The sequence below is a fragment of the Varanus komodoensis genome, unplaced genomic scaffold (assembly GCF_004798865.1).
Source record: "Varanus komodoensis strain SLA01 unplaced genomic scaffold, ASM479886v1 scaffold42, whole genome shotgun sequence".
Taxonomy (NCBI): domain Eukaryota; kingdom Metazoa; phylum Chordata; class Lepidosauria; order Squamata; family Varanidae; genus Varanus; species Varanus komodoensis.
In genome coordinates this window covers 281,120-423,873 of record NW_025335972.1, presented here as the reverse complement: position 1 = coordinate 423,873, position 142,754 = coordinate 281,120, and the positions used below count along the sequence as shown (strand labels likewise).

Below are 142,754 nucleotides of genomic sequence, written 5' to 3'. Positions count from 1 at the left end.
GTCCCCTAACCTGTATTTATGACACCTATTCCTATGCCCCAAGTGCAAGACCTTGCACTTATCCACATTGAACACCATCCTGTTGTTTCCTGCCCACTTCCATAGTCTGTCCAGATCCTTTTGGATCTGGAGTATCTGCTCCTCAGTTCTGGCCACTGCTCCAGTTTTAGTTTCGTCTGGGAATTTGATCAGCAGACTGTTCACCCCTTCCATGTCATTTATGAAAAGATTAAACAGGATCGGTCCCAGGACAGAGTCCTGAGGGACCCTGCTTGTCACTGGCCGCCATCCTGATGATTCCCCACTAATGTTTATCCTCTGCTTTCATGAGCTTCTTGTAGCAAAATTTAGGCTTAAATTGAAGAAAGTAGGGAAAAGCACTAGGCCACTCAGGTATGACCTAAATCATATTCCTGATGAATATACAGTAGAGGTGACAAATAGATTTAAGGAATTAGATCTGATAGCCAGACTGCCTGAAGAACTATGGAGGAGGTTTGCAACATTGTACAAGAGGTAGCAACTAAAACCATCACAAAGAAAAAAAATGCAAGAAAGCAAAATGGCTGGCTGAGGAAGCTTTACAAATAGCTGAGGAAAGAAGGGAAGCGAAAGGCAAGGGAGAAAGAGAAAGATACACCCAATTGAATGCAGATTTCCAGAGAATAGCTAGAAGAGATAAGAATGCCTTCTTAAATGAACAGTGCAAAGAAATAGAAGAAAACAATAGAATGGGGAGGACCAGAGATCTCTTCAAGAAAATTGCAGATATGAAGGGATGTTTCATGCAAAGATGGGCATGATAAAGGACCAAAATGGCAGGGACCTAACAGAGGCAGAAGAGATTAAGAAGAAGTGGCAAGATTACACAGAAGAACTATACAAGAAAGAGCTTAACGTCCCCTGATAACCACAATGGGGTGGTCACTGACCTTGAGCCAGACATCCTGGAATGTGAAGTCAAACGGGCCTTAGGAAGTCTGAGCAACAACAAAGCTAGTGGAGGTGACATTCTAGCTGAGCTATTGAAAATCCTAAAAGACGATGCAATAAAAGTGCTACACTCAATATGCCAGCAAACTTGGTAAACTCAACAGTGGCCACAGGATTGGAAAAGGTCAATTTACATTCCGATCCCAAAGAAGGGCAATGCCAAAGAATGTTCAAACTACTGCACCATTGCACTCATTTCACACGCTGGCAAAGTTATGCTCAAAATCCTACAAGCTAGGCTCCAGCAGTATGTCTACCGAGAACTACCAGAAGTACAGGCAGGATTTCGAAGAGGCAGAGGAACTAGAGATCAAATTGCCAACATACACTGGATCATGGAGAAAGCTAGGGAGTTCCAGAAGAACATCTACTTCTGCTTCATTGACTATGCTAAAGCCTTTGATTATGTGGATCACAACAAATTGTGGCAAGTTCTTAAAGAGATGGGAGTACCAGATCATCTTATTTGTCTCTTGAGAAACCTATATGTGGGTCAAGAAGCAACAATGAGAACTGGACACGAAACCACTGATTGGTTCAGAATTGAGAAAGGAGTTCGGCAAGGCTGTATACTGTCGCCCTGCCTATTTAACTTATATGCAGAGCACATCATGAGAAAGGCAGGGCTAGATGAATCACAAGTTGGAATTAAGATTGCTGGGAGAAATATCAACAACCTCAGATATGCAGATGACACCACTCTAATGGCAGAAAGTGAAGAGGAACTAAAGAGCCTCTTGACGCGGGTGAAGAAGGAGAGCACAAAAATTGGCTTGAGACTCAACATTAAGAAAACTAAGATCATGGCATCCGGTCCTATCACCTTCTGGCAAATAGATGGGGAAGAAATGGAGGTAGTGACAGATTTTTTTTTCCTGGGCTCCAAGATCACTGCAGACGGGGACTGCAGCCAAGAAATTAAGAGACACTTGCTCCTGGGGAGGAAAGCTATGGCAAATCTAGACAGCATACTGAAAAGCAGAGACATCACACTGCCAACAAAAGTGCATATAGTCAAGGCTATGGTTTTTCCAGTTGCAATGTATGGCTGTGAAAGCTGGACAATAAGGAAGGCTGAGCACCGAAGAATTGAGGCCTTTGAATTGTGGTACTGGAGGAGACTCCTGCGAGTCCCTTGGACCGCAAGGCGATCAAACCGATCAGTCCTAGAGGAGATCAACCCTGACTGCTCTTTAGAAGGCCAGATCCTGAAGATGAAACTCAAATACTTTGGCCACCCAATGAGAAGGAAGAACTCCCTGGAGAAGAGCTTAATGCTGGGAACAATAGATGGCAAAAGAAGAAGGGGACGGCAGAGAATGAGGTGGCTAGATGGAGTCACTAAGCAGTCCGCGTGAGCTTAAGTGGACTCTGGGGGATGGTGGAGGACAGGAAGGTTTGAAGAAATGTTCTCCATGGGGTTGCGATGAGTCGGACACGACTTCACGACTAAAAACAGAAAGCATTGTGCAGTTGTGCTGTCTTTGTTTCCTGAACAGATTTTCTTATGTTAAAAAAAACTGAAAGAAATGGTGGGGAAACAGTGAAGGGTTATGATTGGAATAGAGCATTGTTTGGACCTCTCATAAAATTCTGTGCAGGAAGCAGAGCATTGTAATGTGTGACACATTAAAAAATTTTTTGTCTGGGAACAGCTTCAGGGAGAGGGCCATTTTTGTAAGAACCCTGCTGCATGGGATGTTGCAGTCCTACTCACCTGCCTCTCTTGTGTGATGGCAATTAACATTTTTAAGATTATGCATATTAATTGTTTTCATGCAGTTGATGTATCATGTCAGTTGAAAGACAGATGAAAAGCTTATACAATCAGCCCCACTGATTCCACCAAATCAGTGGGGTAGAAATGGGAACACTATCCCCTGGAGACAAATAGAAAGTACAGATCCTCCATGTATTTGTATGCGCCAGAGGCTCTAGGCACAAGGTTCGATCAATACATAGAGGGCTCTACTAAATAAATAATTAACCAATGTAGGGGATTACAGACCATTATGATAGCCTAATAAAATCAAGATCTCTATTTAGGATCATGGTTATAATGCTGCATTGCTTATATACCCCTTTCCCAACCCAACCTGTTTTATTCCTTACCATTTTCAGCTTTCTGTGCTAGCTGGGTGAAAGGAAGACAGGACAGATCTTCACTGGAATTAAATCCCACAGGCAAATATTCTGGGATTTTGGAGAGATGGATGTTTCCAAAGGATTTCTGAAGCTCTGGCCATAGAAAGAAGGAGGAACTATAGTAAGCTGGATACTTGTCTCACCTTTCTTACAGATGACTGACTTCATGTATTTGGACTACAGTTCCCACCAGACTAGGAGGATGCCATGTTGGGCAAGGCTGCTCTGAAAGATGCTTCGTTTAGAGAAGAAAATACCACTGAGGAAAAGGTGGAGGAAATTTGTATTTTGAACAATGTGATTATTCTTGAGAAGTAGTTCCATTGCTGTTTATTTATCATATGTATATTCTGCCCTTTTTTCTGCAAGAAAGAAACCCAAGGTGGCTTACCTCCCCCACTTTTCCTCACAACAACCCTGTGAGGTAGGTTAGGTTGAAAATCAGTGACTGAACCAAACTTCATGAGCAGGGACTTGAACTCGGATCTCTCAAGTCCCTGTCCAGCAACTAACTACTACGCCACTCCAACTCTCGGTATCCTGAGGTACACAGTAGCAACCACAGAAATCCGCTATGGAAAGCATGGCACTTTTGCAATCTGATCTTGAGGAAATCCAAGGGCAGGCTTTTGAACCTGGAATCTAACCCCTGTTATACCAGAATATTTTTGTTTTCTCTCCCCTCCGCACAGCCTGAAATGTGACAGATTTAATTCTAGCCTCACTGCAGTCCTGAGCAGCTGCTATTTAATTTTTACAATAAGCAATCACATAATTACTAATTACACAATTATAGTCATATCTGTTTCTGGTTCTCCATCGAATTTCAAACTGCCTCTCTCCCCCACTGTCATACATGCATAATGAGCCCAGTATGGACTGCACCAGCCCTAACATGAGATAGCTCAGGGCTACCATTAGGCAAAATGAGGTGAACAGCTCAGGTGGCAGATGCAGCAAGATGGAGGAGGAGAGAGATGGGGACCATGCAGCCTTTCTTGCACCCCTAGCTGGCTACCTTCAGGTGTGGTGGGCAACACTGGCCCATTGCCAGCACCAAAGTAAGGTCTAGCTGCCAGCCCAGTCAGCTTCAGAGCCTGGAATGGGAGGAAGCTGTCCTCTTCTTCCTCCTCACAGGCAGCAAAATGGTTTGGGCTGGCCCTCCGCACTTTGCAGATGGTCTGTCCTGGAATGAAAGCTGCCTTCCTCAGCGAGGAAATACCACTAACCAGTTTGTTAAGGATGGCCTGTTCCTGATAGAGGCCTGTGGGGAGATGCAATTCATTCAGCTTGGTCCCCAATGTCTGTTGTTGGGTCCCAATGCTTTTCATTTTGCACATGAAGCACTCGGCTCCCTTCTCCCATGTGGAAAAGCAGCTTTTTTTTCTGAGGGAGGAGCTATATGTCCTGAGGCAGACATCTGGTAGACCAAGGCCTTTGCAGGGTGAACCTCAGGGAAGGGTTGCCTAACCCTCCTCCTTAACTCATCAATTATCTAGTTTCAGTTGTTTCCCTCCCTTCAAGACTGGAAATAAATGTGGGGGCGGGGGGAGGCAGCATTCCCCTCACTGGCCACATCTGCATGAGCAAATGGAAATGTGAGGACTGTGGTCAGGGTGAGGTATACTAGCTGAGTCCTGAGGCACAGCACAGCTTTATTTATATTTACATCCCACTTTTCCTTACAAAGCAGCTTTCATCCTCCTCCTCCTGCTCTCTTACCCCTACAACAACCCTGTGAGGTAGGCTGAGCTGAGAGTCTGTGATTGGCCCAAAGTCATCCAGTTGGCTCCAAGGCAAAGCAGGGACTCAAACCCAGATCTCCTGAGTCCCAATTCCCAATCCTGCACTCTTGACAACTACACCCATGTGCAAAATGAAGGGATTGCCAGGACTCATTAGGAAGGTGGTCATACCCTGTGACCTGGAAGCTTTTCCTTCTAATGTCTGTTTTGTGGGACAGACAGACAGATTGGACTCAGGCAAGCCCAATGGCAATGAAAAGGGGCTTGGCTCTCCAGTTGGATTATATAGGTTATTTTGTAAGAGGAAGGGCCTTCCTGATTTTCCACCTTCCAGTCTTGGGCTGGTAGGGTAGCTGTGTGTCCTCCTTGACTGTTTATCTACAGCTTTGTCAGAGGGCAGGCCTCTCTTGGAAGGTATCCTCTGTTTGATGGGCCATCCATTCCAAGTTTGGTTTGAAAATAAAGACCCAAAAGAAACCATAAGAAGAAAGAGCAGCTGAGGACCACCCACAGTAAGGCCCTAGTCAACAAACCAGGCAAGGAACATGGCTCCTCCAGGGGAAATCAGCGCTAGAGGCCCTTCTCTTTCTCAGCGAGTGCTGCTGCAGTATTTAGGCAAAATGCTTTTGCTGCTATTGGGGCATGTGGGAATGAATATAGCCTTTCCACTGTATGGAAAACAGGATCTTGTGTCACACACGCATTCCGTTGCAAGATAAGTAGGAGTTGGAAAGGCGATTTGCGAATGGAAATGTCCCTTAAAAGATGGGTTTGTTTTGGGAGTTTTTGCCTGTTCATTAAGCTATGCATGAATGAGAAGGAGCAGATATTTTTTTAAAAAGGAAAAAAGACAGCTCCTGCCCCCAACAAAAAGTGCTGGAGAAGCAGAAGGGGTGAGGAGGTCTTGTTGCTGTGTTTCTACCTGCCCAGGTAGAGTCACTCCAGAAGCAGTTCCTTGAGTGCTGCCCCTTAACCGTGCTGACTTTCCAAAAATAGGTACCTCTGAACACAATGTGAATTGCTACTGCATAAGTGCCACTGAAGATAATGTACTTTGCTTTTGAGTAGGGTGTGTTTTCAGCTGGTTTCAGCTGACGGGTAGGGGGGATGTGGGGAGCAGGGTTTCATTTACCCCCTAGTTCACTGGGCAAGGCAGAAGGGGAAAGAGTGGGGAGGGGGAAGGCAGGAAAGCTGCTGAAGACTCCTTGGGGTGGTCTCCTCAGAGTTGCTGCTGGTTCCTCAAAGCTCACAAAGGGGCTTGCAGCACCAGCAGCCCACAGATGGCACAGAACAGTACCTCAAGTTTTGCACACATTGGTCGATGCACCTCAGAAAAAACACATTCAAAAGTTGTGATGGAACTGATCTGAGGAAATCTGGGATATAATGCGAGAAATAGTGGAGGAAGGCAAGTATGTCACATGACATGCCACTGAGTCAGGCATTGCAGTGTCAGTAAAAATGCATAGGGTAGTTTCCCCCCCTGCTTCACAGTCCGCCCCATTATGGTGAGATGGATCATATTTCCATTTAAATTACAGAAATAATTTCTAAATGTGAATCTCTCTGCATAAATTAACATATGCCATAGATGATATCATCATCATTATTTTCATTATCACCATTTCTATACTGCCCATAGCCCAAGCTCCTGGTTTTGTTTTTTTGTTTAGTTGCCAAGTCATGTTCGACCCTTCATGCTCCAGGCTCTCCTGCCCTCCATGGAGTCCACCAAGCCCATACCCACCGCTCTGGGCAGTTTACAACCAAGTTGAGATTTCAGAGAGATTTCTTGTGCAACACTAGAGCAACATAATCAAATCATTTGATAAGTGTTCAGCATCAACGTCACTGATCTGAATCTATTCTGTGATCTAATACTAATTCAGCAATCTCTGCCTTTTTTTACCTTAATAATGCATGTCTACTTTTGACATTATACATAAATGACCACCTGCAGAGCAAACCTTGCTTTCAGGCAAAATTGTTGCCCCAACACCTAGCTTGAAATGTACCAATTCCCCTCTTGTTGGGCTTAATTCAACTCCCTGTTCAGCAATTCACCTTGCAAGTTGAATGCCGCTACCTTGGCATATGCTGTGTATTTAGAAAACTGTGCCCTGTTGAGAACATACAATAATGCAAAATAATAGCTTCCACATTTTAAACGAATAATGCAAAATCTGATTTTCCTCATATACAGCATAATTAAATCAATAATAAAAACTGAACTAAAAGGCACTTAATAGACATTTAATCATCCTTGAATTAATGTTAATTATGATTTCAGGGTTCTTTATAACAAATTGTTGCTGTGTGTGTCTTATCAAAGGTCAAATCACAGCTCTAAATTTTCTGATTACTTAACATAGATTAGTCCCGCTGACTTCAATAATAGCACTTGCTTTAAGCACTTTGAGGATCAGGCTGCTACAAAAAAGGCTATACAATACAGACACAATCATTTTTCTTGGGGAGGGGAGGGGAGGGGAGGGGAGATTGTATAGCCATCAAATCCCTCTGGCATTCAGAAATGCATTCTTTCCCAGCACAAGAGTGCTAGCTGTAGTTGCTGGAAATAAAACTTTTATACCAGTCTCCTACAAAGTCTTGCTATGAGGATGGCATTTGTCACAGAGAATCTGCCCCACATAAGTATTTTGGGTCCTGAGGCAGAAAATCTGGATGGCCCCTCTGTTCTACAATGTGCCGAGGAAGGAAGCTGCCATGCTCGTCCATGACAATGTGATTTGTGGTGTAAGAACATTTCCTTGGTTAATTGTATGTCTAGAGATGGGAAGGTAAGGAAAAGGAATGTGGGGGTGGGGGAGCAGAACAAACTAGGGGATTTTAAAAATTGTCTAGCAGGGTTACTTCTAAATCTAACTCAGAAATGTTTACATTTCCAAATGAGGTTGAAAAATTTCTTACCTGCATCTGGTGTGTTTTTTGTAGAGTCCACTGTCTCCTTCTTGGATTCTGTATTTGTTCCATCAGTCTTGTCAGGTACACCTGAATTGATGGCTGACATCTGGGAACTATAATGCAGATAAGAGCACCAAGAGTCATTTTTCACGTTTGATGATGCTCCTCTCCACCCACTGCCCTCAACTTTATTTATTTGTATGTATGCATTGGCAACCACCTTATAACAAAACAGTCCTAAGACTTCCCCTTGCTGTAAAACCACATACCAGTTTTGAGAGTGTTGCAAAAGTGCCAGGTGTCCTGAAAGACCCTTCAGAGCTTTGTAAGTGAACCAGCACTGTTGCCCACTTCTCTGAAAGGAAAAAGACAGAGAGAAGAACTGGAGAAGAAGCAAATGGGAGGTGTAATAGCATTCACATATCTTGAAAGGTCATCAGAAGAATTAGTGGTGTAGTGTATAGGATGAGGTGGCTGGATGGAGTCACTGGTGCAGTGGGTCTGGGGTTGGGTGAACTCTAGGGAACAGTGGAGGACAGGAGAGCCTGGCGTATTGTGGTCCATGGGATCACAGAGAGTTGGGCATGACTTTGCAGCCAAACAAGAACAGCACGCATACGGAGCACTGAAAACACTTGCAAATGTTACAGAGGTTTTATCAAGCTCCACAGCCTTCCAAAGCAGGTGCCCTCCAGATGTGTTGGCTTGCAAGCTCTGTTTCCCTCAGCAAGCTGACAGGGAATGATGTGACTTGCAGGGCAGCACATCTGGAGAGCATGCTCTTGGGAAAGCTGCTTCACTTCATTAGCTCTACTATTTGTCCTTTAGTTATATTTTTGTGGTTGTCCTGGTTCTTCATCATTATGAAATCATTATTATGAAATTGCTACCTGCCTAAGCACCATTGCTACCCTACTAAGAGGTAGAAAATGTAGTTTGGCAGAGTTCTACTTTCCCTCTATCAATATGCTTCAACTGGCTATCATAGGGCATGGGTCTAGAGAGGAAGGCAGGCAGACTAATGAAAAAGAAAAGAAGCAAGCTTTACATGTGGTAGACTTATTTACCAGGCTAATCATTTTTGTTACCAAGTGCATCAGCCCCTGGATGGGGCAAAAGGATGGTTTCATCCATCCACAGCTGCAGCATAGTCCTAAACATTTTTATATGGAAATTAAGTCGCTTTGTGCCCAACACAATTTACCTTCAGGTAAATAAGCAAGTGCAGGATTGCTGCTGTATTCTCTTAGGAGCAGTTCTGCATGCTCCTGAACACACAAAGTAATGCATGAAGAGCTGCATACATACCAATTTTTTTCTCTTCCCATAGCCCACATGTATTGGGAATAAGGCTTATAAGGCAGTGGATGAGAGTTTCAATGAGCAGGATTAAGGCCCAATGCCTACTTATGTTTTAAAGCTCTGGGTAAAATTTGGTTTCCTGAACAGAGCTGGTCCAAGATATTTTGCTGCCTGAGACAAGGGGCATAATACCCAAGAAGTTATTTAGTGGCTGAAGAAGAAAATCCCATATGTGCCTGGATCTCTCTGGCAGTCAAAATAGAATAATAATGAATTAAATTATTATTTGGTGCATTCCCTGACCCCAAGCATCAGCTGCCAGAGGGAAGTGTCTCATTCTGTCTAGGAAGGGTCAACGCTGCCTATATGTTCTGAATTGGCAATGGAAGATGGAGCAGAAGAGGCAGATGATGTACTTATAAGGATGTCTAAGTAAGACTCATTAAATTAAGTGGGTCTGATTCCCAGGTATATAGGATTATGAGCTGACTTCCCTAACTTTGACCAAAAGGGACTGACTAGGAAATAATACAGGCTCCCACTACCCAATTTAGTCCCTTTGGGTGTTTCGGACCACATTGCTCCTGTTGGCTGAGGCTGATGGGGGTTGAGGTCCAAAATATCTGGAGGAGACAAGACAAAAGATCACATAACATCTAACATGTGGTTGGCCACCCTGTTCAACATTGGGGGTTTCTGAACCCTTTTGTATAGCCCGTGCAGCTTTAGGGAATGATCTCTGTATCTACACAAATTTCCTTTTCTGCACAACTGTTCTGAATATGAAGATGGCTTACACTAACCCTAGGTATTCTCATACTGACCCAAAAGAGCTAACACACTCTTTGCCATTCATTCTTAGAATACAAAAACATTCCACTAAAAAATGAAAACATATCCACATAACAAAGAATGCTGCCTAATCTTGGAAGAGAAAAAAGGCAAGAATGGGGTAGTGAGCTCCAGCTTACACTCAGACTAGAAACTGACCACAAGATAAAACTGGTCTCTCAAAACTACTCCTCCCCATTCTGGTGTGTTCCAGATGTGTTGGAATACAGCCTCCATCACAGCCAGCATGATAGTGGCTGGCTGTGATGGGATTTACAGTCCAACACATCTGGAATGTGCCAGGCTGGGGAGAAAGCTGCTCAAAACAGCCTGCTCCATTGGAAGGAGAGGCCAGCTGCCCCAGGAGGAGCAGAGGGGAGCAAATCTGTTTCCTTGCCAAAACCCAGCATGGTTGTGAAACTGGAAACTGAGATGGCTGTGTTAGTACTAATGGCTGGCTGCAAGCAAGGCAAAGCATTTGGAGTTAAGCCTGCTGCTGAAGCTGTCAGCCTCAAATGTACAGCATCTATTAGAATTCCACTGGGTTATTACAGGATCAGGTTGTACAAGTGCAGCAGGGAAGCTAGGCTGGTGGAGATGAAAGGCGCGAGGGGCTCAGAGGTGAGGCTGCTGCTGGACTGTGGTTTCCTGAGCTTTGCCCATCCTCCTAACCAACCCAGTTAGTTCAAAGCACTGGGAGGGGGAAACAGGAAACAACAGGCCCATTAACCTTCCACCCCACTGGGGCTAGAATAACAGGAGAAGGCAAAACAGCAGGAACAAAAGGGGGGGGGGGCTCCTGGGGTTTTGGGACGGAAGAACTGATTGTTTTAACAGGCTGGAGTGGGGGGGGGGGGGAAGAGTGCACAAGTAATGTTGCCCACTTTTTTTTCCTGGTGGGGGTTCTGTGCCTATAACAGATCCATGGCAGGCAGGAATTAAATAGCAGAAGCTTTTCCTGATCCGATGACACAGAAATAGGGAAAGCACACCTCCAATTTTGCTTCTTAGCTTATTTGTTTCTTCATTTATATCCTGCCTTTCGTCCAAGGGGTCCAAGGTGACATACGTGGTTCTCCTCTTCCTCCTCACTATTTTATCCTCACAACAACCCTGTGAGGTAGGTTAGTTTCAGAGTCACTGACTGGCCCAAAGTCACGCAATGAGTTTCATGGCCATGCAGAGACTAGAAGCTGGATTTCCCAAGTCCTCATTTGACACTTTCACTGCTATGTCATACAGGCAGTTTTGGCAGTTTAAAATTATGTGAATTCAAATAGAGAACTTTATTTTAGCATGTTCTTTACTCTCTCATTAAATCAATGTCTCTTAAAAGGGCTTTACTTTAGCCAGACTGTGTTCAGCATTTCCAGTTCTGGATAGTGCTCCGTGCTTCTGTATTGTTCCTCTAACTTGATCCTTAATAAAAACCAGCTTCATTTTTGTTAAGGATCTGCTTTTAAAATGGCTCATCTTATTGTATTGAGCCAGGCACCACATTTCTGGATAAGAATATGGAAGAGTTTTCCCCAGCTGGGTTTCTTCCAGATGTTTTGAAGTCCTGTTCCCATTAACTCCCATTCAGTATGGCCAATGGGTGGGAATTTTGGAATTTGTAGTCCAAACTACTTGAAGGGCATCAAGTTGGGGAAAGCTGATATGGAATAACCAGGCTTTTGAAGAGGTAGGCTATTGGTTGGTGAACATTTGTGTCACACTCAATCCATCCATCTCTACAGCACCATGATCCTTTTTGTATTATAGTTGCTTCCCCACCATTGTACTGACACACCACCCAAGGGTTGGCCAGCACTATGATTACACACACATAGCAAGGCTTTTGCTCACAATAAGGTTGCTTTCGGACTGAGGGATCCTAGAGCCACCAATCTGCAAGCATTTTGCAAGGTTCTTTTGTGAATGGATTTTCTATAGCAAGATGGAAGAAGTGGTGGAAAATGACATTGTCTGCATACCCTCTGATATTCTGTGAATGAGGCAGGAAGTTGGCACTATAAAAGCCTCACCTGGAAGCAGCCCTATAGCTGTATAATGTTCACCCCATAGAAGTTGCCCGATAGTCTGACAATTACCACAACCCAGTGAATTCTTACCAATTTTCTTCTAGTAAACCACTCTTTTGGAATAGTACTGAAATTTGGAGGAAAACACAAGTCTCTATCTTCACAAGCTCATGTGTAAGTTTTTTTGCTTTGCTTTGCTTTGTTTTTAAAAAGGAAAAAGCAGCCCCTCCATTTTATCCAATAGCCTGGTCTGTGTGACACCCAGGCCTGAAGAACTCACTTCTAGTCCAGAATTGTGCATAACATTTCATATCATCCTTCTTCCTGGTATAAACAAAATTTGGTTTCAAACCATAATGGTGATTTTGGTGGTCCTTCAGTACCATCCAGATTTGCCGCTTCCCCCAGCCTGCAAACTGTAGAGTACCTTATAGCCCCATGGTTATGACACTAGTCCCCTCACTGTGTAAGAAGCAAAAGTAAATGAGGTAGCATTACCCTAAGGTGAGAAAAAAATACATGGCTCTTTTAAATCAAACTGTTTTGGCTGGCAGATTTTGAGTCCCATTCAGGGTGACAGACTGTGTACATTGCACAAGAAGAGACAGCTGCAAACATATACATATTTGAAAGGATACTGTTATGTATCATTAAACAAGAAATCACAGCAAACTTTAGCTCCACACTTTTCAACACATTCATGAAAGAGAAACACATACAGACATGCAAAAAGCCCCCCCCCCCACACCCCAACAGGCAAACGTCCAAACTCCTGTCAAAAAGAAACCCCACATGGTGGCCTGGTTAGAAATAGTTGCAGGGATCAAGGCAAACCTTACTGGCACAACTGTTAGGATAAAGTACAAAGAACTGAGTATAAAGAAGGCTGTACGGCCACTAAGATTCCAGGAAAACCTCTGTTCTGATGAAGTCTCAGTTTACCTGCACAGCAAGCAGTTTGGACCACAGGCTTCTCTTTCTTGCACTTCCACGGCACTTTGCTACACTCCCTGATTGAACACTGTGCACACTTGCTGTTTGGCACGGGCTCCTCTCGGTATGCCTTTCATACTTGGTCCATTCCGGACTGGCTGATGCTCTGCTCGTCTGTCGTCATCACATCCTGGCTGTAGCTCTGCCTGATAGCTTGGGTGTGAAACAAATATCATATCGCACCGAATGGCCACTCCCATCCCCCTGCCTGAGTCTGGGCTGGGCCAGGGTCCAGGGAGTGAGCAGCATGGGCCTGGCGAAGGGAGCTCTCCCGCCTCCACCAAATCCCATCCTACTTGGAAGCTGCTCCACCCAAGATGCTCTTGACTCTCCATGCCTGTTGGCATGAAAAGCCGCTGTCCCTTCTCCAGGCTGGCATCTCATTGTGGCTCTCCTACTAGAGGTATTTTGAGGTTTGTAGAATGAGGACTACATTTCTTTCTCATGGCATTGCCCAAATTGCAGTCTTGTTTTTGTTTTACTGGGAGACCCGGGTTATAGTGCTACTTAATCCTGAAGGTCACTGGGTAACTTTGGGCCAGTCACCGACTCCTAGCCTTACCTACCTCACAAGGTTGTTGTGAGGATAAAATGCAGAGGAGGGAGACTGTAAAACTGCTTTGGGTTCCTTACCAAGTGGGAAAAAGGCATGATATACTCATATTATAAATATGGGACAGAATTTTATAGAGTTCCACTCTGTATCATTTTTAAATTGTGTAATTTTACGGGTGCATGAAAAACTGCCCTTGTTATAATACTGCAACATATGCAGACATTTCTTGTCCAGGTGGCAGCAGAGTTCTCCCTGGTTCCATTAAACAGGACTCCATATCCAATGCGAGGCAGTTAATTTGGGGGTGGGGGTACAAATAATTCCACTTACAGTTTGCATTTTCCACTAAGCACTCCAAATACTTAACATCACAGTAATTATTACAGCAAACCCTATGCTAGACTCTCTCTCTCTATCAGTATGCCACGTAGCCTGCTGTGGACCCTCTAAGCTGGGTTAGGCAGCATGGTGCCTGGTGGGTGGTTGCAGGCTGAAACTTTCCTCTGCAGCATGTCCAGCCACCTAAAAACAGAAGGGAAAAGGGAATGAATGCTTGAACTCCCACCTGGTAAGCCACACCTTCCTCTGCAGCCATTTTGTAGCAGTGCCCAAGAGAGTTTCTCAAATTGTCAAATGTGTCCATAGGCCCAAAAGGGTGGCTTACCTGGATTTTATATGTGGAAAAACAGAGGGAAGTTGGTGAACTAGTAGAAATAGTATATGGATTTCATGCATTTGTAATCACCCACTTTTCCCCATAGAAACTGCAGAGGATAAAATCACAGCAATACCCACAGCGTACATAACTTTCCATGGCTTTGTGACATCACCACCATTACACCAGTGCTACCACTGCCCTCCACCGTGCCACCACCCCAGCTTGTATCCTCCATCCTCCAGCACAAAGTGACAGCTGATCTGGAATCTGTGCCCGAAATCACAATATTCAAGGACCAATCTATTGCCAGAGCCACATTTGTAGACACCTGTCTGCAGTTTGGAGGACTGCCCATGATTATAAGTGGTATAATGTAGTGACCAGAAAATCCCCAGTTCATATCTCAACTCAAACAGGAGCTCACTAGCTGGCCTTATTAGGCAACCAAACTTCTCTCAGCCTCTGCCACCCCTTCCATAATATAGAGATAATGGACCGAATCTATGGGGGCATTAACACTCCCACTAATTCCCTTCTGCAAGCAATAGATCGTTCTGCTTATGTTGCACAAGGGACAGTTCCTTCCTTAAGGAATCCTCCAAATGAGCAGAAATGGTCATTTCTGGATTGGGACAGGTCAGTGCAGCTCCCTTATGAGAGCTCTGCTGATGCACCCAATGCCAGAAACAAGTGTTTTAGGTTGCCTCCAGAAGCAGTAAATCACTCTCTTTGTGGCTTTTGAGCAATAGAGGCCGCAAAGGAGTCTGGTGGGGTGTCTGCATTAGGTGGGAGCGCACCCATTATTTGCCTGCCTTACTGGATTGTTGTGGGAATATCTGTGAAGTGATTTGAATATTCCAGTGACCTACATTAGAAACATAGAAGCAGAGGGAGTCAGAAGGGGTCTCCCAGGCCATCTAGTCTGACCCCCAGCTCCAGCTGGCTCTGCTCATAACATGCCTATTTTCATTCCTCTTCACTCGGCATGCCTGCTTCCTTTTACATCGTGCATTTTAGATTATAAGCTTGAGGGTGGGCCTGCACAATATACTGTACATTATCATGATGATCCTATGCTTAATATTATGTTTTATTATCAGGAGCAGACTCCATCCCAAACTACCCATATCACAGTGGCAGGTAAGAATCTCTATTCAGGTTGTCAACTGACCAGGAGAAAGATAGTTTGGCCTGCTTCTGTGCCATTAATTATACTTGGGATAGCAGAAAATAGAAAATACAGTTTTCATGTCACGAAGGCATGCCTGCTAATGTTCATTACCTAAGTATTCATTTGCAGAAGGGTTGAAACTCATGTTCCAAGGAAAAAGCCCTAAAGTAAATTCCTAGCATCTTTGGGTAGAAAGACACCCCCCCCCATATTTGCTGCCAATCAATGCTGCCAATCAGTGTAGCCTCACAGACAATACTGTATGACAGGAACTGATGGCTTCACTTGGTATAAAGCAGCTTTCTGTGTTTCTAATGTCTGCAGATAAAGCAGCCACTGGAAGGAAAGATTGATAAGGAAGTTGCAGGGCAGCTCTGGGCTCTATACAACCGCTTGGAAAACCACTTCCAGTAATGGCCGGGGGCTCATTCCGTAGAATAATTCCCTATTTTAGAGGCAGCCGCACCAGTCGCTGGCAGAAGGGGTGAAGGATCAGATGGTGCCCACTCACATTCAATGTACAAAAGCTGGCAGCAATGGCTTCTGAATCTCTCTCCCCCCTCTGATGTGCTTGAAGGCAGCAGGAGAGATAACGGGGTGGGGGCAGGCTGAGGGGCTCACCGCTCCCTTTCTCTGCCCTGTGCTGCCTGTTCTCAGGATCTGCTGCCTCAGGCAGTTCCTCCTCCTGCCACATGGTAGGGCTGGACCTGCCACTGAACATCTGAAAAGCTGACTGCGGACCAGAGGCGGCTGCATTGGAGAATTAGGTTGGTGGGAAATGAGGCAGGGAGAAAAGAGAATCCACGGGGGAGACCAAAAGACATAAGAGCCCTGTAAGAGGTAATGGATTCAACCCTAAGTAATTCATCCCACTTAGGAGAGTGTGAGAGCTGGTCTCCTGAGGGGGGGGGGGCTATATCTCCTAGAACCCCGGGCCAAGCTAGGATTACTTACAGATGTCTAAAGAGCCATTAACTTGAGGTGGATTGGGAACCAGGCCAGGAAAGCTAAGCATCCATCCATCCCTTTGATTGCAAAAGAAGGGACATGGAAGAGGCTGAGCGAGTCAGCACTGGGCAACGACGGCAGCTGGGGCAATGAGCATATGTGTGCCTCATGCCTTGGATAACTGCAGAGGGCATGGAAAGCCTCTGGAAGCTCTTCGCCTTTGCTTCCCTCTAGATCCCAAGGGCAGCATCAGAAGTGGGGAAGCATCCCTTTTGTTGCATGCAAGTCCAGGCCAATCCCATCATGCACCACACCTGTCTCCTGCCACCCTCCTCTATAATTCCTAAATGAGTCATTATGTCTCCATGGCGACAGATGCTCCAGAAAGCAAAATGGTAATAACTGAAATGAAGATGAGTGGGGGAAGAGAGAGAGAATGTAAGTACTTGTCTTGTTGAAGGGTACACGTGGGAGAAGAGAAGGGCATACTTCTATTCCAAAATTGACTTGATTACAAAAGGTCCAGCAATATCTCTCCGCCAAATTGGAGAATTACTCTGAAATATGACACTGCTATCAGACTTTTATACAAGATCTAAGAAACTAAGAAATAATGCAGACCAACTCTCTCTAAAGCAGATTTTTCAAAAATATTTAATAGGAATGCAAATATAGATAATCCAGAAGAAAATGCCTGATTGAGTGAGGTAATATGGTGAATTTTGCTGTCGGGCTCCTTCACAGTAATCAGTTGCCATGATTTTCACTCATGTATATCAACTAGGATTTGACACAAAAATAAGGCCAAACTAGATGTGATGTTAATTGTGTGACTGCAATGGATATATTGTCATTAAATAAAAATCAAAGCCCCCATCCCACAACAGGCCTGGCTGTGAGGGGAGGTTATTGCTTTCCATCATGCTGCAGGCTTGGTGAAAGTAACATAGAAACAGAGTGAGTCAGAAGGGGCCTCCTGGGCAACCCCTGGCTCCGCTCACGACATGCCCACCATGTGCATGTCCAGCCTATCTTTGAACACCCTCACCGATGGGGCCTCAACCACCTCCCGTGGAAGCCCATTCCACACCCTCGGGGTCCTGACTGTCAGGAAGTGCTTCCTGGCATCCAAATGGAACCTTGGCTCCCTGAGCTTTGCTCCATTGGAGCACGTCCTGCCTTCCTCTGCAGGGAAGAACAGGTCTCTACCCATCTCCATGTGACATGCCCTCACATACCTGTATGTCGCCAACATATCCCCTCTGAGTCTCCTCTCCTCCAGGCTGAAGAGACCCAGTTCCCTCAGTCTCACCTCATATGGCATCCCCTGCACACCGTCCACCAACCTTGTGGCCCTACACTGCACTGACTCTAACCTGGCTATATCCTTTCTGTAATGAGGGACCCAAAACTGAGCACAATACTCCAATTGTGGGCACACCAGAGTCGTATAGAGTGGTAGTAATACCTCTCTCGATCCAGAAGCCACACTTCTGGCTATGCAACCACGGGTGGCGTTCGCCCTCTTGACCACCGCATCACACTGCTGACTCATGTCTAGCCTGCAGTCAGCCAGTACCCCGAGGTCCCTTTCACAAGTGCTGCTCTCCAGCCACTTGTCCCCTAACCTGTACTTATGACACCTATTCCTATGCCCCAAGTGCAAGACCTTGCACTTATCCACATTGAACGTCATCCTGTTGTCTCCTGCCCCCTTCCATAGTCTGTCCAGATCCTTTTGGATCTGGAGTACCTGCTTCTCAGTTCTGGCCACTGCTCCAGTTTTAGTATTGTCTGTGAATTTGATCAGCAGACTGTTCACCCCTTCTTCCATGTCATTTATGAAAAGATTAAACAGGATCGGCCTCAGGACAGAGCCCTGGGGGACCCTGCTTGTCACTGGCCGCCATCCCGATGATTCCCCACTAATGGTTACTAAAGTAGTCCCCCTCCAGGCTTTCTTATGTACCTGCCTCTGGAGGGAAGCTTCTTTTATTGAGTATCAATAGCCATGGATATTTCCTGACCAAGAAATTCTCCTACAAGGCTAGGACTACGATGAGAGTCTGGGAGGTGGTGCACCTTTTTAGTTATTGGGATTTGCAAAGACCTGGAAGGACAAGGTCTTGGGGTGCCGGACCTTGGTCCTTGGATCTGGTAGTAGGAACAATGCACAAATGCCTGGTATTTGCTTCCACTTATGCCCTGCTTGTACATTGTATGTAAAAATTGCACTGCAGTGGAGTAATTTTAGACCCAAGCTTAATGATTTTATAGCTCTGCCCTCCCTTTAGACAGCCATGCATATTCCTTCAGTGGTGAAACACACAATTAACATTTCTCCCTTTCCTGCCATTCCCTGTTTCACAGCCAGTTCTACATTCCTGAACAAGTAAAAACAAAAAATAAACCGCTAGCCAGAAAAGAATACCTGAAGCATAAGAAGTTTTGTACCCAATTCATTTTGATCACAGCGGGATCATAACTATGGCAATAAAATGGAGTCTGCCTCTGCTGCCCTCAAGCTGAACACACTTGGGAATGAGCACCATTCTGATGTGGGAAAATGCAACTGACTTTTGAAGTATAAATGAGTATCTCTAACCATGTCTGTGCCCAGCTGGCTAAAATGTTTGAAAACAGGATCGGCCCCGGTAGGCTTTGGCATGCTTATGCTGACCCAGGGACCAACACAGGACTGTATGCCTTTGTCTATTGTGGGTGGGGAGGTGCTGAGCAGCAGGAAGGGATGGCAGAGAAAAAGAGATTCTGCAGCAGACCAGCTTTTTCTGAGTTGTGTAGACTTCTGGATTTTTATTTTTACTGTTTTTAACTTTGGGATGGGGGTTGGGGGTTGTTCTCATCTGCCTGCATTAGCCTTAGGGCACAGTGGTGCAAGCACATGCCTGTGCAATTGGAATGGAATTCTCATCTACCCCTAAATATATCTGATTCCATCAATGAGCATGATGAAACAAAGATGCCCGGCAAGCCCCAAAACAGGTGGAACAAATTTAACCAAATTCATGCATCCCTATCTGCAGGAGCACTATCCCTGAGGTCCAGCTCTGGTTAAATCACTGATTTCAAAGATATTACCAAATCTCCAGTACACACCCACCCACACACATTCAAAGGAGATTAAACACAGTAGTGCTGTCTTGGAACTTCACAATTCAGGGAAATTGGGAGCTGGTCCCTGTTGCAAGCAGGATGCTGGGTGAAATAACATATATCAGTGTTAGGTTTTTGGCAGTTAACTATTTTCTCCATTCTGCAGATGGGAAAACTGAGGCTAATACTGCTTGGTTGTGCACCACTCTGGCTGCATGGGCATTCTTGAACAGATAGCTCCCATATCAAGCTCTTTGTACACAGGAAGTTTTACATTTTATGATATCCATGCTTAATCCTCCAAACCTGGCAGTATCCCTGTGTGATGCCAATCCAAAATGTGGCAAAACTCTGCAGATAGAGCCATACATTGGGAATACAAATGTATGATTACATTATCAAAGGTTTCTGCACTGAATTTGACCCACCAGATGTTTTCATCATAGCACATATACAAAGCTAAAGTCAATTTAACAGATATTTGTATGGATGAGTAACATTTCCATCCTGCCTACTGAAGAATTCTGTATAATACAAAAGCATGAATTCTCCAACAAAAGTTGACCAAATAAAATAATATTTCCCAAAGTACACATAGAACTATTTTATTTGGTCAACTTCTGTGGTTTTTGAGTTGCAAAAACTTCAACTAAACAGAGTGGGATTACTTGATTGTGTAAAAACAACCCACTTCAAAACATAGAAACATAGAAACAGAGTGAGTCAGAAGGGGTCTTCCGAGCCATCTAGTCTGACCCCCGGCCCCTGCCGGCTCCGCTCACGACATGCTCACCATGTGCATGTCCAACCTATCCTTGAACACCCACACCGATGGGGCCTCAACGACCTCCCGTGGAAGCCCATTCCACACCCTCGGGGTCCTAACTGTCAGGAAGTGCTTCCTGGCATCTATTTGCAAATGAGGTGGCATGCTTATGTGTGGTATGAGAAGGCTAAGTCACATGGCTCTTGTTTAATTCACTATATTAGAAAATCATTAATGTCGGTGTGGGAAGTTAAAGCTAAAATTGTATAATAAACTACCAAGATGGCTTTCACCTATGGAAGCTTTTGTGTATCCAATTGCATTGAATTTTGAAGGGATTATAAGATATGATGATATTTTGGATAAGGATGGAGGCCTGAAATTAGATCAAGAAACACAAGAACAGGGATCTAATATTTCTTGGTGGCACAAGGTGCAGATACAATCAAGATATGCTAAAGATTGTAAAGTGTGGGGGTTTTATAAGGAATTAACAGCATTTGATCAAGTGATGCTCAAATCAGATGAGAAAATGATTAAAAGATTATATGATTTTTTACTTGACAGGGAAATGGAAGATGAACAGGTTAAGAAAACTATGATAACATGGGCACAAAATTTTGGTTATAATATTGAATTAGAAAAGTGACAAAAGCTGTGGGAGAGAAATATTAAAGTAACGTTAGCAACTTCGTATAAAGAAAACTTATATAAAATGTTTTAAAGATGGTATCTGTCACCAAATTGATTAGCTAAGATGTTTCCAAATATGTCAGATAGATGTTGAAAATGTAAACATAAATTGGGTACTTTTTATCATATGTAGTGGACTTGTGACAATGTGAAAATGTATTGGATTAAAATACAGAAATGGCTGGAGGAAATGTTACAAAACCCCCTAGCTTTTAAACCTGAGGTTTTTTATTAGGCATCATACTGGAAGACAGTAGCAAACAAGAAATGTATTTGATGTTGCATGTAATCACCATGGCGAGGATTGTATTCACTCAACACTGAAAAAGTGAGGAACTACCCACCAATGAACTGATTTTAAAAAAGATTCTAGACTGTGCAGAAATAGATAGATTGACTTTATCACTGAAGGAGAAAGAAGATACTGACTTCTATCAAACTTGGCACTCTTTTTATTATTGGCTAGAGAAACGGGACCTGGTTTAGATTTAAATATGTTTTTAAGCCATCATAAATGGATTTAAATATGATTATGGAATGTTAAAAAATATGAGTAGGGGGCTGACCCAATACGTCTGATGTTTTTGATGATTGATGTTTTTAGTGTTAGTTTAAATTTTTTTAAATAAAATTTATTATAAAAAAAAAAAAAAGGGAAGTGCTTCCTGGCATCTAAATGGAACCTTGGTTCCCTGAGCTTTGCTCCGTTGGACATTAAGCAACTCACAATGCACAGAGCTAAATCAAAACATTTTTTGCCCAAAGTGAAAGATGCAGAGCTTCTCCCTTCCAGAGAGTGACAGTAAGGGACCCACTCGCTGCTGAACCCTGCTTCAGGAAATGTGACAAAGCTGCATTCCCCACTGCTCCTTAGGGCATCAGGATACCTCAGGGGACACAGCTCTGCTTCCCAACACTCTGTTGCCACTTCCTACCACTCTGCCTCTGGTAGCCACCTCACTCTGCATAATGCTAGGTTGCTACATTAATGCATTCATATTTTTATTTACTTACAAGATATTAATATGTGAAGCACTGCATCAGCTGGTGAGTGATGCCAGTTGGTTGCAATGCATTTTACAAGTGAACCTGTTTTGATATCTGAGATGTTCGACAGTCCATTTTGTGTGATTCTTGAGTTGACTGATATGAATAGCTTTCCTGCCTTAGAGGGAAAAGAACTGAACTGAAAGATATATATGATTTGATCAATTCCTGTTGATGACAAATGTGTGCTTGCTAGCACAGGACTTGCCTAGAATTAGACAGAAGGTAGCAAAAATTCTTATCTGTTCTTTTTTTGAAATTCTTTTGATCTACATGGCAATAACCATTTATAGCATACAAAAAAAGATCAGGTAACTGAAAAAATGGGAGATGCACTTGGAAGGTGCAAACACTTCTTCTAAGGCAGCCTTTCCCAACTTGGTGCCCTCTAAATTTGTCAGATTAGTAACTCACAGAATGACTCCAAGTCAGTCAGTTTCAGTCTAACAGGTTGGAGAAGGCTGTTCCAGGGCATGCAGTAGATGCTATGTATCTATCTATACCCTACATCTGGGGATGCTTGACACATGCAGGATAACCCTGCAGTTATCGTAGGAACTTTTGGTGTACTCATGTCTTAGGTAGTTCTGTAATTTTAAAACAGGAATCTACAAAGCTTCTCAGCATTTCAAATTAATTCAATAAACATTCTTTTAGCTATATATGAAGGGGATGCTACCTCCAACCTCGCAGATTGAACTTTCACTATCCCAACTTAGGCATCCACATAGATGTGAGTCCCTGAAAGAAGGAACCGGCAACTGCAGAGCCATTAGGGAGAGACCCTCTTTTTTGTGCTGATGCTTGGATATAAAGACCTAGGAGAGGGCTGTTTTCTAGGATCCTGTAAAAGATGAGACACTCTGATTTGGATGGCATGGCCACAGAAGTCTGCTTAGGATTCTAGCCCTGGGTGTTCAGAAATGCAATACAGGATGGGAGAACCAGCCCTCCCCCACTCTCCCTTTTTAGAGTGGGTGGATCTAGCTTTTCCAGTTGTAAAAACAAAATCCACCCACCATTAATGAGAGGGGGAGGGAGAAATCTGGACCCATCCTGTGTAGATCAAACACAGAGTACTACATACTGTGGATTCAAGCTGAATGCCATTTTCTGAAACTCTGGCCTTTCCCTTATCTTGTCCAGAAAGAGGGGCATGTTCCATTGCCTTCTGGGCTTGTGGCTGAATGTGAAGACAGGAAGGTGAGGGGAGAACAGATGGGGATGGAATGATGCAGGGACTGGGCTCCACACTCCTGCAGATGTTCTCCAAGAAGCCATAGGAAGTGATGCTAAGGCAGACCAGGAGGAGGAAGTACGGGGTGCTGAGGGGGTGAGATTCTGCATGTGGTAAGAAAAGCAGTGACAGAAAGGTGGAAACCCAACTGCTGTCTAATCTTTCAGAGGATAGCCAAGCTGGGTCCTCCAAAGCTGAGGGAATGCAAGCTCTGAAGGAACAGGAAGAGCAAGTGAGAAAGTGAGACCCAAGCATTAGGCACCAGATGACAAGGGAGGAGCAATGCAGGGTCATGAGGCACTCAAAGAGAAGTGAATGGCTCCATAGAAAGACCCACCTGAAGGGAGGAACTTGGTAGCCTGCTCAGCTTTCATGATGCCTTAACTCAGCGAACTAACAGATACTTACAAAATACTGTGCTATGGAAATCCTGTTTAGAACTTCTGTCTCTTTGGGCTGCAAGAGGATACTGTCTGTACCCTGAATCAATGTTTAATTGTGTGCAGTCTGCAAAAAAAAGAAGAGTTAAGTAGAAATATAACTACAGAGTGAGCCAGAAGGTAGGCTTTTCTCAGTGGAAGCTATTTGAAGTACGTTCTTGACAAAAATAAAGGAGGCAACTTCTGCATGCATTGCACAGGATACCCTGGGTTTCCTGGAAGTCAGCTGGACTGGTGAGGGTGCCGAGGTGGATTACCTCCAGTGAATGAAGCAGATGTATGTCAGGACCAGCCTGAGCTGGTTTTGGACTTGCTGGATCTGTGTGGCTTCCACTGGATCTGTTTCACGAATGCTACTTTGAGTATGTGATGTGTTCCTTCACATTTGTTCCTTTTCAGTTTATAAAATTTGTGGCATAAATAAACACACACAAACGTATATTCAATGCTTTGTGCCTTTGCCCCTTAAAGAAAACGCCTTGACTTTTTCCCCTTTTATTTAATCACATGAGGGGAAAAGACGGATGGACGGATGGAGAGGGTAACAAATTTGGAGGCAAAGGCATTGGGCCAATTTACAAGTCACAGTCATTTCACCATGTTTAATGGTTAAACAACCCCTGCATAACCCTACTGCTGATTCAGAATTATGTGATGTTTAACCCCTGAATGGCCAGGCATATCCAACATAAGTCACCCTTTGCCCAATTGCTCCAGTCAAAGGTTGCATAGTGATAATGGCATCCATGGCTCACCATGGATTAAATAACTCATAGACAGCCTTGTCATGCAAAACAGAACATTGGTGGTTTTCTTCTAACTTGCTAATATCAGGGCTCTCTCCATGTAGTCTTCTTCCCAAGGGATTCCTGTGTGTTACAGAGGATGCTGGGGCACATTCACAAATGAACAGGGAGTATTCTGGGAGTGCTGCCAAGGACTCACGGGAAATGTGAGGTCACCCCATAGCAATGTACTTGGCACTCATCTCTAGCTGCGCCGAGACCAGTGGTGATAAGAACCCAAGTGGTGCATGTAGTGCCAGATTGGGATGAGGGAAATCCAGCTCCAATTCCAGCTCAGTCAGGAAGCCCACTGAATGTTCTTGGGCCACCAGTGGTCTTTCCACTTCCATACATGAGGTGTGAGGAGGTGTGGAGAAGAACCATGTACAAGTCCTTGAACCCTTAGGAGGAAAGGTGGAGGTATAAATGAAAAAATACTGGTGGGTAGGCTGACATTCAGGGGACCTTCTTTGCCTTTTGTGATCTGCTGAGGCACCCCAAAGAACTTCCAAAACCTCTAATCCAGTTCCTTAGAACTAGTTGGAACACCTCTGTACTATGTCAATCTGGACAACTGCCTATGACCAGCTTTCCCAACAAGGTATCTCCAGATGTGTTCAGCTACAATTCCCAGAAGCCCCAACAAGCAAGTCTAGAGGCATTGGGAGTTGTAGTCCAACACATCTGGAAGGCAGCTGGTTGGGGAAGGCTGTCCTATGGCATTGTTTCGTAGAGACAAGGTGAGACAAACTCACCCCCCCCCCCGCATTCCTCCGACCCATTGTGATCCCATGGTCAACATTCCTCCAGGCCTTCCACCATCCCCTGGAGTCCACTCAAGCTCACACCCACTGCTTCAGTGACTCCATCTTATCCACCTCATCCTCTGCCGTCCCCTTCTTCTTTTGCCTTCAATTGTTCCCAGCATTAGGCTCTTCTCCAGGGAGTCCTCCCTTCTCATTAGGTGGCCCTCCAAAGTATTTGAGTTTCATCTTCAGTAGCTGGTCCTCTAAAGAGCAGTCAGGGTTGATCTCCTCTAGGACAGAGTCAGGGTTGATCTCCCCCTCTTTGGGTTAAACTTTTTTAAAAAGAGGGTGTGCAAAATTAGACCCTGGAAGGAATAGGAAAGAATAAGAGGCAGAAGTGGGGGGATTCGGCTTTGATCCAGAGAGTTAAATTACCAGTGGATTGGACCCAATGTTAAATTATCTTGAATCTTATTCATTTCAATGGATCTACTCCAAGGAAGACTGAGCAGAACCCAATAACTAAACAGTTCCCCATGTCCTCTTCAGAGCCCACACAATTGGGAAACTTTTGCCCTCTCTAAGGTACCTGCCCCTTAATTTTACATGCCTGGGAACTGGTGAGGTGAAGTGAATGAATGCACACATGCTCCCAAACACTCCGTGTTGCTTTAATTGTCCCACACTCGAGGAGATCAGAGACTGGGGAGGCGGCAGAGATGAACAAACATCTCTCGATCCACAGTGCAAAACCCAACAAAGCAAACGAGGGACCCCAAGGCTCGCTTTGGCTCACTTCCTTCCGCTCGAAGCTTGTGTAAACCGCTCAGTGATGAACGGGAGCACTTTGCACCTTTCGGAGGCGCCGCTTTCCCGGGAGGCTCAAAGCGGGTTCCGGGGCTGAGCCTCCACCCCACCCCCCCCGCAGCCAGCTTCCTTCTCCCCCCCCGCCCCTTCGCCCGTCCTTGACACAAGGATGCTGAGTGATGGGCAGGGGCGGAGCCGAGCGGGGCGGAGCTGGCGCGCTTGTTTGGCGCCCGCCCGCCGCGCTCTCCGTCTCTCCTCTGGTGCAGTCCAGGCTCGGCTCCGTCGCTCGCTTGCTGCCGCCGCCGCCTGGGCAGCCTCCGTCTCCCGTCCGCCACCGAGGGGAGCGATGGGCCCGGCGCTGCTGCTCGCGCTGCTCTCGAGCCTCGGAGCCGCCAAGGTAGGAGATCCCGAGCCGGCCCTGGCGCCCCAGCCTACCCATGCAGGCTGACCGTGTGAACGCGGCTGCCGGGGGGGGTGGGGGGAGGAGTCGGACTGCGCGCGCCCGCGCAGCTATGCTGCAGAATGGAGATGCATTGCTTATGTGTAGTGCGATTCGTCCTTTATCCGTGTAGTCACCCATCCATCACCCGCCCATCCGTGTGTGCACACACAGGTTATCTGATGACGTCCCTTTTGTAACGCGTAGGGCTGGTAGCGGTCACCTGGGCTTGCCTCTTGTCTTCCTTGCTTGCGTCATCTAGCGCAACCTTCCCCAACCTAATGCCTTGCAGGTGTGTTGGACTGCAACTCTCATCCGTCCCATCATGGGCCGTGCTGGCAGGGAATGATGGGAGTTGCAACCCAGCACATCTGGAAGGCACCAAATTGCAGGAGACTGATCTAGAACAATGTGTTTTGCCCCCCCCCTTTCTGTGGCGCACCTGTTTTCCAGCCTCAGCCTGGATTGTGTAGATCTGATCTGTAGAAAAGCTGGCTGGCTGGCGGACAAATGATTACAGTTACAGCAGCAGCAGCAGGTGGGACACACGAGATGGCTCCGTATCTCCTTCCAGCTCCAGGATTCAGCTGGCAATTCATATCCTCAAACTAAATATCCTTGTGATCTCCCATGTGTGGAGGAAGGAGCATTTCTGATCTTGTGAGGAGAGGCTAAGGTGTGGAAGACCAAGAAATCATCCATTTAGTGTGTAAGACTGGGGTGATTGGGAACAAGACTGCACCCTAAATACTAAAGGACCCCTGGAAGTCCTTGCATGTGTATGTCTGTTGTGGGCAGGCAGAGAGCAATGAGTCATGTGCGCATATTTTTCACCCACCTATCCAGCGAAGTCACTTTGTGTGTGATTGTGTATGTGACTCACGCATGAGCGTGTACTGTGAGCAACTGTGCATGCTTCACAAGTCTTATGGGTGGGCTTTTGTAGGTGTTACAAATCATGTGTCTGTGTGATGATGCAGAACTGTGTAAAAGAATCATGCCAAGTAGGATGCGTGTGTGCATGTGTGCAAAGGGGCAGGCATACTACTGGGCACTGCAGTGTGCAAAATGTGGGCTCAGGTGCCTAAGCGCAAGATGGGTTCCACTGTAGGGGAAGACACATAACCCAAATGTGCAAAATGCGTCATACACAACAGGTGTTCTGTAGGATATTTTCCCTCTGTGCTGGCTAGGTATGTCCATGATGAACCTTGTCGTTGTGCAAGGTGGGATAGGTGTATACAAGGGAGGAACAAGGTGGCGTTTGTCGAAATGCATGTCATTAGGAACCTTCATGCAGGCACTGTGTATGCAGCCCTTCACTACCCATTTGAGCTCCAGGGGTCTGGACTGATTCATTGGGGCATATGCTGCAGGAGAACAGAGAGAGAGAGACAAGATATTGAGGGGCTTGGAATGCTATGAGAATCCCAAAAGCTCAGGAACTCTGATCCATCAGTGCAATTCTCCAGTGATCCCAGCCAAGGCCTCTCAATTTCCCTTTTTTCCAGGGTTGTCATGACTAATTCTGCAGGAAGACTGCAGAGCCTCTTTGGCACCTTCACTGATTTATATGTGCACTTCTCTGCAGAGATGCCCAGCCTGAGCCTTGCCAGTCTCTTTCCCTTGCAAATCCTCTCCCTCTCTCTCTCCCCCCCACATTCTGTGTGTGTGTGTGTGTGTGTGTGTGCGCGCGCGCACACACACTTTCCCCACACAATTTTCCACAGTGCCCCATTTAAATTCTTGATTTTTGCTGTATCTCAGGTAGATTTCTCCTTTCAAGTAAATGTTAAAAGAAGCAGTTTTGGTTCCACTAAGGGAGGAGGTCTGGGTGCTGCAATTTCATTTCTCTCCCCACCCCAAACGCTTAGCAGATATGCTAATATCTTTGGAAAAGTCCAGTCTTATTAGTTAAGACCAATCACTTATAATACCCAGATATTTAACTGCTGATTGCATAAATGAGGCTTGTTTGAAGGGCATGCAGTGAAGAAAAAGTCGCTCAGCCTCAGAGCCCAATTTCAGTATTCAGGGACCATCTCAGAAAAGCAGTACCACTGAACACATGCAGAGTGCCTTTCCTTCCCACTGAGTGGCTTGCACAGAACAGAGGCAGTGAAGTGAGGGGCAGTGTCCAGTGCAGGTCACAGTGGTGTCTCCTGAGTTGGTAGGCAACAAATTGGAACAAAGCTTCTATATCTCTGTGTGTGTGTGCTGATGAAGACCAAATTTATGTATGTGTTTATGCACATGTCAGCATGTAAAAATCTTTTTGGTCTGTTGGAGAGTGACCTATAAATTCTGTTAATAAATACATAGAAGCCTGTCTTCATCAAAGATGAAAAGAATGTTAACAGAAAGGAATGTATACAGTTTTAATAATATTTAATAAAATATCATATCATTATACATTCAATAATATTTATTATAATTAATAATATATTGTTATGTTGTGTTATATATTATATTTAATAATATAATTTGGAGATAAAGAAATACAAACATTCTTATTTATAATCACCCCTCCCCCCAAAAAATGCTTTGGCACTTTAGAGGCAAAATAGGTTCTTCTTCCATGAGCTGTTTGTTGTTTCCTCTAAATGTTCCTGTGACTATTTCTGCCATTAAATCTACAATGAATCAGGAGTTTTCTTGCTTTTTTTTCCTAATGTTACTGGGCTTGGGGCAAAATCCAGACAGAAATCTGGGAGAAAGATCTGGAATGTCTCTTTTGTCTGTGTCTAAAGAGGCAGTCCTTGGTCACTCGGGTTTTCATGCTCGGATTTTTACTGTGTCTGTGTATTGTTAAGCATATCTAAGAGTTTTATTTACTGATAGAACAAAGAAACACACAGGCAGTTTTCTATTCCATTAACTCAGTAAGGGCACAATCCTGCCTGTGTTTGGACAGAAAAACTCTTATAGCTCCCAGCATGCCCCCAGCCACGGACTTTTCTGTCTAAACATACACAGGATTGCATCCTAAGATCTAGCACTGCTGCCTGCTGTACGTGGCCCATCCAGAGCCATGGAGCTCAGTTGGTTACGTTGGATCTAGTCATCATCTTTGACCTAACCTACTTTAGAGGTTGTTGTGAGGATCAAATAAATACGGGAATCATGCCACTCAGAGCTCCCCAGAACAAGGGTAGGAGGAAAAGGTTCATATATATCTATTTTTAAATAAAGCACTGCTGATTTCAATGACTGATTTCAGTAAGCACTCTCCCCTTCCAGAAATCAGTAAGATTTTAAAGTGCTTTACCCTTTTCCATCCAGGGGACTTCTGGATGTTTTAGACTACTTCACTCCCAGCTTCCCTGAGCATCTGCCATGTTGCCGGGAGCTGACGGGAGTCAACAAGCGAAAGGGCTGGAAGCAACAAGTTGAGGGAGGTTGCTTTGGCCGGATTGTCTCGTGCAAGTTAAAAAAAAATGATGTGTTTTAAATTGATCAAACTATTCGTTGTTTGTTTGTTGCTGCTTCACATTGACTTACGATGAATCCGATACGCATTTCTAGCTACTCGCCTGCGGCGGGTTATAGTAGTAGAAATAGGCTTTCCCCCACAGCTTTTTCTAGCCGTCTGACGTCTGATCTTCATTTTACTCCCCGCCCCCTTCCAAACACCGCCCTTGTTTCTTACAGCCTCTCTCCACCACGAGCAGCTCCCATGGAGGGCTGGGCCACAGCTTGTCCGGGGGGGGCGCGGCGCGTCCGACGGGAGCTTCAGGGGCCGCCCTACGAAGCCGTGGAGTCCGCGTTGGCTAATGAAGTGTACTACCCCGAGCTGGTCCGGCTTGCGGCGCTGGAGAGAGCAATGTCGCCCCCTGGCGGCCAGTTGTCAGAAGAGCACCTCGCCCAGGCCTTAGAAAGAGCCATGGCTTTCTCCGGGAACCAGCTCCAAGACGACCGCCTGGCTCAGGCGCTGGAGCGGGCCGTCGCGCCGCCCAGCAGCCAGTTCCAGCCCGACGAACGCCTGGCCCTTGCTCTGCAGCGCCTCCTTCAGGATGGGCATCGCCGGGACCAGGAATCCCTCTACCTGGCAAATCTGCTAAAGCTTTGGGATGAAGCGAAGGGTGCTGCGCTGTACCCCGAGTATGATGAGACCGGCTTAGCTGGAAGCTCCTCTCCACCAAGATCACTGCCAAATCGTTACTGGGTCCCTGAAGGAGGTTTTGAACCCCAGGAAGAGCTGGGAGGGGAGGAAGAGCCTGCTGGCGAGGTGGACTCCGAAATGCTGAGGTAGCTGGAATGGGGGACCTGGAGAAGGAAAGGCCAGAATTACTTTGAACCAGGACTTAACCCCAGGACTAGGCTTGGAGGTCATCTCTCAGCTGTAGAACATAGGCAGTAATAAAGAAGAGAGTGTCCAGGACTTGTCTTTTAGAAAAGCAAAAAGTCAGGCTGCCCTCATACATTAATATTTTTAAAGAGAAGAAAACAGCAAAAATGTAGCATTTCAGGGTACATTTCATGAAATAGGATCCAGTTCATAAGAACTGCAGAAGTAGTTTATATTTTCATCAGAATCAAATAATAGAGCTTTTTCCTGGATTGTAACACTTGGGGCAGCACCTGTAGGGTTTGCATACTTGAATATTCCTGCACTAAAGAAACCAAAACAACTGCATGGAGAAAACCAGTCTGTCAGGACAAGAAACCACCATAGCCTTGTTTGTTTGTGGATTTCATTTGTACCCCATATTTCTTCCTTCCAAAAAATAGTACTCAAGGGGGCATACAGAACCAATTACAATTGATTAAAATAGTCTATTAAAATGAAATAAAAACAACAGGAAATTATTAGAAGGAGCACTATTTACAGATTAAAAGCCTTCTTAAATAAGCCAGTATTTGCCTACCAGCAGAAGGACATCAAGGAGGAAATAATCTTGCCCTCCCTTGGGAGGAAATTCCATAGCCTGGGGACAGCCATGGGAAGGGTCCTCAGCTGGGTCACTGTCAGAGACACCTGGCAAGGTGGAGGGATTGAATGGGTCACTCCAGAAGACCTTGAGAGCTGGTAAGGGAGAAAGCAGCCTTCCAGGTAGCCTTTTCTTGGTCATGCTGTTCTTCTGCATGCACGGAGTTGTTGTGCCTGAGGACATGCAAAGCCATACCTAGAATAGTGTGCCTTTAAATAAGGCCTTTTCACCCTAGGAAGAACCCATCAGATGAAAAGTGGGCCTTACCATAGAGGTTGCCATGGGAGAAGCTCCAGGGAGGGGGGAGCAGGATCTCTCAAGAGTATTCTAGCTGCTTCCATATATTTATGCATCTCATTTAAAAATGAAAGAATGCCAGCCTTTTGATTTGCATACATACAACCACTAAGAGCTTAATAAGGACTCAACCTGGTTCTCACTAGGTAGGTGCTTGATTCTTAATTATTGCTTTACATGTTATTCAAATGATAATGGTGTTTTGGACAGCTTGGGTTGTATCCAACACAGTCCTTCTGTTCACAGAAGACTCTTTGAGCCCAAGGAGGCTTCCATGAACAGAAGTGGGGGGAAAGCCAATCTTCAGAAATTCCCCTTTCTGTTGGAGTGGTTTGCACCAGCTTCCACACTGTTTCACTGGAGCTGATTTTTGAGGGACACATGGAGCTTCAGGGAAAGCAGGAAACAGTGGAATTCATCTCACCCTTTTCCCATTCAAAGATGTCTCCACCAGAGCAAACAATCTTCTGTGACTTGCAGGACAACTTTGCTTGTGTTTAGAGTTTTGCTGTTTTGCTTTAAGGTATGATTTTCTTCTTGTTTTGCTTTGCCTGTGAAATGGCCACTAGGCCCACATCCTTCCTCTTTAAGTGATGGTTTTTGGTCTTTCTGGCTTGTGGTAACCCTTGTATATCAGCTATGGGACCTCAGTGTGCTGCAAAGGATTCTGGGGTACTTTCTAGGGTCCATACAAGGGGAGATTGGCAGTGGTAGGCAAACTGTCTTTCACTGAAGATCACCATTAGTGATCTTCTCCCTCAGAAAGTCCATTTTCTAATGAACCTCAGGTTCCCCCACATCACAAATTAAAAACCACCACCTTAGAGCATGAAGAGAGGTGAAGACAAAGGCCAATCCAAGAAAGAGGTGCCAACAGAATGAGTCATCAAGAGAAGAGAGAGAAGATGAGAGAAGAATCCAGGTGGAACCTCTGGAAGAAGTAGGCTGAGAAATCTTCTCCAAGACCCACATCCTTGCCTGGGTGCTTGAGTGGGAGAAACAGAGTGGGTTTTAGGGGTTCTGACTCTGGAAGTTGAGCCTGGTGGGTTAGGCAGGGATGGGAGCCTATGTTCAAACATCAGAAATTCTATCTCCAGCTATTGGAAGGGAGGTAGAAAGCACTTCTAAGATGTGAGGCCCATTCTTGGCTCCAGTAAAGGTTTCTGGTGGATCTAATTAGACAAAAAGGCCATGTGGCTGCTGAATCTGATCTTCTGCTTTCTCTGTCTTTTGCAGGTACCTGCTTGGCAGGATCTTGTCGGGGGCAGGCAACCTGGACCCCCAGCGTCTCCCTGGGCCGCCCAGGCGCCTGAGGCGCGCCATCTTTGATGCAGGAGACCTTCCGGAGCCCCCCAATCTTCTGCGGGTCAAGCGACTGGGTGGGGAGGTTGCAGGAGATCCCCAGCTGCAGAGAGTGAAGCGGACAGAAGGGGAAGGGGCCGGGGGCAAGAGAGGTGGGACTGGGGGATCGCAGAGACTTCGGTACCTTCCTGAATAGTGGGAATTCGCCTTTGTGGGGGAAACAAATGGGGGTAGCCATCTCACCATGGCCCCCTCTTGCCAGTCTCTGAATGTCAATGGACTGCGAGCGACACCTAGTGTTTTTTCCTGCCTCTGTTCTGCCTTGCAACCCCGAAATACTGGGGAGGAAGGGGGTAGCTTTGGGCTGGGGTCCCCAAATCTCAGTCCCATGGTTATACTGGTGGGGGGGCTGTTCTGCACCCTACACTTCGGAGTGCCCTATTAGAACGCTCCAGTTCAGTCAAGTGGATGCATTTTAATGCTGACGAGCTCCCCAGACCAGAGCTGGAGAGCCTCAGCCTCAATTCCTTCAATTCTGGCTTCCCTCTCTTCTTTTCCCCCCAGTGTGGCCCAGCCTACAAATGTTCCTTCTGCCTTAATATTCCCCGTACATCAAGACCCCTCCCCTGAACTCCCACCTGCTTGTTTCTGTCTGGTGCCTGAGACCCTTTGTTTTTGCCCCTCTCAGTATACACAAATATACATGCACCCCTTTGCTGATTTGTTGCCATGTGTGACAGTGCTTGTGCCCAGAGTTTGGTGTTGATGAATTAATGAATTAAAAGTCCCATCAGATATTTTAATGTAGCTCTTGCATCGTTGGTGTTGTTCTTTTTGTGCTTTGTTCAGGTAATACTGCACTGAGGCGTTAACCTTCAGGCTTGTGGACCAAATCTGGCCCAACCAAGTTCCCAGTCCAGGCTTCTAGCCTAGCTCCAATGGCTGTGCCCCCTTTTTTGCAGCTGCCATACTGCGTGGTGGTTTTCCAGCTTTTCCCCTGCCCTCCATTCTAAAAGATTGGCCTGCCTTCCCAAAGGGGTAGTTATTGGCAGTAACAGCCTTAAGCTAAAATAGCATTACTTTGCATGTATAACCCAACCTCTTGTGAGGAACCTCAGGTGACTAGTGTTTTTCGTATGTTGGTCATACCTTTTTCCTTTCGCCACCCCTACCAGTAAAATGCAGTAAAAAGGCCTTTCCAAACTTGACTTCAGCCCCAAGGCTGAAAGAGGCTCAACCCTTCTGTTATTATTATTCTGGTATTGTTATTACTATATTACATTTCCATCCTGTCTTTTTTCCTCTTTCAAGGAACCCAAGGCAGCTGACAAGGCTTTCCTCCTTTCCATTTTATCCTCACATCAACGGCCCTGGGAGGTTGGTCAGGCTGAGAGTTAGGGACTGGCTGAATGGGGACTACCACCCAGATCTCCGAAGTCTTAGTCCAGCTCTCTGATCACCACACTGTATTAGCATAGGTGCTGCATTGTTGTGAGCTTCAGCTATTGTGCAGTATAGAAATACTCTTAAGTAATGACATGAATAAATCTGGCTCTTGTTAAAAACAAGAAATTCTGGAACAGAAGTTTCAGAAGCCATGTTGAATCCACCAGTTCCCTGTTTTGAGTGTAAAGCTATTTAGATGCCATTTTGTTCTTTCAAGCAGAATACTGAAGTAGGAGCTGGAAGAACCAAGCCCAGCTGCCCCAAAAACCTCGACGGATAGCTCTGAACAAGTACAAGCTCCCCTCCCCTAATTTTTAAAACAGAAAAGATAATACTCTATCTTGCAGCTTTCTGGCAAATGTTAGAATGATTTTCAAAATATTAAGCAGCTCTGGAAGTTACCCAAAAACACACACCATATATATCATACTTTATATTTTAAAAAATATTTATTGCAACAGTCGCATGGCTTCAAGTGTGAATCCAGCTCTGAAAGATGCCCCTGGGAAGGTGAATCCACAAAGGGAAAGGAATCAGTCTGGAGTCAGTGCTGCGGAAACACCTGTGTGCATACACATGAAAAGCAGGGAAAAGAAAGATTTTCTAAAGGTCTTCAGATGGTACATGGTAGCCTGCAACAGTGCCAGCGCGGGCCCAACACAAAGCCCAAGTTCCTCCACCTTTGCTAAGGCCAACGTGGCCTGCATCTGTCCTCCCCTCCTGGGGCCACCTGGAGACAATCACTAAAGCCGGTCCATAGCTGGCCTCACCCACCACTCGCTCAACACAGAAACACTGACATTTTTATTTTTTTAAAAAAATAAAAGGCTTTTAGATCAGCAATAAAAATCATATAACAAAAGAATGTTTCTCACAATGCACATTGGGGTTACAATATGATAGCAGCCTGTGAGGGAGGAGGTGCTCCGTGCTCCTGTGCTCCATGTAGCTGAAGGCCGCCTGTTCCTTCAGAGAAAAGCATCACTGAAATTTTAAAAATGTGTGTTGCAAAAGAGCTGTGATACAGTTCTGGCCCTTCCCTTTTTGTTTTCTTCCTTTCTCTGCTCCTTTTTTTGGTCTCTTCCCTACCAGCAGCCATAGGGGGCAACACTGAAAAGCTGAGCTGATTCTGGCCCACCTCTGTTCACATGCAAACTAGCAGTCAATCAATCAATCAATCAATCAATCAATCATGCAAACATCTCTACTGTGAAATGTTATGACTGGATTAGTTGTAATTAGTCAGGTGACCTCCTCACAGTAAAATCTGTGAACAGAGCAATCTCTAGGTTTGCAGGGGCCCTCTGCTGCCATGGTCAGGATCAGATAATGCAGAAAAAACTGTACTTGAAATCAGCAACAGGTTATAATTTCCCATGGAATCAACCAACATGGAATCAAGATGGTGGCCATCACAGGGGGTCCTCATTGCTGGAGGTCAGCCCTGGCAGAAGCCCAGAACCACTAATTCTAGCCCCAGCCAGGAGTTCTGAATTCTTGTTCTCTCCCTCTGCAACTAGCAGAAATTGTTCAGAACAAGCAACCCAGGCAAATTTTGCAACTGTCAGAATGTAGCTTTTGGGCACTGATGGGAAAGAGAGCAGACTTTCTGTTCTTCAGGAAAGACTTGTTGTTGGGATATTTGGGGGAAGGGCTTTAAACGTGCCAGAAAGAATGGACTTCTTTGCTTCCATCTTTCTCAGAGGGCTGCCAGCCTCTTCCACCGTTGCCTGTGCCAGCTGCATCCTTGATGCCTCATTGGACGTTGCTAGGCAACAGCTAATATTGCTGTCAACTCTGCAGCTGGTCCTAGCTGAAGCTTTGGGTTTCCAGTATTGCCAAGAAATAGGGGGAGGAAGGGAAATGTGAAATGCTTACCTTTCCCCCCTGGGGTTGGTGCGTAGCCTGCAGGGAGCAGAGCATCCTGCCGATTTCCCAGCACAAAGGCAAGGGTAGCTAGAACTAGAGCATCGGCTATTCCCAGCAAGGCCAAGGTAAAGGCCCAGTGTATTGTACAAGTCCCCAGGGTGTAGCTCCTAGCCCGAGGTCCACATAGAGCCCGCACCTCTGGGGCTCCCCAGCCATCTGGGAAAACCAAGCAGCCGAGTGCCTGACAAGTTGCTGCGAGACAGACAGACATAAAGAGGAAGGGACAAAGGAACAGGGAAGGAGTTAATACAATGGTGGGCTTGCATTCCTACTCAAGCTCTAGCTCCTAGGAAGTCATTATAGGGAAAGAGAATGCCTCCAAGCAAGTGCAGGGCTCCCTATCCCTGCAAGCAAAGGTAACTTCTGCAAGCCCCACAGTACAAGCTCTGGTCAAGCATGCACAGTGCCTGCCCAAGACGTTCTGCAACCCCAGGAGGCTGCACCATGCAGCCTGAGAGTTCTGTCCAGCATCCCTCTTGGGCTGCATGAGGCTTCAGCAGCAATCTTTACACAGATAGGTGTGGTGTCTAAGAATGGTCACTTGAGAAAGCTCAGATCTCATTTCAGCAACAGGTCTGCTAGGCAGCTTTTGGCAAGCCACCAGCCACAGACCTTCATTGGTAATATGTGAATGATAACACTGCTCAACTTTACAGGGCAGATATACTGACTGCCTGGCTCCTTATAATATACACTGCGCACAAATGGGTCTGAAAGTGCTCTTAAAGCACAAAATCAGGAATGTGCCATTGGTGTCCTCCAGACTGATTTCCATAACCCCTAAGCATTGGCCATGCTGGCTGGGGTTGATGGGAATGGTAGTCTACTGCATCTGGAGGACGTAACGTGGGAGGAGGCTGCATAAGCAGAGTATTTTTCATGACACTGGGTGAGATATGAACAGGAGGCCCTTTGTACTGCAGGGAAGGCCTATCCTCTGATGTTTCCAGAGAGAAAGCAGGGAGGGGTTGGCATCCACAGCAGGATGCCCTGATAGTAGAGGCCAAGCCATCTGCCATCAGGACCAAAAGTTGGCTCTTGTTGCACAGAGAGAACCATCAGCAAAGCGATCAGGACCCCCCCCCCCCCTCGCAGGGGTGGAGTGAAAAGTGACCTCTGTTCCAAGCAATTCCCACCTGTTGAGGTCTACACAGCCCCAACTCAGACAGTCGTTTCTTGGTCACACTGAGAAAGCTGTGGTTTGCCTTTTGAGTATGCAACCACCAAGCAATCAAAGTTGATTGCCTGTGCCAGACTTGAGCTTTGGTACCTCTCTCTTTGCCCATTGTTGCATCCCACCCCAGTTGTCCTCCTCTTGTTTTGCTGGTTATTATAATCAATTATCATTTATGGGAGGATGGCCCAGAGTGGACCGCTCTCACCTGCACCCAGATAAAGCCCCCAGGTGTTTGTCCTTTGCTCCCAGAAGGGAGCTCTCTCTTCATGCTCTTTCTCTCTCTCACCTGCTGAAAGCTGCTGCCAGGCGCACACCTTGTAGACAGTCCCAGGGCTGCAGACCCAGAAGAGGCCCAAGGAGGCCACGCTGCCCATCACCAGTACCAGGGCCATCAGGACAAAGACAGCAGCTGCTTTGAAGGACGGGATAGGGGTGAGGGTGACCAGCGACCCCTCGCATTGGAGGACACCGTCCTGCTCCATGCAGACCTGGTATAGGCCAAAGGATCCCACGGCGCTCACACTGGGATCCGGCAGGACCCCTGAGGGGGGCAGCTGGTAGATGAGTGGTGCCGTCTGCACCCAGGCCGGCTGAATCAGCACCACAACCTCTAGGATGCCAAAGCAGAGCGTGCAGCCAGCCCAGAGGGCACCCACTGCCCGGGCATTGCGCACAAAGTCTGTTTGGTAGAGTGCTGCTGCTTCCCGTGCAGCCAGCATAGCCCCTCGTGGCTCGCTCGCTTGCTCGCTCTCGGGGATATCTTGCCGCCCGCCTTCACGCCGAACGTCGCCACGGAGCCCGGCTGCGCTGCCTTCCCGCTTTCCTGCGAGGAAGCGCGCGGCTGCACAGCCTAGGAAAGCATCCCGCTCTCGCTTGGAGCTCCTGGCTCGGCTCCTCCTCTGGGAAATTTCTGCATTCCTTTGCTCCAGCAGTTACGTTTCTCCCACGCCTCCGCCGGGAGCTGGGGCAGCCTCGGATTCCTTGCAGGCACCCCCTGGGGGCGAGGGTTGCTCAGCTCGCTGCGCTCTGCAGCGTCTGCCTTGCACTGCCAAGCGCGAGGATGGGGAGGCAGCTGCCTTCCTTCCTTTCCCGATATTGGCTACCTTCCTTGGCGGGCTGCTCCCCCATTCCCATCACCCCACAGATGATCTGTGACAGATCGACTTCTGCTCCTTCAGGGTCGGGGAGGCAGAAGCAGCTCCTTGACCCGCCTGGGTCCCTCATCTAGCTCCGACGCGCAGCAAGAGCCGCGGTGAAGATGGGGCAGGAAGAGCGGGACCCGCCGGGCTCGAGCCTGCTGCCGCCCGTTACTTTCCTATACCAGGCGGGATGTTGCGCAGCAGCTGGTGTTACATTATCCCTAGCTTGGAAGCACAAGGAAAGGAAGAGGGGGGCTGCTGGGGGAAAGAGAACGAGGAGGGCGCCGAGAAGCCTCTTCTCGAAATTGCCTCAGTCCTAAACTCCGCTGCAACACAGCCCCAATTGCTTTCTGCAGGCGAGGGATTAGGCTAAACCTCCAGTAGGGGGCAGCAGACAGAATGCTCCGCGTTTCTACGTTTTCCCTGTACATTTTGTTACTGACGCAGCGCTGCTGTATTATGACGCACACGCTTCGCGCTTGTTCACAGTGACGGTCCATCTGCATCTCTCGGCTGTTCCCGTATGTGCGCGTGTGCGCGCGTACGTACGGGCGTGTGTGTGGGGAATTCACGTGAAGACGGGTGATATTCTTGCTCAGTCTTCTACAGAGTCCGCAAAGGGGTGTTTTAGGCCTAGTGCGCCCAGAGATGTGCAGCCTCGGTTTCCTGCACGTGTTTGAAAACAAATCCGTGCGACGAAGAAAATGCCCTTGCGCATAAGCACGGAGGAAAAGAGTGGGTTTAGCTTCGCTTTCTCCCTGAGTTACTTAAGCTTCTCCTTAAGTGCAGCGCCTCTCCCGTCCCTGCGCTCAAGCCTCAACGTGCAGCGATGCAGGCTAAGCACAGGGATAGTCTCAGCAGAGCCAGGCTTAAAAGACTGAGCGGTGTCCTTGTTTAAATCCCCACCCCCGACTCCTGAGATGTCAGCAGTAAAAAGTGTCGTCAGTTGCACTAAATTGGCCATGGTAGCTGAAGATGATAGAAGTTCATAGTCCAAAGACATCTGGAGGACACCGGCTTGGGGAAAGCTGCACTATGGCCATGGGTGAGTGCATTCTGTACAGAAATACTGGGTGCAGTGACTGGCATGCTGCAAACCTCTGCTTTTTTTTGGAGGGGCGGGAGGCAAGAAAGGCAAGCTTCTAGACCTTATGACTGCCAAACTCCTGGAGAGGTGTAATGGTTATCTTTTCACTAGTCATAAATCAGCATGGATGATCATCTTAACATTTTATTGTTAAATGTTTTATTAACATTTTATTATCGTGTTGTGAGTTCCCCAGTGGTGCTGTGGCACAATTGGGCAGCATACAAATGTTTAAAATAAATAAAAAATATTATATTTCTACCCTGCCCATCAGCCCAAAAGCTTCCTTACATACCATCCAGCATTGTTGTGTGGGTAACATTGGGGTAGGGGAGCCTAGATACCAGCCTATCTTGCTTGAAGGAAGGGCAGGATAAAAATGTAATTAAGCCAGGCTGAAATAGCATAGGTTAGTGTTAGCACTACCAACTGTGATTTGCATGCATGGTGTCATTTAAGCATAGCACCAGCTTTTAAATTGAATGCATGTGCAACTTTGGTTTGGTACACCAATTGAGATGCTGAGGTCTAGTGACTTAGCAATCCTGTGCACACTTACCTAGGAGTAAGCACCACTACACAATGAAAGTTGCTTCTGAGTTGTCATGTGTAGGGTCACATTGGAGATACCTTTCATCTGAGGCACTTTAACTCAGTATACTTCATATTTTTCCTCATACTTCCTCTCACATCTATATAATTATCCATCAACTGCCCTATTGAATTCATGTATCTTGTACAGTGGACCCATTATCCCAGTCCAAAGGCTGCTAATCCTAATGGCTGTAAGTTACCTCTAGTAGCAGAGGCAGCATGCCCTCTGGGAACCAGTTGCTGGGGAACTTGGGCCTGCCCTGATTGTGGGTTCCCATGGCAGCTGTTTGGCCACCGAGTACCCAAAATGCTCAGATGGACCATGGGTCTGATGAAGCAAAGCTCTTATGATCTTAGGACCCCCAAGAGATTTGGTTGATTACTAAATGGCCAAAAGGACTCTATTTTGGCATCAGAGAGGTGCATCTTGTAATTCATAAGCCTACTGATGCCCAAGGGCCAGGGCTTTGGGCAAAAGCCCCTTGCATAACTCCTTGGCTATCTTCTGAAAATATGCAAAATAAGCAGATGCATGCAAATTTAATTAAGTGCTTTAATTAGCACTTTTAAAATACAATGAGCATTCACAGCTTTGCCCTGCCTATAACTTTGCTAACCCAATTCAAGGCAATGATTTGAATTTCCTTCTGCCTCCAATCCAGCAAGCGGTTTTTAGACCCCCTCCACCATGCCCTACCTTGCCCCACAAGCAGAAGTGAGGTTCTACATAAATCCATCTGTGGCTGATCCACAGTTATTCCTCAGATTTTTCTTTTTCAATTGCAGCCTCGCCAGAACTTGGCCATTTCCTAGGCAAAGCTGGAAAAGCAGTGTGTGTGTGTGTGTGTGTGTTGGGAGGGGAGGGGAGGGGAGGGGAGGGGAGGACTGGCTTTAGCTAAACAGTGATAATGAGGTGGTGACAACAGGTTGATCTCCAGGGGAAGGGAGGCACTGCAGGTTTCCTCCAGACAGATGATCGACTGCTGTGTGAACAGAATGCTGGATGGGGCCCTGGCCTGATCCAGCAGGGCTCTTTTTATTTTCTCGGAAGCAGGTGAATAAGGGAGTCCTCACCTCTCTAAGGGACACAAGTCCAGAACACACGTATAGTAACTCCATTCACAGAAACACTTTATTTGAATAATTAAAAAGATTACAAAATGAAGCAGTAAATGAATGGGGGGGGGAATACAATATAATAAACTCTCCACCCCTAAAAGTTCAATGTAACTTTTCACCTTGCAACTTTTAAACCACAGCACAACTCTTACAGCCTGGTCTACCCATCCCCCAACAACCCCACCAGGGCCTGCCCCGGCAAAAGGACGACTCCCCTTGGGGTGCTGATCCACCCTGCCTCTTCATCCATACCACTCTTCCCAACACACCCTTCTCCTCTTAGCCTGGGGTGTTCTTCCAGCTGTTTTGGCATAGCACTCACTAACCATCTTAGGATATGCCACTTGAGCCCTGCCCCTGCTCCATCGTTTAACTGTTCCCAGGAGAGAGGTGGATAAGGAAGCAATTCTCAGCTGCCCGGACACTATGAAGTGAAGCCCTTTTTCTAAGCTCTTTGAGTCAGATGGAGCTGCCTGGGAGTGCCATTCTACCCCTGAAGCCCCTTTCGCCACTTTTGAAATCCACACAACTGGGGTAGGGAAGACCTACAAAGGCAGAGTGCCAACCCCTGGTCACTGTGCAGGCAGGGCTATTGCTTGCCATTGCCAGCAGCAGCCTTGTGCCTTGCTTAGCAAGACAACTCGGGCACGCACCTCTCTTCACAACGCCTCCCGAGCCCCATGCTTACATCCTCTTTTGCAGCACAGCTGCCGCCTTTGTGTGGAACTGCCCAGGATCCAAACGACACAGGAAAATGAGGGTGCATAAAGCAGCTTCTGCGTGCTTAAAATGGTGGCTCAGAACAGACCCATTCCACATCAGGTCCACTGATGGAAGGTGGGCAGTTTTGCTGGCACAGCTGAGGACAGCCATGCCCCAAAGGGGGTGCTGCTGACCTGTCTCTTGCACATGTGTGTGGTTTTAAGTCCATACAGAGCAAGCGAGGGAAGTAGGAGATTTGGCCCTAGCATCATGATCTGAGTCCTTGCCGAGGTTAGAGGAGGAGGAAGCATGGGCTGCCATCCCTGCTTCCCTCACCCCACCCCTATTGTCTAGAGGAAAAGGCCATGCGTCTCATCCTCTCAAGCACTTTGCCTGCTACTGCATGTAGAGTCTTATCAAGCAAACCAAACAATGCCATCCTATATATAGATATATATAATATGTGTGTGCGCACACGAGTATATAGAAATCAGTGATATCCCCCATTTTAGAGAAAAGCTGGACTCACAACAGAAAACATTTTGTAGTACAATCCTTCTGGAGTTGAACTTCTCAGAGGCAAGGGGGAACCCACCTGCACAAAACATACTTTTGTCTCAATGCTGAAAACATTCTTGACTAAATGGTGTGGGGAGAAATGAAGGGGGCACACATTCTCCCCTCCCTCTGCACATTCAGCACAAATTTCCTTCTGCTAAGTATGAAGCTATTAAGATATTGAGGAAGAATGACTCAGTGAAATATTCAGGGATTTGGGGGCAGACAACGGGAATGGAAAGAAAAGGGCATGCTGTATAATATGACACTGGAAATGCAGACAGACATCAACATTTGCCCTGTCCCTCTAAGAAAAAGAAATGGCACTCGTACATCTTCTGCACCGGGGAAGCACAGACCTCCCTACTGCTGTATAATTTGGTTGTGGCCCATTGTGGAATGCACTAAAAGAACATTGTAAAAGCAATGAGGCTGCTGGTGTTTGAGTCATGGCTGCTGGTGGTATTGCATTGATGATCGCAGACTATTTTTGGCACATCAAGAGCCCTTTTAAGCATCAGGTTCAGTTCCACTGAGGTCAAGTGATGGTCAATTGTGCTGCATTCGGTAAATGCATCTCCCTCTTAAAGGAGCCACATTAGGCAGGGATCATCATGTCCACCCCAAACTTCAACTTGTGAGCGTGGCTCTTGGCATCAAAGAGAGTCTGAAGGTAAACAAAGAGAAGGGAGAAAAAAAACATGGACCACACCGAAGTCACACTCTTAAGCCGAGCATATTGCAACTCCCTCCCTCTGGGCCTTCTCATCTTGTGGGACTTGGGGTTGCCACACCAGTAGCAAATGGACATTAAGAGGTGGAGTTGTTCATTGGCTAGAAGGTTGGACTAAGACCACAGAGGCCTTTTCTCTGTATCTCACTTTCGAGAACAAGATCTTTAAAAGCATTTAAAAGAATTCCAAACCTGCGTGGGGGTGCTCCAATGAAGGATGAAATGAAACACTACTGTCCTCCACACTGCTTTCTCAAACTGTCCATTTTGTCCCCCTTTCCCATGCAGGGAAAGAAAGCATTCATGAAGAGGCTCTCCGAAGGAGCAAGGCATTTTGTTGTGTGGTATTTTGCCCTCCTTGCCTCCTATGTAATGGTTGATCTTGCCGGAAGAAGAAACTAACTTTGCCATTTGCCAGTAAAAATCCATTCCAGGCAGCAGTTTACTGAGCCCTTCTATCTGCAAGGAAAGAATTTGTCCACAACTGGCAGCATGGAAGGGAACAGACCCTGCTGGGGGAGAAATCCCTCTAGATCCTATGTTATGAGATTCTGCTGCATGACAGAATGATCTCTTGTCAATATTGATGGAACAATCCACCCTTATTCCCACACTAATCTAAAAGAAAAGGAAACAGAGGAAAGAGCAGGGAGAGGAAAGAAGAATGATTATTGAAAGACACACAGTCCTTATTTCCTGTTCCTGCTTAAAAGCTACCTTGTGTGGGTGACAGGCACATGATGCAAATTGGGGATGCAAGGAACAAGTGAGATAAATAGATTTGTCTAGCAGTGGTTCTTACCCAAGTGGTGAAGTTCCATGACATACCAGAGGCATTGAGCCAAGCAGATTCAAACAGAACTCCACCCCCACCAAAAAACCCCCTCTAATCCTTGAAGCACAGGCTCTCCCCACCCCCAGGCCTCAAATCATGATTTGCAGCACCAACCTTTGATCTTCCAAGCAATGCAGGTTGGATGCCTTCCTACTAGGGGCACTGCCTGGTTGATATGAAGATCAGGGAGAGGGTCTGAATTTCCCTTTTCTGGTGACTCCACAGGAGAGTACAACTCATCGTGTTAGTTCAAACATTTCCAAGCTGAAGGGCAAACCCCAGGAAGGGAGTGGTGGAGAAAGGACATCAAAGCATTGCACAACTCACCGGGTGGTGGATGTAGGCTTGGCATTCATAGCACCAGGCAGAGAGGTCTGCAAAGCTGAGCACCAACGGATGCCCAGTTTCAGAATTGTGTGCTACCATGTGCTGATTAATGTAGCGGCCACAGCAAACCTGAATGGGATGGGAGAAGACTGGCTTAGAGGATGCTGACAGGAACACTAGCCTGGGGAACAGACCGAACGGTCATCTGGGAATGTAGCAGAAGCACTCTTAGATGCTGGACTAAATGCTCTAACATGGGGCTCATTTGATAACCATGCACACTGCTTCAGTTGTGAAATGTGTTGTTGTTGTTAGTCGCGAAGTCGTGTCCGACCCATCGCAACCCCATGGCCAACATTCTTCCAGGCCCTCCTGTCCTCCACCATCTCCCGGAGTCCAACCAAGCTCACACCAACTGCTTCAGGGACTCCATCTAGCCACCTCATCCTCTGCCGTCCCCTTCTATTTTAGCCTTAAATTGCTCCCAGCATTAGACTCTTCTCCAGGGAATCCTTCCTTCTCATTAGGTGGCCAAAGTATTTGAGTTTCATCTTCAGTATCTGGCCTTCTAAAGAGCAGTCAGGGTTGATCTCCTCTAGGACTGACCGGTTTGATCGCCTTGCGGTCCAAGGAACTCACAGGTGAAATACACAACTTAAATAGGCAGGTTGCATATGTGTAACTGTCGTTCATCGAGCGGTCATCTGTGCATTCACACATATGGGTGCTGCACCCATGCAGTGCCTCATTCAGATATATTTCTCTAGCTTAGCCTAGAATTTTTGGTGGGAGCCCCACCTTCTTCCCCCATTGTATATACAGGCAGGCTCCCACCATTTTGTCAGTCCTACTGGAGACTGACATTTGCCCTATAAGTATGTCCCTAAGCACTCTATCACAATACAAATTGGAAGCAACAGGAGTAGGAAAGAATATGTATGACTATACCTATCCACCAACATGGATGCGGGGCCAGCAGGTGGGTTGTGTGAATGTACAGATGACCACTCAAAGAACAAGAGTTAGAGGTAAGCAACCTGCCTTTCTTCATCATGGTCTCTGTGCATCACATATATGGGTGACTAGCAAGCATACATGGAAGGAGGTGGGAGGTGTCGTTACTTAAGAATGAAGGACAACACAACCTTGTCAAAACAGCAGTCGTGTCTGACCTTCATGTCAAGTCAATAGTGTTGAACGAAAATGGAGTGTTGACCACATCACTGCTCTACAAAGGGCATCCAGAGGTAGTCCTGCATGGAGCCCTGTCAATGTTGTGACCGCCCTGGTGGAGTGAGTCTTCAGTCAATCTGGTAAATCCAAGGGTGATAACTGGTATGCTAGTTTAATGGTCTCGATGATCCAGTGTGCCAGGCACTGAGTTCTGACCAGTTCTCCCTTGGAATGGTCTGCATATTTAATGAAGAGTCAGTTTGTCTTAAGAATGGACTCAGTCTATCAGTCCATTGATAGGACTGATAGAATGCCAATGCATGCCGGATGTCAAGGGGATGGAAGACTCTTTCAATGTCCACAGAAGGTAATGGGTAGAAAGCCAGGAGAACAGTATCTTGATTGATGTGAAAGGAAGACAAGACTTTAGGCAGGAACAAAGGGTCGGTATGGAGGACAACTTTTTCCTTACGACAAATTAAATATGGAGGGTCTACCCACAATGCAGAAAGCTCACTTGCCCTATGAGCTAAGATGATGGCCACCAGGAAGGAGACCTTCCCAGACACAAGTAAATCAGTAGTTGCAAGTGGCTCCAAGGGTGGTTTTGTTAGTGCATGGAGCACAATGGATAGGCTCCAGGTAGGGGCAATAGGTTGAGGGTGCAATTTTTTTTTAGTCTTTCATAAAGCGTGGCAAAAGAGGATGAGAGAATATAGAGTAACCTTCAATGGGACCATGGAAAGTGAACCCTGCAGATAAACAGGGACTAATAGAAGTTGATTTGAGTCCTGATTGATAAAGTGCAGGAACTCAAGAATCCTCTGGATGGTAGCAGAGGATAGATCAAATGAGTGGTCCCTTGCATATTTATTGAATTTTGCTCAATTGGTAGCGTAAGAATGCCAGATTGGGGGTCATAGAGCCCGTCAAAATGTCCTGGATCCAAGGATCCAAATCTGCTGCTCTGGTCATGAGGTAGTCATATGGATTCTCTATGAATGTAGAAGTGGAGGCATGGGCCTGAGGTAGAGATTCCGTCAGAAGTTTGGACGATTGGATTGGTAAGGTAGATGAGTCCGTTATGAAATCTGCCAGGCTGTCAGATGGAGTGTTTGAATATCTGAGTGTAGTATCTGAGCCTGGGAAAGCAAGTCGGGTATTGCTGGTAAATGTCTGAATGTCGTGTTGCAGAGCTTCAGTAGGGATGGGAACCAAGCCTGCCTTGGCCACCACAGCATTATTAAGATGGCCCATGTCTATTTGGTCTTCATCTTTGCTACAGTCCTGGTGATGAGAGGAAATGGTGGGAAGGGGTACAACAAGGCTCCCATCCAGGGCAGGAGAAAGGCATCCCTGTTCGAGTACTGTCCAATCCCAGCTCTCAAGCATTAAGTTTTGCAGGCAGCATTCATCTGTGTGGCAAACAAATCTACAGATGGGAGTGCCCCAAGCTGAAAAGATGTCTTTGTGAACCCGAGGGCTGAGTTTCCCCCTCATGCATCTGACACAGGGTCTGACTCAAGAATGTCTACACTCACATTGTCCGTTGCTGCCATGTGGGTGGCTACTAGGGTGATGCTGTGTAGGACGCACTATTCCCAAATGCAAAGGGTTAACCGTGCTACAAATGTTGATTTTGTCCATCCTGTTTGCTTTGTCCCAGTGGTGGTGTTGTACATGCCTGCCAACTAAGAGTTTTTGGGATCCCAGAAGACCCTTGTAGACCGCTAAAAGCTCCAGGTGATTGATGTGGCGCTTTCTCTTGGGACCACCCCAACCAGTAGTGGTTGGAGTGGGCACCCAAACTGGTGAGAGCTGCATCAGTTATCAACATGGCCATTGGTTCCAAAGGCCAGAACGAAAGTCCTTTGGAAAGGTTGGGCTCACGTGTCCACAAGGCAAGGCTCGCCCATACTTGGAGTAGTAGTGGCAGATTCCCAGGTGTACACAAGAAGCTGACCATTTTGGTGGGACTGATAGATCAGAGTCTGAGGATGATGGGGAACTGGTTGACTCAGACGGGGCTCAGAGTTCGAGCTCTGATAACAGAATTACTGTTGTAATGGACAGGCCTGCACCTGCAGCCCCAGTTTCTCAGTAGCAGGTCTGAGCCTACTCTGTAAGTAGTTCAAGGACAGCCATGGGGCCCAGTCCTCCTGCCTGTGGGAATGAAAGAGGAGGAGGACAAAAACACCCTGAGGGAGGAGATCTGGAAATGGGTAGTCTCTTGGATGGAAAATGCCAGCCTCCTGAAGAGGTGGACTCAAAGGCCCATCATCACAGCCGCAGGCTGGCCTAATTGGAACGCAGAGTGCAGAACGCAGGCGTGCCGGGTGCCATAGCACCCCTCCTTCCCAAGACAGAAGAGTTCATAAGCGGAGTTTGGGTAAAGCGGGGCAGAGTGGGTTCAACATCTCATTTTGCCTATGCTCAGAGACTCATGTATGCTTTGAGACTTCTATGTAGAATAAAAACACTTACAAGAAGTGCTGGAAAGTCTGCCTTGCTGGGAAGGGAATACCTTGGGAAGGGAACACCTAGTTCATGACAGGTAGAGTCAATGTCTTCCTCAGTGAATTGTACCCTGGCCGATATGCTTGTTGAACCATAGCTGAAGTGGATGCATTGGACCCTTGAGGCTGCTGACACCATGCATGAAGCCATCCCTTCCTACAGGCCTGCTTTGTAAAAGCCTGGCAGTGTGGGCATTTGTCTACCTGGTGCCCCTCACCTAAGCAGAACAGGCATAAGGAGTGGCCATCCATGGACAGCATCTTACTCCACAGTCGGCACACTTTCTAAAGGCCAGTTCGCTGACATTGGGAAGAAGAAAGAGATAAAGATCCAAGGAAATGGGAGAAAAGATAGGGATTTTTTATTATTTTTGTGAGGAGTTATAAGGAGGGAGGGGGAACTTCAAAATTTATAAAGGTCTAAAGTAAAGATCGAGAAACTGAAGCATAGATAATAGAAGTGAGTAAATAGGTTCATGTAGGAAACTAAGTGAAAAATCAAAAGTTGTGAGGGAAGCTAAGTCAGATACTAGATATCAATGGCAGTTGAAAGCAAACTGACAAAATGGAGGGAGCCCACCTATTTATACAATGGGGGAAGGGGGTGGGGCTCGTGCTGAAAATTCTAGGCTAAGCTACAGAAATCTACTTGAACGAGGCACTGCACAGGTGCAGTACCCCTATGTGTGATGCACAGAGACCAGAATAAGAACAGAGAAAGGATGCTATGGGTACAGCATCAGCCCTAAAAAGAGCTGGCATGCTTGTGTGGGCCAAGGTGCAGATGCTGGTCCTGTCTGTTGCAGACCTCCTCACCTGTAGTGGCTGGAGGGCCATTTGGGGGGACGGGCAGAGCTGCAGCACTGGCCCCTTGGTGGGACTGCCCACACATCAGCCCCCTATCAAAAGCAGGTGTGAAAGCAGTAGTGCTACAGGAGGAATCAAGTCAGCCAGCCAGCCGCAGAGAAAGATCAATGCAAGCCCCCTCACCCAAAGGCAATGGCCAATATGACAGGCAGGGTAATGAGCGTGTCCCATGGACTTCTGTAGGTCTATTCTTAACAAGGGCTTCCATGTGCCACTTCAAACGTCTTCCATTTATTGGGATTTAACTCAGTGGCCCTCAGGACAAGGGCTGAAAGCCACCAGCCTGCCCAAAGTAGAGCCCGGCCAAAGTACAGCCTGGCCTTGCTGTGCCCTGACCAACTGTCTCCACCACCTTACCTTATAGCAAACCAGGCAGACCCAATTCTCAGCCTTGCTGCCACATTCTGCACAGGGCTCCAGCACATTCAAGCCGGCAGGAGGCACGGGGAGCACCGCCTCGAGGTGGGGACACCACGGTAAGGGAGTCACAGCATAAAGCAGCCCCTAGAAAGAGGCAGCATCCTGCTGGCATCTGGCTCAACTCCGAGCTGCACCAAGCCGAGGAGATCCAGTTCCAGAAGTCCTGGCTCCAGGCCTTCCCTCCCACTGACTCCAGTACTCACGGCATCTGCAAGATCCACTCCAAGCAGCTCACAGAAAGAGGAACAGCCACCTGCGGCTTCATCAAGCAAGTGATCCTCAGCCAGCCCGGGAGGCAGATCAGGTGGGCTCACCTGATTGCAGGTAAGAGAGGAGGAGAGGAGTGGCTGAGAGTACCGTGTCCCAAAAAACAATCAGAGCAACTGGAAAGTGGCTGTCTGATGCCAGGCACTCCCTGACAAGCCAAGTTCTCAAAAACCACATGAGGACTCAGGTGGCAGCAGGATGGGTTTTGGGGGGTGAGGGAAGGTACACCTCTTCCTTCCCCCACCTCCTTCCTCCCCCACCTCCTTCTTTTTGGAACAGTCTTGATTAGGCAGAGGGGTAGAATGTACAGGGGCTTTTGGGACAAGTGGGTTGATCTGGACTGGGATTTCACAAGCTCTTTGGCTCAGTGGGCACATTCGGAATTATGAGAGGCCATCACTGGCATTCTTACAAAATGGCTGGCATGAGGTAGGGAAGTGTGCCCATTTACAAAATGGCTGCCACAGTGGACACAGCTGGTCATAAAATATGGATTTCCAGAAGGTAAATTGGTTAAACTAAAACACAAATAAATTACTAAAGAACTTAAGTACAAGGCAGAGGTTCGAGTTCTAGAACACAAAGTCACTCTTTTAAACCCTAATAAAGATGGCACTGGAGGGCAGCAGCCCTTTGCTTTGCAGCATGCCAGCTTCTGTTTTAAAAACCTCTCAAGAAATAACAGGTGAGGTCAGGGATACTGGCAGGTGCCAAGGAGTGTATCTGTGGGCACCATATTGGACACCACCGACATGGAAAGCAGAAAGCCTGAAAAGCCACTAATGTAGAGAAGAACATCTGGGACCTACTTTTGCCTCATTGTCAGGAAACTCCGCTTCTGCAGAAGAGCTCCCCACAGACATTCCCTCTTTCTGGGGCTCCGCTGCTGGCTTCATTTCTTCAGGGGAGCTCCCAGTCTTTGGCCGGGTCTCCTCTCCTACCGGACTGGAGTCAGGAGAGAGAGAGCTTGAGGCTGTCTCTCCTTCTTCCATGAAATTGTCTTCTAGCTGGAGGGAGCCCAACACCGTCATGGCATCATCAACAGTCTCTGCCACAGGTTGCGCCGTGGGGCTGTCAAGCGGCTCCTGGGAGGGCTCTATGGGGATCTTGTCTGGAACGGGAGTTCTCTTCGCAGCTCGGGTCCTGGGCTTCTCCCATAGAGGAGCAGGCACTGGGCAGGTGGGGAGGAAAGATGGTGTTATTACTCCTCCTCTTCCCAACTAAGAAGCCCACCAAATGGTGAAATGTGTGTGGGGAAGTAGGCCCTAAGGCCAGGCCTGGCTGAAAGCAATCTGAGGGCCAGTTCCCACTGCCTTCCTTTCCCCTGGTGCTGGTCCCTTCCTCTCCCCGGCTTGGCTCTGCCCTGCCTCCCTTCCCCATCACTCTTCATCCCTGCTGTGTTGCAGTCCCTCTCTGTGACTGCATTATGTAAGGTAGGGGCTTTGTGACATCAGCTGTTAGCCCACCAATCGTCTTGCTGCCCTTTTCTGAGGCATGGTGGTTGCCAAGCACACAAAACTCTTCCAGATGAAGGGCTGGCTGTTGACATCACAAAAAACCTGCCATATCCCCTCAAGAGGCATAGAAACAAGCTGACCTCACCACTTACCCCAATGTAGGTTTTGGAGGAGGGAGATATTGCTGGAGCTTACCCCCAGATGAGAAATGCTTGCTTGCCTAAACTTTGCCTTCTATTACCTTCCCTGTGCACTGGGAAATAGTGCCTTCTAAGTCTTCATTTGAAGCTTGTTAGCAGCTGGAAGAGCAGGTTGTTCTCCACTCCCACCTCCCCAAAACTGGGCTTCTCCTTGGTCTGATCTCTCATGCTGCAGATTCCAGATAAGATCCTGCTTTTGGACTGCATTTCTCCCACTAATTCAGTAATACTTTTGCTTGCCCAGCAATTTTGCCAAGTAGATTTGCCCCTAGTTTGCCCTGAGGCTAAGCCCAACCCAGTCACAGTTGGAGACTGGGGATTAAGGGGAACAGGTGTGTTGTGGACCTCTTCAGCACTGTTCCCATAACCTTGGGATCACCTTTGGTGATGAAAGAGCAGTACAGAGAATGTAAATGAAAAATAAACCCAAATAGGGACAGATCATTCTCTATGTGGTGTTTTCCCTGCTACTGCCAGGGACCCAAAATGTTTCCTGCACATACATCCCACTAACCACTATATGGTGAAGTTTATGGCCACCCAGGAGCATTTGCCCCCATGTGAGAAGAGCAAAGGCTGAAAAACTGGGTTATCTAATGCCAACCAGTATATTCACAACAGAGGAGGGAGGGGAACTGGCCCATAGCAGATACCCTTGATCAGTACATGCCCACAGCTAAGACATCATAGGGCAGGGATATGGTTGGACACAAGAGAGGGTTCACCTTTCAGTCGGAGGCTTTTCCAGTACTTGCGGTGCACAGCGGCAACACAGGCCAGAGACTGCAGGGCACTGGGGTGGGGGGCCTTGAGGCGTCCCAGACTGGGGGGAGGATCCCCCAGGAGGCTGCGTGTGCACATGGTCATGGACTCAGCAATAGACTCCAGGTTGTAGCCACCCTAAAAAAAATGAGGGGAGACTTGACAAAGGGCACCCTAATTGCAACAAGTAGTTTTTAGTCTTCTTTTGGCTCTGCTGAGCAAGTTGCACAGGTTCACTCTGCACATGTGGAACCTGCTAGCATGAAGGAACCCTGATGTTCTTCAAAATACAAAAAGCCAGTTTCCAGCCCTCATGGTCTGTGCTTCTAGGTAGCAAATCAAAACCAGCTGCTCCAGAAAATGCAGGGCACCGTCTTCTGGCGCTAGAAATTTAGAGCAAAACCAGCTTCCCTGTAGTGCTATGAAGAGGCTGGGTACAATGTGCTCAAGAGGGATGGAAAGGGGGGGGCACCCCTGAATGCCCCAAAAAAAGAAAAAGGTAGTTTTGGGTGGGAGATGAAATAGGAATTCTCGACACAGTTCTTTAGTAGTCAAAACACCACAGACATTGCCTTGCTTTCATAGCAATCTTATAAGGTGGGTCAGTATTATTATAGCCATGCTGAAACTATTTTATGTGGTGCTGATCTTTTAGTGGATTGCTGTTTTATCTCATTTTAGCTTTGGAGTCTATGTTTTATTTTTGTTTTAGGTCTCCTCAAGTCTTTCTGAAGAAAGGTGTCTAAGAAATCTTAAGATGGTGGTGGTGGTAGAGGTATACAGGGATCAATAACTGGAGGACACTATGATGAGAAGAGGGCAGCATGGGCTTTTAGGGCTGCCATACAAGCTGTGGAATAGCCCTTGCTGGAAAAAGCCACCCGGCAGCCAGAGCCTCAGCTGCCAGCTGCTCCAAATACCTTTCTGCATCCTTGAGACACCAACATTTCCACGCCGTCCTGCAGAAGTTAACTGGGTAACTGCACCTCTTCTTTCCCTCCCTCCTTTTCCCCACTGGATGCATCTAGCATTTAGGGAGATATTGATAAAAACCTCCATTGGCTAATTTGCTCTTTGGCTTTCTTGCTTCAAAGAGCATGCAAATGTTTAGACAAATTACCTAGTGTCTCAGGAGTGACATTGATTGTACTCAGAAGCCCTGTGACTTGAGGGAAGTCTGGGAGCTTTTCTTTTGCTTGTTAATAATCTGCAAGCATATTTATTCGCTGTCTTTGATAAACATGGCTATCTTGCACACAAGTGCTTTTATTTCTTCCCTATTGTCCTAAAATCTAAATGTGGTGCTGTGGCTGGACCAGGCTCCGAAGGTAATACAGAGAAATCAAGCTCGCCTAAAGGCTCATGACAGAAGCAAAATTCAGACCAGAGATTTCCTGATCTGTAGCCTGTTCTCAGTGCACATTGGCTACATATACCAGCTCTCTTCAGCAGAGGAGGCAGGGCTGGGCACGTGCAGAAACAGCAGAAATTTGTCTACTCACTCATGAAAAATGGCTTGAGGGCAAATGAGGATTATTCTGCTACAAGCAAAGTGAGCAGGCACTGCCATGGCAAAGTGGGGGTGGGGGGATGCCATGACTCCTGCATCTGCCATCACTCTCAGCCCCATGGTCTAAGGGATCTCCACCAGTGTGGGCTGGGTGATGGAGTCTGAAGTCCGGCCCCTGCAGCAACAAGATCTCCAAGGACAGCATTTTACTTTTCCTCCTAGGAATGAGGAACAGCCAAGGGCAGAGACCTGGCAGCTGCACTGCAGCTCCCTTCCCATCAGCCCCCTCTCTCTGGAAAGTGGAAGTGCCTTAAATGGAGAAAAAGAGCAGTCTGGGTGTGGAGCACCTAACCCTCTTCTTACCATCTTGTTTCTCCTTGAACATCCCTGGAGTCCCAGAAGCACCTCTGCAAGGGACAGGTGCAGCAATCACATCTGTCTGTTGTTCATACCATGTTTGCCACTGGGGGCAGCCCCTGCCCTGTTTCCTGGTCCTCCCACCCCTTCAGAAGCACCAGGGATCTCTCTGCCCCAGGGCTGGCTCACAAGCCGCATTTCGACGTACCTCCAACACCAGCACCACCTTGCCGCCTGCCAGGCTCAAGAGCAGGTGGGTCATGTGAGCGTAGCATTCCGGAGAAACGAGGCACCCACCCAGTGGGTCCCCCCGAGCAGCATCAAATCCGGCAGAAACCAGAACCAGCTCTGGATTGAACTGCAACACAAAAGCAGTCACTGTGAATACTCAGGACTGGAGGAGCAAGATGGGAAGCCGTGGCTTGTTGCGGCCTTCGCTTTTCTAGCTCCTTAGGGCTTACGGCCACCTCCACGTGCCCCTCTAGATCAGAGGCCAGGAGACCTGTCTCTGTTGAGGGTCGCATGCTGGCAATGGGTTGGGCCACAGCCTAGGTGGACAGCTTTGAACTCCTTCCCTCCTGCTTTCCTTCTCCCCTCTTTCTTTTCCTCTGCCACTCCCTTTTTTCCTGGGCCAGAGGCCAGAACAGATCACAGGTGGAGGGTTCTTGACATGAGGCCTGCCCTGACCAAAACAATGGCAGATGCATGACTGGCTGCGGAGCGTGGGAGACCACTTCTGGCACAGGATCAAAGGGCTGCCACAGGAGCCTGAGCTTCTCAGACAATGACACGAGAGATGCACGGCTGCCAAAGCCAGCAGCCCCAGCTTGCCTGCTGCTTTCCTCCTTTCTTTCCTTCCCCTTGGATGTGTCAAGATTCATACCCCATGCCTCTTCCAATAGCTTTCCCTTCCCTTGCATTTTCTCTTTAATGCCCCCCACCTCAATTTTGGAGAAACTCTCAAGGGGGTCCAATCCAGTGGAGAGCTGGGCAAAAGTGTCAGACCACACACTGAACACACCAGCATATTGTAGCTTAAAGCTCTTTCAGAGACATATCAGCCTTTTAGAATGGGTGTAAACAATGCACAAAGGTTGGGAAACCCACAAACTGTATATGGACAATAGGTAAGGGAAGCAGGGCCAGGGGAACGAGTGTGGCCATCTAGGGAACTCTGAACAACCAGACTAGCAAATGAGAATGGCTGGATGTGGCCCCCAGGCCTGAGTGCTGCATCCCTAAATCAAACAACAGGTGGTTCCAGGAAAGGAGAGGCATCAGAAGGATTTGGGCCACGGGCTGCAGGTTTACCACTTGCCTCCTATTTGCACCTCCAATTACCATCAGAGTCACTTCCATTTGAGACTGGTGTAAGTGCATCTGCACAAGCTCTTCTTTTATCTTGCTAATATAATCTGAGGCACCCGACAGTATCATGTCTGGCCCCTGCTTGCTGGTTTTCCAGAAATGCTAAGCAACAGTCCTGAAAAACAGGCAGGGTCTTTTGGTTGGCTGCTCACAAGCTTCAGGGCACACTTGCACCATGAATCTTCAAGTGGCTTACCAAACTTTTTGTAGCTGATGGGGTGAGTACAGCAGTGGTGTTGGCCAGGGGCCTCTAACAGAATGATTGCCCCCTCCCTGAATGGCAGCTCCCAGGCTTCTTCAGGAGAAGCCCAGTGGTTAAATTGGGATGAAGCTGATCCAGTTTGTAGCTGGGGATCCCTAAGATTTTCTGGTTCACAAATCATTCAAACACTTCCCAGCCTCAAATGTAAACAACGTCTTGAGCTTGCATTCCCATTTGAAGATGCACATGTGTAAAATTAAGATGTGAATACCCCTAGAACACATTTTCTGGCAGTTTAGCCTAAGGAAAGGAGCCCACATTTGGGGAACATGTTCAGAATAGTGTGTGGTTTTTTCTGCTAAATCTGCATATTTTTCCCATTGAGAGAAAAATGTGTTTGCATTTAGGAGTGAGAATAAGTCAATAGTGGAATCAAGGTGGAAAATGGAGAACCTCAGGGAACTCAAACATTGCTCATTCTCCCTTCCCTATTTTTAGTGTGGACAGAGATGTGAAGACTAGGAAACAAAACCAAAAAAATCTCCAGGAATAAAAATTTCCTCCAAAACTTCCCAAAAAACCTTTGGGAAAAAATCGGGGAAAAGTTGCTTTTCATTTCCTTTCATCTTTTTGATTTCTCCCCCAGGCTTCCGCTTTTCTAAGCACAGACAGTGCTGCAATGGTGCTGTCCCAACCATCCCTCCACAGACTTCACCAGCTGGGAGCCACTTCACTTACCTCATAGCCAACAGGCATGATCACCTGGTGGAAGGCCGCCAGGTACTCGGGGTCTCCCATGCGGGGGCAGTTCCAAGGCACGTTGAGGGTGAAGCCCTTGCCGGGCCCCACCCCCACTTGGTCATAGCCTGCATCCTCCGAGGTGGGAAAGAAAATCCCATTGTCATAGCGATGGAGGGAGACATACAGGATGCTACGTAGGAAATGGAAAGCCATCACAGAGAAGAAAAGGATGCATGCTTTGCCTGCCTTAAGCACCTCCCAACTGCCATACTAGGAGGCTTAGAAATTGCACTGTCACCCTTGTGCCATCATCAAGTTCAGGAAAAGGTTGCAAACTGCTCTTGCTTCAACCAGTGTGGTGCCAGAAGGAACGCTTTGCGTTCCTCGACCACGGCACCTGGTTTCTTGCCAATGGACTTCTGGCAAGGGACAGGTTGCACCTCACGAGCATGGGGAAAAGGTCCTTTGGAGATGCTCTAGCAAGCTTCGTCTGGAAGACTTTAAACTGAGCCGGGGGGGGGGGTTTCAGGCCCCCCAGAAACGTGACTGCACTGGACAAGTGTGGGGAGAGGATCAAAGCTCTGGGAGCAGGGTTTTAGAGGTACTGCAGGGACTGACAGGACTCCTACAGAGAGGGGCCAGGTATCAGGGTGGATGGGAGGAAGAAGGAGGCTGGGAACTCCAAGGAAAGGAAGCGGTGGGAAGGAGCTGAGGTGCATGTACACCAATGCTAGAAGCATGGGTAATAAGCAGGAAGAGCTTGAAGCTTTCCTGGGAATAGGAGGGTATGACCTGGTGGGAATCACAGAAACTTGGAGGGATGAAAGGCAAGACTGGAATGTGAACATAGAGGGGTATCACCTTTTTAGAAAGGACAGGAAGGGAAAGAGGGGTGGGGGCGTAGCTTTATATGTCAGGGAAGGGATAGAATGCAGTGAGATAGAATGCAGCACAGATGGGGATTTGGTAGAGGCAGTCTGGGTGAAAATTAGGGGTCTTGACAGGGAAAGAGACCTGACAGTGGGGGTATGTTATCGCCCTCCAGGTCAACTTGAGACCGTGGATGATGTCCTGACAGACTAGATTCTACGGATATCTCGGAAGAGAGACACAGTAATTATGGGAGATTTCAATCTCCCGGATATTAGTTGGGAAACTCACTCAGCGGTGATAGCCAGGTCATGTCACTTCCTAGAAGTTATAGAGGGAGGGTTTTTCTCACAGAAGGTCCGAGAGGTGACTGGGTGGGGAGGGGAACATCCTTGACTTGGTCTTGACCAATAGAGAGGAGCTGACAGATGAAGTACAGATTAGGGGAGCTCTGGATGCGAGTGATCACTCCATCCTTTGCTTTGAGATCAGGGGACTGGGGACGTGCAGCAGGTCGAGCACTAGAAGCTGGGACTTCAAGAGGGCCAACTTTGGCCAACTGAAGGCTAGACGGGGGGGGGGGAGCGGGGAGTCTCCTGGGATAGGTTACTGGAAGGTAAGCGATTTGAGGAGGGGTGGATGGCACTCAAAAGGGAGGTTTTGGAGGAGCGAGCCTTGACGATACCTCTAGTTAGTAAGGCGGGGAGGCAGAGGAGAGCGCCGCCATGGATGCGAAAGGAGGTGGTTAGAGGGATTAGATGAAAGAGGAACCTCTGTAGAAAATGGGTACTAGGGCAAATAGACAAAAGGATATACCGGGAGGAGGAGGCCTGTTGCAAAAGGATTCTTCGCAAGGCTAAAGCTGATTTCGAGCTGAGACTTGCCAAGAATATCAAGAGCAACAAAAAGGGTTTCTTTCAGCATGTAAATAGGAAGAGGAAGGGGAGACAAGTAGTGGGACCACTAAATAAGGAGGAAGGGGATCCAGTGACTGATATGAGGGAACAGGCACAGATGCTAGATGACTATTTTGCCTCTGTGTTCTCCCCAAAGCAGGATGGGGGAGATCTGCATAGGAGATTAGATGAGGCTGGGGACTTAGGGGCACAGATTAGAGTTACACCCCTAGAAGTCGAAGGGCTCCTCGGCATTGGACATTACAAAGGTGCCAGGCCCTGATGGGTTACACCCGAGAGTACTTAGAGAGTTGGCAGGGGTTCTCTCATGCCCACTGGCCTCCATTTTTGAGACCTCGTGGAGAACGGGTGAAGTTCCAGAGGACTGGAGGGTGGCATCAGTGGTCCCAATTTTCCAAAAGGGTAGTAGAAGGGACATGGGGAATTACAGACCAGTTAGCCTGACGTCCATTGTAGGAAAAACAATGGAAAGGCTCATAATAGAGAGAGATCTAGTGATGCTAGATAGGGAAGGGAAGCTGGCAGCCACACAACACAGCTTCTGCAAAAACAGGTCCTGCCAGACAAACCTTGTGGAATTCTATGACAAGGTTTCGAAATGGCTAGATGGAGGGGATGCAGTGGATGTGGTATACCTGGATTTCAGCAAGGCCTTTGACAAAGTGCCCCATGATGTCCTGGTGGAGAAACTGAGGAGTTTTGGGATACACCAAAGCACTGTCCGGTGGATTAGGGCATGGTTGACTGACCAAAAGCAGAGTGGGGAATCATCGGGATGGTGGCCAGTGACAAGCGGGGTCCCCCAGGGCTCTGTCCTGGGGCCAATCCTGTTTAATCTTTTCATAAATGACATGGAAGAAGGGGTGAACAGTCTGCTGATCAAATTCGCAGATGATACTAAAACTGGAGCAGTGGCCAGAACTGAGAAGCAAGTTCTCCAGATCCAAAAGGATCTGGACAGACCATGGAAGTGGGCAGGAGACAACAGGACAGCACTCAATGTGGATAAGTGCAAGGTCTTGCACTTGGGGCATAGGAATAGGTGTCATAAGTACAGGTTAGGGGACAAGTGGCTGGAGAGCAGCACTTGTGAAAGGGACCTCGGGGTGCTGGTTGACTGCAGGCTAAACATGAGTCAGCAGTGTGATGCGGTGTAAGAGGGCGAATGGCACCTTTGGTTGCATCGCCAGAAGTGTGGCTTCTAGATCGAGAGAGGTATTACTACTGCTCTATACGACTCTGGTGTGCCTGCAACTGGAGTATTGTGCTCAGTTTTGGGCCCCTCATTACAGGAAGGATATAGCCAGGTTAGAGTCAGTGCAGCGTAGGGCCACTAGGTTGGTGGCTGGTTTGCAGGGGATGCCGTATGAGGCGAGGCTGAGGGAACTGGGTCTTTTCAGCCTGGAGAAGAGGAGACTCAGAGGGGATATGTTGGCGACATACAGATATGTGTGGGGATGTCACATGGAGGTGGGTAGAGACCTGTTCTCCCCTGCAGAGGAAGGCAGGACACACTCCAATGGAGCAAAGCTCAGGGAGCCAAGGTTTCGTTTGGATGCCAGGAAGCACTTCCTGACAGTCAGGACCCCAAGGGTGTGGAATGGGCTTCCACAGGAGATGGTTGAGGCCCCATCAGTGAGGGTGTTCAAAGACAGGCTGGACATGCACATGGTGGGCATGTCATGAGCAGAGCCGTGGAGGCGGGGGTCAGACTAGATAGCCCAGAAGACCCCTTCTGACTTGCTCTGTTTCTGTGTTTCTAACCAGAGAGCTTCTTTTGAAAAGATTAGAGACCGCAGGGGACTACAGCCATCTAAAGCAATGGAAGAAGCGAGCAGATTTCTGGCTTGCAAGTTCTCAGAGCTCTTTCTTTACTAGGGCCCTGGGACTCAGGTGGTACAAAATAGCAGCTTCAGGGGAGGTGATCTGTGAAGGAAGCATCTTTGAATTAAGGAACAGGCTACCTGTAAGCAAATGCTCACCCCAAGAATTTCACTGAGCAGGAGAACTGAGTTTATGGTCCTTTCAACACATAACACCTTCTGGTTTTCCCCCATGCTTCCCTTAGAGAGGGTTTGCATGAAGGCACTTCCAAACAAACTTTTTCTATAGCTGTATTACCCTGAATTATGAAATTTTACAAGGATCCAGGTGACAATTTTTTCCATACATAAGCTTTCCTGTGTTTTCCCATGATTGCTCTCACCGCAGAAAAGCCATTCAGGAGAGAAAGGCAATTGATTTTTTGGTTTGTCTGTCTGGAAACACCTGATACCTCTTTCTTTGCTCTCTCACACTATCAGATCATTACCTATTATTTTCAATCCTGATATTCTGGCCCCTGAGTAAAATAGAACTATATACGTTTTAACTGTTTTTCTTTTCAAGAATGGGACTTTGCTGGGAGTTAAAAACTCTTTTCACCAAGAAAGATGCAAGCCAAAATTAATGCTTGCCTATCTAGCATGGATTATGTAAGCCTATGGTTCTACATTTTTAACTTATTGTATTTATGTATTTTTCCTGTATTTTATGAGCCACCTTGAAAATTGTTTTTTTAATGGAAAAATGGGATGAAAACATTTGAATAAAGAAATCGTTCCAGAATCTTCGGTTTATTTTAGTCTTCCTCAACTAGGTACCCTCCACATGCATTGGATTACAACACCTTTCATTGCTGGGAGTTGCATAATGGGAGATGGAATCCAACACATCTGGAAAGCAACAAAATGGAGGAGGAGGAGGAGGAGGAGGAGGAGGATTTATTTCAAGTGTGTAGAGTCAGGATTCATGAATTTTGAAGTCTTTCAACCCCGAGGGGAAGCCCTCTATGGAAAGTAATGAAAACCAAGCATCTCAAGACAGAAGCTGACCCCTAGGCTGGCAAGAAAGAAAAACCTGATCCCCGACTCCAGAAGGTATTAGAGTCAGAGTTTCTTTCAGGGAAAAGGGACTACAAATAGTACCTGGGATCATCTTCAAACATGTGTTGTGTCCCATTGCCATGGTGGACATCCCAGTCTAGTATCATCACCCTGAGGAATGAATTCAAAATGAGACTGGCAACTACTGCGAACTCAGATAAAGGAAGCTTAACTATTATTAACCTAAGATTTAAGGTGGAGGTCCTTCTCTGGAAGCCCTCCTCAAAGGAGATTAGGAGGGCAGTTACCTGGAGAAGGGGCTTCTCTGTGGTGCCACCCCAATTATAAAATATGCTCCCCAGAGAGGTTTGCCTGGCACTGACACTTTGTTCCTTTTGGCACCAGGCAAAACCCTTTTTATTTTTCCATTACTTTAACATTTAATAGGTTTTAATATGGGTTTTATTATACTGGAAGTATTGGATGCTGTGCTCCATTTCATTTTGTGTTTCTTTTATTGTAAAACTGTCCCAAGACGCTAGTAGTTGGATGGGATACAAACGCTTCAAACAAACAAACAAATAATAAAAACAGCCCAGAGTCCTGTGGCATCTAAAGGCCAGCAGATGTATGAGGGCACAAGTGCTCGTGGACACTGTCTGCTTCATCATATGAGCTGAGATGCCATTCCAGAAGTTGTGGTTCCCCCCACACTGGACAGCACCCTATCCTGCCATAGTACCTCCACTGGTTCTCTTGCACAAGTGGAACTGACCACTCACACAAGAGGAACTAGCAGTTCCAAAAACTACCCAGGGAAAAGAACACACACTTTGCTAGAATAACACGGCTCCTTCTGGGCACTTTGCTGATCCATCCCTTTCCTGAAGTAAGCACCAGTTTCTGAAAGCGGGTTTTCTTGTTGCACTAGTGCCAGGCAGTACAGGATACTGCCTATTCTTTTGCCAGGCCAGAGAGAATGCAATTTGCAGGATTTCTGTTGGGGAACGGGTAACAAACCAAAAGGTCGTGTGCTTACTGTGCTTCTGGATGCTCAGGCCACCTTACCTCATGGGTTGTCCAGCCAGGCGCTGCGCGTATCGTGCTGCCAGAGCCACTGAGTTGAAGAAGCAAAAGCCACAGGCAGTGTCTGATTCAGCATGGTGCCCAGGAGGTCGGACGATAGCCACAGCGTTTTGAACCTGCTGGACCAAAAGAAGGTGGTGGGAAGAGATAGGCTTGAATCAGTGCTGTATGGAACATCAGCACAGCCCTGAAATGCATGCTGGGAGCCCGCTTCTGGAACTGCAGAAAAGGCCAGCCAGCCATGCTAAGCCTGCTGAGAGTGACCAAAGGGCTTTAGGGACGAGGTTATTGCTATGGGGCAGAGAAAACAGGCTCCAAAGGTCAGTTCAGCTTTCAGGCTGCAAACTGATCCTTCCTCAAAATGATACAAATTCAGCCCACTGTAGCAGTCAAATAAGTAAATAGGTCTACTTAAGTGGTCCGAAAAGATTGGCCCAGCCCCATGTTGATATCCTCTAGAGGGGACAGTACTGAGGGGGGGTATGCACTGCCCCTCTCCAGCCCCGCAAAGCCGCAGGCGCTCACCTTGCCAGAGAGCACGGCCTCAACGGCACTGAAGGCAGAACCAGTGGCCAACCGGGCACACTCGTAGGAGTTGGCACAAATGTAGATGGAATTGTAGCGGTCGCCCTGGCGGTGCAGGTCACGGGGCTTCATGGCGGCAGTCGACTTCACCTCCTCCACATAGGCCAGGCTGGGGAGAAGAGGAGGAGGGCTGATATGGAGTCCAGGCCTTTTCCCACAGGATGAGCCGCAGAAGAGCAGAGGAAGCAGCTGCACCCTGAATTGGCCCGAATCCATCTGTCCCAGTGCTGCCAACACTGACTGGCAGTGATAGGCTCTCTGTGGACATAGGTGGGGGTTTTGTACTAAGCCCAGGGAGGTGACAGTCATGCACCCCCCGCCCCCACAAGCTCTGCCTTTCCTGGAACCCACAGATTCCACCCAGATGTTGCTAGGACCAGAAGCACAACCTGTGGCACATCCGAAGCTCCTCTTCAGAGGCCAGGCGGGCTGGGAGCCGACAGCAGCGCTCTGTCAGACGCAGCTCCCCGTGGCGCTGGAAGATCCGGGAGACTCTCTGAGGCAGCTCCGGATGCTGGCTGGGGGAGAGAGGGGATGCAAAGAGAGGCACCTGCGCTCAGAGACCTACCTGCCTTGTTCGCCAAGAGCTTTTCAGACTTGGGTCAAGGTGTGAAAGCTCTAATGGGCACAGGCCCTGGTTGTTTAAACAACTGCCTGCTTTGTAAAGACATGGCCAAGTATTAAAATCTGCAGGACAGGCCCTTTGGAGGACACTGTTACCTGCAGGGACCCATTTGTTGAGCAACCAGGATAGGGTTTTCTCCTGTGTTGCCCCCAAATGATGGGATGAGCCCTCTAAAGAATTAAGATTTGCCCCCGGCCTCCTGGCCTTCAGAAAGGGCATAAAGATGCCTCTTTTCAATTTAGCCTTTTAAAATGCTTGGGTGTTGTGTTTTAAACTGTTGTACACTGCCTTGATGGCATTTAGGAGACAACTTATTATTCATTTTAAGATACAGATGGATTATACTCCTGCAGAAAAGCAGGACTGGAAGATCTCACCACCACTTTCAGAGCCCTCCTTATCACACCTTGAATGGCCTTCTTGTTTACAGAAGCAGGAGGGTTACAGGGAAGTAAAGGAAAAGGGCTGGGAAGGGGAAGCATCAAAGCAGAGAAGGGAGGATATTAATGAGAGCATGAGAGATAGCAGACTCTTTATCATTTAGAAAGTTATTTTATGTATGATTCTCTTTCTTTGTAGCCACTCTTCAAGGCTATATGCTCTCAAAGCAATGCAAACATACGATTACAGTCAGCAGCAAAACACAGCTGTCACACCAGCCAGAGTACCAAATAGTTTGCAAGGTTACTTTGACCTCACAACCCAGGTACACATTCAACTGAAAGCCGCTTTAAACAGGATAGTTCTGGCTTGTTTAAACAACTGCACAGAAAGGGTTAGGAACATGTTAACAGGGAACTCCATAGTGTTGCCACCCCCAAGAAGACCCTATCTCTTATGCACACCAATATAACACATCTTGATGATGGACACTAGAATTGGATCCCTGATGTATGTCTGAGTATATGGACAGGATTGATATGCCTTTCAAATATCTAAGAAGTCTGAATTAAAAATTAAGTCATGCATGATGTAGAGGTTAAGAGCATGGGACTGGAACTCAGGGGATGTGGGTTCTAGTCCCCACTCAGCAATGGAACCAACTGGGTGACTTTGGGACAGTCACAGGCTCTCAGCCCAGCCTACCTCACTGTGTGGTTGCTGTGAGGATAAGACAGAGCAGGAAGAGGGGGATTATGCAAGCCACTTTGAGTTTGTTGTAAGGAAAAAAGCAGGATATACATCTAACAAATAAATAAAATAAATACATGTGCCTATAGCAATTATGCATTGAAAGCACTTTCATATATACTATGTCAATAGCCTTTACAACAATCTTGTGATGCAGATGTGTATCATCCTCTGTACTGCAGACAGGAGCTCAGGGTGTGCTTGTGATGCTGAGAGTTACCCAAAGTCACACATGGGGTTCATGGCCAAAGTAAGACTGAACCAGCAGCATCACAACTCTGTTTTCAAAAGCAAGAAAACATGGGGGAAGTGTGCAAGTGTCCCATTAAATTCTCCTTAAGTGCATTCTTACCTGTCCCACATATTGTAATGCTCTGTCATCTTTTCATCGTAGACCAGCCCTGTGCAGGAAGGGGGCCGGGGTTGCACCAGTTCAGTCGCTGCCCTGGACAGGATCTCAGCTACTGTCAGGGGGTCAGCTGGGGGAAAAGTGGCACCCTCCTCTCCTCCATCCTCCTGGGGTGCATCCACACCTGATGGCCATAGGGGGAAAGAGCTTCAGGACTGCTGAAGGCACTATACGCCCTGTTGGGGTCCAACAGGAGCAAAGCTCCCTAGGTCTGCCTTTATCACTGGAGGAAGTGGAGAAGAAAAGCTCAGATACATACTGATCCTCCGGAGGTTTTTCCAATACTTGCTGTGCACTGCCAGGGTCTGGGAGATGGAACGGAGGGCACTGCCAGGGAGAAAGGTGAACAAAAGTTCCAGGAGTTCAGCAGGAGCTTGGGTTTTGGGGTGATGGCAGCAGGGGCAGGGAGGAGGCAGAAAAGGGAACCTCTCTCACCTGCTGCATGGGATGAGGGGCGATTCCAGCACAGGACAGGGGTCTCCAAGAAGAGTCTTGAGGACTGCACAGGTTGCTTCTGCCAAGGACTGGAGATGGTACCCACCCTGAGGAAGAGGAGAAGGAGAGGCTCAGCAGTTTCATGAAGAACAGCTCCATCCACAGGGAGCTGCTTTTCCAAAACCCACCCATTCCCTCTTCCCTCACCCATGGTGCACAGCAGGGACGGGCAGGTCACTACTCACCTCCAGAGACAGAACCACCTTGCCTCCAGAGAGCAGCATCAGCAGGTGAGTCAGGTGAGCGAAGCAGGCTGGGGTGGCTGCCATCTCCCCCTAATGGTGCAAAGGAGGTCCACTTCACTCTCTCCTGTTTATTCTTTGGGCACAGCACAGATTTAGGGGTGGGAGAAAAAGTCACTTCTACCTTGAGGGACTTATTCTTTAAAGGGGGCAGGAGAGGTTAGACAGTGGATTTGATGCTTCCACTGCACCCCAAATAAGGCCTGGGCTAGGACAGGGTACTGCCTTGGGTTGCACGCTGTGCTAGGACTGAGGAAGCAGTCTAGGTCCCCACATCTGATAGAGCTGCATTCACACTGAGGTCAGGCCTGCCCCAAATCTAGGCAAGCGCAACAGAAAGAGTGTTGGCTGGAAGGGCCTGTGCAAAGAAGGACAGCAAGAAAGCCCTTTGCCTGTCTTTCCCACACCCTGCTGCTAACCTGGAACTCTTCACCCCAAATAGCTGCCCCTCGTTGATGGAGGTAAGAACAGGTCTGTCCCCTCCCCTATGGTACTAATTGGGCTTGAATGAAATGCTGAGAGCAGAAAAGCAGCCCCAACCTCCTGTCCCAGCAAGCTGAGAACACTACTCCAGTTGGAGTCCAGAGTGGGACTGGACTTGCAGCTAGACCTGGTCCCTCATGGGACTGTTCTGGTACCTCTCTCCTGGGCACATCCTAGATGGGGAGAGTGGGGGATGGAAACAAAATTAGGAATAAATTAGGCATGTTTCTAAAAGGGTAGGTGAGAAGCCAGATATCAGAGGCTTAGTGAGGGCAGCAGGCCAGTCAGACAAGTATGCTCTCTTGAAACAGGGTAGCTTGTGCAATGCTACCAATCTTTCTCTGTAATCAAAAGGTTGCAGGACTGGGGTGGGCAAATTCTACAGATTTCATTCTTGCAGTGGAAAGCTAGAGTCAACTGATCCTATATGGACTGGGTGCCCCTAATGTGCCTCCTTCCCCTCCTCAGAGTGGTAGGGGATGGTGGAATAGGTTCTCAACAGGTTTAGGTAGGAAATGTTTCCCTTCAGATGAAAGTCCGAAAATGGCTAAAGTGTGTTCTTTAGAAAGTGCAGGAGACATTTGCTTACCTTGGGGTCACCAACTGCAGCATCAAAACCAGCAGCAACCAGGACCAACTGGGGCTGGAACTGAAAAAGCAAAACCTAAGCATCACCACTAGGGTTATCCCAAAATCTGCTCTTCCCTCTGGCTGGCTGGTTTTGACAACACACCAAGAGCCTCCTTGAAAGAGAGTGGTCCATTCCTAGACCTCTCTCTTACCCGGTCAGGAAGTGAAGGGGGCAAGTATTGGGGAACCAAAGCAGTAAATGTGGAAGCCCCTGGTTTAAGCATTTCCAATGGATTCCAAAAAAGAGATCAGGGAAGTAAGTCAGGACTAAGGGTTGCCTGTCACAGCAACTGTTCCATTCAGACAGACACATGCTTGTGTCAGAAGACAGGCCGTTTCTGATGCACCCCCCTGTGACGGTAGGTGTGAAACTGCAATGTGAAAAGCAGCCCTAAATGTCTGTGGTGGGACAGAGGGATGGGGAAGGTGCAAGGAAGGAGAAGAATGTCGGTGCCACAGAAAAGCCAATCCGGAGAAAAAATGGAATTCTGCAACCTGGTGCCTCCCGAGATGACTACAGCAAAAACTCTCATCACCTTCAACCAGCTGGAGATGCTGCGCTTATAGTCCAACACATCTGAAGGAGAACAGGGTGAGCAAAGCTGCTCTAGAGGTTTTGGAAGGCCCCCAAAGTCTGCTCAGATGATGTTATACCCCCCACCCCCACAAATCGATATGTAGGCTGAAATTTAGAATGGACAGGGAAGGGGATTCCATGAATGCACACAGGACAAAACACAGACTGCAGTTCTGCAGGACTGTCCTTGCTGCTGTGACTCCAGCCCCATTTAAAAGCAGGGAGGTCTGTCATTCAAATAAACCTGCTGTCTTGGTTTGGGCATACATAGCAAAGGCAGGGAGGACATGGGGTACCGGTAGGAGCACAAACCATACTCCGGAAGAATTGGGGTTCTGAGGTGCGGGGAGAAAGGAAGGGATCCTGTTTCATTAGGCTTTAAAGAAGAACATCTTCCAGAGACTGGTTTGGGTGCAATCCTATCCTTGTGTGGATGGAAGAGATTGAAAGTCCCCACTGGGGTTGCTGGGAGTTGTCAGATTTGTTTCTGCCTTAACATGCATCAGATTGCAACCTTAATCTTAATGAGTAAAGAGCCATGCTCCATCAGCATTTTTCTTGCTTTTTGGCTACCAAGGGTTATTGTGTAAATGAAGCTAATTCTGCCAGCCAGGCTGTTTTGTGGGAGAGCAATCAGTCTCCATATATGCATCCAAACATGGGCACACTCACGCACATGCACAAATGACATTCATGTTACAAGGTGACTCAACCACGCTTGCCTTATGCTGCTAGACAACTGGGCAGCGAGCACGAGAGACAAAGGCTGCCCAGCTCTTCAAAGGGCCATCCTCCTGGGTTTCTTACCTCCAAGGCCACAGGCAGTAGGACATGCAAAAAGGCAGCGAGGTGGTCGGCGTCCTGCATACCTGCCTAGAGGGATAGGTAAGGAGCATTAAGTTCTTGCAAGGGATCCCCAAACCACAAGCATTTAAAGCATGCACAAATGGATTCTTTGTTTTAAAACCCCCTCGATCTCCACTGAACTGGGCTGAGAGGCAAAGATGCGCAACATAGAATGGAAAGGGAATTCCTTGACTTCAGCAGTTTTCAACTGAGGAATGCCAAACATAACCAGACCTAAATCTTTCACCTCTCTGACCTTGTGAGGTCCAGAGTCAAATCCTCAGGAGGGCTTGAGTCAGCCTGACCTACCACAATAGGACACTGAGCAGCTGAAATACAAGGCAACTGCAAAAGAAGGATCTCCCTGCAGTGGTAGGGGTTGGAGAGAGAACCTGCTGCATCTGCTCAGTGAATTACCCCTTCCTCCGAAAAGCTAAGCTGGAATCTGAAGCCAGAGTGGTTCACCCACCTGCACTGGCACCCCCAGTTCTAAGTCCCCAGGGAGGTAAGCCTTCAGGGCACGTCATCTGGTACTCTTCCCTACCTGGTTCCAGGGCACATTGATGTTGTAGCCCGCTCCCCGACCACTACCCACAGCATGACAGTCAGATTCCGGAAGATGAGGCCAGAAGGTGCCCCCTTCATAGCGATGGATGGAGAAATACAGGATGCTGTGGAGAGGAGCGAACATTCATCCATTCATTCATCCCCCTTTTATTTATTTTCTTCCAAAAAACTCAAGGGGACTTGCATGCTTCTGCTCCTCTCAATCTTATCCTAACAACAACCCTGCGAGGTACATTGGGCTGAGAGTCTGTGACTCCCCAAAGTCACCAAGTGAGCTCCATGGAGGAGCGGGCACTAAGACCCAGATGGCTTGAGTCCCAGTCCTGCACTCTTAACCACTACACCACACTGGCTCCCTGCCCTCTTAATGTAGTTTGGCTGCAGTCTATTTTTAACCTAAAACTAGATTACTTCCTCCTTGCTGACTCCCACTCACTCAGTCCCCCACCTCACCTGTCCCCACCCCCCAATTCAAGGCCACTCTTGTATTCCGTACCTCGGATTGTCCTCAAAGAGGTATTGGATACCTTGTCCATGATGCACATCCCAGTCAACAATAAGAACCCTAGCAGGGAAAGAAAGGTCACTGAAGAGAGAGCTAAATACAACTCAGCCTCTGAGAAGGCACATTCACCTCCTTCCTTAATGTTAAAGGCCTCCTCCTCGCAAGGAACCATGGGAACTGTTGTCCTGAAAGAGGGCCAGGATCCCAAATAAAAGAGTTTTCAGAATTCTCACTAAACAACGGCTTCCAGAGTTTTTTGAGCAGCACCATGGATGGCGGAGATCTGTGTCTGCAGTGCTGGTGTTCTTCTAGGCCAGGAAATGTTTTCTGCTGGGGTCCTCATTCCCTCACAGGGTGTCTATCAGGAGCAGCATGCTGGCCGCAGGCAGGGCCAGGTCACCTCTTTGCTCTTTCATTCAGCCATCCTTTTCTGCCACCCCCTTTCTTCCTCCTGGGTGGATGGCCAGCAGCTGTAAAGCAGTAGTGGCCCTCCAGATGTTTTGGCCTGTAACTCTCAAGATCCCTCATGTTTGGCTATACTGGTTAGGACTGATGGGAACAGTTGGCTGTTCTTTTGCTAGACTAGCCATAGAAATGTGAATGCATTTTGCATTACTATCCATCTTCTGCATGAACACAATGCAGGTGGCCACTGCATCTTCACGCACTGGGATAAAGTTACAACTTGCCCCCATCTTTGGTTCTTTGTTTAAAAAAAAAAAGGAGACAAAGACCTATAGCTGATCTCGCAAGGGACCTTACAAGGGTTCCTTTTTTGGTAGCTTCATCACCCTGGGCTCCACATTAGATGAGCCAAACACAGAATTGTTTGGTAGCTCTATCCCTGGCCAGGGAATGCTGGGAGTCTTAGGACCTTTTTCAGGATGCGCTACAAGGCTTTCATGCAACAAATCTGGATCTGTGAGCCACTGACTAGGGATGGAGGTAAATTTTCTCAGTCTGATTTTTAAAATACAAATTTCCCAGTTCATAGCTTCCCAAACTATATATGAACCAGAGCGTGCTTACTTTTTCAGAATTTACCATTTGTAGCTCAAAAATTGACACAAAATGCATATATGAGGGAAAAGTATGAACAAAACTGTATTATATTAGAATGAAATCACTTGGAAAAAGCATGCATACAAAACTGCATGTATACACATGCATTTTAGAAGAAATGCTTGTAAATATGGCACACATTTTTGTGCAGGCATTTTCTTTTTTGTATAGAGTTTGCAAAGTGATGTGGAAACAGATTTAAAAAACCTTAGACAAATAAGAAACAGCAATGCCAATCCTGACCCACCCCTCCCCGTTACTTGGATCCACACTACTCACCGCTCCACCCCCAATTTCTGCCGGGCATATTGAGCTGCAATGCCGACATTGTTGAACATGCAGTAGCCATCCATCTTGTTGCGCTGAGCATGGTGTCCGGGTGGTCTGAAACCCAAAAGTACCCTCACTAATCCCAGAACTACAAACTCATGGGTTGATAACTGAAAGCCCAAGTGATAGAAGAGGTCAAGGTAAACAGGCATTACACTGTGTCAGTATAAGCCCCTGCTATTAGCCAACCATTTCAATGCACAGGCCAACAGGGCAGGTTATAAAAATATAAAATTCTCCCCCAAAATCAGGCCCACAGTCCGTTACATCTCCTGTATGGAAGCCAACAGCAGCTGGATACAAACCTTCTGGGAAGTGTTCAGATTTACACACCACTGGGTTTCTGAGGCAAGGTGTTTTAAGGTATATTTACATCTCAGACTTTAGAACATCTCATTTAATTATTTACCCTGCTAAGAACCCTGGAATCTGTACTTCTGAGAAAGAGAGTGGGGAACTCTAAGAATCCTGTGGCAGCAAGCTAATTTATTCTGCTATAAGCTTTAGGGGAGGATTTATGAGGAAATTAGCTCAGCATGCTCACCAAGCTATGACAATTATTAGAAGAAAGATGAAGCAAGTAAGCCAGAGGAACAGATATGTTCGAATTAAGTGCCAGAGTTGTACAGGGGCTGGAGGCAAAACATTACCAAGTAGCATTACAGTTGCACAGAGAAAGAGGAATGGGTCAGAAAGAAAAGGCTTCATATCCTGCATCAGAGTGAAATAAAAATAAGGCACCATCAGTGAAGTGATCTTTATAAAGGTCAGAAAGAACTTAGGCAGAAAAGAACAGCAGTGCACACGGAACTCTCAAGTTCATGTTTGCTGTGAAGTATGAGTATGTGGAGGGGAGCATGTGTGTATTTTGCATGTGCATGCACACACACACAGTGACAAGCAAAGCACTGGCAATTCTGCATTTACAGCAGAATGTCTACTTCTGGCTAAACTTTGGAAATTCTCCAATGTTGATTTTTAAACCTAATCTAACCCATTACCTCTTCAGTTTATAGGAAGAATTTGCTTGACAAGTGGTGGGTAAGGGGAGAAAGATAGTAGAATATCAGAAGGTAGCTTGGGCATTCTTGCATGTGTGTAACACACTCAGAGAAACCTGCCCCTTCCCACACCTGTCAGAGAACCTGCAAGAGAGAGGTACTCATGCATGTGATTTACCAAGTTCTAAGACTGTATTTGAAACATGATGCTTAAACAGAAGTTGAGAGAAGAGAGAGGAGGGATTCTCTGATCTTGCCATACCTGACCAAAGCCAAGCCGTTACGGAGCTTCCCAGACAACACCATCTCCACAAGCTGCAGAACGGAGCCAGCTGCCAGGCAGGCACAGCGGTAGGAATTCTTGATAGGGGAGAGAATGAAGTAACAGACTTGGTAACACCTGCCCCGGCCGCAGGCTTGATCCCACCCCCAAGCTCCTGGTCTAGCTGCAGAAAGAGCTTGTGTAGGCCCCTCCCATCTCAGAATAAAAAGGGCAAGGAGGGGGAAGGGGGGGACCCACAGCAAAGTGCATTGACTGCAAGCGCAGTTGGGAACCTCTTTCAGGCAAGGGCCAAACTCAATTTCAAAGATGCTCTCAGGGGCTGCATCCCAGTGGTGGGAAGCTTGGGGGCCAAAGGAAAGGGCCAAAAGTGGAAGCATGCCCTTGCTGCAGTACCTAAGCCTTAGAAGGGCACTTCAACCTTTAGATTGGGAATGAGAAGGAAGTGCCCCAAAACTGGAAACCACCAAGCAAGCAGGACTGGGTAGAAAGGAAGTGGGAGGTGTGACCACCAGGACTCCAGGATGGCCCCGCCCTAGTGATTTCATGAAATAGCAAAACAAACAAGAATCTTGAATTCTGAACCCCAGCACAAGAAAAGTTACCGTATTTTTTGCTCTGTAAGATGCACTTTTTCCCCCCTCAAAAGTAAGGGGAAATGTCTGTGCATCTTATAGATCGAATATGTGTGTGCAGTAAGTCTGTCAGATGTGCAGCCCATGGGGAAGTGATGGGGAATGTGCCTGTGATTATGTGCCCATTTGATTCAGAATATTTTTTTTCTTGTTTTCCTCCTCTAAAAACTAGGTGCATCTTATGGTCAGGCGCGTCTTATAGAGCGAAAAATACGGTACATTGTTTGAATAAATTCTACCAGTCAGCCATAACAGAATTCTTGTTATACTACAAAAGAGAACTTTTTCTTTCTTTGAGGATACAGCAAAATGGGAAAAAGCTGGGGGAAGAGGGAATTAAGATGTTATAGCCTTGCAGAAGAAACAAGAAGCCACAAAAGGCCTTGAAATGCCATCAGAGGCCCCCTGGCTTTTGAATAGTTTTTAGCAGATGTGTCTACAAATTCTCCAGGCGTTCTGTGCAGGAGGATGCCTGCTCCAGACTGCAACTATTGCTTTAGCAGTTTCCAGTCCTGCTGCCACACAAGTCCATTCACACCCACCTTTCATGCCAAAGTGTCTCATATATGGCATCAGGGCGGGAAGTGTAATGTTCTCAAATACTGTGCTGCACCTTGCAAGCTGGTAAAATCAGCAGAAGTTTGTGCAGACATGCCAGGAATGCCACCTCTGAGTCAAGAAGTACTCTATGGGCAACTCTAACCACAAGGACCAGAAACATCTATCCATCCATCCATCCATCCATCCATCCATCCATCCATCCATCCAATTCAGCATGCATGTTTAACATGCTTGCTTAATTTTGAAAAACAAATACACTTCTTTAAAATTCAGCATGTTAGACTGTGCGTCAGATAGCAAATTCCATGTAGAACAGCCTTCCTCAGAGAACATGCTGTCTGGGCGTCTTCCATTTTGTGAGCAAAGCCTCCCTCTTGTCTAGCTCTGCTAAAAAGCCTGGCTCAGCAGAGAAGATGGACAAAGGACGCCTCATACCACCAGCATGAATGCAAGAGCAGGTGGTTTGCTATCAGAGTACATAGCAAGGCCTGCATGCCAGTACATGACTAGCTTCCCTTCCAGTTATATGGGGTACCTGTGGGAACCTGCCAGGTCACCCTGTAATCCTGCTCACCCAGCTACTGCTGGACTTGCTAGGGTGAGACACTTGCATGCTGTCTTTGCTAGTGTTAAACTGCAAGACTTCGTGGCATTAGCAGCAAACAGAGGGTAACTGGGTGCTTGGCCCAAACCCTCTTTGTTCGGACAGCTTGCTTGGAGCAGCAGGCTTTGCTGACCCCCTGCTGCAACTGAGGGGAGCCTTGTGATTGAGAGCAATGCAAGCTCTGCAAATTTCTCAACTGACTCAGGGAGTTAATCTCCCTGTAGGCAAACCCAGTCCCACCTGTCACTTTCCTTGGGATTCCAAAGCACCTTGAACCTACTGCAGGGGGCAGAACACTAGGAAATGCTGGGATCTGTAGTCCTGCGCATCTGAAGGGTGCCAGTTTGCAGAAGGTGAATGTGAGAAATGCACAGCTTGATACTCACTGGGTGCAGGTAGACAGAATCGTATGTGTCTGACAGAGATCTCAGCTCAGCCTCGCTCATTGTTTCTGTTGATTTCATCAGGGCCAGGTATTCCGGACTGTAAAAAAAAATAAACTACACATCAGCAGGGCTGCACATTTAGTTGTAGCTGATCTTTGCCTCTCCCCCGCATGTCCGTGGCCCAGCAATCCCACAGCTCCAAGTTCCACTTTTACCTGTGAGCCAAGAGAATCTCCTCCTCAGAAATTTCACGAGCCTGTACAGAGAAATAAGGACATAAAAGCTTCCAGAAGAAATCCAGATTTCCTGTTCCACAGTTCTTATTTTAACACTGCCATTTCCTCAAGCAATCTCAGGCCATGTTCATGGATCACTCCCTTCTCCATTTTTTATTTATTGAAACCATTTTTATGCCACCCCATTCGCAAAAAGCATTGGGGCGGCTTACAACATCAATAAATAAACACAAATAAACAGCCATATACTCAGACTTAAAAAAACGGAAACATCTTGGCATGTACATAAAAACCCAATAAATACAATTCATAAATTAACAATTAAAATAACTTTTAAATAAAAAGGTCTTGGCCTGGCACCGAAAAACAAATAACGACGGCGCCAGACGGACCTCTCTGGGGAGCGCATTCCATAGGTGGGGGCGCCACCGCAAAGAAGGCCCTCCTCTGGGTACTCACCTTCCTAATATCTTTCATGGAAGGTTCCCAGAGAAGGGCCACTGCTGCCAATCTCAAGGGGCGGGAGGACATATATGGACGCAAGCATTCCTTTAGAAAACCAGGTCCCAAGCCATTGAGGGCTTTATAGATCATAACCAACACCCTGAATTGGGCCCAGACTTCAATGGGGAGCCAGTGAAGCTGACGGAGAACTGGGGTTATATGGGAACAACACCCAGTCCCCGTCAGCAACCTGGCAGCTCTGTTTTGCACCAACTGAAGTATCCGGACCGTCTTCAAGGGTAGCCCCACCTAGAACGTGTTACAGAAGTCTAATCGGGAAGTTACCAGTGCATGTGTCACTGTCGCCAGGCAATCGTTCTCCAGGTAGGGACGCAGCTGATGAATCAGCCAAAGCTGAAGGAAAGCGCTCCTCGCCACTGCCATCACCTGAGCTTCTAATGACAGCTCTGGGTCAAGGAGCACTCCCAAGCTGCGAACCTTGTCCCTAAGAGGGGGTGCAACCCCATTCAGGACAAGGTCCAGGTCCCCCACCCTGAAGCCCGAACCACCTACCAACAGGACCTCCATTTTGTCTGGACTGAGCTTCAGTTTATTGGCCCTCATCCAGCCCATTACTTCGGCCAGGCACCGGTTCAGTACAGCCACTGCCTCACCTGGATTGGTTGAAAATGAGAGGTAGAGCTGGGTATCATCAGTGTACTGATGATTCCACAGCCCACACCTCCTAATGACCTCTCCCAGCAGTTTCATGTAGATGTTAAATAGCAAGGGGGACAAAATGGACCCCTGCGGAAATCCATGGCATAGCTGCTATGGTGCAGAGTTATAGTCCCCCAGCACCACCTTCTGGAATCGGCCATTGAGATGGGAGCGGAACCACCGCAAAGCAGTGCCTCCAACTCCCAATCCCGCTAGCCTATCCAGAAGGATACCATGGTCAATGGTATCGAAAGCTGCTGAGAGGTCCAGGAGAACCAACACGGACGCACTCCCCCTGTCCTTCTCCCTGCACAGGTCATCGTACAGGGTGACCAAGGCAGATTCAGTGCCATACCTGGGTCTGAAGCTGGACTGAAATGGGTCCAGATAATCAGTTTCATCCAAGAGTGCTTCGAGTTGTCCCGCCACCAGCCGCCACCATGCCCAAGAACGGGATGTTGGCCACCGGTCTACAATTGGCGGCCATCTCTGGATCCAGGGATGCCTTCTTTAGGACTGGCCGGACTACTACCTCCTTTAAGGGGCAGGTACCCGGCCGTCCCTTAGAGAGGTGTTGACAACCTCCAGGATCCAGGTCCCTATCCTGTCCTTGGCTTTCTTGAGTAGCCAAGATTGGCAAGGGTCCAGTAAGCAGGTGGTAGGATGTACTTGTCCAAGCACCTTGTCCACATCATCAGGCCGTAACAACTGAAATTCATCCATCAATTGTGGACCAGATGGCAACATTGGCACCTCCCCCGAAGGTTCTGAGTCACTAGTGGAGTCCACCTCGTGACGAATCTGAGTGATTTTCTCCTTGAAATGCTTGGCGAAATTGTCACAGTGGGCTGTTGAAGGTGGCACGGGATCTTTTTTTGGGCCTGGATGAACCAGCCCCTGTACCACCCGAAAGAGCTCCGCTGGACGGCATTGTGAGGAGGCTATGGAAGCGGAGAAGAATTTCTTCTTCACCGCCCTCACTGCCACAGCATAGGCCCGATAATGGGCTCTTAAGTGTGCTCGGTCAGATTCATCCTGTGATTTCCTCCACCTATGCTCTAGACGTCTCCCAACCCGCTTCATTGCCTGTAGCTTGGGTGTATACCAGGGGGATGAACGGGCTCTGCCAGGCGGGAGAGGATGCTTAGGAGCAATCGTGTAAAAAGCCCTGGTCATTTCCCCATTCCACAGTTCGACCAAGGCATCGACTGTAGCACCAGCCTTATCAACCGGGAAATCCCCCAGGGTCTTCAGGAATCCATCTGGATCCATCCGGCTCCGGGGGCGGACCAACACAATCGGGTCTGCACCCTTACAGAGGGAAAGGCCGCTCTCGAGCTCAAACTTTACAAGGAAGTGATCTGACCATGACAGGGGTGTCAGACACAAGTTCCTCACCCTCAAATCCCCCTCTTCCTGTCCCGTCGAGAAAACCAGGTCCAGAGTGTGTCCACGTTCATGGGTTGGGCCAGTGACATGCTGAGACAGCCCCATGGCCGTCATGGAGGCCATGAAGTCCTGAGCCGTCCCGGTCAGAACAGTCTCAGTGTGGAGACTGAAGTCTCCCAGGACAAACATCCTGGAAGTCTTCAACACCAAGTCCGAGACGATCTCTGTCAGCTCAGGCAGGGAGTCTGTTGGGCAGAAGGGTACACGGTACACCAACAGAATCCCCAATCTGTCTCAGTTGCCCAACACCAAGTAGAGGCACTCTAGACCCAGCCTCGAGAGAACAGGAAGCCCCGTGAGGGAAATAGAGGCTCGGTAAACCAAAGCGACCCCCCCTGCTCTCCTCCAGGCGTGGTCAGTGCTGGACCATGTACCCGGGCGGGCACATTTGAGAGAGGGAGACATCCTCCCTCCTCCTGCCCAGGTCTCTGTAATGCAAGCCAGGTCGGCCCCCTCATCCACAATCAAGTCATGGATGAGGGAAGATTTATTGAGGACTAACCTGGCATTAAGCAGCAGCACCGACAGGCCCGGGGGGCGGTTGACAGGACTACCTGGAACCCTCAGGTTATAAAAACTGATGTTTTATAATTTTGATGTTATAAAAACTGCTCTGCTAGATTAGGTCAACCATTGGCAGGTTTCAGGCCTGCAAAGGTTTACTTTGTGTTTTACTGGAACTCTCAGAACCACCAAATGGAGCCAGGGGCAAAAATAATGTCTAATGGGGGTAGAGACACACTGGGTTGTGCTGAGAGCGCATGACCAGCCACAGTTTCCTAGCTGAGGATTTGAACCCAACTCTCTCCAGCCCATATCTGGCACTCTGAGTCAGGAGCAGGGAACCTTTTTCAGCCTGAGAGCTAAATCCAATTGCAGAGATCTTGGGGTTTCTGGCATCATTTCAGTGGTGGGTGGGACCAAAGGGAATATTCTATCTTAAAACTCCCTCTGCCTGGAACTAACCCCAAGGGGAAGCACTCAGGCCTTTCAGTTTGGCACAAAAGTAAGGAAACCACCAAGGTTGGTGGTTGGAAGAAAGCAGGGAAGGCCTTTGGGTGACTGTAGGAAGGCCCAGCTAGGACTCCAAATTGAGTTTTCCCACTCCTGTCCCAACCACAGCCTTCCATTTGCTGCCTGAATCCCCATCAGCAACAGTCCCTCCACCCACCCTCAGTCCGGCCCACAACCTCTCACCGCCATGAGGGTGCAACGCTCCAGCAGGTTACAGTGCAGCAATTTCTCCCGTATGGCTGTCAGCCGCTCTGGGCATTCTGGGAAGCTGGAGAGGCGGCAACAGAGGAACATGTGAGATAGACCAAAACATGTTAAACCGGAGAAGATGGTGAGATGGCTTGGGAGAAAAGTGGGGTGGGGAATGGGGGATAGATCTCCTTTTGAGGAGAAAGGACCAAACAATATCCAGCCAGAATAAAACACACAGAGGTGCAATTGAAACTTCTTCAGCCATGGCAGGAACTGGCAATGCCTGATTAGAAGAAGGCTGGCAATCTTTACCAAGTTCCCAGTCCTTTAATCTGGCAGATTAAGATTACAGCAAAACAAGCAAGGATGAGCAAGGAAACAAATGACTGAAGCAGGGAATAGGCACATGGCTTAAAAAGAAGAGACAGGAAAAAGAGTGCAAAAGGAGTTGGACTTAAAGTGGAAGGAAAGCAGATGTTAGGGTAGCAGATTATGGCACTGAGGAGCAAAGACCACAATCAGAATCTACTTGCAGTATTCCTGGTTGTGGGCCCTTGAATCTGCATACCAAAGCTCACACCAAGAAGGGAAGAGCATGGTAGTTTATGGAGAAACTGGTAGCTCACACAGACATGTGTCAGGCCTGAGCTATGCTAAGAACAGAATATGTTTCTAGACCTCATGAAGTATGGAGAAGAGGTCTTGGTTTGGATCCAGGAATAGCATGAGGCCACATGTATTTCTCTACTGCCATAGCACCATGTCTAAACTGTGTCTCTAAAGCTGCAATCCTATGCAAGTTTAGACAGGAAAAAGGGTCCAGTACTCTCATCTTAGCTAGCCAGGCATGCTGGGAGTTGTAGGTCTTTTTTCTGTCTATCCTTGCATAGGATTGTGTTCTAATGCACCTACTAGTAAGTTGCGTTCTGAACCCTCTCTGTCTCTCTGTTCTGGTCCATCACAAGAAAGGGGAACTCAAAGTTCACACAAAATATGCCCACAACCAAATCAGGTTTGTCTATGCAAGAGTACTTGAGGGAGTTAAGATATCCAAATAACACAGTCTCCTTCCTCTCAGGCTTTCTGAAAGCAGTACCTCCAGTCCCTCTCTTTGTGTCCCTACCAATTCCCATCACCTCCTCATCTTTATATCTCTCAGAGCTCTTCTTAGCAAAATTGACATTTTAAGCATCAAACCTAACTGTGATATGGAACTGGTCATTTATTTTAAAGACACTGGTGGACAAAAAGATTTCAAAATGGTCCCTTAGGAATGGAGCCAAGAGGGATTGCAGCATAGATATAGGAAGAATGTATCATGGAGAGGTATGAAATAGGGAAAAGTCACAGAACAATCCCGTGCACATTTACTCTGAAGGAAGTCCCCACAATGTTCAATGGGACTTACTCCCTTTCAGGATTGCAGCCTTGGTGCTTCTCAAACACTTCTCCACTCATTCATTTCTTGTGGATTTATATTCCATCATTCTGGCTTGCTGGCAACAGGCCTATAAACAGTCAATGCCAGGGTTTTCCAAATTAGGCCCTCGAGAGGGAGGTACAATGGTGCCAGGATATTGCAGGCTCATTTACCTCAGGATGAGGATGACAACTCGAGATGGCAGAAGTTATTTCACCATCTGAGGGAGAGCTTTAAATGGCTTCCCTGATCAAGATGCCTAGTACCCAGGGCAGGTCAAATTATTTTGGCACCTCAGGCAGAAAGGCTTACAAATGCCTGCCACTTTGTTCTGCCTAATGGTAGGACTGGCCTTGCAATTCTTAGAGTGAACACAGGGCTGCTGGCACGAACATTACATGTTTGAATGTTCCCATGTAGAAACCTCTTCCATAAAAAACTCTGTATGCAGAAAAAAAATATATCATGGAGAGAAAAAGAGCCTTCTTCACTCCTTTCTTCCCCAAGAGGCAAGGAAATGTTTTGCAGTTAGGGGATGGTTCAAGTATACAAAATAAGAATTTATAAAAGTTCCAGCATTTTCTTTGTGTGGAAGCTGCTGGGCAGAGCCGAGAACATGGGTTGGAAGGAGCCAGTTTGGTCCAGTTCTAAGTTATCTTTCCTACCCCACATGCTTTTGTTGAATCCAGTAACCTGGAAGCGGTTTCTATGCTATTCTTTTACTTACTTACTTACTTATTTATTTAAACATTTTTATGCCGCCCCATTCGCCGAAGCCTCGGGGCGGCTTACAACAATGTATTCTGGTACATTCTGGTAATGTGTGTAATGGCAGAGGAAACTTGTCTGTGTAGGAATCAGGGGAGAAGTGGCAGGTGTATCCGATTAGGTTCTAGGACAGGGTGTGAAACACGCAGTTCATAAGCTACAGGAGGAGAAAAAACCCAGATCATTTTAGCATTCTGAAGCACTGAAAAGGTTTTCCATCCGCCACTGCAGCAGCAAACCAATTGCCCCCACATGTAGCGAGAGGGCAAGAATGCTCTCCTCTAGCTGACAGCAGTGATGAAGAAAATTCATGAACAGTGCACTGTTATACATGCTTGCTCAGATATAAGCTCCACAGCATCCAGCATGGGGATTCCTTCCACAAAAACAGGCAATGCCTGCTTAAGTCATTGGAAATCCTTGCCAGAGTTTAAGAAACACTGTACTCTGTAGGAAGATGATTGTTTCAGGACTGGGGTTCCACAAATGGAGAAGAAATAGAGGATATGATGGCAAGGGCAGTCTTGCGACTGCTTATTATGGGCAGCAGGAAGAATCGGGAAGGAGAGATAGGATCATGGGCACCAGACAGAGGGTAAATAATGAGACTGTGTCAAGACTACATTGGAAGAGTGAGCTGTGTGGGATGAAATAAAAAACCACCATAGATTTACAGGCAGCACAGAAAGGGGTAAGATCAGGATTATATATTTACCCGCATCCAAACCAAGGGTACTTTCCCCCTGCTGCCAGGAAAAAAATAATCAATGGTTGTGGAATTAGGAAACATATGTTAGACTCTCAAAGTTCTTATAGGCAGGGTGCATAATGGGAAAGTTAGTCCAACAGGGCTCAAGGACTACGTACCCTTTTAGCAAGAACATTTGAAACAAGACACCTTTTCCCATCTTCTCACCCCAATCTTTCTTAAAGCATGCAAACATCAGTAGAAGCAATCATAAGGTAACATCAGGCCACAGGATTTTTTCTGCCCAAACATGCATGGGGTAGTGGCCTTAATTTAGAGTGCATATAAAGGTAAAGGTTTCCCCTTGATTTTATATCCAGTCATGCCTGACTCTAAGGGGCGGTGCTCATCTCCATTTCCTAGCCAAGGGAGCCAGCGTTTGTCCGCAGACAGTCTCCGTGGTCATGTGGCTGGCATGACTAAACACCGAAGTGCACGGAATGCTGTTACCTGCCCACCAAAGTGGTACCTTTCTATCTACTTGCATTTGCATGCTTTCGAACTGCAAGGTTGGCAGGAGCTGGGACGGAGCAACGGGAGTTCACCCCATTGTGCAAATTCGAACTGGCAACCTTTCGATCAACCAGCCCAGCAGCACAGCGGTTTAAACCACTGCGCCACCTGCAGTCCCTAGAGTGCATATAGATGGGCCCAAAAAACCCCCCAAAACAAAACCCTGGAGAAGGACACTCTGGAAGTACGCTCTGGTGTTTTGTCAGACACATGATTTTCTTTGCAGGACTGCATTTCAGGAAATGGGGCAGGGGAGAGGGCAAACTAGTTCAGCCAGTTTAGTTTACCAACGAAGCCAACTATTCAGGGCACTAATTCGTTGGTATTTAGGACATCCCATCTTTAAAAACTGTTCTCCCCATCCCGAAAAATCAGGTGTGAAAAGAAGTCCAAATGCATGAATATAAAAGAGACATTTTTAATAATAATGGTGTACAGCCTGCCTGAATCATTAGGCAGAAAGCAAAACATAATAAAAACCTGGCTGTGCAATCAGAGTTGAAAGGTATCTCAAAAGTCATCAAGTCCAACACTTGACAGGGCAGGAAAACATATACAAATTTACTCAGTGGTAAGCCCCACTGTATCCAGTAGGACTTTTTCCCAGGAAGTGTGCAACCTAAATCATTGAAGTGAAGGCAAATATAAGTATATAGGGATCAGTTCCACCCTAAGCATACTAATTCAGATAGAACTAAGCTCCACTAAATGCACCTTCAAAAAAAGATGAATAAGGGGAGACCCAATAGAAGTGTGCAAAACTACTCCTGGTGACGAAAATGCGGATAGGGAATTGTTTTTCTCCTGCTCTCATAATATTAGAAGCTGAATGGTGGGAGATTAAGGACAGATAAAAGGAAGGGCTTCTTTGCACAGTGCCAAATTAAAACATGGAATTCACTGCTATAGGAAGTAGCAATGGCCACGAATTTGAATGGCTTTAAAAGGGAATCGTGGGGGAGAAAGCTGGCAATAACTGCCAATCCTGATGGTTATATGCTACCTCCAGGGTCACAGGCAGAGTATCAGCTGGTAGGCAATGTGAGAACTGTGCTCTCATGCCCTGATTGTGGGCTTCCCACAGGCATTTGGCTGACCATGGTGTGAAACGAGGGCAGGACTAGATGGATCCTTACTCTGATCCAGCAGGGCTTTTCTGTTCCTTCAATTCAAGAAAGCCAAGCCATCATGGATTAGAGAGCAGTCTAGCATACGATTTCTACCAGGGCCCATCAGCTGCAACCAGAAAGAAGCCTACCAGCAAGGCAGGAAGCCAACAGCCCTCTTTGCTTACTTGCCTTTCAGCCTCTTGTATTCATAAGTCTTCCCTCTCCTCCATTTACCTGTGATGGCTAATAGCATTCAATAATTGGACCTTCCATTCATTTCTTTAGGGAACAATCCCATGCATGTTTAGCCTAGGACATGCTGGAAGTTGTATGGTTTTTTCCTGTCCAGACAGACATAAGATTATGCCTGTAATAATCCTTTTGTTGTAAGTCATGTTCTATGGCATATGTCACAGCACATATACACACACACCATGAGTATTTTTAGATACAAACTTCTCTTATACAAGCAATTTACTCTACTTTTAACCTTGGGAGATATTTATTAGATTTTTATCTTTCCCTGGCTTGGGTGAGCTTCAAGCATTTCTAGCATTCTTAAAACAAACCACCCTCCCTGCACAAGCAAAAAGAATGTAGATAATTTTTCATAAATGATCCACTAAGAAAAATAACAGGTCCGAGATTAAAAAAGGAGAGGTGGACAAAGACAGTCTAAGGCAATTTTCTCCTACTCTGGTCCCCTCCAAATATGATGGACTAGAATCCCAACATCTCCTAGCCAGCATAGCTGATTGGGGGATGCTGGAATTTGTACTTAAATATATCTAGGGGATACCAGGTTGAGGAAGACACGCTTAAAGTTAGGATTAGAAATCTGTGAGATTGAGATTACGGGGCTAAAAGCAGTCTGAATAAAAAAAGTGTTGTTCTTTGAAAAATCTAGGAGCAACTTAAAGCAGAATTACATGATTACCCCAGAGAATCATGGGACCACTAACTCTTTTAAGTGGACTGAGGATGCCTCATCCATCTCAACAACTCCACCCCTTTACAATCCCCTTGGAAGAGATTCTTGGAAGGAAATCCAGAAATGTCCACCCTTCACCTCAAATACCTCTCATCCCACGTGCAGCGAAACTCTGTCATCCGCTCATCCCAGACTAGACCTGTCCCCACTGGCGTCACACATTCCACAGCAAGATCCTAGTTAGGAGTAACATTGAAGAGCAGTGTAAGTAAGAAAAAACACATTGCCAGACCCCAACCCTCTTCCTCTAGCTGCACCCAGTTAGCATAACTTTCCATCCCTGCATCTACGGAGCTAAACATGAAGAAATATACTATATACATAAGGGCTGGAAAACTGTTCCCGCCCTGAGCTAGACTGCCTCTTGGGACAATCCCCAGTGGCTGCATTGTCAGAGGATGGTCCTTTGCTCCATGAACACCACTGCACAGGCATCTCATGTAATCCGGATCCTTCCGCACATGGGCTCAGAGAAAATCTGCCTTTCTTTAGTGCTGAGCATTTGACAGGAAGTGGGCAGGGCTTGGGGCAGAAATGGGCATGCTGGATGAGGAACTCTGGCATGTGTTTGCTATAAGTGGAAAACAAATTCATCCTATATAAGTAACAGCAAACTTATTCTCAGTCTGTTTGCAGTCAAAACAGCACCACCAATGCACAAAAGGAAGGGTTCCTCTGGCTTAGCAGAACCCCAAGTTTGGAAGAAGTACAACTGCTTTGAAGGGGGAAAAACCCACAGGAGGGAGTGAAAGCAGAAACAGCCCAAAGAAAGCTACAGAATGCTGGTCCATTATTTGGGTGGTGTGGGAAGAACAAAATTCCAAGGGCAGGGGAAAGGGAATGGAGTACCCTAGGAAAGGGTGCACCAGGCTTGCTAGAATCCTTAATAGAATCCTTAATAACTCTGCACTGCAACACTTCCCACTAAAGAAAGTTACCTCTGCACATGTACAGAGTTTCTTTTCGCCCCAATTGTACAAAGGCAGTTTGCCCCACAAATGGTTCTGACAACAGAACATTAAAAAAGAAGCACCCACACTTTTCTGAACAAGAACCTCCAAAATGTTTTGAACCTTTTGCTACCTACTGCAGTAGTCCCTTGCCATCACTGCCCCCGACACTACCACTAGAATCATAATTCAGAATCAGTCCCAGGGAGTGGCCTTCTAGCATTCCTCTCTCCAAGAGCCAGCCGGCTGCTCTTCTGAACTGAGCATCCAGCGCACCCGGCTTACCAATTGCTGCAGGCTTGACAGCAGCTCCTCCGCATCTTTGTTCAGTCTCTTGGCCCGTCCCTTCCGCTTGGCTTCTGGCAGCCCTCCTTTTCTGTTACCTTTTCTCTGGAGGAGCCAAGAGAGAGTGGACAGTGGCAGCTTGAAACCCAGTCGCCCATACGGTGCAGTCAGAAAGCCTCTCCCCTCATGAACAGGGAAGGGAGAACAGCTATTTTTCTCCCCAAAAGTTCACTTGCAACCTAACCACTACCTCCATCACAGTAACAGGTTACTTTACCAGTGGTGCCTGAGTCTCCAGAGGAGGCCCAGATGGGGGGTCCAGCACGGAGGTATCTCTCACATAGGAAGCCATTACAGGGGCTACTTCAGTCCTGCAGAAGAGGAGGACAGAATAGACACCATGATACAAAGAGGTTCTGTAGTTCACACAAATGTTCAGCCACTCAAATCTAGACAACACCTCAGTTCCAAATCTCAGAGTCCCCTCAAAGCCACTGATCAAGAAATCTCTGAAGTGGGGAAAGGGCCTAAGGGCCTCTCCTCATCGCCAAGAAGTAACCCTTTCCCAACTGTACAACTGTTACTGAATCAATGGCTCCAGGAGAGGAAAAACTCCTTCTGCCAGGGAATTAGCCTGTCTGTTCCTATTATCAAGGTTCTCTTTAAGAGGCCTATTAAGATAAGTGTCAGGACAGAGAAGGCCTGTAAGGTAATAAAGGAAATAATGTGAAAGGGTTAATTAGAAGATCCACCCTGCTCCACCACACACTGCTGGAGAAAATTGGATGCTAATTCATAAGGATACACACATGAAAGATAAAAAAGGAAGAACAATTGGGAGAAGGAAACTACCCACACACCAATTTATGAAAACAAACTTGAGAGCTTGGTTGACAAATCCATGATTTGCTACAATCTTAAAATTATACTCTGCACAAACAAGATTCTCAAAGCAGTTTACTGGAGTTATGAGCCAGGGGTGCAGAACCTCTTTCCACCCAAGGACCTAATTCCATTGTGGAGCTCAAGGGCCACATTCCACTGGTGGACAGTGCAATGAAAGAAGGGGTGAGGTCAAAAGTCCCGGACTATTTTAGCTTGAAGCTCTTACTAAAAATTAAGACCTAAGAGAGCCAATTTTGCTGTTCAGAATGGGGAAATAACATGTTTCCAGAAGTGTGAACATGATGGTATTCCCAAGCCTTATGAATGTCAGAAGAGTTGGCTAGTGGGCATCCCTTAGGAAGGCATGCCAGAGACCAGAAGCCCCAGCAGACAAGGCCTTGGACCACCAGCATGTCAGGGCGAATGCTAGGCTAAGGCTTCTCTCAGATACATGCAAGTTTTTGTTTTTGTTTTGTTACTGGTTTGTTTTTTGCTTTCATTCACACACACACACACACACACACACACAAGCACATTCAGTCATTTGGTACAATTCAGACACAATTTTAGGCTGTAATCCTACACATACTCACCTGGAAGTAAGCTCCAATGAAAACAGTGAGACTTACATCCCAGTACACATGTACAGGATCGCACCATGAATTCCTCATCTATTGTTATGAGCTATTATTATTAGCATTTATATCTTGCCTTTTTCCCTCTTGTGAGGAGCCCAAGGTGCTTAAATAGCTGCCTTTTATTTTCACAACAACAGCCCTGTGAGGTAGGTTGGGCTGAGAGTCTGAGACTGGCCCAAGGTCACCCAGTGAGCTTCACAGCTGAGTGGGAATTAGAACCTGGGTCTCCTGGATCCCCATCCAGCACTCTCTCCACTACATCACATTGGCTTTCCAGTACTGAATGTGCCCTTGCCAGTGAGGGTGCACAATGCAGCACTCCCTCTGAGAAGGCACTGAAGATGGTCCTCCGAATACCTCCTCTGAAAGAAGCGCAAGGGAAACAAGGGAAGAAGGCCTTCCCAGAGATGACTTTCAATTTATAGGCTGACCTCCCTGGTGAGATCCACCCAATGCCAATGCTGCTGTCTTCAGTACCGGGTTAAGATTTTCTTCTACTCTCAGCCACGGACAGACTATGATAATGTTTTTAATTGGGTTCTAGGATTTCTTATTGTTGATTGCTAGAACTGCATGTGTTGCATGTAAATGCTTTTTATATTATTTGCAATAATGTAGTTTACACATTTAATGTTAAATTTAAAATACCTAATACATTTTTAATCTTTGCAGACCATGCCCAGAGTGTCTCAGCTATTGGGCAATATAGAAATATAAGAAGTGAATGAATAAATATAGTAAGACTCAATTTCAAGATTTTAGGTTAAAATGCCAAACAAAAAACAAAAACAAAAAAACAAAAAACCCCCAACAACCCCTTAATACTCTATAGAAAAACCCAATCTATCAGGAGGAAGGTCTAAAAATGCACTCTAGGTAGAACCCATCCATTTACAACTGACACAAGAAGAACAAGGAGGTTGACATACATTTAGGTGGCCATACATTGCTATACCAATCTCAAAATGAGCAGATATGAAAATAAAATTCTGTCTTCCACACAAGCTAATGTGTATCAAGTGGCATACGCAACACAGGTCAAAACCCCTTATGAACATCCAACCTTGTCTTGGAAAACGTTGCTATTTCTCCCATTATCGGCCAGCTCATACACACCTACTCTTGCTTCTCTACTGGCATTGTCTCTATTGTGTGCCACAGCTGCTCGCTTCTTCCCATCCATTCATCTCAGCCTTTCTCCCACCAAAAGAAACTCATATTGCAATCCTATCAGCATTTACCCGAGAATCGGCCCCACTGATCTAATGCGATTTACATGCAAGTAGACATGCACACACAAGATTGCGCTCTCCGAATCGGAACTCCTTATGTAGCAGCTCACACCTTCTTTGTGAGACCACCACCCAAAAGCAGCTCCGTTGGCTACCACTGACTGCCAGACGTTGCAACATGGGGAAAAGGTGGGTTGCAGAAGTCTGCAACTGTGACAAAGAATGCAGCCACCTTCCGCCCCAAAGCCTACTTCCACTTCAGTGCCAGGATCTGTCTTAACCTCAGAGCCCTGTGTGTGCGCGGAATGCCACCGTTAGCGGCTTCCTCCCCACTACGAGGTCGAGTTCAAAGGAGCCCAGTCCAGAAATCAGCGACACCGCAGGATTTCACCCACTCACTTCCCTAATCCGAGCTGGGGTGATCCGCCAAAGCACAGAGGGACGGAGCCAGCGGGCAACCAGGGGCGCGAGGCTGCAATGACGGCTCGTCAGCCGAAGGAGGGGCAGCCAACATTCCTTTCCTCCCCCTGCGGCCTTCCCCAGCCCATCGTGGGGGTGTGTCTCCTCCCACCTGAAGTTCCTGCTCAACCAGACACAACCCCTCCCGATTTCAGACACTTGGTCTCTCCCAGGGCGCTGCCTGATGCTGTCACCCGATGCCGCCTCCGCCCTGAGATAGAGACCATTCGCCGCACGCGGGAGAAGCTGGGCGAGACCATTCTAGTCGGGGAAAAGGGGAATTGGCGGGCGACTAAAAATTGGGCGGGATCACTAAGAAGACAGACAGAAAGCGGTCAATATGTGGAGGAGGTGGAGGTTGGGCGAGACCATTAGTACCTTGGATGGAAGGATGAGGAAAATGCCTGAAGGAAGAGAGCTGAGCAGTTTCGGTTTCGTTCCAGGACATTTGCCTCTGTTTCTACAAAGAGGCATTACTTTGTTACCCTCCAGACAAATTATGATTTAATTGCTAAAATATGCAGAAGAGGCTCCAACTGATTGCAGCCTCGCTGACAAATTACTGCCCATGCGCAAACAGTTAGGCTGCTTTTGAATTAAACTAGGGCTGCAATTTTTGGGAGCCGTCACGGAAAGTGAAGGGTGGCCACAGTTAGAAACAGGGTAGTATTAGCCCTAAGCAAAGTCACCTCTGTGGGTGTGCCCGTGTGGTCTTAACTAGCAGCAGTCATTAGGTGGGTGCTTTGATTTCTCACAATTTCAATTGTGCAATGCTATGTTGGATGCGTTGGAAGAAATTAAATGATCGCTACTCCCAGCCCTTTGGACTGAACTGCTCGAGAAACATTTTTTAAGAGAAGCTCATGGCAGGTTTCACTCATGGGCTGCCAGGTAACATCATGAGTAATATTTTTAGCCTATTGCCCACCTTACCTAATCAGGTGATGGAACCTGGACCAGAGCTTCAGAAGCTGATTCTAATGCGTAGGCAGCAACTGTGTATGAGAGAATAGTCTGTTTGTTCACAGTCCCAATCAATGAGGTGAACAGGAGAATGTGTTCTCCAAAAAACGTTCACACTTTCTTGAGCTTGCAAACACATTTGAAAAATGCATGATTTTTAATTAACAAGTATTTTGAAATTGCACGTTTTTAAAAAATGGCTCAACTGCATGCTTCAGCCTTTGGGGAAAATCTGAGCAACTATGGAAAATAATGCAACATTTTTGAGTTATTTTTTTTGTTCATTTGAAACTGATTTTGTTGCTTTAGTGTAAGACACTCTGAAAGCAATGATGAAAAGTGGTCTAAGTATGTTGTAAAATAAACTACAAGATATTGCACTAGTAGAGGATAACAAAGTTTTGTAACACTTGGGATGCAATTCCATGAATTTTAGACAGGGAGAAAAGAAATTACTCCCAAGTAAGTGTTTATAGGATTTCATTCTAAACTATGGGACAAGGAGCCACCTCTGTATTTCCATTTAGTTCATCAAAGATCTCTTATCAGCAGTCAGTTCCCAGCAGTAGTTTAATCTCAATAGAGTAGACCAACTGAAATCTTTAGGACTGAATTTACTCATGACTTCTTTGCCTCATTGAGTTTAACAGGCCTACTCTAGGAATGACTACATCTGTATTCTGTTCATTGATTTATGCCAGGTCTCAACCCAGGCACCTACTTTTAATATGCAGCATCCTCCTACACTCAGTTTAAGGAAAAGTGGAATGACTACTAGGTTACTTGTCATCACTGAACAGCAAATCAAAAAGGGACAGCCACAGTGCTATCCTTTGTAAAGCACCCACAAGAAGTACAGCACTGAAATACTTGACTGCTGAAGTGAAAGTGGGAGTAAAATATAAAGAGCAGGCAATGCTGACACAGAACAAGAGACATAGTGACTGTGTCACATACTGCAGGGAAGTGGTAAGAGTGTCCCTGGAACTGTGATTGTTGAATACCAGGCGGGTTTCACATATTTTAAAAATAATGCAGGACTTGTGAATTAGGGAGGCAGACTGAGAAAGCAAGTGGGAAGATGAAGCTGGAGCTGAAAAATGACAGTGACAAGTCTCAAGCTCTACTATAATTTTCCATCAGGTCAAAAATAGGCAGTAGGTGTTTTTTAAATGTATGTTTATGTGGTCTTCTCTGTCCCTTTAATACCCATGTGAGGTCGCAATAGTTCCTTAGTTCATTCATTTCCCCAGCAACTCTGGATGAAGTAGTTCGCTATTCCCTTTTTGCAGATGAGGAAAATTGAGGCCAACTCAGCATGAAAGTTAAAATTCTGTCCCTGTGAACAATGTTGCTACTTTCAGCTGAAGTCAGTAGTGATGATAAATAATTAAGGACGTAATGGAACAGGTTAGTCACATCAAATTTTTGGATGGAGGGACAGAAAGCATTAATAAATATAGAAAAAACCTCTCCTTCCATATTGTTCTTTTCCATGGGCATGATTTAAAATGTTTAATTATCCATGTTAATTTCATTTCTATACCACCCTATATCTTAAATATTTTATAATTTTTTATAATTTCCAACAACAACAGAATCTTAAGAGTGGAAAAGAGTAATTTTGGCCATCACGTCCAATCTTCTCCTAAGGGCAGGAATCCAGTTGAATGCATCCCTGACAGATGGCTGCCCAGGTTCTGCTTGAGCACCTCCAGTGGCAGAGAGCCTACCACCTTCCTAGGCAGCTGGTTCCCTTGTCTGACTGTTCTTCCTTTTAGGATTTATTTCTGATGTCCAACTGAAATCTGTTTTCCTGTAGCTTAAGCTCATTATTTCATGCCCTGTATTGGAGACAGAGTTGTGTTTCTTTTCCATGTTACAGTCCCTTAAGTCCTTGAAAAATATCACAACCTCCCTCAGTATTCTTTTTTCAAGGTGAAACATACCTAGTTCTTTCCATCTTTCCTCATGGGATTTAGTTTGTAATCCCCTCATCGTTGCTGTCGCCCTTTTCTGAACACATTCCAATGTACCAACATCCTTCTTAAAGAACGTACTGTCTGAGGTGCAGTCGGGTTAGGGACAGAGAAGGGCAGAATTACTGCTTCCCATGCTTTTGAAATCATACCTCTGTTGACCCAACCTAAAATCTTATTTGCCTTTTTAGCACCCACATCACACTGTTGACTCGTACTTAGTTTGTGATCCACTATAGGGTCCTTTCAACATGTTTTGTTGTCAAGCCAGTTTTGTTGTCAAGTTTTGTTGTCAAGCCACCTCCCACCATTTGCACTGTGGTACCCTGGAGGGCAGTTTGATGAGAAAGCATTGACAAGAGTACCATATTCTTAGTGCTACTGCCATCTATCTCACTCTTAAGTAGCTTGCTAATTAGGACATCAGGTGGCATTTTATCAATAATATTATCAATAAATATTTATCAATATTTTATCAATATCAATAAAATACATATAGTGGTTTACCAGAAATAAAGGGCTGTCCCTGGTCAGTTGGGTGGCTTAGAATGTTTGGGGTCTCTTTTCTTGTTCTTTATGACTTTAGGACATGGCATTGCTTTGGTTGTGTGTTTCACACATATTTGTGTGTAAGCGTTCTCTGTCACCTCTTCCAGCCCTTAAAGATGGGTCAGAAAACTTGACAATGCATGGGACAATGCCTAATGACCTCTTAGGAACTAAATAATGGTGAAGAATCATGCTTCTAATCTTGATCTCTAGCTGTGGGGCTCTTTGGTGTGAGACTTGATTTGTCTAAGCCACCAGTAGCATGCAGCTCTAACTGTGCATAAGTAACCCTGATTTGCACAAAGTACCCATGGCAGAGAGCCAGGAAACTGAAACTGGCCCTATGAGAACATCTGACACAGCCACACTGCAGGACAAGCCATATGCCATGGCTTGTTTGTCCCCCGGACTTGCAATGTGCCGGACAATTGGATGCATCATCATTCACTTCCCCTCACTCCCCTCTTAGTCCTGCTACAGGTAGGAACTTGGGAGATAAAACTCGAGGGGGGTACTGCAGTATTCTATCTCCCCAAGCAAGGTGAGGGTGGTACGCAGCAGTGGAAAAGCAAAGGGCAGCTGCCCCTAAGCACCATGTGGGCACTTTCCAGGCGGCTGTTGTCAGCATTTGCCTGGAACTACTTGGCAAGAGCAGCAAAGATTAGCTGGCATGTTGTGGGGCTTTCCCCCTGGTGGTTGTGTTATTTGGATTTGGGCAACATGGCAAACCACCTTGGGGCAAAGAAACCCTACAACAAGCTGTGGCTTGTCTGGGTGGCTTACAAACCAAACATAAGCCACCTTGACAAAACTAGCCCAGGTTTGGGCAATATGCTACACCAGAGTGGTTTCAAAGCCAATGAGACCCTGTAGCTGTTCTGAAATCTTCTGACCCACCCAGCAATTTCTTGCCTTCTTACTAGCCCCAGAAGAGTCTCCTTCAGCCAGTCGGCTTGGTGCCACTGGATGGAACAAACCCTGTGATTGGGCCTGGAGTCCAGGCGAGGGGGAGTCAGTTCCACCAATCCTTGTTTCTTCCTGCCTTTGGCAACCTTTGAAACCTTGTTCCCAGTGCCTGTGCCAGCCCTTTATCAGAGAGAGGGGACTGCGTGGGGAGCAATGACCTCATTATGCAAGCCTCCAAGGGCCATGACTTGATGGGCCAGATAAAGTCCCTACTGCCTCCTTTGATGGCTCTATGTGGGAAAAAGGGGGGGGGGGGAGTCGTTGGCTGATACCATCATCACTTCAAGGGAGACCAAAACCAGGCCTCCCTTGGAGCCATTCTAGATGCTAACAGCTCTGGGAAAGCAATAACATTGTGTGTGGGATGGGATGAGAAGAGCGTGCATTAAGAAGCAAGGTTTCTAGACAGGGTTGCGGGGTGTCTCCATTGGACAGATGGTGCTCTTTCTCCATGAAGAAACAAAGGAGCAGGAAAATCATTCCTGTAGAATAGCTCTGCCATTCTTAACCACCCACACCTCCTTGTCCCCAATTCACCCTTCCCCACCACCATGCACAGACAATTCTCCCTTGTTTCACCTTATGTCTGCTGGAGCTCCCACCCAGAATCCCTTGAGTGATGCTCTCTTATCTCCTCTTTCAAATCACTCCTCAACACTCACATTCTATGAAGCCTCAGCTAAGCACACATAACTGCACCTGTGCATACCTATCCTGCCCCCCTCCTCCGACTTTCTACTTCTCCGAAGTCACCTACTGTCACAATGTAAAATTATAAATCCCTTGGGCTAGGGAACTGGGCCTTTTGTTTTTATGTCATCCCCCAGCACAACAAAACAGTCAATCTTAAAGGAAATCAATTCTGACTGCTCTTTAGAAGGCCAGATACTGAAAATGAAACTCAAATACTTTGGCCATCTAATGAGAAGGAAGGACTCCCTGGAGAAAAGCAGGTTGCTTACCTGTAACTGATGTTCTTCGAGTGGCCATCTGTGCATTCACACATATGGGTGCTGTGCCTGCACAGAGCCTAAGGCTGGAAGATTAGAAAGCTAACGCTTTTTGGCGGGAAACTCCGCTCCCCTCCCCTCCCCCTCAGTAGTATATATAGAGTGGCGTGTCCGTCATTTTCCCCAGTCTTTGAAAGACGGATCGTTCACCCCCTTGTGGGAGAGAAATATATCACAACAAGTGTGATAGGTACCATGAATATTAAGGTATGGTACCGATGAAGAAATCCACTCACCAACACCGAACGGGGCCGGCGGGTGGTTTGTGTGAATGCACAGATGGCCATTCGAAGAACATCAGTTACAGGTAAGCAACCTGCTTTTCTTCGCCGTGGCCTCTGTGCATCACACATATGGGTCAGTAGCAAGCTTACCAGACTCAGAGGAGGGTGGTGTCATCATTGAAGAATGGCGGAGAGGACAGCCCTACCGAAGGAACAGTCCTATCTGGCACGCACATCAAGGCAGTAATGCCTGGCGAAAGTACACGGAGCAGCACAAGTCGCAGTTTTGCAAACGTCTTGGATCGGGATTCCCGCGGCAAAGGCAGAAGAAGCTGCTACTGCTCTTGTGGAGTGACCTCTTGGAATGACAGGTAAGTCTATCTTGCCAAGTTGATACGCCAATACAATGGTTTGAACTATCCATTTTGACAGTCTTTGTGATGAGACAGGAGACCCTTGGTTATGCTCAGAGTACTTAACAAAGAGTCTGTTGGAAAGCCGAAGGGATTCCGTGCGCGATCTGTAAAAAGCCAAGCACCGACGCACATCAAGAGTATGCAAGGCTCTCTCGATCGGGTTCGACGGTGATGGAAAGAAGGCTGGTAAAACAATCTCTTGATTCAAATGGAACGGTGTGGCTACCTTGGGCAAAAATGTAGAGTCCATTCGAACAACTTTCTCCTTGTGAAAGTTCAAATAAGGCGGATCTACTCGAAGAGTGCAAAGTTCACTAGCTCTGCGAGCTGATGTAACAGCCACAAGAAAGGCCGTTTTCCAGGATACAAGACGCAGATCAACGGTTGCCAAAGGTTCAAATGGAGGTCTTGTAAGCACTTGAAGAACAACTGAAAGACTCCATGTAGGCATGACAGGTCGAATGGAAGGGTGAAGATTCTGCAGTCCTTTAAGGAACCTCCTAATAAGAGGCTGTGAGAACACAAATGAACCCAGTATCACACCACGGTAATGTGATATCGCTGCAACATAAACCTTAATAGATGACGGCTTAAGTCCCGAACGATGTAGCTGTAGAAGAAACTGAAGTATATTTTTGATCGAGGCTGACGCTGGAGCAAATGAATGTGATTCAGCGAAAGATGAGAATTGGCGCCACTTCACTGCATAAGACTTCCATGTTGAAGGTCGTAGAGCAGTCTCAAGAATTCTCTGAATGTCTGGGTCTAAAGTACTTGATCCCGAGACAAAGTCTATCGAAACCAAGGGATGAGGCAGCTCCTAAGGTTCATAAGTAGAGGTACCGAACAACCGAGTAGCCCTTGGTACCGAGTCAGTACCATCAGTCAACGAATTCGCCATGCCGTGAGATTCAATGAAGTTAAGTCTGGGTGACGGACAGTGCTGTCTTGTTGAGTTATCAGTTGTGGTATCGACGGGAGGCAAAGAAAGGTGTTGTCCGACATCTGAAGAAGGGTGGAGAACCACACTTGGCGGGGCCACCAAGGTGTAATCAGGATTCCCGTGGCACCGTCGTGTACGATCTTCAAAATGATTTTCGTCAATAGAGGAATAGGCGGGAAGGCATAAATTCTGATGTCGGACCAAGGGATCATAAGGGCATCTCCCATTGACCCCGGTCCCATGCCCGCTCTGAAGCAGAACATCTCGCATAGATTGCAGACTTGTCGATCTAACTCCCACTCGTGAGTCATCGACATGTGTCTGCTCAAGACGTCGGCTTCCTTGTTGTTGGTCCCAGCCAGATGGACCGCCAGAAGAGTTATACCCCTTGGGATGCACCATTCCCAAATGTTCATGGACAGATGAGCTAGGGTTGCGGATTTTGTCCCGCCCTGCTTGTTGATGTAAAACACAGCGACTATGCTGTTGGATGTGATCTGAATTACTTGCTGATGAACAGTGTCCTCGAAAGACTGAAGAGCTTTGAAAATTGCTAAGAGTTCGAGGTAGTTGATATGTCTCAACGATTCCTGATGGTTCCAAGTGCCCTGAGACCAAAGTCCCGCACATACAGCGCCCCACCCGATTAGCAAAGCATCGGTATAAAGAGTCAATGTTGGGTGAGGCGTCTGGAATGGGGTACCCATATTTAAATTGTTCGGTACCGTCCACCATGTCAACGTCTGTAGAATAGATCAAGGCAATTGAATTGGCTTGTCGGGTGAATCTTGTTGTGGGTGAAAGTTTTTGTTGAACCATAATTGGAGAGGACGTAGTCGGAGCCTGGCATGAGGGACAATAGCTCCAGTGGCGACCATATGACCCAAAAGCTTCTGAATGGAGAGCGCCAGGATGATCTTGTTTTGTCGGATCCGATGAATACAGGACCAAAGGCTGTCCTGATGAGCTGGAGGGAGAAAGGCCCTCGCTAGAGTGGAATCGAGACGAGCTCCAATGAAGTTGATTACCTGCGCAGGAACAAAGGACAATTTTTCACGATTAATACACAGTCCTAAATTGTCCATCAAAGAATAAGTCTTGTCGACGGCTAAAAGGAGGCCTTCCTGGGTCTGGGAAACTATAAGCCAGTCATCCAGGTAAGGGTACTTGGATGCCTTGAAGCTGAAGGTGCGCACACACTGGAGCCATGCCTTTCGTAAAGACCCTCGGAGTGGTAGCCAATCCGAATGGAAGGACATTGAATTTGCATATGTCGGGCCCGACGGTAAAGCGCAGAAGACGTCTATGACCTGGGTGAATCAAGATGTGGAAATAGGCGCCTTTCAAATCCAGTGAGGCGAACCAATCCTCTCTCCTCAGCAATGGAAGGATATTTTGAAGGGTAGTCATCTAAAATTTCTTAGGTTTAATAAATTTGTTAATATCTCGGAGGTCCAAGATTGGACGGAGACCACCATCCCATTTACGGACCGTAAAATATCTTGAATAGAATCCATGAATTCCCTGAGAACGGGAGAGCCGTCGGATCGCTCCTTTACGAAGCAGTTGTTGCACTTCGTCTTCCAGCACCTGCAAGCGTGGTGTAACCTGGATCGGGCTCGACAGAGGAACAGTATCGAACTCCATTCTGTATCTGAGCTGAATGATGGATAAGACCCACTGATCAGATGTGATGGACTCCCAAATGGGGAGTCGGCTTTGCAGCTGGTCCCCAGAAGGAAGGGGGGTAGGTGGGTATTGAGATGGAGGAGAGGTTCGCCCGTCCCGTCAGCGCTGGTGCTTCTCGTCAAAATGGCGGCCTTGCTGGAACCATTGCTGAGGTTGCTGCATATTGTGCTGCTGGCGTTGGTGGTATTGTTGTCTCGGGGGGAGTTGGTACTGATAGGATGGACCCGACCAAGCCCACTTACGTTTTTGTTGTGCTGGTAGCTCCATCTGTCTGGCCATCATTCGGGACTCATGAATGGACTTTAACTTATGGTCCATTCGAGAGTGGAAGAGTCCCGAGCCATCGAAGGGCATTTCCTCAATGCGCCTCTTCATTTCATTGGGGAAATTGCAACTTCTGAGCCAAGCATGCCTCCAAAGTGAGATGGCACCGACCAAGGCTCTAGAGTCAGTGTCGACATGGTGGCGGGCTGTTGACAGTTGTTGAATTGCCACCTGCATGCCCTCCTTAATGAAGGTTCTGGCCAGATCTTGTTGCTCTGGCAGGGAGGCAGCTACATTGTCCAGTTTTTGCATAATGAAAAACTGATACCTGGCAAGAGTGGCTTCGTAATTAGATATACGAAGGCCGAGTCCAGAGGCCGCATAGACTCAGCATGCCAGAGTATCAATTTTCCTTCCCTCCTTGTCTTGAGGGCTAGTGTGTCCCCTGGATTCCCTGCCTTGAGATGACTTAACCACCACGGAGTTCGGCTTGGGGTGATGTAGAAGGAACGGTATGTCCCTTTCTCAAACTCAATACATGACCTCATATCGCTGTATGGTGGACTGTGGCTGAGTCGGCAGTTCCCAAGGCTGGATCATCACCTGCCGCAATGTTGTGATCAATGGCAGAACGATAGCAGGTGACTGCTCTCCCCTCACAATGTCGTAGAACTTGTCGGTGCTCAGATCGAGCTGGTGTGCCTCGATCTCGAGCGACCAAACAAGCCTCGACATCAGCTCTCCGAAGGAGATGTGCAGCTCTTCAGGAGATGCTGGGCCCTGTGATGTTATAGCAACATCAGGAGAGGTGGAGTCTGCCTCGGAGCCGGAGTCGGGTTTGAAGTGGTACGGGCCCGACGAAGAACTCCCCAGTGAAGTTGGGTGTTCAGGCTCTGCACATCTTGAAGTAGATGGGGCTTACCTGCGGACAGAAGGTGAAGAACGGTCCCTTGGCTGTGGGTGGAAGCCGAAGGAATGGTAATCTCCCCAACCTGATGCGTAATTTTCATAGTAGGGTTGGAACCATTCCTCTTCGCGTCGTTCGTCTGAACGTGTTTGGTACCGCGGTGGAAAAGCGGAAGACTGAGTCCTAGGCCTGGCCGGCGGCATTGGCATTGGCGAGCGAGCCATGGAGGGAGAATCTTGGATTTCTCCATCCAAGATGGACTCGCGTAGCAGCTCCTCGGTCGCTCAGGGGACTGGCCCTGCTGAGGAACCGGTTGTCCCGGAGATCCCGGCGGGATGACCTGCATCGCTGCTTGTAGCATCAGTACCGATGGTGTTGGTACCGATGCAGCCATTGGGATCGATGGGGCTGATGAACCCAAGTCACGAAGTTTTTTCAGTTTATGAGTTGGCTTGCCTGCCTTATCCTTTTTCGCCTTCTTATGAGAAGACTGATCCGACCCGCCATGCTTCCTTTTCTCCCACTGTTTGCATGCGGGAGAAAGCGGTTGTTGGGCTCCAGATGCCGATGTCCCATTGTCTGATGGGTGCGGCTGAGGCATGGGTGGTATGGCCGCAGGGCGCTGGCCAGGTGTGGCCGAAGCAGAAGCCAGGCGTTGGCCAGAGGCAGCCAAGGCAGAAGCCGGGCGCTTGGCGGGCGCAGTCGGAGCAGGCCCAGATTTTGCAGCAAGCTGGTCCGACTGCCTTAATGCCTGGTCCCAGAGGAGTTTACGCAGGCGGTTCTCCCTGTTTTTACGGGCCTGCTTGGTGAACGCCAGACAATGGCGGCATTTGTCTGTTCTGTGCCCCTCGCCAAGGCAGAGGAAGCACAAGTCATGCAGGTCCGCCGGGGACATCTTGGACCCACATTCCGCGCATTTGCGGAAAGCCGCTTGCTGTGCCATCGAGAGAAAAAGGGAAGAAATAGGAGATAGTAAAGAGGGATAAGATAATATTTTTGTTTGTTTGTTTTAGCAAAGAAGAAGAAAATCGCTCAGATTCGTCACGAGCTGGATTCCACTATTGATTCAGAGGTTTTAAGGGAGACACCAACGCTACCGTCTGGTCCAGAATTATTGGATGAATTTCAGTTATTGCGGCCTGATGATGTGGACAAGGTGCTTGGACGAGTACGTCCTACCACTTGCCTTTTGGACCCTTGCCCATCTTGGTTAATAAAGGATTCCAAGCATGGGATTGGAACCTGGAAGTGGTTAACGCTTCTCTGAGGGAGGGTCAGGTGCCTGCCCCTTTAAAGGAGGCGGTAGTCCGACCAGTCCTGAAGAAGGCGTCACTGGATCCAGGGATGGTCACTAATTATAGACCAGTGGCCAACATCCCGTTTCTGGGCAAGGTGTTAGAGCGAGTGGTGGCGGGACAACTCCAAGCGCTCTTGGATGAAACTGATTATCTGGACCCATTTCAGTCCGGCTTCAGACCCGGGTACGGTACTGAATCTGCCTTGGTCGCCCTGTACGATGACCTGTGCAGGGAGAAGGACAGGGGGAGTGCGTCCCTGTTGGTTCTCCTGGACCTCTCAGCGGCTTTCGATACCATCGACCATGGTATCCTTCTGGATAGGCTTGCGGGATGGGGGTCGGAGGCACCGCCTTGCGGTGGTTCCGCTCTTATCTCAACGACCGATTCCAGAAGGTGGTGCTGGGGGACTATGGCTCTGCGCCATGGCAGCTTTGCCATGGAGTACCGCAGGGGTCCATTTTGTCCCCTTTGCTGTTTAACATCTACATGAAACCGCTGGGAGAGGTCATCAGGAGGTGTGGGCTGCGGAACCATCAGTACGCTGATGATACCCAGCTCTACCTCTCGTTTTCCACCAATCCAGGTGAGGCAGTGGCTGTACTGAACCGGTGCCTAGCCGAGGTAATGGGCTGGATGAGGGCCAATAAACTGAAGCTCAATCCAGACAAGACGGAGGTCCTGTTGGTTGGCGGTTCGGGCTTTGGAGAAGGTGAATGGAACCTTGTCCTGAATGGGGTTGCACTCCCTCCTAGGGACAAGGTCCGCAGCTTGGGAGTGCTCCTCGACCCGGAGCTTTCCCTCGAAGCTCAGGTGACAACAGCGGCGAGGAGCACTTTCCTCCAGCTTCGGCTGATTCATCAGCTGCGTCCCTACCTGGAGTACAACTGCCTTGCAACAGTGACTCATGCGCTGGTGATTTCCCGTCTTGACTTCTGTAATGCGCTCTACGTGGGGCTACCCCTGAAGATGGTCCGGATACTTCAATTGGTGCAGAATAGAGCTGCCAGGCTGCTGACGGGGACTGGACGTTATGTTCACATGACTCCAGTTCTCCGTCAGCTTCACTGGCTCCCCATTGAAGTGCGGGCCCAATTCAAGGTGTTGGTAATGACCTATAAGGCCCTAAACGGCTTGGGTCCTGGTTACCTGAAGGAGCGCTTACATCCATATATGCCCAGTCACCCCCTGAGATCGGTGGGAGAGGCCCTTCTCCGGGAGCCCCCTGTGAGAGAAATTAGGAGGGTGGCTACTTGGAGGAGGGCTTTCTCAGCGGTGGCGCCTAAGTTATGGAATGCGCTCCCCAGAGAGGTCTGCCTGGCGCCGTCGTTATTTGTTTTTCGGCGCCAGGCGAAGACCTTTTTATTTAAGCAACATTTTAAATGTTAATACCACTGAATTTTATCTGGCCAGGGCGGCTTATTTTATATTGTGTGTTTTAAATTATTATGATTATTTATATGTATATTTTAACTTATTGGTTTTATTTATTGTTTTAAGCCGCCCCGAGGCTTCGGCGAATGGGGCGGCATAAAAATGTTTTAAGAAAGAAAGAAAGAAAGAAAGAAAGAAAGAAAGAAAGAAAGAAAAGAGAGAGAGAGAGAGAGAGAGGGAGAGGGAGAGGGAGAGGGAGAGAGAGAGAGAGATAACAAGGGAAAAAACAACTTGGAGTAATAACAATGAAGAACAATAAGAACGATAAGAGTAAAAGGAGCAAATACGGTAGTCAAAGCGAGAGTCGAACAGGCACAAGGCACAGCAAACGGCGGTCGCAAAAGACTGGGGAAAATGGCGGACACTGCGCTCTATTATACTACTGAGGGGGAGGGGAGCAGAGTTTCCCACCAAAAACCATTAGCTTTCTAATCTTCCGGCCTTAGGCACTGCGCAGGTGCAGCACCCATATGTGTGATGCACAGAGGCCATGATGAAGAAGAGCCTAATGCTGGGAACAATTGATGGCAAAAGAAGGGGATGGCAGGGAATGAGATGGCTAGATGGAGTCACTGGGGCAGTGGGTGTGCGCTTGGGTGCACTCCAAGGGATGGTGCAGGACAGGAAAGGGTGGAGGAATGTTGCCCATGGGCTCCCAATGGGTACATCTTTGCAACTAGCAACAACAACAAAGCACAATATATGCATTGATGGTGCTATAGAAAGCATCTCTAAAATTCCAAGAACTCTTAAAAAGCCAAGCTTGTTTTGGACTTCTGGTAGGCTAGGCCATCACTTACAAAACTGTATGTACGTAAAGGGACCACTGGACTGAGACTTTAAAAAATAGCCAGAGCTGCTTTATTGCCTATAGTCTGTTTTCACTTGTAGGACACACATTCCTAGCTTTGATACCAGAATCAAGAACTTTCCTTGTTGGTGAAATTGTGAGACACATAGGGCTGGAAAGCTGGGTACTGGAACATTGAACCTGGCATGATGGGAGAAGCCTCTCATCCTTTCTGTGACACAGAGCACCCTCTTTCAAGGGTGTTTTCCAAAGAAAGGTCCTTCAGGGCTTTATTACATATAGCTGTAGTGTAATATATAGTTTCCTCCTAAATGTAAAAACACAACCAAACTCCAGCCTGCTTTTGACATGATAAAGGACATGTGTCTATGCTTAATCAGTGGCTGCAATGAAGACATTTGACACATGCTCAGATAATTCTAGTTGCATCACATATTCAGTGGCATACCAAATAGGTGCCAGGACTGAAGTCTGTCCACTCTGCTGGGGATGTAGACAAAAATCAGTAATGTGGTGCATATCTAGCAAAGTGCTCACCTATGTGGACTGCCAGCAATTGTCAGTGGCTGGGATGTGGGCAGCAGGAGACAGGACAGAGGCACCCTGACCAGGCAGTAGAACCTGCAGAGATGCAGAGCTAAGAGTCCAGTAACAGGGTTTGATAGCAAGTCCAGGTCGGACTGACAGAACAGGCCAGGGTCAGGAAGCAGAAGGGCAGATCAGGGCAGAACAAAGATGTGGTCATGAATAAGCTCAAAGGCAGAGAGTTGGGAAGACAGAAGTGCCAATACCTTGGGGCAGGATACATGGCAAGAGGCAGGCAAGATATAGGAGCTGAACCACAGCTAGCAGGAAAACCTGTATTGCTGAGGCAACAGAGCAAGGTAGGAGACACAGCAGGATCCAGATGCAGCAAGGGTCAGGCAAGGTGCAGGAGCCACACTGTATCACAGGTGGCATGGCTGCATTGCTGAGGTGAGACAGAAAGGCAGGAGCAGGCAGCCATTACACCAGACAGGGTGGTCTGTGTTGCTGAGGTGAATTCTGAAGCAAAGATCTTGCTCTTATACAGCTCTCTTTGCAGGGCTCCCAGCTGGCACTCATCAGGAGGATGAGAGCTCCTGCAGGGCATGGGACTGATCTTGCAAATACTGAGGTGGACATTTTGGTTCTAGCTACCAGATGGAGCCCCAGAGCAGCCTTGATCCAGAGAGCTGCACAAACCTGCATTGCTATAAACAACAGGTCTAGCTGCTCTCCTCAGCACTGAAGGAGAAGCTGAGGACTAAGGGATTCCAGCTGACTTCTGTCCCAGCTCCAGCAGCTGCACTAATGAGTATAGTAAATAAATTGCTGGCATGGTCCACCTTTGGTTTTCTACGTGCACAAGCTATGCCCCTACCCCCAAACTGAACATGGTCCACCAGCAGGTATGTATAGTTATCTGTCAGGCCCTTATCACCCTCTTTGTTTCTGCATCCCCAGGTACATAGCAAAAACAGTGTTTATTGCACCCCAGTGGGGTGCATTCAGACTGGAGAATCATGGGCTGTGCCAGCCTGTTGAAGCTTAACACATTTCCCATTAGTCTCAGAAAGGGGAGCACCCTCCTGACAGAGGCTGGTCCTACTGAGAGGCAAGCAACCATCTTCTTGTACAGCTCCCGTTTATTTCAGTGAGGCCTGTGCAATCATTTCGTTTGTGACCCATGTGAATTAGAATTTATTTCAAACATTCATTGAATTACACAAAATACTTCAGAAGGCACTGGGAAAAGCTGGCACTCTATGTGGGGAACTCATCACCTGTACCCCAAGCCATGCCATAGTTTGGACCTATAGAAATGACATTCACCCTGACATTTCTGTTGTTAACACAAGGTACTCTATACATCTTTTTCACACGCTCTCAGGAACCTTGAAACAAATTTCAGCCCCAAATAGCAGGATATTGATGGAAGCGCAGCAGGTTTACAAAAGCCAACAAAGTGACCATGGTTATTACCTGTGTCAGAAAATGACACATGCCCCCTATTCTTTTCTCCCCTCTTGTGGTTTGTGGTCTTTCAGAGAAGCATGTGTGATATCAATGCACAGGGAGAGAACATATGAGAGGTGGGAAGGAGGGTTTGGGTAGGCTGGATTGATTTTGATGATGCTAGAAGAGCAAACATATGAATGGGAGCTCAGAAAAGCATTTTCTGTCCATTCCAGAGTAGTTGGAGATATGTTTGTATAGAATAGGAAGAGGTGAACGGCAGAATGCATCCTGATAGTTTCATGCAGAGCAAATTCAGGTAGACCCTCCCAGTGTAAGTTGCTGCTGACTATGCAGAACTGGAATTCTTGCAACTAGGTGAGTTTCGGCCTGATTCAGCAAGGCAGCTTTTACATCCTTCAACAACAGGTATATTCTTATGTCAAACTGCAATTTGCCTACAGTCTGTCTTAGGGAGCTCTATACATTTAAAACACATTGGTAGACTTTCCCCTTTTAAAAAAGAAGTAAACCACACAAGATGGGGCTCACTGTGACACAGAAAATCCAACCAACATTATCATGTCCCACAGCACTCACTCCTTCCAAGACAAAAGGACAACTTATACAGCCAGAAGAAACACATGGTAGAGCCCTTCCCGGATTGAACTACTTCATGGTGATTGTGTGTGCAGATATTCTACAAGAGAGCATTCAAGCATGTGGTTCTTCCATTCTGCAGACCAAGGAATCAAAGCATGTGGGTCAAAAGCTTTGCTGATCATCTTGCTGTAAGTTTAAGGGGGTTGGACTGGATGACCTCCAGGGTCTGTTCCAACAGGTGATTTTTAAACTGGAGTTTAGACAGGAGATTAATAACACAGGCCAGGCTCAACAAGGTGCTGCTTTTCTTTGATGGTTATATTGCCATGGTAACTAAAAAGCTGAGTAATTGCTTTTAGTATAAAACCCTTAGACAAGAGGCTGACTTCTCTGTAACCTCAAGTTAAAGATGAAATAATCAAGCCTGATCAGGATGTACAAAGAAGAACAGATTGGCAAATTGCAGTATCAGGCAGACTGAGTGCAAACACAGAAATCTGTTTTGAACCCTGAAAAGCAATCTGGGTGCTGGCAGCCTGCCCAGAATCAAGAGGATTTGGGGCAATCTGTTGGAGCTGTACCTCCACCTCAAACTATGTACTTGTAAAGAAATGTGAATATTACAAAAGGCCATATGCCTCTTGCGACCTCTTCCCAAAGGAAGTCAACCTTAATTACACACTACACCCCAACCCTTTTTGTCCTGCCGCAGAAACAGTATAAACTGTCCCCATACAGACAAATGGGATCAAGTGGCTCAGATACACAAGGAGAGACTTTTGCCAGCCTCTCTGCTGATTTTCAGAGTGGAGTGCAATGAGCAAAAGTGTCATTTGGCAGTGTTGGAGAAAGCAACCAAGATATGAATCTGGGGAGAGGCCTTGGAAGGGAGACCTGGGGGGTGGGCAGATGGGAAGCTCTGGGGAACTGCACTGAACTCTCAGACTGCTGTTTGCCTGCCCTGTCAAAGATACTGGGAACATTCAGGGAGAGACTGTAGCTTACTGGTGCTTTGCCTGCAGAAGGCTCCGGGTTTAGTCTCTGGCATGTCGAAGCAGGGCAAGGAAACAGCCATGCCTGAAACCTGCAGAGCCACTGCCAGTCAGTGTTGACAGTATTGAGCCGAGTTGTATCAAGGACGCAGCAGCTTCCTGTCTTTCTGTCTATGCCTTTGAATTGCAAGTCCCAGCATCTCTCACTATTGACTATGCTGCCCAAGGCTGATGGGAGGTGCAGACCAGCAAAACATGGAGAGCTCACATTCCGCACCACTACAGCCTAGCCCATGGAGAGGATCAGGTGGTAGATACAAGGGCACATATGAAGGTTAGTGATTGATGGCCAAAAAAGGCAAAGGGAATTCGTCACACACATGGCAAACAATGAATGCAAATGCTCTTCATCACAAAAATGACACCAGACAGTTTTGCATTTGCGCATCTCCCTGGTATAGGGTAGTCCCTGAGGCTATTGTGTTCAGAAAAAGCTGAGTTAGGAAAGACATGACAGAGGCATTCAAAATGATGCATGCTGTGGAGAAAGCGGGTAGGGAGAGTTTTTTCTCCCTCTGTCATATTAATACAACCCAAAGGGTCCTCGCATAAAGGTAATTGGTAGGAGATTTCAAAAAGATTAGAGAAAGACCTTCTTCACCAAGAGCACAGTTAAACGATGGCATACCCTTCCACAAGAACAGGTGAGGGCCACTCATCCTGATGGTTATATGCTACCTTCAGTATCGGGGCAGTATACCTATCTACCCCATTTGCTGGGGAACTTGGGTGCGTAGGTGCTGCTGCTGCACTCAATCCCGCTTGTGGTTTTCCATGGGCAGCTGGCTGGCCACTTTCCAAACAGTGTTAGTCTAGATGGACCCGCAGTACATTCCCACACAGCTCTTATGTTGTGTGCAGAATCATGGCTTCAGGTCATGAAAGCCCAAATCTACCAGTCTGAGTGATGGTGAGGAAATGTACACAATGGCCCTGTTACCATGCAATCAAGGCTGCAGCTCCATACACAGGAAACTTGTGTGAAGTATTCCTCAGGGGGTTCATAGCCATAAAGAAAAGTAGATGCAGATTATTCAGGTGGATGGATAGACCTAGGTTGAGTAGCTGAGGAGGGGCTGCAGAATGAGCAAGAGAGAGAGTATGTGTGGAGCTGGATGGAGAGCAGTTATTTGTGGCTAGGGGGAGGGAACCGCAAAAAGGGGGAGTTGGAGAGCTCACTTCAGTCTGTGGCCTTTTTCACATAAACAACAGATGTGATGGTGTATAAGATGGTGAAACTGTTCCTTTGGGAAAGCAGGTAGGGGACTGCATGATAACGTACCTCCGTGTATTACAATAAACTCCACAAATGAGCAAGCAGATGTCAGGAAGAAGGGTTCTAGCTTAGTCCTTTCTCTCATTTGCTGATTTGATTTTGCATGGGTAATTTGTCCTCCCCCACAAATATTTAGAAGCATTCAACCATGTGATCCCCCACCTGCAATCTGAAATCTTACAACTGGGGAACACACATACCCTTTATCATCATGGTGTCTTCAGCCTGTAAGAATAGTCTCTATCTGAGAAGGCAGACTGAAGAAATAAGTCCCTCCTACCGTGGGCATCTTTCACCTGTCATTTCAAGGGGCCCTAACTGCAAGCACTTAAAATGGCTGCCTCAAAAGGTTATGAGCTGATAAGATGCTACTCCCTCCGCAGTTCAGTCCCAGAGTCTCTGCACTTGACTGTCTGGGCCCTGTTACAGGAGGCTGTTTACCCCAGTGCAGAGACGACTCCAGGGGAGCCATGGGAGGCAGGAGAGGCCTGTGGAGGGAAGCCTGGTGGAGGCCCTAGAAGGTGTGGGTTGGGTCCAAAGGGAAGCAAGTGTCCTGGCAGCATCATGGGGCTGAGGCTGTACAGGGCAGCGGCTTCATCCCCCATCAGCGGCGGCGGCATCATCTCCAAGGGGGCACTTGTGGCAACTGAGGAATCCCCAGAATTTCCCTTGCGCTTTTTGGACTTGGCTGAAGAGACCTTGCGGTTCCGTGTCTGGATCCCATCCTTTCGCATCGCCAAGGGACGATTCACCTGGAAGGTACAAAAAGCACTCATGAGTCAGTATGTGATCCAGAGAGGTCAAGGACCAGAAATCGCTACTGGGATCAGAAGGCAGGGCAGAAGGACCAAACAAACAAACAAACAAACAAACCCAAACATGGAATTGTGGAAAGAGATTAAAGCAGAGGAGAACAATTTATGGCCCTCTAGAGGGTTACTAGTGCAGTGAATGGGCCCAGCACTCACTCTGCTGTCTTTCCAAGGGCCTGTGTTGCCAGATTCTGAAAAGGACACCAAGGAAGGGGTGAAAGGTGGGCAGGAGGAGCATCAAGGATGCTGCCCCCAGTTTCCCAGACTGACTCTGAGAGCAGACACATTTTGGAAGAGAGGGGAGTATTGGTGCCTTGCCTATGATGAGGCATTGGGAGAGATGAGCTTCCCAGGTAGAGGGCTTGCACAGGTTTGGCTGGCCTTCCACCAGTGGGAGACACCCTGAGGATGAAGGAAAGGATTGGGGAGAAGTTTCCAGTTTGGGTTCAACTCTCTACATGTGCAGAGGCTTATTATTCAGCTTGCTAGAGGGCTCTTAGAGTTGCATTGTCCTATTAGCTGCAAAGTGCCAAAAAAGATCTGCATTGTAAAGGACTGTCTGGTGTTTTGGAGCCTAAGGGCAAGAAGGGAAAAAAGATTAATCAGGGAATGTAGACCCCCCCCCCCCCCCCCGCCCCATCAATCTAAGATCAATCCCTGGGAAAATACTGGAGCAAATTATTAAAAAATCAGTCTGCAAGCACCCTGAATAAAATGCAGTGATGAATAGATGCCAACACAGAATTCTTAAGAATAAGTCATGCCAAACTAATCTCATTGTTTGACTGGGTAACCTCCCAAATGTACAGCGGAAATGCTATGGACACAATTTATCTAGATTTTAGCAAAGCATCCAAAAATTGCCCCGTGGCATCCTGATAAACTAGCAAAAAGTGGGCTCAAAAGAACTGCTATTAGGTGGATCCACAACTGGTTACAACATTGGTCACAGAATGTGCTCATCAAGGGCAAATTCTCAAGTGGGAAAGGGGTAATGAGTGGGATGGCACAGGGCTCAGTCCTGGGACCAGTGCTCTTCAACATCTTTAGGAGAGGAGGTCCAGGGAAGAGTAATAAAATTTGCAGATGACACAAAACTGGGTGGAATAGCTAATACCCCGGAAGATAAAAAGAAGATCCATGGTGACCTAGAAAAGCTAGAACACTGGACAGAAAGCAACAGAATGAAATTCATCAGGGACAAATGCCAAGTTCTCTACCTAGGGGAAAAAACCAAATGCATCGAAACAAGATGGGGAATAATTGACTCAACAGCACTGAAAAAGAAAAAGACCTAGCAGTTGTTGTAGACGACAAGCTAAATGTGAGCCAGCAATGCAATGCAGCTGCAAAAGGGCAAATGCTATTTTGGGATGCATAAATAGAAGCATCACTTCCAGAGCCGGAGAGGTGCTAGGTTCCCCTTAAATCTGCACTAGTCAGACCTAACCTGGGATACTGTGTTCAGTTCTGGGCACCCAAGTTTTAGAAAGATGCAGAAAACTATAAAGGGTTCAGAGGAGGGCAAACTAAGCCCTGTGATGAGAGGCTGGGAGAGCAGGGCATGTTTTGCATTGAGAAGACTATGATATGAGAGCACTCTATGAATACCTCAAAAGGTGTCAGAAAGAGAAAGGAAAAGACCTCACTCATCCTTGAGTATAGGACATGGAACAACTAACTTGAATTACGGACACCAGATTCAGGCTAGACATCTGGATAAACTTTCTGTCAGAGCAACCTGACAGTGGAACCAGTTGCCTAGAGAGGCTGTGGGCTCTCCCACAATAGAGACATTCAAGGTGAAAACGGACAGTCACCTGAGTGGAATGGTGTGACTTGACATCCTGTACCAGCAGGGGATGGGACCTGATGGTCTTCTTGGCCTTCTAACCCTGCTGTTCTATGACTCTATAAGGGAATGGTCTGGTTCAAGACAGCTAGAGTGATATGCAGTCTTGGATATCTGGGGTATCAATTGAACATTTCAATTTGCAGTATATAGTGCAGATAGAGGATAGATGTACCTTGCTGGCCCAATATAGAAGCAAACACTTGGGGTGCCAAAATTCAGAGGGGGAGAGCAGAGGAGACTGAGCAGCTTAATGGTCCAGGGAATACAGGAGCGCAGGAAGCTGTCAGACCGCTAGTCCATTCAGCTTAGTATTTAGAAAGGTGTCTTTCCCAGCTGTACCTGCAGGGGCCAGAGCCCAGGACCTTCAGCATGCAAATCATTTGCTCTGCCACTGAGCTAGTATCCCTCTGTGGGATGCTCTAATCATAGATCTGATGTAAAGGGGCAGTAATGAAGAACTGTCGATTTAATAATGAAAGCAAGCAAATAGTATCCAACTTAATTCTTGGTCATTTTTAGTACTACTGTTATGCTTCACGGCAAATGATCAGACCAGGTGGGGGGCATAATTTTTATTTGTTCAGAACTGCAAACAAACAAACAAACAAACAAACAAACAAACATCTATCTATCTATCTATCTATCTATCTATCTATCTATCTATCTATCTCACATCCATCTTGTACAATTTGGTTAGGAAAGATTACCCTCTATGCCACTGGTGGACATTCTGTGGCCTTCTTTGTTCTGGCCTGCAACTCCCATCTGCCCTAGGCAGCATTGCCAAGAGTGAAGGATGAGTGTTCCTTTACACCAAAACATCTAGGCCAGGGGTAGGAAACCTGTGGTCCTAATCTTAGGAGGAACAGGAGTTGCAGATAAGAGGTAGGCAAAATGTTAACCCCTCTGCTGCCACTTTGCTGAAAATGCCCCCCCACCAGCCCGAGTGCAGGTGAGAAATGCTAACACATCTGGATGGCACAATGTTGGTGAGGGCTGTTCTAGAAGGAGGTGCCATCAGATCTAAATAACATGTATATAGTGTTGTTTGGCAGGATGGCTTGTTCAAAGCCACTACTTGAGTTTATAGCAATGCTAAGATTTGAGCTGGGAATGTCCTGTTTTAAAGCACATGCAGGATAAACTGTGGGCATTCTGTTAGCCTTGTACTGACTTTTTGACAGCTTTATAGAATCCAAAATATTATAATTCCAAAAACGTTAGCAGTGCAATTATGATGATGGAAAAGTATTTTCTCAGTTCCAGAGAAATGTATACAGACAGTCCCCGAGTTATGATCAAGTTCCTCTCCTGAGAAAATGGAAATTTGTCTTCTAAGTTAAATTTGTATGTAAGTTGGTTCACGTGTTCCTCTACATTTATGGGGCGCAAGACCCCCGTGAAAATGGAAAACCACTAGTATCTCTACCCCCCCCCACCCCCGGTCAACTCATCGGTGCTTCCTCTTTGCAGCCAAGAAATGCCAGAGCGATTTTCCTCTCCATGGGTGAGCAGGAAGGCCTGCTTTGGAGGCCTCCCTCTCTCCCGTATTGCATCATTTCTCAATGGTGATGACAATTTCCTGCAGTAATTTAAAAAAAATGAATACGCTTTATGGCAGTTTGTTTACAAGTATGGGTTGTTCATAGCTTGGACATTTGTAATTTGGGAACTGCCTGTACCTTGACGTGAGTCATCACCAATCCTTTGGGTGGGGATAAGAGGCTACCAGGTGTCAGAAGGAGATATGTTGTTCAGTGCCCTTCCTCATTCGGCATAAAACCAACATAATAATGCTTCCCCTCTCTTACATGGTGTGCGGTGTGATCCAGCAAAGGAAGAGGAGTACATAAGGTGCCCAGTTTAGGCATATGCAGGAACAAGAAAATAGATCACCAAAAATAACAGCAGAAGGGGACAGCAATTCAAATCAAATGCACATGGGATGATTAGTATGTAGATATGCAAACTGAAAAACAGGGTGGGGAAGATGGTGAGCCAAGGCGCTGAGTGCCTGTTCAGTTTGCTATTCAAGTCCTGACAGCAGATGGGTAGCTTCAGGCCTCTCCCTGCTCTCCTCTTGAGGGTTTGGCTTTCAACCAGACATGGACTGGACAGCCCATCAAAGAGAGGACTGATAGCTCTTCAAATAGAAGATTGTCCTCTGTGAAGCAGGCCACCCTGGACCCTTTGTTCCAAGCCATTCTTGGCTGGAATCAGTCACATTCACACAGATGCCCCTTCTCCCCCTCCCACCCACCCTCTCACTGCTTCTGCTTACGTTGTGGAGCTTGAAATAGAGGCCACAGGCATTGCACACGGGTTCTCCATTCGCATTGCGACGCCAGAGTGTGGTGGTTGTTGTTTGGCAGTTACTACACTGGGTTCCAGCTCGCTTGCTGACAATCTGCGTAGTTGAATATGACAGTGGTTAATTATAGAAACAGATCCTTTCCACAATTGCATGAGGGGAGCATATTATTTGTTTATTCATTTCTATACAACCCAATAGCTGAGGGTCTCTGGGCAGATTAGGCTTTGCAATTTTTGTTTAATTCTTTATTGCAGTGCTGTAACCGGGGTAGGGCATCATTCCCATTTTACAGCCTGGGAAAACTGAATATTCTGAGAAACTTTTCTTGCATAAACCAGTACGGTAGGGTCAGAATTCTCCATTGAAATGCCAAGGCCAGCAGGCCCAACCACAGGCCAAGCAACCAGTGAGAACCAGACCACATTTGGTTCTGTGGGACACTTTACTGAACAGAGTCAGATGGGAGTATGAGTAACATGATCATAGTCTAGCACCAGATGGAAAGGGCAGAGCAACTGAATAGCATCCAACATTCCCACCATCTGAATCAGAAGCAGTAAGAGCCACCCTGAAGTTGGGGTGAACGCCTTTTGGCTGGGAAAGAGGAAGAGGATCCAGTTTGGAACCAGCTTAGCACTGAGCCATATTTTCTTAATTGCTGACATTCTAACCTTGCTGGAGTCTTTTGTTAATTTCTACACTACTCATCTTTTGTATTACAAAGCCTGCCCAACTGGCCAGTTTAACATGCAAAGTATGCAGTTGGAAGCCTTTTTTCCTGATCTGCCCAAAAGGATCAGTGAGGGAAAGATCAGCCATAAAAATACCCACAGCATCAAAATACCTTTGTTTTCTTTGGGATGCCAAGGGGACTGGAAGCCAGTGATGCAACCCAATGTACAGTAGCAGAATTCTAGTCATTCTGGATATCTTAGAAATGTTACTGCATGACCTGCTAACCCTCACTATCCTCAAGCCACAGTTAGGTAAATAGAGAGAGTACAGACAGGCAGCAAATAAATTATTGAGACAGAATGTCCCATGTATTGCTCCTTAAGCTACAGGTCAGCACCTTTGAAAGCTACAGGATATGGCCCAGTGGAATTGCTAATGGAAGGGCAAAGTAGAACACCCATATCAACTCTAGAGAAGTATTTCATTCCAAAATGGCCTGCCTTGGACAAAGGTTCCATCTCAAATGATCAAGGGAATATGAATATTTCTATAATGGGCACAGTTCACTGCAAGAAAATCACATTTCAAGTCAAGAGAGAGAGAACTGATAGCAAACATTGGAAAAGAGACACACCTGATTCCAGGTGCTGCCTGAGTTAAATATGGAACACTCTCTATTGAGAAAATGATTGTGGAACTCGTCATGACCACATCTTCTCCTGTTCCTAAAAAGGTACAATCACCAAATGCCAAACAGTACCTGAAAAACCAAGTTCATTTACCAAGACTCTGCCAGAGCAGTCTTTTAAGGCTGATGGTGATGTTACAGCACAGTTCAGCACTGGCTCTGGACAAATTATTTGGAAGATTTAGAAATGAGGGTGACTGAATATATCAACTCCCTAACAACGATTCTAATTTGTTGAACTGTTTGTTTAAACAAAAGGGGGAATGGGTGTGGATAGTGTCATTATATAGTTCAGTCACCAGGTGGCACTGGAGTAAGCAGTATCTGGGTGGAGTCAGGAGTTTCCTGGCGTTCTGCTTTTGTTGGAGATTGGTAATACAATTCCTGTCTAACTTCTAGAGTGGTGGGTCTTCCATACCAGGTTACTTTGGTGCAAGTTCTGTAGGATTTACACCCTTGGCTTCTAGGCACCACAGATTTCATCCCTGCTGCTCTTGCCAGCATTTTCCAATGCCACCACTCACTGTTATCAACAGTTGATGTAATTTATCATACTACAAGGGAAAGTACAGATTTGAACGATTTTACTTGATTATGAATATTACTGATTGTGATCTTTCTTTCGCATTGAGGTGACTGTATTTGAAATGTTTTCATGACTTTCAGATTTTCCGGGCACAATATGAGAAAAGTGTGCTTAGTGTACAATGTGTACAAAGGAGAAGTTAACAAAATGTACTGGAGATAGCCAAGACTAATAAACTCATCCTATCAAGAGAAGAAATAGACTTTATTCTGCAGTTTCCATAATGGAATGTATTTATTCTATATGAGGTCAAACATTGTCATTTTATTACATATTTATTATTCTGTAATGTCTTAATGCTTTAGAAATTTATTTATTTACTTATGAAATTTGTATGCTGTCCAATTACCAGCGTCTCTGGATGGCTAACAGCATAAATAAATTGACAACCCACTCTGGCTGGAAATACAATATTAAAATTCAATATTCAAACATATTAAAATATTAATTAAATAAAAAGGTCTTAACCTGGCGCTGAAAAGCATATAAAGACGGGACTAGGCGGACCTCTCTGGGGAGCGCATTCCATAGTCAGGGCACCACCGCAGAGAAGGCCCTCCTTTGGGTACTCTGTCTCCTAACGTCTTCCACAGAGGGTTCCTGGAGGAGGGCTTCTGTTGCCAAACTCAGGGGGCGGGAGGGCAAATAGGGAAAAAGGCGTTCCTTAAGGTATCCTGGTCCCAAGTCATTTAGGGCTTTATAGGTAATAACCAGCACCTTGAATTGAGTCCAGACTTCGATGGGAAGCCAATGGACCTGATAGAGGACTGGGGTTATATAAGAATAATGCCTAGTTCCCGACAGCATCCTGGCAGCTCTATTTGGAACCATCTGAAGTATCTGGACTGTCTTCAAGGGCAGCCCCACATAGAGCGCATTACAGAAGTCCAACCGGAAAGTAACCAATGCGTGTGTTACTGTTGCTAGGCAATCTTCCTCCAGGTAGGGACGCAGCTGATAGATTAACCGAAGCTGAAGGAAAGCGCTCCTCGCCACCGCTGTCACTTGGGCTTCCAAGGACAGCTCCAGGTCGAGGAGCACTCCCAAGCTGCAGACTCTGTCCTTTAGAGGGAGTGCAACCCCGTCCAGGGCAAGGCCCAAGTCATCTACCCAGGAGCAAGAATCACCGACCAACAGAACCTCTGTCTTATCTGGATTGAGCTTCAGTTTATTGGCCCTCATCCAGCCCATTACCTCGGCCAGGCACCGGTTCAGTACAGCCACTGCCTCACCTGGATCAGTCAAAAAAGAGAGATAGAGCTGGGTGTCATCAGCATACTGATGACTCTGCAGCCCAAACCTCCTTATGACCTCTCCCAGTGGTTTCATGTAGATATTAAATAGTAAAGGGGACAAAATGAAACCCTGAGATACTCCATGGCATAGTTGCCATGGCGCAGAGCCATAGTCCCCCAGCACCACCTTCTGGAATCGGCCTTCAAGGTATGAGCGGAATCACTGCCAAGCAGTGCCTCCTACTCCCAACCGCACCAGCCTATCCAGGAGGATACCATGGTTGATGGTATCGAAAGCCGCTGAGAGGTCCAGGAGAACCAACAGGGACACACTCCCCCTGTCTCTCTCCCTGCACAGGTCATCATACAGGGCGACCAAGGCAGATTCAGTACCATACCCAGGTCTGAAGCCAGACTGAAATGGGTCCAGATAATCGGTTTCATCCAAGTGTACCTGGAGTTGTTCTGCCATCACCCGTTCCAACATCTTGCCCAAAAATGGGATGTTGGCCACCGGTCTATAATTGGCGGCCATCTCTGGATCCAGAGATGCATTCTTTAGGACAGGCCTGATTACCGCCTCCCCTTAAAGGAGCGGGCACCCGGCCGTCCCTTAGAGAGGCATCAATAACCTCCAGGATCCAGGAACCAATCCCGTGTTTGGCTTTGGTCAGCAGCCACGAAGGGCAAGGGTCGAGTAAGCAGGTGGCAGGGCGTACTTGTCCAAGCACCTTGTTCACAACATTGGGCTGCATTAACTGAAATTCATCCATTAATACCTGACCAGACGGGGTCATTCGTGTCTCCCCTAAGGGATCTGAATCAATTGTGGAGTCCAGCTCATGATGAATCTGAGCGATTTTCTCCTTGAAGTGCTGGGCAAAGTCATCACAGCGGGCCATCAATGGTGGAAAAGGATCTTTCTTAGGGCCGGGGTATATCAGCCCATGTACCACTCGAAAAAACTCCACTGGACGGCACTGTGAGGATTTCTTCTTCACCGCCCTCACCGCCACAGCATAGGCTTGATAATGAGCACGTAAGCATGTTCGGTCAGATTCATCCCATGATTTCCTCCACCTGTGCTCTAATTGTCTCCCAACCCGCTTCATCACCCGCAACTCAGGCGTATACCATGGAGATGGACAGGCTCTGCTTGGCAGGAGAGGACGCTTAGGGGTGATCGTGTCAATCACTCTGGCCATTTCCCCATTCCACAGTTCAACCAGAGCATCAACAGAAGCGCCAGCTTTATCAACTGGAAAATCCCCCAGAGCCCTCAGGAATCCATCCAGAACCATCTGGCTCCGAGGGCAGACCATCACAGTTGGGTCTGCACCCTTACAGAGGGAAAGGTTAGCTCCTTTCACGCTAATTTACCATCATTTCCCATCTTCCCCACTCTCCAACCCTTTAGGGTTTGCTTATTTGCAGCTGCAACTTACTAATTTAGAAAATGCAGCTCTTTAAAAACTGCTCATTTAGGACACAATTCTGTGCATGATTCAATGGGAAACGTTGTACAATTCCCCATGTTCCCCATCCAGCATTTTGGTTTGACTTTTCTCCATGTACAAGAGTGTGCTCTTAGACAGACAGACAACTGTAATGCTGGGAGAGAAAACTTATTATAACAGCAAAGTAGTGATCTCTGAGGGAAGAGGGAAGACATACCAGGCGTTTCTTGGGCCGGATGAGAGGCCGGTTCTGTCCATTCATCTTGTGGTAGAGCCCACAGGCGTTACAGAGATAGTGACCGGTGCCATCCCTTCGCCACAGGGGTGTGGCTGTGGCTCCACAATTCACACATTCACGTGCCTCTGAGGGAACAGATGGAGACAGAACATCAAGAAAAGAGGGCATAACAGCTCCACCCAGTCATCAGGAAAGTGCTAAAAAGCCTCATTTGTTTCCACTGTGCTTCCTGCCATGCTTGGATTGTTGGTTTTATACATTGATTTGTTTTTACTGATTTTATTGGTAACTTCTAGTTTTACTTATTTGCTATATTTATATTCCACCTTTCTCCCATTGTAGAACTCAAAGTGGTTACATGTGGTACCCAAGCGGTCTCCCTTCCAAGCTTAGGATAGCCCAAGTCCTGCTTAGCTTCAACATGGTGGATGCCTAATGTGGTTTTATATAGGTTTTATTCGTTTTTGTTGAATCCACTTTGGGTATTTTTTAAAATCTGTGTGCTCCCTTAAAATGGTTTGCCCTGAAAGAACTAAAAAGAATGATAAATACATAAATAAGGTGAGAAGCCTTTCACGTCTAGGAAATGCTACTATAATTTCTGATGCAGTGCTGAGCTGAAGAGAAGGGGAGGAACAAGAAAGCAGGCAGGTCCTAATTAATTTGTGCAATGGCTCCTCAAAGACTGGGAAATGCAATATTTGTTCATTTTAATATGGGGCAAAGGAGAATAATCTCTTCATGGTTAAGATAGTCTGCTAGCACTTTGTTTCATTTAGGGTTTTCCCGCTAATCTATAAACCTGGTCAAGAACTTCTAAATTCATCTTCAGTACCTGTTTTTTGTGGCATATTCCAAATCTGGAACATGTATCCTACGATTTTCCAGCAGGATGGACTCCTGGCACTCATGTGTTTTATGCATTTGCTTCTGGATACTTCCACTCTTGAGCACTCAAATTTATGCACACAATTTAGCTTTTGATTGCTTCTGCAAATTTATTTCATAGTTGGTCAGCTCCCATGGTGGGTGCATCAAGGACAGGAAAGTCCTGATCAAGTAGGCTGCTTTTTAAAAATTCAATCACCTTGAGCATTCATTGAGTGGAAAGGAGCTATTAGAAAACATTTTGATAGGGTGTAATCCAATAGGGATACTCATAACCCACCAATCTCAGAAGATTATGAGCGTCATATGCTGGGTGAAAGGAGCAAGTGAAAACTGCCTCTTTGCATCTCCTGTCCGGCCAAACACTGAAGATGGCTGATTTTAGCAATCTAAGTGGGAATACCTCAGAGCAGAAGGGAAAAGGGTTGGAGTGCACTGTATCTTGGCACTGATGGTCTCCTCTTTCCACCCGCAAAAGCCCTTTTCTGAGGTTGCGGGACTCATATTTTCTGACCTGAGGATCCTATGGCCAATCTAGATGCTGTCTAGCAACCAGAGGATTATTTTCTGAGGAGGTATTTTCCACACAAGCACATTTCTCATCCAAAGTACTAATATGGGAAATGTAATTTAGATGATCCCTATGATTGGCACATTTATCATTTCTATGCAAATATTTGCCCACTACCATTTAAACAAGAAGATGCTGAGTTGGTGCATGGAACCCCAGCCCTGGGGACCAAATCCAGCCTTCCAGGATTACCAAAATGACCCTGCCACCTTTCCCTGACCCCACCCACTAAGCGTTTGGTGATTTGCTGGCTTTTGCACTGTCTTTCCCCCAATTCTAAGCAGTTGAAATGGCTCTCCTAAAAAGCAGTTATTGGCAGACAAAGCTTTAAGCTAAACCAGACTAGTATTTTTTTTTTTTTTTTGTGGTTTGGGCCCACCCCTTCCTTTGGCCTCATGCACCAGTGGAATGTGGCCTCTAAGAGCTTTGTGAAACTGAATTTGGCCTGTGTGCTAAGAGAGCTTCAACATGCCAAAGATGGTACAGATGCGGATGAAAAAAAGAACAGAAAAAAACAGGTTCCATTTTATCAAGATACTTTTCTTTTGTTGTTGTTTTAAATTGGATTTAATTATTTTCTACTTTGGAGTAATAATGTATTGATGCCTACTGGAAAAACAATTAAAAAGAGGACACATGCTCAAATGAATTAAAAATTATAGCAAGCTATCTTTAGCCCATCTAGTCCAGAAGTGCCTACACTGATGGGCCTTCCAGGGTTTTCAGACAGGGATCTTTCCGCACTCTACATAAAGATGCCAAGCCTGGAAAATGGATCCTTGTGCTCTATCATTACTGAGCCATGGCCCTACATATGAGAGGAGTTTCCCATCCTTTCAGTTAATGTGCAAAGAACGCAGCAGGCTGTGTAGCATAAAGCCCCTTCCCACCCACCCCCCTTAACCAGTCAGCCTTAGACTCCACTGGTAGAACAGACCATAACTTCGATCTCAAAAGACATCTTTTGATCCTTCACTGAAGTGAAGGGCAGAAATGACGCACAGCCTTCCCCAAGGTGGGGCCAGTCAAATGGTGGGGGAATCACGTTTTCATACATTTCCTGACATCAAAACAACAACAGGACCAAATTCCACTTAACAGGAAACCAAAGGACAAGCCAAAGGACAAAGTCAAGAAGTCTTCCTGTGCTTGGTCTTCCATTGACTAGGGATTTTTAATACAAGGACAGATTTGAAAAGAGTATCCCCCACCCACCATCTCAAGTGGTATATTCCATTCCACCCCTCATTGACCAAGTTATCTTGTGACACATTTGGTGCCCAGCAGAAGATCTCACCAGTAGGAGAGAGCTGTGTTGCCCCCCGTAATTTGGGGGAGTATCCTGCTGTCAGAGGGCTCCCAGCCGGCTGAAAGTATCCATAGTCCTGCCCCATAGCATAAGGGCTATGGTTTGCTCCAGTCGAAGTCCCCAGTGGCAGCAGTTCGGTGTGAGTGGGGCTCATCCGTTCCGTCTTCAACATCTCCAGGTATCTGGGGCTGCCCTTGCTGTCATCAGGGCTTGGCTCCTTGGGCGAGGGAGGGGCTTGGAGGGTCTGATAAGAGGATGTTGCTGAGGTGTAGACTGGAAGTCCTACATGGGGTTTCCCTGAGGCACTGGAGACCCATGTGGCTGTGCTGTACGGGTGCCCATCCACCCACTGCAAACCATTGAGGAGAGGATACAATTGCCGCACTGTTGGCATAGGGAAGAAATAAAGAGCCATTAGTTGCACATGGTGGCATAATGGGTGTAAGCATTCAAGGCTGTGGGCCTACACCGGAGGAACAGAACCCCCTGGCCTTCCTAGAGTTCCTTTAGGGCACAGGAAATTCTCCCCAGAGGGACTAGAAGAGTGTATTTACAGCCAGTGTGCATCAAGGCTTCATCCCTGAACTACATTCCTTGCCATGGCTCATGCCTGACATGTGGAAGAATACTAAAAATGCCCTTAAGAATGTGCCGAGTCCCTTTGCTATCCAATCCACACACCCATTTGTAATTAAAAGGTTAGGTATTGAAAAGGCTATAACTTCCAGGGTTTTGTTTTAAAGGAGTGAGGTACTGAAACCAACCACCAGAAGCTGCAACTTCAAGGTATGACCACTTTTACATTCACTGCGTACATACATACCTGGAGAGTGTCTGTAGGATTCAGGCATCCGAGAGAAATACGTGGCCACGGCCCCAGAATCAACACCTTCTGAACCAGTAAAGAAGATATCTGAATTGTCATTTGATTGCAAATGGGAAGCTTCCAAATAATGGGGAGCAGGGTCCTGACCCCCCACATTGGAGTAATCCATTGTTTACTTGGATGTAGATTTTCCTTCACAGAGGATGAAACCTATGAGGATAAAGGAAAGGGTGTCACACCAGAAGGGATACTGGGAATCCCAATGCCTGGATCTAGAAAATGAATGAATGTACAATATTCATATCTAGAAGAGAGTGGAGTGATAGGAATCCAAACTCATGGGGTTTTTTTATGAACATAAGAAAACCTGCAGTTATTAAGATTTTTGCTTTCAATTCCAAAATGCTCTACACATGAGAAAGATCCCATGCAAATGGTGTAAGCATGCACTTGTCCCTGTGTCTGAGGAATATCTATATTTTCTTGAGTATAAAGTAGACCTTTTCTGTCTAGATCAGTGGTTTTTAAAATGTCCACCAAGGAACATTTCTGCCACTCATTTGTTTGTTGGCTGGGTTATTTATTTATTATTAAATTTACATTCTGCAGCCAATAGTCCCATTGTAATCTAAGTGGATTACAAAATATTGACTTGTTTATTGGGAAAAGCCCCTAAAAATCTTATGTGGAAGAACACATGGATGTGGCAAAAGATTCTGAGAGCATGTTCTAGAGCACACACTTAGCCCATACTAAGCTGGATTGCTGAGCTGTTTCTTAGGAATTGTGTGTTTTCCATGATTCATCTGCCCATTACAAAAACAAACAAACCGATAAAGTTCCTTCCAAATAACCCTAGTCTCTCCAAAACACATTTGGGAAACCACGGATCTAAATCAAACCCAAAGAAGATATATCAATGGACAATTAACTGCTTCTACCTCTGTGTAACACCAAACCAGACCATCTCCAAAACAAATAATAATAAACAAAAATCAAGGGAAGGGGTTGGATCCTAATTTTATTTCTGCCACTCTCTGAAAAATCTTGATATATATCGTGGCTCTCTGATTATTATTCTACTATTAAGCTGTGCTGGGAATGAGAAATTAAATTGTATGTACAGTTTCAGAAACGGGAGAAGAGAAAGCAGGAGGATTACAAAATGTGGTGGGAAGTAGAATGGTTAGGCCAACCCTCATTTAGTCTACCTGAAAATCTCTCCTCATCCAATCCCACTTTAACCACTAGGTGTGTAAATATTTTAAATGAACAAAAAGTTGGCCTTGCCTGTTCATGTGTTTAAAGCCCTGATCAGATTTGGATACTTGCAATAGTACTAACAACTTGAGATGGTGCCAGAAGGTTGATTGGATTTATTCTGAGTGAATGTAGCACACCCATAGGGTGGCCATTAAGCCTATTTTACAGAAGGCAGGCTTCTGATTGAAGGTCTGTCCACTCCAGCTGCTTTTCTACATAAGTAAGTCTGTCAATCAGCAGTATTTACTCCTGGTTTCACTATAGAGTTGAGATCCCTGCCCTACAGTAGAAGTGTTTCCTTTCCTGCTTTTCTGCTATATACTTGTAACCTCTAGGTGGACTATGGTATAGTGAAATAATGTAAATAAGGAACAGAAAAGAACAGTTTCCTTCACTTTCACAATTAAATATTGCATTTCTCCTGCTGTAAGAAAACTTGCTGAAACTGCTGGTTAGACACAGAAACTAAATGGGAAAGTCATTATCTGAAGAAAATAACAAGTGTATAATAAATGTAGAAATCCCCCAATTTGATTTACAGATAAAGAACCTAAGAGGGATGAAAAAATGGCTTGAAGCTACCCAGACATTAGACTGAACAGTTGCAAAGATCACCTGGTCACAGCCTTACCCTCTATAGTGAGATGTATTCTATTTAAATTATAGCAATTATTTAAATTACAGTGATTATTATTTCTACTTCTTATCTATACTTGTAAATCAACATATACACATTTTATGCAAAACTGCATCCTTTTGGGCAATGCAGAAGTAGCCAGTTGAAGCAGATCCTCTGTTATGTTAAAATACCACCACTGACCAGAGTGTCTGGCTCTTCACAAGACTCTTGGCAGTGGCAGCAAAGAATCAAGCACTGTGTAGAGAGGAGGATTTGATCGGAAGGGAGGCACAGCAACATCCCAAGGGCTTTGTATAAATCCTTCCCTTGCCGACAGGTGCAGAGAAATCTGGGGCCTGCTGGAGGGCACCCCCCTTCCTACTCACAGAATGGACTCAGCAACCTTAAATTCACCCACCCACCCCCACCACCCTTCCTCTATCACTTTCTCTCATCAGCCTCTCTTTCTCAGAACTGGCCCGCTTACTTCAGAGCCTGCTCTGGCTGTGATAGCATCAGCAAGATCTGATCATGTCCCTGACAGCAGGACCTTCTGGACCACATTTCTGTGTGGTGTTTTATGTATGCATGCGAGTGTGTAATGAGCCTGTTTATTGGGTGTGTGTTCCACATAAGTATAATACAAAGAGATGGTGTGCTAGACTTGGACCAGAGAGTCCCCATTTCTAATCCCCCTCAGGCAAGAAGCTGAGCCAGCCATTCTTGATCAATCTGCCCTACCTCATGGAGTTGTGAGGATATAATGGCAGTGAAGGGAAAAGAGCCATGTGTGCCATTTTGAGCTCCTTGGGGGAAAGGCACAGTAAAAAAATGCATGTAGTGTAAATACAGTTTATACTCCCTAGCTGCCCCATGGGGGGAGCCTTTTTTTTTTTTTTTTTATAAAGGGGGGAAATGGCAAACATAATCCCAAAGCCATTTGTGGTTTATTTTCAAGGCACGTAGAAATTTCAAGGCATGTAGAAATTCTACCCAGGCAGATAGAAATTCAGCCACTGTTAAGCACCCAAGCCATGAAGCCATAGCCAATGATGCAGTGAGGTAATTTGGGACACTGGGCATAATCATCTTATGGGGCATGAGGGCATTAGACAGCCATGTGTGTTATTCCAGTTGACATTTCTTCCCATGGCTACTCCATGCTTTATCCCACTGCTACTTCATAAAAGAAATGCTCTGAACATGTGCGAGTTCATGTTTTCATATCACTAAAATTCTAGCATGCATCATGACTACAATGTAAGTTAAAGCCCATGTGGTGTAGTGGATAAGAGCATTGGAAGTTGTGAGTTCTAGTCCCCACTCTTTCATGAAGCTCACTGGATGACTTTGGGCCAGTCACTGACTCTTAGCCTAACCTACCTCACAGAGTTGTTGTGAGGATGAAATGGAGAAGGGGAAGACAATGTAAGCTGTCTTGGGTTTCTTGCAAGAGGGAAAAAGGCAGGATGTAAATATGTTAATAAATAAATAAGAATGGGGAGTTTGGCAATGCAGTTGCTGGCTGGTTTGCCACTGCCCCACCATCTGGGCAGTCATATGGGGCCACCAGTATTGTGAGACCCTGGACTTTGCTGTGAAAAGTTCAGCCCCTGTGGCCTTTGAACATAAGTTGAGGATGCTTCTGGACAGGGTCGCCAATGGAAGGCAATCATATGGCCATTTTGCCTTTCCGTCCTTAACAGATTGCCTGTGACAAAGGAGGAAGGAAGCAGTGGGCAAACACAAGAGCGTTGCAGTGGAAGGTGATGTCATCTTGAGTGAATCTTCGTATGGCTCAGTAAAATTCCATACACAAGACCAGGCGACTGCACAATAAAACCCTCTTTTGGAAACGCCCTTAGTTCTGGGTGTTCCTGAATCTAGAGACCAATCTGAAAACAGTTTTCAAATTCAAGAGCAGAAGCCTTATTTCCCTTCCTCAGCAGTAAAGTGTCCTATATTAAAAGTCTCATTTGAAAGCACCCTTGATTTTCAAGTGACTGAAAAGAAAAATGTTTATGTCATTGTTTGGATCACTTTTTCTACTAAAATAAGTAAAGAAACATTTGATGCAGAAGTCTTCCTCCCTCTCCCCAAAATTACTTTAGCAAGAAACTGAGGCTCTAGTAAGGATGTTTGGGACATTCACAGCCCCTCTGTGTTGGGGCACTCTAATTCTATTTAAATGATAATAAAGAGTTCTAAATCTGAAGACTAGATTAGCAAATAATAATGAAATGCAGACTTAGCTTGCCTTTTGTTCTCTTTTTTGATGATGTATGGGCTCTTTTTTAGCAGCTGATATGTGGCTACCCTGTCCTGGACACTTAAAAGTTTCTTTGAGATTTCCTCATGCTCTGTTGTACGTATGAATGTAGCCCATGAACCATAAAAGCAGAAGAGAGCCATTTTCAAAACAAATGCATATTCTATCATATGTAGCCCATATTTGCAATAGGTACAAGGTGCCTGTCTGGGGCAAAACAAAAGGCAGGTTAAAAAAAAAGAGGCAGCAAAGGAGAAGATGAAGGGCAGCCCCAAGAGGCTTTGGTAAGTGATCCCCTAGCAGGGTGGGGACCCTTGGCAGATGCCCAACCAGGCCCACCTTGATGCTGACCCTGATGTGTTAATCTTGTGTCCAGGCTATACCATTAAAGACTGTGCACATGACAGAGTTTCTCTACATAAACAGTGCAAACAAAATAATCCTTCAAAATAGAAAATTAGTACATCAGGGACAAGGCTAGGCTAGAACCAGTGTGTGTGTGTGTGGGGTACCTAATATTTCAGATGTGGTTCATCAAGAAGCAGACTCATATCCCTGATCAGCTGCAAGGCCCACTAGGGGTGCTTCCAAGAAAGATGTCTATCCTGCAATCATCCTGCCTTGTTCATGGAATTTTATGGGGGAATCCAGCCATTGCTGACTTCTGCTTGTAATCCTCCTGTAACTCCCCACCATCTCTTTTTCCTTTCCACAAAAAGGAGGCAAAAGTTGGAGTCACTACACAATGGCTCTGAACTGGTTATGGTGGAGTCACATGTCTGAAAGCACCATAGTTGGGCCAATCACCACCTCTCAGCTTAACTTAGCTCATGGTATCCATGAATCAGAATAAAATGAGGAGACTTTGCATTGCAGCCCTGAACTCCTCCGAAAGGAAAGTACCAACGATTTGCCAAAGAGGCCATGCCTCACCAAAGGGGGGGGGGGATAATTTGTATAATATTTGCATATGCTAATATAGAGACGTCAGTGCAAATTCAAAAATAATTAATATAATTTAAGTAGAAACATGAGCTCACCATACCATGGCAAGACTGTGACCTGTGGGCCTGCTTGGTCAGCATTTAGTCCAGATCCAAACTCTTGGTAAGCAATAGTTCTTATGGGTCTGCATCTTTAAACCAGACTAGATGAGACAGCCCTTCCATTTGTATTTTTTATCCTATCCATTTTTGTTGTGGTACCTATGATGAACTGGCCAGAGAGCTTTGGCTATTGGACAGTACAGAAATTAAATTAATTCAACAGCTAGAGGTGTTGAATTAATAAAGTGATGTAATCATAAAATAGATCCATTAGAAGTCCCATTAAGTTCAATAGGCTTACACTCAGCTAAATTAGCACAAATTTGCAGCTTCAAGTATTAGGGTTAATAGTCATTGGCCTATTCTCCATTAATTTGCTTCCTTTTTTAAACAGAAACACATCAAAAGCCAAAAAAGGCATGGCATGAAAGTTGCATAATCTTCAGATCTTTAAAAACAAAATTTGAAGTAGCCACAAGTGCACAAATTTTAATAAGGGCAGTAGCTCTGTAGGAATTTAACCTTTAACATAGCACCATTTTCTCTGTTCTGAATCCAAACTAAAGCAGCTACTAGCTCCACTGTGGGGAAAATAACAGACACCTGTATTGTGCTTCTATTTTATTTTTCCTCAGTGGTGTTAATAATGGTGCTGGTAGTAGAATTTTAAGACTAAGCACATCTGTTTAGGCTGACTGAGGGACAATCACGGCATCTAGTGGCAGGAAGGTGGAATATTTGGGGGTTTCCTCCCTCTGGAACACAGCAGCTTCTGGCCTGGTGGTCGTCTACTCTTCTTTGGGAACGTACTCCTAGCTCCTAAAACCCCTTTATGCTCCCCTTAAATATCCACTGCCCTTCTGAAGCTTGTGATTCCCGGCCTACCATGTTCTTTTGGCTTCCCCTTCACTGTCCTTCCAAAGAATGGCAGTTGGATATGCTGCCAGGCCTTATCTCCCATCTTTGCAGTATGTTGAGCCATGGGGTACCAAAGGAAGCTTTTGCAATCAACTCTGAACAGATGCCAGCTTCCTCTGAACATGAGACTAGTGACGCTGTTGTCCTCTGATTCATTTCCTCCCCTTTCCACCTCTGGGGCCTTTCAAAGGACCTGTTTGATTGTGTTCACAGATGTGGGAGGGTTATGGGGGTCCCGGATTTGTGGGCAGGAGTAGAATTCAATGCATTGTTCATATTTGTTGTTCTTGTGGTTGCATGTTGACACTGTTGTCCCACACTGTAGCCCCAGAAGGTGTTCAAGGTGGTTTACAAATCCCTTCAAAACAAGCAACAAAATTAAAAATTAAAAAACAAGCAGTCCTCAAGGACAACTAAAAATACCATTGCATTAAATTCACACCCTCACAGCATCGTCAGCAGCACAATTCAGCATCCGTTTCTGTCAAAGCTACCACATCTTCAACAACTTTCTGTTTGACAGCAGTAAAAAGCAAGCCTCAATTGCCAAGGACCTTAGAGGAGCAGGAGCTATGGACAGCAGAGGTGGCCACAAAGCCGTATTCAAATTCTGCTTATGAGATCCCAGAGGCAGCTTCCTGGCCCCTGCCAGAAAGAAAGGGCAAAAAAATCCACTTGGAGGAGTTCTATCTGGTTCTCCAGAACTGGGCAACCTGTGATCCTCGGCCTGGGAGCAACATGGTGGAAGGAGGAAGGAGGAAGAGAGAAGCCCTCTGTAAGCAATCAGACCTCTGGGGTGAGGAGCCTATATATCCCTCCCCTGGCAGCTGGCTAAACAGGAAGCGGGGGGGGGGGGAGCGGTAGGATGGCAATGTGTCCTATTTTACAGAGAACAATCATCTGTTTGAATGGCTGCCTGAGGACTGTCCTCTATTTTGAAGGTGTCCTCTATCTGAAGGTTTGTCTGGCCCAAGTCCCGTGTAAAGTTAGACAACCCTGAGAAGGAAGCCTAGAAGTTGCCCATCAACAGCAAGCACATGGAGAGCATACTGAGCAAAGCACCCAGATTACATGGTGACAGGCTTCCAGCCTATGGCATGGTGTACTCTATTTCTAATAACTTATCTTCTCTAAATTTGCATCTACTGCATGTAAATCAGCATATGATTTATGCAAATTGATATGCTCTTGCCCTTATTTCTGGGGTGATGTCTGTCTTATTTTCCAATGTCTCACAGGTGGCTACCATAAGAGAGAAAGGGAAGGAAACAGGTGGCAGGTGAAGAGAGGCTCATGGAGAAAGGGGGTGAGAACAAAGTGGGGATCTTAAAGCATCAAAAGCTTTAAGCTAAAGGCTGCTGCTATTTTGCCCCTGTCCCTTTTTTCCTTAGGCCTCACCTACCACTGGAATGTGGCCCATTCTCCCTTCCCATCTGGGTTTAGGCTTGGTTTGGTGGCCAAAATGGCCTTGTTTGACTTAATGGATGCCATATGCTGAGAACAAGTGAATGGGAATGTGGAGGGTCTCCCAGCTGGTTCTGTTGAATCCTATAGCGGCTCTTGGTACCAAAGCAGGTTGGGTGGAAGGCTCACTTGAGATTATATGTGCAGCCTGGTTTGAGTGAGGTTGCATTCTCCCTGAAGAATCAAGTTTGTAGTCTGGGGGTGCTCTCGAACCCAGATTTACTCTAGGGTAGTCCAGTGCTAGCTGTGGCTAGTAATGTAATTGCATGGCTTCATTTGGTGCATCTGCTGCACCCTTTCTTCAGGAGAAAGAAAATCTTTCTGCTCTCACACATGCATTGATTGCTTCCAGATTAGATTACTGTAACATATTCTGTGTGGGGCTCCCTTGGCAGAATTTCCAGAAACTGGCGGCTGTAAAACAGCCACCAGACACATTTTCCCGAGCATATTTTTTCAGTGCTTTTTGATCTATGTCAGCTGCTATGCTGTTTCTAGTTCCAGACTTTTTCCTTCATTGCTTGTTGCATTTTGTGTTTTTCCTTTTATCATTTGCCTGTAAGGATTCTAAACTGCCTTGGGGCCCATTTTGGCTGAAAGGTGGGGTAAAAATACTTAAATTAACAAACAGCCCAACAAGGAAATCAGCACTATGATGTCCATTTAGCAACTGAGACCACTGAAGCTCAAAAAGAATGATGTACCTCTGGCCAACTAAGAACTGAATTCATGGCTGTGGCAAATTTTGAATGGGGAATTTTGCAGCCCATGTTCCTAGAGCCAGGGTCTATGTGCTACCAGTCTTCCCCATCCTTTTCCTTGGAAGACTACAAATCCCATCATAACTAGCCTGCTTAGTATCTGGGGATTATGGGAGTTTTAGTATGACACATGATGGAGAAAGTCATGTTATATGCTAACATGCATAACTAGAGCCAGACATTCATTACTTTTAAAAGCTGGCCATTCCAGGATGGGGTGATCTGATGCCAGGTGGGGAATGAGTGTGGATCTTTCAAAACCAGTATCTGGAAAAACCCTTCAGGAGTCAAGCTGTTAATGGACAATTTGGAGCAGGGAAGCAGCCGATTGGGCGGGGGCGAGGGAGGCTAACCACTTCTTTTCCTCACCAGAACTCCCTTCAATTGCCCTCCCTTAAGGGACAGCCAACACCATCCATCACGCCTGTCTACTGGCTGTGCTGACTAGCACTGCTGGGAGTTGTAGGCAAAACACCTGTCAGGTCACAAGCCAGCCTTATTTGCAAGAGCCACATGTGTTTGTCTAACATGTAGTTTGGCCCTTAGTAATTAATCTACTCCAGGCCAACACCTTCCTGAATATGGGCTGTGGAAATACCCCAGACTGTTATCTTCTTGTCAACACAGAAGAGGGCTAATAAAGGCCCCAGGCTGCTCAGTGCTATGTGAATGAGCCTAACTAACTGCTACAAGACAAACTGATTAATCTTAACTATGGTTTAGTGCAGGGGTCGGCAACCTTTAACACTCAAAAAGCCATTTGGACCCGTTTCCCACACAAAAGAAAACACCGAAAACACCGGGAGCCACAAAACCCTTTTGACATCTAAAATGAAGCTAACACTGCATATATCGTTTTTTACCTTAATGCTATGTCATGATGCTTCATTATGATTTACGTGCAGCTCTTGTTCATTCACTAAAAACTGTTATTTTTAATCTTACATTATAAACTAGTAGGACTCCTTTCATATATTTTGAATAGGAGAACAGCTTCCTGAAGAGTCAAAGTCAGTGCTAAAGGGCTGCATGCATTAAACAGCAAACCCCATAACTTCGTCAGCAGTAAAAGCAAACGAATCTACTCAGTCTAATCTTCTTCAGAAACTTTTCTTTTCTTAGATTGCAGCTGGGGGCGGGGGATATAGGTGTGTTTAGTAACTGATTAGCAGATAAACAGTCAAGTGCTGTGAATTAACATTCAGATGAAGGAGATTACATTGGGACAAAGAGAATCCTTTCAGCAGCCTTTAGTGTAACATGAGAGCCTGCAGGAAGCTTGTTTAGCAGAGGAATGTAGCTGCTGAGTGGAGCTTCAAGCAGATCAGCGGCTGTGCTGGTGCGTGTTTTGAGCGACGGAGCCGGAGCAGAGGGGTTCAAGAGCCATGTGCGGCTCTGGAGCCGCGGGTTGCCGACCCCTGGTTTAGTGAAACAAACCAACTTCAGACCATGATTTCTGATCCTGGCTTGTTTCCCAAAATCAGGGGTAGTAATCTTAGGCAGGTCCAAGGGCCATTTTTTACTCCCTGGGCATCCTCTGCCCCACCACCATGGGTTGCACTCTGGCTGCTGCAGCACTATCAAATGGGGTGAATTGGTGATGGCAAAACTGCAATATGACAGCAAATGGCTACAGAGCCATAGGAAAGGCAAATCTAATTGGAAAATCTTTTTGGGGGGTGCTGCAGTGGAGGTGGCATAAGAGGAGTGAGCAGGTCATGTGTTTCCCATGCCTGTGCTAAATCATATTTAAAATTCACGCAATTTGTAGCTCTTAACAACCAACCACAGTGAGTTCAAAATGGATGCTACGAGGGTGTGAATTTAATGCAAGCAAAAGTTTCCAGCAAAAGAGGGAGCTGTGCATGAGCCCCAGTCTCTCACATGTACTGCTAAGCCATCATTCAGCATTATATCCGGACTCAAACATTGAAGGAAGATAGAAGAGAACCTACATTTTAACAGATCATGGCCCAAGTTTTCTTTTCAGTTCCTGATTGCTGTTTACAGCAAGTACAGCCTTCTGTAAATGGGCAGCTAGCAGATATGTTAGACTACAACTCCTATCATCCCCACCCATGGGCTGCCAGAAGATGAGGATGTTGGGGGAGGCTGAGCTAGTGCTCTCAGGACTGAATTAAGATGAATGAGAAGCAAGGATGTTCTGGCACGCAGCTCACACTCTGACCACATATGCTATAGAAGCTTGCCAATGCATTGGCCCAAGTGGCAAAGGAGCTGAGCCAAAATATTTTACCTTAAGCTCCTTGCTGCTGAAGCAAAGCAGCAGTAGGAGAGGCATTTTGACCTTTCAGAATGAGGGGGAACTCTGCACAAAGGCTGGGAAACTACCAAAGGATCAGGGGTGGGGGAAAGGGAACATAGGCAAGGGATGGGGGCAGATCTTGGGATCCCTATTGGGCTGGATTTGATCACTGGGTCTGAGAGTCCGCACCTTTGACAAAGCATGATCCTGAAAATGCTCACATACGTCACATCTGCACATACATGTGGAAACTGCTCCTCCTTACAAAAATGTGCAGCAGAACTGCCAGCTTGTGACCCTGCAAGTGGAACACCAGCCATGTACAATGAACATCCAAATTTTACCATGTGTCTGGCTCCAGAACCCCCAGGTGAATGTCGAGCAGCCAGCAGGACACAATAATCAGCTGGGGCAGCCCATTCAGCTTGGTGCATCAAAGGCTCATTGCAGGAGGAGCAACAGGTGCACTTCCAGGCATTGCAGGTCCCATCAACCCTAGTCATCTTAGGCAATGGTGATGCATGATGGGACTTGTAGGCTGCACATTGCCCACCCTTCCTTTATGGGCACATTGCCCACCCTTCCTTTAAATATTTTGATTTATCAGCTGTAGTCTATATGTCCTGCTACCTGTTCCAGGTAAATCACCATCCCTTTGGTATTTGGGGATGCCTTTGAAGATTTTTGTTAGTGCAACTGTAAAAACAGCCATTCTTAAGGGCTCAACACTCTCCTTAGTCTCTAAAAGTTAATTTCAGGATGGAGAATGGATTCCTAGCACACATACATATAAATGTTTTTAGCACACGTAATGTATTACGTGAACTACTAACAGTGCAATCCTACATATGTCTACTCAGAAGAAAGTCATACTGAGTTAAGTGGTACTTTCTCCCAGGAAAATGTGTAAAAATTGTAGCTTAAAGCCCTATGCAGGGCACAGCTATCAATTCACACATTCCAGTTGCTGCTGAGTGTATAATTTGAATTATTGATTATGCACTCCAGATGGGTAGCATTTAGGTAATTTTAACCAAACAACAAGTGCTATCTATTGCAGAAAAGGCTATTGCAGTGGAAAATAAATGGCACATACAGAACAGGCCCAGACTTTAAGTCAGGGATCCTCAGACTACAGCCCATGGGACAGATCTGGCCCGCCATGGCCATCCATCCGGCCCATGTCGCCGTTCACCACCCGCGCGTGCGCTTGCTGTGCAGGTGGGGAGGTGGTGGCTCGCTCGCTCGGAGATGGTGGGGGGATTTTGTTATCAGGATGCCCAGGCTATTGAATCAGAGGCAGCAAATTTTAATCCACCCTGAGAGAGATCAGAAGAGCAGCCTCACTGCTTCCCCCACCAGAAGCATCTGTGTTCTATACAGTCCTCTAAATTAGATGCATTAAACTAGAAAGCTTTTATGCCTGTATTCCTCTGAGAAGCCCTGCAGACTGGAAGGGACTCTGTGAGTCACTCACCATATAAACTGCCTTCCTTAGGTAAGAGTTAGCTAGGACAACCATGTCATCTCCATGCCCCCCTTTCCCCCAGCTAACAGCTTGGAGTCCTTTCTAGGAAGCAGAGAAGCATTTATAAACTTGGCTGGGTAGAACTGGCTTTGTGCTTCGGACCAGGAGCGTGCAAGGGTGCTGGCAAAGCAGAACCCTGCTGAGGTGATTGCCAGCTTACCAGGAAGCCCTGCAATCTGAAGAGATGTGTGTAAGTCTTGCTTCACTTGCTGAGTGCTAACCTGCATCTGTATCTATCAATATATTTGTAGTCAATAATGCATTTAATATTTATGACACAAGTGCTTCTATTTCTTCCTGAGCAACCTGAAATCGAAAGTCGGGTGCCTGGGCTGGTGGACCAGGCTCCTGGTGTTCAACACACCATCACACGCACATGCATGTATGCACGCACACTTGCTCCACTTCCACCCTCTGATCTCTTCCAGCTCCCACCCTCCCCACATGCTCTTGCCCAAAGGCTCTTGCCCAAAAGAGGGCTCTTGAACTGGGGACAGAGGCTACAGGTTACCCAAGGTCATCTCCAGAAGACCTTGGAGCCTTCCCAAGAACCCAGGTGTCTGGCAGACTAGGCAGAAGGTAAATGGGCTGCAGGAAAGACTTTGGCTTTGCTCTTTCTGGGGGCTCCATCCTTTCAGGTCAGAGCCTGTCTCCTCTTGCATAGTTCCTAGATGGGAAGGGAGAACTGAGGAGGGAATCCCATCAAGAAGCAAGACTAGAAAATGCAACCTATTTCTGAACCCCTGTTTCCTGCCACAATGTCAGCACACCCATCTGGATCCTTCCCAGGATAGGAATTAAACAAGACTGAAGCATATTAATTGCTGGGATCAGAAGTTGGTGAGAGTGAGGCGAGATGGACAGAGAAAGAAATAAGCATGCATTGTTTTTCCCTGTGATTACATTCCACTCCTGTTTCTCCATCTAGATAGATCTCCGCCTACCTATGCCTTCTTCCTTCCTGCCATCCAGTTTCTCTCTGCTGGTTATATTTCTTGATACATATTCACCCTGCTCTTCTCTGGCCATGCTGTTTTTAACCTATGCTTCCTATACACAACTGCTTTCTCCACTAATTTCACATGTGTGGTCCCTTAGGTTTGCAGAATTCTGCTTAGAAGTATAGTGCTTTCCTTTCCTAAAGCAAGTGTCTCAGCAGCGGCATTTCCATATTTGGTGAAGTGTTGCTGCAGGCAGTGTGAGCTGAGAAGTTCTCAGTTCAAATGTTGCCTCTGCCATGAGCCCATTAGGTGGCCTTAGGCAAGCTAGTTTCTCTCAGCCTCAGTCTCCCCTCCCACCCCTCTGCAAAATGGGGATAATAATCCTGAGCAATCTTAAACGGATTCACTAGGCCCCTTCTTTGCAGGACTTCAGGTGGTTCTGAAGATCCACTTGTTTTCTATGGCTTTCCCAAAATCTGTGGGCCACGGGTTTTATCTGTGCAATGTGCTATATCATATTTTAGTGTATATTTATTGCTAATTTGTATATTTTTATGGCTTTTATCTTGTGCACTGCCTTGAGGGATTTGGCCCTTAAAGGCTATCTAAAAATAATTTAAAATAAGTAGCTAAGGGAAAAGATTTTGAGTATTCTAATATGCTATATAGATTATAATATAAATTACAACATACTCTCATGGCACCATAAAGATGATAGGAAGTATTGTGGAACAACCTAATCTGTTTCATCAGATGCATGAAACACTAGCCTCAGTTGGTAGGTAAAGGCTAAGAAGTATTTACTAACATCCCCACCTGTGACTCTTGGGCTGAAATCCTAAGCCTGTTTTCTTGCCTAGGAAGAAATCCCATAGAAATCAACTGTTCTTGCTTCCAAGTACACAAGTTTGCAACTGGGGTGCTAGCAATATTTTCTAGAGGAAGAAACAAAACTTGCTTTTCAGCCAGGATTAAAATCCAGGTATACCGCATCTAAAGTCCATCCTTCTAATCACACTGTTCCATTCTCATTTATAATTCTTTGGACAATTTTCCATGGGTCATTTAACAGCCAAATCATATATTCATTTATATGGAAGTAAGACCTACTGAGCTGAGTGGAACATGCATCCAAGAAGCTGCACAGAGGATCACCACTGGACCATTTTGCTTTATGTAGGCTCTAATGGGACTATAAAGCTGCCGTTAGCTAGATTGGATTTTAAAACAATTACATGGAATACATAATTGCAGTTCAAGAGAGGATTGAATATGCTTTTTAGTGTATATGAAAACTATGCCTCTGGGTTGAAGCATTTGTCTGTACGTTGCACTGCATTAGTATATAGGTGAAAAATAACTGCCTGGATAGCATAGCCTTGCTGGCATTCTGTCCTTCATTTCATCACTGAGTTTGCGATGGCTTTCTGTATGTTTAAGAGCTGGCCTGTGTTTCCTCCTTTCCTCTGCATAATGGCTTTTTTCTGCTGTTCCATCTGCCCATCCAACATCTCCACAAGATCCAGCCTCCAGTGTTTTCCTTCCTTTTCCACACAACGCACTCCTTTTGCCACTCCGTTCTCACAGGAGTGCTTTACTTTCATAACAGGTTGCCAGCCTTTTTCACACTATTTTCACGCCTTGTTCACGCTGCCCAGATTTTCTTAACCCACCAGGACTCTATCTAGACCCGTTGTTATCATCACACTTCCTTACCTGATCCTGTTCTTTTCATTCACTTCATCTTCTGTCTAAACAAAACAACATGTTGTTTGGGAGTTTGCACTGCTAGGTATTGGAGCAAGGACCTGTGCCGTCACCCTGATCTTGTTATCTTTGGTTGTGTGTGTGTGTGTGTGTGTTTTTACCCTCCAGCCCCAGTGCAAGTAACAGAACTCAAAACCCTTCTCCCTTTGCCCAATCCTAAGCCTATTTATTTAGAAGCAAGTCTCACAGAATTCAGTGGAAACCTTAACCTTTTGCAAGTATCTTTAAAGATACTTTTCCTGATCCTGTCCTTCTCAATATCTAAAACCTTAACTTACAATTTCATAGGAATTAGAAATTGACAAAGATTGGCCATCAGTTCATCTTTGAATCTGTTGATTTCCCTCTGCACAGTTAGCAAAGTTATTTTATCAATAAAATATGTATGTGTCACCTTGCTGTCCAAAAGTTTCTTCAAGGTGGTAGATGGCTTTGAAAATAGCCCCAATCCATTAGGATACATTAAAAAAAACCCTCTGCCAAATGTTATTCAAGTTTTGATGTAACTCAAAATTTGAGTCCATCCTAGTAGTTAGTATCTTGTTCTGTTTGATCGCTTAATTAATTAAATAAATAAATTTATATAAAAGCCACCTGTTAGCATTTTGCTGTCTGGGCGGCTCATTACAAGGCATTTGCATGGTGCATTGTCCGTTTGACAACCTTGAAGTGGGAGAAGGTACACAGAGCATCCAGCCATTGCAATGCCTCTTATTCCACATAGAACAGCAAAAAGTCCAGCTGCGCAAGCTACTGCTTTAATTCAGGTTCAGCTTTGGAACCTGTTTTCAGTGCCTAGGCTCATCCTTGAACTGAACATGAGTAGAAGCTTCTATGATGACAAGGGAGCCTCCACACACATGCAGAGTGCATTTCTCACCTAAGGAACAGTAGCCAGCCCCAGGAACACAGTGGTAGTCAAAGCCATCCAGAGCAGAGGATGGAATTTTCAGGCAAATGAGTTCCAGCACTTCTCCCTATTCAACCCTCATTTTTCTATTACCTTTTCCTCTCAATTTTTCTGTATCTATTGCCACACTTAGCTTCTTCTGGCCATGGATTCCTATGCCCAGAACCCAAATTCAAGTCGATGGATATAAGCTTCAGTCAACTGGAGGTACGGTCATGCTGATCAAACTGACCTGATGCTGAGCACAAGCCTTGGCAACTTTTGGGATATGTCTTGGTCCACGAAGCCTAGTGAACTTGGGGAAAGGGTCTGGTTGACACCGGAGAAAGTATTCTCACTTCAGTCTGTTGATCTGTCTCAACCGAGTCCTCGTACAAGTTCCAAGGCTGCATTAATGGCAGAGAGAGAGAGACAGACAGAGAGAATAAACAGGGAGGGGACCAATGGCTCAAAAAAAAAAAAAGACACAGCAACCACCCAAGGGATGTCTCCGCCTCCTCTGAAGGGGACTGGTGAGAAGGATGAAGAGCATGGAGAGGGAGTGGGGGAGAAGTACAGATAGTCTCTGTATGAGCTGAATGAAATTAACACTTTCCTGTTGGAAACAATTCAAGTAAGTTCTAGTGTGTGGAGTGAGAGAGAGGGTGAGCGCCTTAAATTCTAGATCTGGAGAGGAAGCAATGTTTAATAGGTTGATCACATGCAAGGAAGTCAAAACTCTAGTTGTTATCCCAAACTGTTGGGAGAATTTGGGACCTACGATTTGCCAAATGTAACATACACATATGTGTAAGAAGTCAACGATCTACATACTATATCGTTTATACACTTGCTGGTTGGATTTCCAAGCACAAGATACCTTCAGCACAGGTTACCATGGTGGGGGAAGGAACATAGCTGGAATGTTTTCCTCCTGCACCCATGCCAGAAGACTGGTAGTCTTCGGACAGATTTTAGAAGGATGCACACAGTGGGTGGAAAATCTCCACCCCACTTGACTACCTACTTCCTGTATGGTGTGGGGCTAACTTAGAACAATAGTATGACCTGGCAGGGCTGAAAGCAAGGATTATCCCTGGCTTATTTGCTATGGGGGATATTTATAATGTAATAGTGCACTTTTGAGACTGATGTCAAATTGTAGAGAGGCAGGATGGTTGCTGGCTTCTTTTCCTCCCCAGTTTGTATCACATGCTCCAGCTTTATGGTTTCTGTCCCTGACAATGTGCTATTCTTTTTTGTCTTCAATAAAGATGCAGACAAACTGGAAAAAGTTCAGAGAAGAGCAACAGGGATGATCCAGGGACTGGAAACAGAGTACTATGAAGCCAAAGAACTGGGCATGTTTCACTTGAAAAATGAGAGGAGATATGGTAGCACTCTTCAAGTACTTGAAAGATTGTCACACAGAGGAGGCCAAGATCTCCTTCTCAAGCATCCCAGAGCACAGCACATGGAATATTGGGCTCAAGTTACAGACAGCCAGATTCCAGCTAGACATCAGGAATAACTTCCTGACCATTAGGGGAGTACAGCAATGGGGCCAATTCCCTAGGAAGGTCATGGGCTCTCCCATACTGGGGGCATTCAAGAGGCAGCTGGACAGCTACTGGGAATCTTTTAATTTGGAGTCCTGCACTGAGTAGGGGGCTGGACCCGATGGCCTCATAGGCCCCTTCCAGCTCCACTATTCTATTATTCTATGACTTTTAGAATTTAGCTGACAGAGGTGCCATTCTTAAGGTTGCAGCCAACCCACACTGGAACTAAAATTTTTGAAGGGTTGCTGTACCTTGCCGTGAGAGCAGATCCATGTGAATGCACATATATGGCCTTGTGTATGCTCATGCATCATTTCCCTTCCATCCCCCACCTGTTATGCAGCCCAACCTGGCTACCCTTCATTACCCATCCACATAGTGTAGCTGGACATGTTTGTGCTCTAGCTCTTTGATATGTACTGCCAGAAACTATTATGGTTAGCTTACTAGACAACTTCTTCTTCAGAAGCCAGTGTAGGACATGCTCCTGTTGCAAAGTAAAGGAACTGCCCTCTGCACAACATTTTTCCTTCTTTAGCACAATGCACTTTCCTTATCACTGTCATTTGCACAAACCTCTGGTGCTGTTTCGAGGAAGCCGCATTTCCAAAATGTTGTGCTTATTAGTCAGATTGAGGCTCTTAGGAGTTCACATGCAACGGATAACACTGGGGTAAGACACCGCCTGATTGTGTGGGAAAGACCCCAGGAAACCTTCCCCCCCCCATCCCCCCAAATCTCAGATGATAGATTCTGCAAGCCTGCAATCTGCCCACCCGTTGCACGGGAAAAGCTGCCACTCTGTAATACAGCACATACTTGGCAGGTAGACAATCCACACTGCAATGCCTAGGTAGGGCAGGAAAACCTCAACCACACCGCAGCGTCCACCCAGCAGAACACTGGCTGGTCATTGCAGAGGCACGGATCTTGATTAAATGTGGGGGGAAGAGCTGCTTGACAGTGGAAAAGCCAGACTAGGGAGGTGGTAGACACACCATTGCCAGAGGTTTGTAGGAAAAGGCCTTTTGTGTGTACAGTTCCTGCACTGAGCAAGAGGTAGGACTAGACCAGGAAGGTTGGGAAGCAGCTCTCTGGGGGTTTCAGATTTCAGCTCCCAGCATTCCCGACCACTGGTCTTTCTGGCATGGGGTTCCAGGAGCTGGATGTCCAGAACATCTGGAGATTTACCCTGATATAGGTAATGCTGAGTTGGGCTGACCAGTGCCCTGTCTTCCTATGTCCTGTGGTCTGAGGGTGGGTCACTCTGCATCTTTAGCACCAGAAGTGATCTACTACCCAAAGACAAGGCAGAATCTCCTGCCTGCACATACAGGAGGGAAGGAAGCAAGGCTGGATCCATGACTTGTGCAGAGACACAGCAGGCTCCTTCCTCTAAGAGAGAGCAGTTTTGCTGTGATCCACTTTCAACCAGTGGGGAGAGGGGACAGGATCCTCCCCTCTCACAGAGATCAGCTGGAAAGGGGCAAGGCTGGGGCAATAAACCATGCAGTGCTGCAATGGGCCCTGTCCTTGCCAGGTCAGTATTTCAGGCTCATAGTGACTCACACATATTATTAAACTATTCAAAACATCAAAAAAATCCACATGTCTGTCCAGTGGTATAAAGATACAATGCAGGTATCAAAAATATTACAGCAGAAGATTGTTCATAAAGAAACAGATGTGACAAATCCTGGTCTGTTCCATATGTATCCATTCACCGATCTCCTGCACACCCAGCTGGGCATTTCTTGAAGGATGCAATTGAGACAGGCTTCCAGTACGCAGCAAAGGGAACCTTACAGCACGAGCCTATTAAGGTCAACACTGAAAAGCAAGCCCCATTGAGTTCAATGGGACTTCCACCCAATACCTATGTGGAAGGCCGATGCTTTATTGCCCCTACCAACGAGACAATAGTGTGCCATTTTACAGGAAGCTGAAAACTCATAGTAGTGCAAGAGGGTCTGTGTTAACTGATACCGATCCTGGCAAATTCACTAATTCCTCTTGGATTGAAGGCGAAAGCTCAAAAAAGCCTTCCAGTTATTTACCTAATGTATGTGCCAGTGTTTATCTCCCATCTGTGCTGCTTGGTGGCTGTTCATTTATGCTAAGCCAGCCTTTCCCAACCTGGCACCCTCCATATATTTTAGACTTCACCTCCCATCAGCCCCAGATGGCATGGCCAACAATGGCTGGAAGTTGCAGTCAAAAGCATCTGGAGGGCCTGGGCTGGGCAAAGGCTGTGCTAAGTCTCTGAAGTGGCAGTGTGCTCCATGGGTTCAATTGCACCTTGCCCCAGTTCAGGCTTCAGAGGAGACGAGAGCCCTCCACAAGCTCATCACTCCTGTCAGTTGCCCCCTTGGGAGGCTCGCAGCGTGCACTGTGGAGCTTCCCACAGCACTAGTCTTGGGGTGTTGCTGATGTTGCAGGCAGCAGTTCTGAGCAAGCAGAGCTGGACAGCTCTGATAAGGCCTTATCAGATGTCAAAGCTGACGGTTTGGGCTCTGGGTGACAGAACAGAGCTGAAAGGCAGAATGTCAAATGGAAAAGCATTCATTGCATGCATGGGTGGGTGAATGTATGTGAGCGAGTGAGCAACCTTAAGCACAAAGCCTCGCTGGTTGGGAATTTTTGCCCTTCGTTCATCAGGTGCAGAGGGATGTGTCTAGATCTCAGGCCAAGAATGAAACCCAACCAGCTTGTAGTCTGAGGATGACAACTGGCCCCATAACAGCTGAAGGATAGAACTAGGTGTCAACGTCAAGCTTCTAGCCCTCACCTTTAGAGTTCTCTGCCTTTTATGGGTATAGATATGACAACAAACATAAAACAAATATCAGAGATACAATTGGCAGGAAGCTGATTGAACATCCACTATAGCAAAGCTAGCTGTGTTGACCAGAGGCTAAATTTCAAAATCCGTATTAGTGTTAATATTTTCATTAGGCTAACCAAAAGATTGCCAAAAACTTGCAAGTCTCTGAGAACTCCAGATCTCTTCATCATCATGGCTAACAAAGAGACTGGGAAATCTCAAAAGCTTGCAAAGTTTGTGTGATCTTTTGGTTGGCCTAATCCAGGTTTTATCCTAACACAGATTGTGTTGGTTTTTTTAAAGCCATATATGCCTTGAACCATTCCTAACTATTCTATATTAAACAATATAATGGGGAAGGAGTATAAAACTATGCCTATAAAACTCCGTCTTGAGGTGGAACACATTTTAAATTATCCATAACCACGATGGCTAGAAACTTAATACGTTTTTCTTTTTTTTAAAATGGAACCAGACATTGAAGTTGTGTGAATATACTCAGGCGCATATATACATATATATATATGAGAATTCTTGTGGAAGCTGAACTGTATCAGGCTTCAATGTAAAACAAGCATTTCTAGCATCATCTCTGTTAACCAAGGGCATAAACAACTGTGGGGGGAGAGTCTAAGTTTTCCTCTGATGTAAAATTCAAGTGAAAGTGTCAGTCACTTCTCTGAAAACTGCCTTATCTCTGGGGCCAGATAATGAAAAAAGACCCAGCAAGATGAAGGGGGAGCACTTCACAACAACTTTGATCACTAGATCTGCTAGTGCTCAGCACGCCCCAGAATGACTTGGATAAAGCAGACCATTGCAGTGCATTTGGAGGACCCAAGTGGGAATGGTTGCTTCTGCTTGACTCATCCTGTAAATAAAAACATATGATAGGATATAGCCAATTGTGGCCCTCGCCAACTTGATACCCTCCAGCTGTGATGGACTACAACCCCCATCATTCCCTGTCAGCAAGCTCATGGCCCTGCTACCTGCCATGATGGAAACCATAGCCCAACTTCATGCAGTGCAAGAAGAAAGATCTGCACCCCAAGAGGCTTACGATCTAAAGCTGAAGCAAGGGCAAACAACTATGAGGGCCGCAGGCACAGAAACAAAAGTGAGGCTAAGTGGGGGAGCAAGATGAACTCGTTTGGGGATTATCTGCAGTAAGGCCTGGGGCCTGGGTTGTAGGCCAAGTGGACTTGGATGTGGGATCCAAAGGGAAAGAGGCGGCATTGCATGGGGGTTGTGAATAGGAGTGCCAGGCACATGGGGGCAGCAAGGGGGAAAGGGTGGCAGGCACCTTTTGAGGGAGCTCGGATGGCTGAGGCTGCCAGAGCAAAGATCGCGGACCAGGGATGTGTCATTATATGAGAACAGAGAGCTGTGGAGCAAGGAGGCCATGGAGGGATTTGCAAATAAGGAAGTTTACATGTTGAGAGCACATACAGGGGATCGTATGAAAATGTGAATCTGAAGTTCTCCAGACTCGAATTCTGTACCTAAAGAAAGCTGTCTTACTTATTCATTCTGTTTCTAATCTACCCAATAGCTAATGTGCTCTGAACAGATTACCAAGAGTAACCCTACAGCCGTGTTCTTCTTGGCACATATAGCAATCATTTCTTTCTTCCCGGCACTCTCACAATCCATAAAGGACCGCTCCCCTGAGATGCAATGGCATTCACTATCTGTGAGCATCTCAGATTGTCTTCAGTCTCCGAGCCCTGGTATTTTATGAGTCAACAGTCCACTGTATTCAGTTACAAATGATATAAATTCCTCAGAAATGAAGTCATAAAATCCCAATCAAAGGCAGAACACTGTTGCACCACTGAGGGACCACCTGGTTTGCCAATGTGCTCTGATGATGGGAAGGGCAGCTTCATTCTCCAGAGAAAGGCCAACCCATCCAGATCCACCCCACCCGCAACTAACATTCACTGCCTCTGGCCAATCTGAGCCATGGAGAATCCCTTCCTTTCTCCAAGTGTGGAGATTATCTACCTTCAGCATGAGCAAAACCCATCAGTGGAGGAAGCAGGAGGAGAGTTTTATTGGTTGCAGTTCCATATGTTGTAACTATTGCCTCTGATTTATCGAAGTAATGTATGCATGTGGGGGGAGAGCGCACAGTGGGGAGGAGCCTCTTCTTGAACCCAGTGCCACCACTCAGGCATATCACAGAATTTGCAAGGGCATTTTGGGGATAAGATATAGCAGTATGGCATAATGAAGCGATCTAAGCTCTAGTCTGCACTCAGACATGAAGCTCAGTGGATAACTCTGGGCCAGTCATGGACTTGCAACCTAACCTATCTCACAGGACTGTTGTTATAAGGAAAAAATAAAGAGAAGAACCTCATAAGCCACCCTGGGTTCCTTGCAAGAAGAAAGGTGAGGTACGAATGAAATGCACCAGTAATAATCGTAGAAGTTTTTGTAAGGTGGGGTGAGAAAGTAAGCTCCTGGGTTGTGATATTTGAAGAAATTCCTCATAATTACTAAATTTGCATACGTCACTATAAGGTAGCACATGCATATTTTATGTAAATTTTTGTTTTAGAGACCTGGGTCCCAAATCTAGCCTAGCAGCCTCCCTTGTGGAGAGGTTGATACAATTTGAGTTTGAAAAAGGGAGGTACTTGCTAAAAGAAAATGGAATGAGTGGGGAAATTCTTGCAAGAGCACCTGTCT

General features: G+C 46.6%; 4 protein-coding genes across 13 annotated transcripts; 1 reads left to right on the top strand and 3 right to left on the bottom strand.

Moving 5' to 3' along the window:
* The first annotated feature begins 26,171 nt into the window (after positions 1–26,171).
* PCSK1N (proprotein convertase subtilisin/kexin type 1 inhibitor) lies at positions 26,172–33,702 on the top strand. The gene is made up of 3 exons (XM_044443748.1): positions 26,172–26,323; positions 30,017–30,613; positions 32,830–33,702. The coding sequence occupies exons 2-3, from the start codon at positions 30,042–30,044 to the stop codon at positions 33,089–33,091; spliced, it is 834 nt and encodes a 277-aa protein (XP_044299683.1). The 5' UTR covers positions 26,172–26,323; positions 30,017–30,041; the 3' UTR covers positions 33,092–33,702.
* A 1,107-nt stretch (positions 33,703–34,809) lies between these two features.
* LOC123030120 (LHFPL tetraspan subfamily member 5 protein-like) lies at positions 34,810–38,166 on the bottom strand. Its single transcript, XM_044443749.1, has 3 exons — positions 37,734–38,166; positions 36,220–36,462; positions 34,810–34,903 (listed from the first exon to the last, which is right to left on the bottom strand). The coding sequence occupies exons 1-3, from the start codon at positions 38,164–38,166 to the stop codon at positions 34,875–34,877; spliced, it is 705 nt and encodes a 234-aa protein (XP_044299684.1). The 3' UTR covers positions 34,810–34,874.
* A 3,215-nt stretch (positions 38,167–41,381) lies between these two features.
* Positions 41,382–94,037, bottom strand: HDAC6 (histone deacetylase 6). 8 transcript variants are annotated; one of them, XM_044443739.1, is made up of 30 exons: positions 93,967–93,994; positions 88,504–88,585; positions 85,189–85,282; positions 84,912–85,016; positions 83,755–83,852; positions 78,119–78,203; positions 74,288–74,328; positions 74,073–74,169; positions 71,869–71,966; positions 70,555–70,659; positions 69,205–69,273; positions 68,686–68,812; positions 68,103–68,168; positions 66,678–66,737; positions 65,549–65,638; positions 65,304–65,410; positions 65,128–65,195; positions 64,812–64,992; positions 63,093–63,221; positions 62,644–62,812; positions 62,101–62,237; positions 61,135–61,203; positions 56,379–56,571; positions 54,279–54,428; positions 52,167–52,341; positions 50,594–50,955; positions 49,721–49,831; positions 49,455–49,601; positions 44,542–44,670; positions 41,382–43,313 (listed from the first exon to the last, which is right to left on the bottom strand). In XM_044443739.1, the coding sequence occupies exons 1-30, from the start codon at positions 93,992–93,994 to the stop codon at positions 43,245–43,247; spliced, it is 3,441 nt and encodes a 1,146-aa protein (XP_044299674.1). In that variant the 3' UTR covers positions 41,382–43,244. The 8 variants fall into 8 exon arrangements, with proteins under 8 accessions (XP_044299674.1, XP_044299675.1, XP_044299676.1 ...); XM_044443740.1 differs by having other exon boundaries at positions 62,101–62,234; XM_044443741.1 differs by having other exon boundaries at positions 83,764–83,852.
* A 9,231-nt stretch (positions 94,038–103,268) lies between these two features.
* Positions 103,269–136,101, bottom strand: GATA1 (GATA binding protein 1). Of its 3 annotated transcripts, none has more exons than XM_044443738.1 (7): positions 135,922–136,101; positions 134,729–134,763; positions 119,935–120,147; positions 119,100–119,495; positions 116,323–116,468; positions 111,432–111,557; positions 103,269–107,235 (listed from the first exon to the last, which is right to left on the bottom strand). In XM_044443738.1, the coding sequence occupies exons 3-7, from the start codon at positions 120,104–120,106 to the stop codon at positions 106,921–106,923; spliced, it is 1,155 nt and encodes a 384-aa protein (XP_044299673.1). In that variant the 5' UTR covers positions 120,107–120,147; positions 134,729–134,763; positions 135,922–136,101; the 3' UTR covers positions 103,269–106,920. The 3 variants fall into 3 exon arrangements, with proteins under 3 accessions (XP_044299673.1, XP_044299672.1, XP_044299671.1); XM_044443737.1 differs by lacking the exon at positions 134,729–134,763 and adding an exon at positions 126,020–126,410; XM_044443736.1 differs by lacking the exon at positions 134,729–134,763 and having other exon boundaries at positions 135,922–136,100.
* Positions 136,102–142,754: the final 6,653 nt, after the last annotated feature.

Coding starts and splice junctions, on each gene's coding strand:
- PCSK1N (XM_044443748.1), top strand. CDS start 30,042: ATGGAGGGCTGGGCCACAGCTTGTCCGGGGGGGGCGCGGCGCGTCCGA. Junction 30,614..32,829: donor GTGGACTCCGAAATGCTGAG/GTAGCTGGAATG, acceptor TGTCTTTTGCAG/GTACCTGCTTGGCAGGATCT.
- GATA1 (XM_044443738.1), bottom strand. CDS start 120,106: ATGGATTACTCCAATGTGGGGGGTCAGGACCCTGCTCCCCATTATTTG. Junction 119,496..119,934: donor ATCCTACAGACACTCTCCAG/GTATGTATGTAC, acceptor CTATGCCAACAG/TGCGGCAATTGTATCCTCTC. Junction 111,558..116,322: donor TCCGGCCCAAGAAACGCCTG/GTATGTCTTCCC, acceptor TCAACTACGCAG/ATTGTCAGCAAGCGAGCTGG.
- HDAC6 (XM_044443739.1), bottom strand. CDS start 93,994: ATGATGACACCACCCTCCTCTGAGTCTG. Junction 66,738..68,102: donor TACTGCCTGTGGCCTTGGAG/GTAAGAAACCCA, acceptor TTGCTTTTTCAG/TTCCAGCCCCAGTTGGTCCT. Junction 65,639..66,677: donor CTGCAGTTGGTGACCCCAAG/GTAAGCAAATGT, acceptor TTGCACCATTAG/GGGGAGATGGCAGCCACCCC.
- LOC123030120 (XM_044443749.1), bottom strand. CDS start 38,166: ATGCTGGCTGCACGGGAAGCAGCAGCACTCTACCAAACAGACTTTGTG. Junction 36,463..37,733: donor CTGGCAGCAGCTTTCAGCAG/GTGAGAGAGAGA, acceptor TCTGTCTCGCAG/CAACTTGTCAGGCACTCGGC. Junction 34,904..36,219: donor ACCAACCCCAGGGGGGAAAG/GTAAGCATTTCA, acceptor GTATGCACACAG/GTGTTTCCGCAGCACTGACT.